This window comes from Paramormyrops kingsleyae, chromosome 4 (assembly GCF_048594095.1).
Source record: "Paramormyrops kingsleyae isolate MSU_618 chromosome 4, PKINGS_0.4, whole genome shotgun sequence".
In the NCBI taxonomy this organism is placed as follows: domain Eukaryota; kingdom Metazoa; phylum Chordata; class Actinopteri; order Osteoglossiformes; family Mormyridae; genus Paramormyrops; species Paramormyrops kingsleyae.
Genome location: NC_132800.1, coordinates 3,212,041 through 3,356,219, shown reverse-complemented (window position 1 = coordinate 3,356,219; position 144,179 = coordinate 3,212,041). Strand labels below are relative to the sequence as shown.

Here is a 144,179-nt window from a genome sequence, read left to right as displayed (position 1 = left end):
ATAAGCTCCAGCTTTCAGGGGCAATACACCAGGATGTCTGTGAATTCAAAGCAGCGACTCTCTTTAAGAATCTGTGGCTTATTTCCTAATGGCCATGTTACTAAGACCGTCAAGTGGAAGGAACAGAATGACTTGCAACTGCAGGAACTGGGGAACGATGACAAACCCAGCGGGTGGATTTTTTGGTCTGAGGCAAACAAGGGCAGCCTTGCCTGTCCACTAGCGCCAATCACCATGCATGTGGGTGTGGGTTCCGGGGCTTTTTTGTAGTGCTACAGAAAATCCTGAACAGACACAGGCCTTGAACCCAGGACATTGCAGGCACATGAGAACTAAGACAAATCCATCAGAGAGGCCGAATGCCGGGCACCTTATTACTGTGGGGTCCTGGGAGGCTGCTTTCCAGGGACATGGACTCAGAACCAGAAGGTCATAGGTTCTAGTCCCAGGAGAGAGAAACACCTGACTGTGCGAACTCCTCTGAAAGTCAGCTGCGCAGCTAAATATAATTATAAATTTGGGTTAAGGCATCAAGCTGGCGGTAGTCCCAGAGCCGAACCGGTAGGCTTCTGCCCCCGAAGTCCGAGGTCTTAGCTGCACAGGGTGAGGATGGTGGAAGGAGCGAAATAAATAGGAGGGTGGGATCGAGATCAACCTAGGACTTTGTTGGAACAGAGGTTGATCTTTCAGACACTTCTAACCATTATGATGAACCTTTTTGTTTATCAAGGGCTTCTGGGATAGCCCTTAAAAGTGCACCACATACCCCCCGGCCCACCGAAACCCAACACCCTAGTTTCTACACTCTTTCGAGAGTAAACCGGGATTAAGGTCAACAAAACGAGAAAGAGTCTAATATGTATGGCTAGACGTATCCCAATATCTGATTCACCTTCGTCTGACGATCCGACAGTCAGGCATCTAGTCAAAGAGCGTCTCGTCTGCTAAACCTGTGGTTAGCCTGGTTAAACACAGAGTCTACATGCATCTTATTCATCTGCATTTTCTTTGGTTTGTGAATCTTCTGGGAATTATTAGTCTTCCCCAGACAGTCATGTGCAGACCACAGCTTTCACGCCATGTAATAAAACTGACTACCTTCAGATTCTGCTAAGGCACACTAAGGGTATGTTTTAAATTAATTGTTTAATTTTATTTCGACGGGATTCTTCATTCTTTTTGATATTCGGATGACGTCTTTACAAGGTCAGCATCACACCGGTCAATTAGAATTTCAAATAGGATTTCGCCAAAGGCTGTCTGAACATTCCCCTTCAGCTATGCTGTGCTTCCGTGACAGTAACATCACTTCAGAAAGTCCTGCTGTTAGAATCATTTCCATTGGCTACACTATCAGGTCTCCATAGCCTATCGCGTCTCAGTACCATTCATGTCATCTTGCCCTACCTTCTCTGAGTCCGTTTTGCAATAAAATGTATTTCCACTACCTTAATTCCCAGATATGAGCTGTCAGTTTTATTCACACGGTTAGTTTTGAGCCAGTATCTGCTAAGACTCAGTAGATCCAGGTTCTGAAGAGTGAAGCGAGAGATGATTGGCGTCCTCAGTTTATCAATACCCTGCTGGAATTTTTATTTTGAGGATAATTTAAGTCCAGAGAAAATCCAATTAATAAATTAAAAAAAACAGCAGTATCACTGTAGATTTTGAGGACGAGTTTATCGATCTTGAAGTTTCATCAGGCTGCTACGTGTGGATAAGGACTTCAGAAAAGCCACACGGTGACAGATCGATGAAGCATGCTAAATATTGAGGGGCGTCTCGGCCACGCAGGGGTGGGTGTGCTTGGGACAGCGGCAGGAGGGTGACAAATCGGCACAGAATTCGATATCATGGTGGAATGACACAACTAAGGTCGCCTGGAAAATTCTGCCAGATAAGAATTCTCATTACAGATTGAACTCCCCATCACTAGTTATGCATTACGTATGATTTACAAGATGAGCCTGTATTGCTGCTTAATGGAAGATTCCCGTAGAGGTGGAGCTTGATCCGATTACGCCGATCGCAAGACTTTTGCAGAATTAGTTATTAGGTATCTGAATTTCTGAGGTAGTGCCCCCAAAAACCCAAAGGAAACAGCAGCCAATTCGCTGTCACGAGTAACAGGTCAGCAGTAGCATTTAGTCACAGTCAGCAAGCAAAAGCACACAAGTAGGCCTGATTATCCCCACAATGCATTTCTAATGAAAAATATTAAAAGAAAGTTAATAATAGCAGACAATAATAACTGAAGACAGAGCTGTCCTTTTGCTGAATATATTTTCAAACTCGGCCATAACGTAACACCTTGTCTAACTGCTGTTTTTTCTTTGTTTGTTTGGACCTGAAGGGCAGTTTTAGTTATATTAATCCTTCTCTTATCTCCATGCAGGCAATCCTCAGGTTATGAACAAAATCTGTTTCTTAAGTCTGTCCATCGAATTTGTATGTAAAATCGGGACAATAATACAGGCTACTTAATAATAGCAATAATAATACAATAATAATAAAAGTAACTGTCTATACAGTACTGTTCTGCGCCTTGAGTCGAGGAACCGCTGAAGCAGCACAAAGTCTTCAGGAGCATCGCAACGCAGTGCGTGCGTTCATTATTACGAACCATTATTTTTAACCTGAATTTTAAGTATAATAGGCTATTTGGCAGTCTGTTGGTAAGTATTAGATGCCCGTTGGACATTCTTGACCCAGAGACAAGCAGAAGTAGTATTAGGTAATGGATATTATCACAATACCATCATTAGAACAAACTTGACTGAACACCAACAAATATCCACCAAACACGTACGCTAAAGATTAGTCCCAGTGCGCAGCGGTAAATCCAGTCCTCCGTTCATTGTAGACAACAATACACATCGATGTCTGGGCTGATTCCCAAATCAGATTATTGTGCTTGTTGTAACATGACTCTGTGTTTAGGCTTGAAATCCTGGGGGGTGGATAATTATTATACTTCACTTACTGTGCAAATGAGTTTCCATCAATTATTTCAATGTTTGAGGCAAAGGTGAGTTTTAAAGCAAAGCACTCATTCATTACAAAAAAAAGAATTGAAATCTGTATCTGAAGAAAGCTGTAGAGGCATGCCCATCTTGGGAAGGGGAATCAGGTGACCGAGAGTCAGGGGGCCGAAAGTCAGGTGGCCGGGAGTCATGGGGCTGAAAGTCAGGTGACCGGGAGTCATGGGGCCGAAAGTCAGGTGACCGAGAGTCAGGGGGCCGAAAGTCAGGTGACCTGGAGTCAGGCGGCCGAAAGTCAGGTGACTGGGAGTCATGGGGCCGAAAGTCAGGTGACCGGGAGTCAGGTGACCGAAAGTCAGGTGACCGGGAGTCAGGCGGCCGAAAGTCAGGTGACCGGGAGTCAGGGGGCCGAAAATCAGGTGACCGAGAGTCAGGTGACCAAGACTCAGGGGGCCGAAAGTCAGGTGACCGAGAGTCATGGGGCCGAAAGTCAGGTGACCGGGAGTCAGGTGATCAAGAGTCAGGGGGCCGAAAGTCAGGTGACCGGGAGTTTGGTGCTGAATACATTCACCTGCCTCTTGTTCCAAAAACCTCATTTCTGGATGTGTTGTGGCTTGTTTCACTTGGGGAGCTTGACAGTGCTTAGAGGTTATAGCGGTATTTATAGCATGCTTTGTCTTCTTGCTAGCTGAGGGTTTTTTTTCAGTTTTATGTTTTTGTCTCTTTATAAACACCACCTCCTGGCCTGGTCCAGTGTCACGTGGTTCTGTTTGCAATCCTGACCAGAGAGATCTCTGTTGGTCATGTTGGTCTTGATCTTTAGGACAGAAATGGGCGGCATGACCTCCAAGAGCCTCAGGATTTACCGGAAGGGGCTTAGTCACATCAGCGGCTTTCATTAACATGTGTGCCATGCAGTTATTCAATTAAAAGTAAAAAAAAAAAAGTTAATCAAATGGATATAGAAGCTCCAAAGATGGCTGCCTGTGACTGCCTCCAGGATCATGAAATCACTCCCCCCTGCTTTGGGAGGTGTTCAGGATGGTGGTAAAATATTCAGGCTTGGTGCATTAACACTACCCGCCACTCGTGCATGAAGTACGCATCATGCATGTTTGCAGTTAATTAAAAAAAAAAAGCGGATTAGGAAAAAATAGCAAGGGAGTTCAAAACGAGTGCAGAGCCTCTCTGCTAACGAGAGATCCCTTCAAATTAAAAGTTGTGCTGATGTGTGATTTTAGCCGGTTGTTGAGCAAACACAAAGATCTGAACAAAGGAACCTCCCCCCCCCCCCCTCACCGCAGGGGGCTCTGTAAGAGGTGCTAATCAATCTGGTTAGCAGGGCTACACTGATGCGGTGTGTGTGTGTTAGCGCGATTTGTTAGCACGATGTCTTAGCGCAATGCTCCCAGATCAAATGACAGGTGTTCATTCTTTCATGTTACTCACAGTTGGCATAATGAGGCGTGAAGCAATGGCACGCTTGAAAATGTGCCCTGAGTATGTATTCCGCATTCAGGCCCTCTGCAAGCAGACTGTGTTTCCGGAATATCTACCGCACCATGGTGGGCTATGGGGAAGTGCCAGACTTCTGCAGCACGTTCTCGGGACCTGGGCCGGCTCCGGGAGCGAGCGCTCTACCTCTGCATCCCTTCAGCCTGACTGCCGCAGCCCCGGCCGTGTTTCACCATCCACGCAACCTGGCGTACAGCCCCGTCGACCGCTCTGACGTGAAAAGATGGTCGCGCCGCTTATAGATAGATAAACCATCTATGCCCGCAGGCCACTTCATCGTGCTGACACAGTTATAATAAGTGGGAGTGAATTATCGGCCAAAATCTCCCGTGCTTGTTAACCATGGTAAACTCTCTCTTCTGTCGTAAATCCAGAAAGAACTTTATGGACAGAAAAAAACACACAGACCACTTTTAAGTACTTTATTTATCTCCTATATTAAACCCAGAAAATTTCTTGGGCATGAAGCTTTATGTATAAAGGCTGAAGCCCTTGTGGCATGCAGGGCAAGCTTCACCTCTAGCGCCCCCTATTGGAGACAAAGTGAAATTAGCTCGCAAAGTTGGGGTCCCCTCAAAACATGGCGCACTAGGTGGCCTCCTATGTCACTTAATGAGTTTTCTGCCACTGTACCAAGGACCTGGCAGGAAAGCACTTCCTGGTGCGTAATGGTTTCCTGGGCCATTTCGACTGGGAACTTTTGTGGTTCCTGGCCTATTTTGTGTGTTGCTTTTCTGCAACAGGAACTGTGACCGTTATACTAAATAAATATGGAAGATACAAAAAGTTTGTAGGGTAGCTTCACACCAGTTTCATACAAAACTACATCGCCACTCCAAAAACAGAGGGCGAGCAAGTAATTTTGTTAATTGTTTGTTAGTTATTGGGAAGATCAATTGTGCAGTCTGAAAATATGAACAAATTCTGTCCTATATTGGTTCAAACGGGACACAGCATTTTATTTTTGCTGCCCGTGACAAGTTTAGAATTTATTATTTATTAATCTGACACAAACACCTGAACTAAGGGTGTTTTGTGCATATCCAACCAGGAGGAGGCCTCGGGGCAGACCCAGGACACGCTGGAGAGACTATATCTCTTGACTGGTCTGGGACCGCCTTGGTATCCCCCCGGTGGAACTGGAAGAGGTGGCTGGCGAGAGGGAGGTCTGGCCATCCCTGCTTAGACTGCGCCCCCCGTGACCCGGCCCCTGATAAGTGGCAGAAAACAGAGGGATGTGGCTCACAGATGGATCCTTCATTTTCCACAGAATAAAAATGATGGAAACGCTGGAAAGTTTCACCTGACTTTCACCTGTGATATTAGACAGACGTACAGTTATGTATATCGATCATCCATCGAATTTTCTGATGCATTCATTAATTCACTGAATGTATTTTACATGCAAAATTAATTCCACCTTGCTTACTTTGCTCTACTACAGTACTTCTCTCTCTTTTCTCTGCATTTCTGTGTAACTAAGTTAGCGCCGGTGCTTGTGGTCGACCAATCAGCAAAGTTTATTGGTGCAAGTATAAGCCCCACCCAGAAGTTCCTGATTTAGCGAAAAGTCCATATTCTGAAGTAAGGACTAAAAAATTAAAGGTTCAGGAACTCCCTCCAATGAACTACAATCATGCTGGTAGTTTCTGACTAAGGAAAAAAGTTCCTGCAATGTGAAAGTACCCATAGGTTTAACAGATCTTTGAATGTAGCACTGGGCTACTCTGCTGACCATCTCCCAGACTGGTAACTGGGTGTTAATCTTCTCTGCTTTGAACTTACAGGTAGTTTCTTACCTTTCTGATGCCTAAATTTGAGTTGAACATCATTGTGTATGTCCTCTAGGTCAACATGTCACCACTGTAACTCAAAAACAGACATCTGACAGATGAAAAAGACCTTCCTGATCAACGGGTGGTAAAGGACTCCTGTACCATTTCACACAGCCCTTCAAGCTCGTCTTTTCCTGCCAGAGGTGGACTCGAGGTGACCTGGATAACTTGCTTATTTAGTCAGGACGAGTTTGTTAGGAGGCAGAAGCGAGTGTTCAAACTGAAGGTCACTGTGGAGTTGGCGAGCATCAGAAAGGTTTAGGGCACTGGTCTCTCTCCGGTCCCCTGTGATCACCAGATCCCGTGACCTTTGACTTGATCTCCATCAAGGGAATTAGGAAAGTAAGAACTTAGAGTGATGTGAGCTCAAGAATCAAGGTTCTTGATTTGACTTTTACACATCAGGACATCCATCATGAATTCCTAATTCTGCCATCCAGGCAGTAAACTGGAACATCTAACAGAATTAGGCAGCACACAACAAGACAGAGACAATCACAAAACATCAAAGTAGACATATGCCTAAGTACTGCAGTACTGAAGAATTCCGGTCCAGAAAGTACAAATCCAGACCAACCTAGCAGTTGTGTACTGAATGTGCCTCTTTATACTCATCTGGTTGATTGAAACAAAATCGTGGTCTGGATTTGTACTTCCCCGAACTTTCTACCACCGCTGCAGAGATATTTATAGTATATATATGTAATAAATAGAAGAAATTACTTAAACAGAAAAAATGACTAAATAACTTATTAATATATGAAATAACTACAATATAAATGGTGGAAGTAGGAAACATGGCAATTTAAAGTACAGTGTGCAGAGTGTCGCTCTGTAAAGTGAGTTGTGCATTTATAGGTTGGAGTATTTTTGCTCTGTATTGAGTTGCTGGGTTGCAATGGGGTAGAAACTGTTCCTAAACCGGTTGGTTGCCATCCTCATGCTGATATGTCATGATATGGCTTTTTCTGTCTCTAATGAGAGTGGCATTTAAATCCAGGCACCATATGTGTAAGAATGCAGGAGCAACTAAGAACCAATCAGGGAAATCAATGAACAGAACAAGCGAACAGACGAATAATCAAATCCCTCCCAAACAGACAATGATGGCTTCATGTCCTTAGTACAACGATGCTGATGTTTTGAGAGTGGCCCCCTTCAAATCCACAGCACACTAACCATTCATCTGTGTGAGGCCCCTGAGGTTTAGGGGCCCCCTGTTGCCCACAAACAGTCACTACACTAAATATTAAATAAACACATGCCTTATTTAGATGTTGGTAGAGCAGCATGTTCTGCTAGCCAGCTAGCTGTGATCTTCTGACTCTACTTACTAGCTATTTATTTAAGTTTTTGAAACATCTGAAGGTGGGATGGGGGGCCCCAAAGTGACTGTTTGAGTGGAGCCCCAGAAACAACAAACCACCCCCGCATATGTATGCAGATCTGGCCTCCTCTTGACCCTCAATGCCAAGCTAAACGCCAACTTGTCCATTTTCCGTGCATCTCTCCGACTGATCGTCATGCGCTGCATTTAACAGTGATCCCGGTGGGGATGGAGGAGAGTAAACCTCAGCGGGTCTTGAGGTCCCAAAGATGGGGGATTACAGACTCGTCTGGAAGCTTCTTCAGTGCCCAGCCTGCCTCGGTGGATCCCATAGGGGGCGCCGTGTAATTTGACTGGGTGACTCTGCTCCCTGAGAACTTGACGTCCTTTGAAGTCTGACACACGTGGCAGGCAGACCGTTTAAATTAGAACTTTAAAGGCGATTCCTAATCCTCAATTAGTACGACCAAATATACTTATTCGCTCAGCCTTTAAATGAGCGGAAAGTTCATTTTATACGTTGTTATAATGATTTAGGAATATCCTCAAAGGGGTGGGGAACACTAACTATTTTTAAATCATGCTGTTAGCATAACTTTGAATTTTAAATATTTTATTTTTATTTATTTATTTTACTGGCTCAAAGGTTGCAATGGGTAAGTCGCTTAATTGCATTTGTTTTACGCCGAAAAAGAACATCCTTAGCAATCCTTGGAACTATATGCAAATAGGATTTTAATTACTATCTATCTCTGACGGTCTTCAAAGAGCTCGTTCCAGACGGTATGGACAGCTCTCTCCAGTCTTTGAGCTTAAAATGCGACTCTTTGTCGAATCACTTTTTTTTTTTTTTTTCACAATGAAGAAAGGACAAGGCCATCTTTTCCCATTTTTTCCTGTTGTTTTTATTACCAAACATCCCTGCCATTTCATAGACCAGTGTTGATTTCTGAACAATAACACTGGTCAACAAACATTGAAGCAGAACAGTAAGGGGTGTCTTTTATGTACTTTTAGGTGCTGATTTCAAGAAATTCAATCAGGACATTGCTATCAAACATAGTTTTTGAACAACATTTTTAGGCTGTGTTGATATAATTCCTCATTAAGAATGTATTGGTAAATTTAATTTAGTAAAAAATTTATTTCTATTTCTGAACATTGTCAAGACATTAAAGAAGGGCACAAAGTGCGGTCTGTTTTGCAAGAGTTTTCGGGCTGTAACGCCTTTGGGCATGTCGAGATGGATCCTGCTCTCTCTCTCTGATACAGAACAACGACATCGAGGCCAGTGGAGACTCTGTATGCCTGCTGACTTCTGCTGGTGCCTTAAGAGGGACGTTCCTGAGGCCCAAAACTCATACACTTCCACCTCTTAGAAGATCCACTTCCGTCGTGCACATATACTCTCCATACAGGTACAGTGTAAAGTCTGTGTTATTCAAAACCGTTGCATGTCAGGGAAATTCTGAGTAGATTTTTGAATTTGCAAGGCTGTGTTTGGTCGGAAGCTGAGCCCTTTAAACGGCTTAGGCTGATGAGATGAGAGGGTTACCTCTGCGGGTGATGATTGCTGTTCGTAAAACTGCACGCTCATTGATACAGACTAATCAAGACTGAGAGCCAGGGATTAGATGTATCCATCTGATGGACCCGCAGCAACAGACTTGGCTCAGTCACAGTTTAGACTTTTCGGATTCCCAGCATCGATTCAATTATTTGTCTTTTATCATCACAGATAAAGAAATGAACACATAACTTGACCGAGAATCCCCCCCTTTTCTTTCTGATCAGCCCAGCCAGGGGTGGACAATTCGGTCTCCTGCGCACCCGGGAAGACCGGTTTTCAACTGTGGTTTTCAACTGCTCATGGTTACGTAGAGTAACCGCCGGACGACCAAAAAAATATCGATGTGCGGGTGACCAAATGCATTTTATTCAAAGGTTTTCGTCGCCCAGTGTGTACTGAATAAATCTACGGAAAATAATTTCAAACAATTTCGACAGATTATGTACGATGATGGCCGATTGTGATTGATGATTTGAGAAAGTATTATCGTTAGTCTACATCAGCGGTCACTAACAGGCGGACCGCGGTCTGGGTCTGGACCCAGAAGCTGTCCCATACGGACCCAGACCAACAGGCAAAACATTTAGTTATTATTTAAAACCTGACGGGGCGCTTTTATTTTAACCGGCGCAGCGTTTGTAGTCTTTTCGGTAGTGGTTTAGCAGTAGAACCGCCGTTTCCCACGCAAATGAGTTTATTTATATAACAGATAACATTACTTTATACATATGTTAAAGCCAGCTGGCTGAAGTTCTATGTCACGTGACAATAAATTATGTCAAAACGTTTTTGAATTGTACTGAATTAATTTGATTTTACAGTCAGGTACTGATTACATACAATGTTGATGCTACTAATAGGCAACTTAAATATATATCACACTATTAAATAGTTAGACATTATGACCTTCCGGACCTTTGTTTCAAGATTTTTTCTCTAACTGGACCTCTTTAAATTTTAGTTGAATACCCCTAGTCTACATGATGCCCGCCGAAGATGAACGGAGAGATAAAAGATAAAAGTGTCGAGCAGATAAATAAATCATACATAAAGTTGTTGAAAACTGGAGGAGGTTTTAGCCCATCCCCATGAGCACAGGTTGACGGAGTCGTAGCCTCCCCTGCTAGCTGGAGATTCAGCAGGGGCATATCCATGTCAAGGCGTCTACTGTAAGTATTTTTCCTTTGAAGCGTCGTCAGGCTTCCCGACAGAGCTTTGACGCACGCCAGTCAGCAGCGATTCCTGTTAAGTCTGTCTGACTTGACTTCCCAGCATGCTCTTTGTTCCACGACTCCTGCCCCTCACACCCGGGCCCCTCACCCAACACCAACACACACACCCAGGCCCCTCACCCCACACCATCACACACACCCGGGCCCCTCACCCCACACCATCACACACACCCGGGCCCCTCACCCCACACCAACACACACACTCGGGCCCCTCAGCCCACACCAACACATACACCCGGGCCCCTCAGCCCACACCAACACACACACCCGGGCCCCTCAGCCCACACCAACACACACACCCGGGCCCCTCACCCCACACCACCACACACACCCGGGCCCCTCACCCCACACCATCACACACACCCGGGCCCCTCAGCCCACACCAACACACACACCCGGGCCCCTCAGCCCACACCAACACACACACCCGGGCCCCTCAGCCCACACCAACACACACACCCGGGCCCCTCACCCAACACCAACACACACACCCGGGCCCCTCACCCCACACCATCACACACACCCGGGCCCCTCAGCCCACACCAACACACACACCCGGGCCCCTCACCCAACACCAACACACACACCCGGGCCCCTCACCCAACACCATCACACACACCCGGGCCCCTCAGCCCACACCAACACACACATCCGGGCCCCTCACCCAACACCATCACACACACCCGGGCCCCTCACCCAACACCAACACACACACCCGGGCCCCTCAGCCCACACCAACACACACACCCGGGCCCCTCTCCCCACACCAACACACACACCCGGGCCCCTCACCCCACACCACCACACACACCCGGGCCCCTCACCCCACACCAACACACACACCCGGGCCCCTCAGCCCACACCAACACACACACCCGGGCCCCTCACCCAACACCATCACACACACCCGGGCCCCTCACCCAACACCAACACACACACCCGGGCCCCTCACCCCACCCCACCACACACACCCGGGCCCCTCACCCAACACCATCACACACACCCGGGCCCCTCACCCCACCCCACCACACACACCCGGGCCCCTCACCCCACACCAACACACACACCCGGGCCCCTCACCCAACACCAACACACACACTCGGGCCCCTCACCCCACACCACCACACACATCCGGGCCCCTCACCCCACACCAACACACACATCCGGGCCCCTCACCCAACACACACACACGGGCCCCTCACCCAACACCAACACACACACACGGGCCCCTCACCCCACACCCCCACAAAAACACAGGCCTTTGAGGTTCAGAACCGCATTCCCAGACTTTCACACTAGTGTCCAGCTTCACGCATAGATGGGCTTGGCCAGAGTCCAAATGATGCGGTTCTGTAGTAGTTTGCCAATCTCCAGCTTCAGGCCCAGGAATTCTGCCCAGATACCGGGACTGATTCTGGCGGAAAAGACTGCAGCATTCCTGTAAAGCATAGGTCTGAGTACCAGCAACGTGTCAGCCTGCCTGACGGTTTCATACAGCCCTTGATATTTTTAATTCATTGTTAAATGTGACCTGTGGGTCATCTCTCATATTCTATAGAGAATAAAAAAAACATAATGTCATCAGCACCACAAACTTCCCCCCCAGCTGAAGACCACTTAGCCAGGTAATTTAAGTTTGTGCCCCCCAAGCTTCCCATTTAAAGATTCAGTTCGCTCCAAGTAACTTACTTATTCAGAGGTATCTGCACCGCAGTGTCATTGCACCACTGCGAGATTAAACACATAGAGTCAGCTATTTTTACAATGGCTACATTATTATAAATGAAACAGAGAGGATTTAGCGACCAACGAGATATCCAGGCTGCCCAATCAGGCATGTCGTCAAGATGCCCCATAATGACAGAATGATACCAGACGGCCCATGTGTTATTATTAACCGTTTTAATATGCCTAATCAGCATTCCGCTTCCCCTGTATGTGCGTGTGTGTGCTCCTGCCAGGATGGGCAAAGCTTTTAAAACTGTACCATAAGGGATGTAAGTGATCTCCCAATGTTCTGAAGCATAGGTTCAAATGTTGGGGCTCGCTTGCCTGGATGGAAGTCAAGTATTGATTGGTTAACTGAAGGAAGGGGGCAGGATCTCAGTGAGAGGCAAACCTGTATGGCAGGATTCATTTTCTTTACTAGGCCGAGAGACGAGGGCTTCCATTATTTAATTATCACTTCTGTGAGTGGAGTCACCTCTGTGCTGAAGTCTTGACAGACTCTGCTGAATAAAAGCTGCCAAAAGTGGCTGAGACTATTTGCTGCACTCCCTCTTTCTCTCTCTCTCTCTCGCACGGTCTGTTCCGTGTTACCAGTCCAAACCCCAGTTAATTCACTCAACAGCGGGGAGGAAGCACTTTCATCATAAAACAACAGTGGCAATCGTGAGGTTCGGTGTGTACGTGCAGATTCACAAACGACCCGGTCCCTTCTGATGTGTTGACATGCATGTCGTGTGCGTAAGTCCAGAACATGGGTGCGTCACATGGAGGGGGCTGGTGTGGCTGTGCTTCTCTGGGTTTTCCCAGAATTCCCTGGGGATGATGTTTACTGTAGCGTGTTTATATTCCTGCTGTGAGGCACTGTAAGTCAGTGTCACAGTGTGCTTTGAATCCCATTCAAAGAGAATGATTCTGTTGACCATTTTTATGGTAAGAAATTAAATGGATCTTCAGCGGGAATGTTTACATAATGTGGGGGTAGGCGACATTTCGTGGTGGATATATAAGTACACACCTATTCATTGCGGAAACACCTACCAAGCAAATGGTGGCCTCTCAGGGATTCGTCTGTATAATCTAATCTTGCGGTCACTCAGAGAATGAGATCAGGAAGGAATCTACTTCATCTTTAAGGTCCATTTTTAGATTCATTGGCTTTGGGATGTTGGACGAAGAAAGCCGGTAATATTGGAAACCTTTCACACTGGATCCAATGGAAACTTACATCTCTCTGACCGGATCAGAACACACTCTGATCTACATTAATCACGCAACACAGAGGAACGGTGAAGCAGTGCTTTATGTGAAATGTCAGCATGTGTTTGACATAGGAGTTTGAAAGCTGCCCTTTCACACTCGATACAATGAAACTTACATCTCTCTGACCGGATCAGAACACGCTCTGATCTACGTTAATCACGCAACACAGAGGAACAGTGAAGCAGTGCCTTATGTGAAATGTCAGCATGTTTTCAACCTAGGAGTTTGTAAACTGCAATTATTATGGCCCATAATGTTCGCAAGTTGTAAAAATTCTGGCCCTCTGCAACATTCCTGCTTCTGTGTTTTTTTGTACCAAGAGAACATTGTGCGTGTTTATAATCCCAAGACGTCTCAGTCTGCTGGGTTTTTTTTCCTTCTTTCTTTTGATCTGAATTTTCGCTTTAAAAAACATTTCCTCGTCATTCTGCCAGCATTATTGCATGTTAATTACTCTATTTTAAAAAAAAAAGCTCATTCATATAAAAAACAAGGTGACCTCCCCCAAAAAAATATATATTGTACCCCAAACTCTAAATAGTAGAATAAACAATGACATAATTACAAAGATTATAATTATACACATACTGATTCACACACTTTCTTCGGCAAACAGCATGAGGATGAGACTCATGATGAGATTTAAAAATTTTCTCCCAGTCTGGCTCCCGGATGATATTTGAAAATTGTGCCGAGTGTGCTGTTTAAAAATAAATGAATGTCCGTCGCTTCCAGGATTCTCATTTTTCTTGGATGGTAAGAAGAAGGCAGAGAAAAGGAGCTGCTCCCAGAGATGGAGAGAAAAATGGCAGGTTTTGTTTCCGAAGTGGCAGATAAGAATCGCGCTGAGCTCTCCCTTCCTCTCCTCTGAAGGGAGGACATCTTCAGACAACTCTGTACCTCTCCCGAGTGCTACACCCCGTCCTCGCCGCCGCAGAGGGGGCTGGGGTCATCTCCCTCCGTCAGCAACCCATCACGTGACTGCCAAACGTTTCACGCTGAACAGCAACACATCGTAACACATAAGATCTATGCAGAAAGAGGCACGGCCCCCTTTTGCAGAAACGGTTCTTTATTTACCAGCTACGGTATGTGAGTGTTGATGATTAGCATTTTAAAAAAGCATCGCCAAAGGATTCAGAGTCAGCCATCAGTGATCCCTTCCTGTTCCTCCAAATGACTCCAATGTCCTGTTTTTTGCATGTGCGCTAAACATGTGACCAAGGAGTCCCTATCGCCTCCCACTCTCCCGGCTCCACAGAGGTCGATCTTCTCTATAGGGCTTCTTTGGCTCACCAAACCGCCCCCCACCCCCATACATCCCCGGGCAATCCAATTAGCGAGGTCCAACACTCAGATTGCCCTTCCGGAAAACACCCCGGCCTCTGATTCACCCCTTCCTGGTCACCACAGGACCGTGACAGCCATGACGGGTTCAGTGCCATTGGGGCTTTAGAAGATACATCCAGCAGGCTGAATGAGAGAGGTCACACGCTATTCAGTCCTCAGAGCAGAGTGTTATCCATGAATCAAGGCCACTATGTGATAGATGTTCATTCCTTAGACTGCTGAACGCTCTTCTATGCATAAAAAGTTTGTGTCAGAGATGGATGGGTAAATAAATGCACAAATGCAAGTGCTTCTAAATCCAGATAAATTGCAGTGAAATTCGGGATAACTATGATGTCACCTCACATCCACATTCCTGCAGAGCAAGTTCTCACTATCGATTAATGACTGATTCCTCCGACAGCCCCTGCTGATCATCTTGCTATCATCGGTCCACAAGTGGATTTTCACTCGTAAGGTTATTATTTTGTTTGCACTGACTATATTTGTGACTCGACTGGTGCAGCGTCTGACTTTTAACCAGAGCTGCTAGTTTGAACCCAAGCGCTTTCTGTCCTCTGTCCAAAATTCAGAAAGGCATATAGCATAGGGCAAAATGTTAGTCGCTTTGGATAAAAGCGTCAGGTAAATGCATAAATGTAATTAATATTCACACTTCGACTATGTGAAAAGGCAAAGTGTTTGAATGTGAACTGGAGATGAACTTCGGTAAGGGAGCCTGACGAACGCCTACCGCGCTCACCAAGTACAAACTTGTGCTGTCCTGACTGATCAATGCTTTGTTCCCTCTTCAAAAGAGGCAGATGATGTAATGCGCCATGGTCTGGAATTTCAGAAGCGCACCATGATGACTGGAGATCCGTTCGAGTGGGACCCATCCGGCATTGGCGACCTAGGAACCGGCCGCTTTAAGTTTGCCAATAACTGGTGCGTGGGTGAAAATTAGAGGGCTCCTTTTTTATGCAGGTTACGGTTTTTTGATGCCCATCTCGTGCTGCTGCTATCGGCTGTGTCCTTGGCATGAATTAACAAGTGATATTTTGTCAGTTACACTAAGTTAAATAGTGCGAAAGGCAGCAACAAAGCCACACATTGAGGAGGGATGAAACGAGACCCATTTTCGTGTCCTTCTGAGGAGACTTGTGAGATATTGTTCCTCTCCTCACACTTTTGTGAGTTTGCCTGGCCTGGTCTGTTTGCAGATTGGAATGAAAATAAGCTGTTTTCATAGCCAAAAAAGTGATCACATAGGCGCACATACTGAGGTGGGGCCACAGACGCTCTGGACCCAGCTGAAAGCTGATTGGCCCAGGGAGTACCTCACCCCCTGTCACTCACTCATTCGAGACATGTCATTGGTTGGCCTCTCTGCATGAATTATTCGCCCCGTGTGCCTCCCACCTTCAAAAATCATAGAATTGCCCTGGCAGTGACACATACTACCCAGTCAAAATCCCACCCTTAACTTTGTGTGCAACAGGGAATGCTGGGAAATTCACACAATGGCCATGCAGAGATCACAGGCTTGCTTGAATGGCTTAGTGAGACGTCTTAGTGCCTGAATGGCTCTGGGACACTCCTGTTTTGGTGTCAAGATGATGAGTGATGATGGAGGAACATGAGAAATCTGGAGTAGAGGATGATATGATCAGGATGTAGGCATTGGCAAATTAGAAAGCTGTCTAAGGCCTGATTGGTGCAAGGGAGCCCAGATATAGTCCCTCTCTTTGAGATCTACAGAGGAGACCCCCCCCCCCCCCCCCTCGGAAATTTGGTTCTGGCTACAGACCTGCATAAGGTAGTTAGGTCCAGCTCCCTGCTTGTGATAATGAGGGGACAAAAAACACAGGTGTGTCTATAGAGAAGCTTATAGACTGTGGGGTTTTCAGACACCTGCATTTCACAGAAACAGATTCTGATAAATTAAAAGCAGATTAGATAGACACTGACACCCTTGGTGAATTCACTGTAATTACGAGGTGTCGGCTGCTTCACGCCTGGGTGTCCAGCCCTAGGGTCTAGGCACACTACAGACCCAGGAAAAAACATGGAGGATGGGTGGCTGGATGGACACACAGACGGATGGACGGGCCGAGCGACCATCCACTGCTCTGGTCAGAAGATAGAATGTTCCAACTCCTGCAACAATCACCACTGCTTGATTAAAGCCTTATTCGGCCAGCTGTGAAATGCATTTTTCAGGCAGCTGGATGATGTTAAGTAAGAGAATACATATGAGAGCGTTTTGTAATAGTGCCTCCCTTATGGTCCTCAGACGCTGGGAACTAACCATTTAAGCTTCCCACTAAAACATTTACAGAGCACATTTATACGAATTGCCTGGCATTACTGTGAAAAATCACACCCAGTTCAGGCTACGTTCCCTTAAAATGCAATTTGTACCAAGAAAAGCCAACTTGGTAGCTAAAGAAAGGCGCTAATCAAAAATTCATTTACCACCCGGAATACCACCAATGCAGACAGTATGGTTTTCATTCCCATAACTTCAACCACAAATAAATAAATAAAACATCAATTGTATTCACCCTGCAGAGAATACAAAGGCAATCGCTGTTATTAAAACTGTATTTTGCTGATTCTGACAGTGACCACAGCAACACAACTGAATATTTATCACCGGTGGAGACGTTTTATTGACTGCACGTCACTTACGAGAATTACACGTGAATATGGGCGGGGTGATTTATCGACTTTTTAATTTACTGCCAAAACCTTATCTCCTTGTCAGTTCCCCTAAGACTAGCTTGCTGGCATTCTCCTTACAGATCGCCTGCACTGACATATTTCACCTTATCAGTCAGGTGGGGTTACTGACAGCGTTTGGGCCATGAGACGAATTGTTAGTTGGTTACTTACTTAAAGTAATTAAAAATATAATAGTGGAAGGCCCTACAATTATCTTGGATTGATTCTTCTGAAAGATTCTCTTGTGGGTTTTTCTTTTAATATTATAGCCTGAGATTAAAATCTAGGGTAGTGTGACATACATTGTCTTCTGTTACTGAACCCGCAAGAGTCTTGCTCAGGGACGCAACGGTAAAATCATTCTGCCAACCCAGGGATTTGAACCGATGACCTTGTGGTTGCAGGCACCCACTGAGCCACACAGCGCCCCTAGACTGATTGCGTTCTCCATGAGAAGCACATGCTTATAAGCACCAGACCGGATGACCTCACGTCAAAGGGCCATTGGCTTTTATCTGGTAACTTCTATCCTTCATCCTTGCTTCACTACAACCTCCACACATACAAGGCCAGAAAACACCTTCAACATCTTTGGACCTCTGAGCTGACATGGCCCCTCTTCCTCTAGCCTCTATGTCACCTCCTTCCAAACCCACTCTCATCACTCCACTTCTCACTGAAATGTCTTTCTCCAGCTAACTCATCCACCTCCTCCCCACTGTCCCTCCCATTTGCTGTCCTTGAACTTCAAAGCAAAGATTACCATCTTCAGCTCTTCCTGATAAACCAGGCAGTTCAACGCCAATGGCAAGGCTCCAGGTACTGTTGACTTGTCTCTCCTACTATCTTCATTCCACTCCCCAGCCTGGTTTCCATAAAGTAAATTTATTTCAAAATGAATGTTGCTCTTTCGGTCCAAGACCCCCTGAAGCTGTCCTATGCTGTTTCTTCACTCTGAATCCCCCACACCTCCCACTTTAAGGTAGACATATTCAGGAGTTAGATCTCCTGACCATCCCATCTCCAGCGGCACCTACACCTCAACCTTTGCGTCTCTGACAGAAGCATCTCCTAGCACTCATTCCTACAGCATCCTGCTACCTGTCCTCTTCATTCTATCAGTTTTCTTCTCCCTAAGGAAATCCCCAAATCCATCCCTCCCTTCTATTTTTAAGACCCATCCTCGTTTTTTTTCCCCTCAAACCCTTCAAACCAGCATGAGTCACAACTCTCCTGGACTCCCACACTGAACACTATATACCCAGCTACATCTTCTGTTTGCCAGAATAAGCTCTAAACTTGCTGCCATCCACGTAACTTCCTGTCTGAGAGTAAATTTACCGGTTTTAATGATGACTGTTCCAGTGGTACGTCCACGCCTTGCCGTTGGTGAAGCTGTCTCCCTCTCTCCTTGTCAGCCCGCCGCACTCCTGACTAAATGCAGCAGTAGGACCCTGAGATGTTCTGGGAGAATTCCTACCTCACACCAGGAACCGGCCAAGTCTCACTCTCCACCTGCTCTTTGCCAAAGTCCCGTAGATGTTTTGCAGGAATGTGCCGGCCTTTGTGTTCCCAAACCTCTCTCCGCTCATATCTCATCTCGCAATCTACCTTTCAGCTACCTTCTCCACCCCCTCAGACACCCAGGCTGCCTGCTGTCATCAGCCTTGCCAAGAGCTCCCCGCAGAAACATCGCCTGAACTTCAGCTCATCCAAGACAGCGCTTCTCTTCATTTCTGCCTGTACCTCATCACCTGAAAAGAACTCTGCATCACTCCGACCTACTCAACTGAACTACTCGTTACAGTGTCGTCACCACCAAGACTCTCTCTCCATGTCTAGAAGTTTCTGTCAACGCAGCACAATGAATACGATCTGCTTACACTCAGTGGTGCTCTCAACAAGCTGTCGTCGTTTGTTCACCTGTTTTGGGGTCTTTCCATCTTAACAGTCAGTGACCCTTTCTTGCATTTTTGAGTCACATGGTTCCTTTTAAATTAGCATGAATATCACCAAGCAAAGCCCTTTCAATCTGAATGTTTAGTAGAAAATGAATAATTGTACTGTGTTAATAGCCCTATAGTTTCCGTGACTGAAATGTCCATGTCTAACACATACAGTACAGTCATACAGATGTATCAATCATGATATGACAATATTATGCTGACACTTCTAACTTTTCAGCCAATGTAAATGTCTGACACAGAACAGGCAGGAAAGCATGCTGTTCAAAACCTATTTTCATTGGCCGAAACATTTTGGAAGGGGCTCTAACCACAACAGGAGAGACTAAATTGGACTGGATAAATGAGCAGGAGATCTGTTGGTTGGCACTCTTCTCTGACTCAAAGTTACTAACTGGGTTTGAAGGTGAAGACCACACTTGGCTGTGGACCAGCGCTGAGCTTGAACTTGAGATGGTGATTCTTCCCTGGGTCCTGGTGTTCCTGTAGTGTCTGAGGATAAGGAGATCTATTCTATTGTATTTCAAAGGAGACTATATCTATCCCTGTCTGAACCTACTGCTGTCCTCCAACCAGGAATAGATTCTGAGAGTCATTATGTCATCGTATAAGTAGATAGTCAGTTTGCGATGAGCATTATTCACACATAGTCTACCCTATTAATAAGACAACATGCTACAGTTCCTTCGAAAGAGTCTTTCCCTTTGGCTTTCTGAGAAAGCTGACTCATTCTCCTTCAAGTAATGTAATTTTCAGACATCATAATAACGCAGCCAACTTCTCTTTTTTTCCAAAAGTGGAGTTGTTCAAAGGAAATTAATCAAGCACCACCAGAGTGTGTCTGTCTGGCTTTTTTTTTTCTTTATCATTTGATTTGGTGAAGGACTAACCAGCCTGTAAGATCAAAAGGGACGAATCAGCAACCACCTACAAAAGCGAGCTAATTACTGTAAAAGACACAGCTCTTCCCATGCAAGTTTCTTGCGATATTAAAATGAATGATGCTGAGCCTGTGCCCTGCTTTCATATCCGCTGAATCATCAGCCTGCCATTTTGCTTAATGGTGTATTTTATATCTATGCCTTTATGACTTGAGACGTCAGTAACACCATTTATCTCACCTCCAATTGTCCCAAAAAGTGTATTTCCTTTTACGAGCCTGGTAAACACATCACGGTATCATCCGTTACTGATATATACATCTTCAGCCTAGTAGCGCTGAAGCATAATTACGACAGAGAGTGATGATGTCGACGTGGTAAGGAGAAGGAATTCCAGGGCGAGGCACAGTTGCATCAGCAGGCTTTGCTCCCCCCAAAACCACAGAATCCGTTCCACATATTGATATTCTACGAAAATGCCCCCCTGCAGCACTTCAGTCCCCATAAGGCCACGGGAATGAGTCACTTGACTAATTACAGCTTGAGTAATCAGGTCTGAAAGTGGGGATTTCTAAGGGATGGTATCGACTCCCTGCTAAGTGATTATGTCCATCAACCGGTAGCCGTTCCATCTTTGTGTGTATTCCCAAGCCGATGGCCGTATGACCTTATGTGGCATCAGAGTGACGTGTAATCGGGACACAACTGCTCCGATGAACATGGGAGCCGAAAGAAACATTCGCACAAAAATCCCCTGACGAGGTCAAGTAAAACGTACAGGCAGGGTAATCTATATGTGCTCAGTTCCATCCAAACAGTTGATGTATCTGTGGTGTTTTTGCGTATAACTCCATAAATCTTTCCCTGTGCGTGAAATAAAGGAAATAGAGCCAAAAGGAAGCAGGAATCCGCCACGGGCAACACATAAAAAAAATATAAAAGCCATACAGAGGGCAATGACACCACAGAAAGGAAAGGATCGCGCTGGAGGCTTAGACGTGTTTCCGAGCGGGAGGGTGGAAGGTGTCGGGCAGTCGAGGGCTCGGCGAGGCGGGGAGATTTTTCTTAATTTAACGGACAGGGGAGCGAGAAAGCGATTAAGGCCCTGGCTGTGTGATTATAAGGACCCGCTCGGAATTCTGGAAAGAGCGTCCCCGCGACAATTAAATCCACAGAGGGGGTGAAAGTCCAGTTTAGGAGAGGGAATTCCTTCCCAGGCATACTCAGTTTCTTACAGCCTGACACGTTCTCGTAAATGTGGAAATGCCGTCTTGGCTGGAAGTCTTGCAGGATTCTTCCTATGAACGATGTGTCCTGATGTTCTCTGCGTGATTGGATATTACAACCGCACAGCTCAGACTCTCGGCAGGAAGGCTCCTTCCCAGTGAGCCTCAGAGTGTATTAAACTGCTGATTTAGATCTAAGGCCGACGGTTGATGGACGCTGTCGGTGACATTAGCCAATATGGTGGGTAGGGTTGCTCACAGAAAAAGAGCAGGTCGAATTTTGTTCTCCTGCTGAATAAGGATCTCTTATTACATCATCATTATTATTATTATGATTAGTATCTCTGAAGCAAACTGTTTATCGATTCAGCCTCAGCCTCTGCCGTCTGTCCCACATGTCTGGTTTTCAATGCGTCGCTTAATTAGCATCTCATGTACCCTGGGGTTAACTGTCATTGGGGGTGGGGTTGGCCCCGGAATAGCTTCTATGTGTCCGGAATGTCCCCCGGCCATCCGGCAGCACCCGCTTTCGTTGGCGGACACCCTTTGATCAGAGCGGGGCCTGAGATCGTTCTGGCTGAAGGTTTATCTATCTCTGTGGCTGTATATCGATCGTGTTTGTTGTGGGGGGACTCCATTGTGGATTTGGAGACCTATTCCGCCAATGGCTACATTTGCATGCCATCCCATGCTACTAGAACGTACAATGGGGGGGGGGGGGATGTTTTCAGGTTGCCTTGTAACACCTTGTGGTCTGCTCTGTCAAATAAATGTACCCAGCAAAAGCATTATGGGTAGACAAAGAAAAACCTAAGAAACTCGAGGATAACAGCTGGGCTGGTTTTTTTTTCCCCAAAATTTAGGCTGCACCTGAGCAGCACTGAGTGCTTCATCTCCTGCCCCCACCCCCCATCTTCAGCTCTTTCAAGCCCCCACACCAGGTCACATGCCCCTTTCAGAGGCAGAGCTGCTGGACTTCACTTATAGCTCATTTGCTCTTCATTTTCCCTCCATGAATTAAGCGGAAGGTGATGGTGTTTTGATGTAAACAAGCGCGTCCCCCTCCCAGTTCCTCCCTGGTAATGAGGCAGCCCCGCTGTTCAGTCTAGTGGAAGCAGAGCCCCACCCCCCAACCCCTGCCAGTCCCCCAACCCCCGATTAGCAGTCTGACTAATGAAAGGGGCACCTGAGTTCTCAGTCCCCCTGATTTCTCCAGGGTGGGACCAGAGTAGAAACAGGAAAGGAAATAAATCAGTTGGACCTCAGGAAAAGCGGGGCCATACTGCCAGAATCAGCTCCATACGTCTGGCCGGTGCAATATAATGTTAGGCTAAGAATTAAGGGCTTAATTCAGCGTTAAGCAAACGGTGCGGAGAATGTACGGCCGTGTACTTCAAGATTCAGCATTCTTTGTTTGCGTTCTGTACATCAGTAAATAGGAATTCTTACTCGTACCATCCAGTCGGTAACATGCAACACCTAATCGAATCAGACAGCACAAAACAATCAGGAAAAAAAGCATCAAGGTAGACATATGGCTAGGCGCTGCAGAGGTAGGTATTTATAACATCATTAAAAAATAAATAAAAGGAATGGCTGAAACAGAAGGTATTGCTTAATAAATTATAAATATATGAAATCAATATGACATAAATGAAAAGTGTAGGTGAAATAGGAAATATGCCAGAGCACAGTGCATATTCTGCAAAGTGTTTCCCTGTCCAGGAAAATGTACTGTGCAATTACAAGGTAGTTATGGTAAGGATGTATTGCGTAGGATGTCTAACAGAGCAGAGGGTGAAGGGATATGCAAATGATATGTAAATTAAGTGGGCGTGGTCAAACGCAGATTGGGTGGGTGATCAGAACAATAAGCTCAGAATCACCCTTGACCACACCTCAGGGCTGTAAATTCGTGCAGCTGACTGGCGTGGTGTGACTCTGTGTGCCACCATCCACAATTCTGTAACGCCACTAAAACGCTGAACCTGGATTTCCCACGCAGTCAATGTGCCGCCCCAAACCCATGCATTTGCCTCTCCCGTTACCCTACTCTCCCTGCTGGCTATGCAGGATTTGCAGCAGGAAGCAAAAAGGGATCCAAAACTGACCCCAAACCCAGTGCCAGCACCTCGTATAAACGAGGCCCCGTCACAAACCTTTTCCTGCTCTAATCCGTGGAGCAATTCTCCCTCATTTCACTCATTTACTTTTGCATCCATGTACATTAACAGACACAACCTGCCTCTCAGCTCATGAGTGACATCAGCCCACTTATTCCAGGCCCCCAGGCATGGGGGGGTGGGAAGTATGTACTGGGACCCTCCCCCCAAAACACAGACACGCACTCTGTGCGGCATGCATGCCTCAGGGATTAACTTAGTGCCCCTGAGGCTAAATCCAGCCATCTGGACAGCGGTTGATCAGGATGACAGGCCTGCTGCCCCTGTACATGCAGAGAGCTTTCCGGGAAAAAGGGCCGCATCTGGGATGGTGCGCGTTAGCGTTTCTAGCACTTTCCGTCTCTCTGATCCACACATTAGCCTCCTGCCTCGGTAGAATTTGTCGAATGCGACTCGTAGCAGTATTAGCATAGCGACCTGCCACTCGTCCCCGATTCGTCTAAGTAAAAAGACAAACTCATCATTTATTTCATTCACTACCGATTCGGGTGTAAGAACGGGATGCATAATTCATTATGTTTTTTTTTTTTATATAAAATACTTTTTGCATTTTATGCTTGGAGCGAACAGCTGTCACTGTTTATAGTACACATGGTATGAAAGATGGATGTTGCGGAGGAAAAAAATGGTTTTAGACATTTAAATATTGCCAGCAAGAAACTGGAAAAGATTATGGGAAAAAATAAATATTTTAGTAACGGTTGTGTAAGTCTGGTAAGTCAAATCTGTTGTGAATGCAGAATATATGAGTAAGTAAACGCCCAATGGCTACATCCCACATAAAGGGTCAGCTCGGTGTGGGAGTGTCATAGACCCTTTAGAGCCAAGCATCCTGATTGGATGAAAAGGTGCCCCTTTGAATCGCATAAACAAGTCCACCCCCGGTGACTGTGGTGCGGACTTGATCATCATCAAGTAGGACTGTTTTGTCTAGCAGGAACAACGGCGCAGCCAACGTGAAAGTGACAGTTCACTCTCTCCACCTCCGTAACCATAGCAGAGCAATAATGATCGTCGTAAACCCTATTTTCAGAGCACACAGCCGCAATTTTGCAATATCTACTGAAATATGCAATGTACTCTTGTTCTTGAGTGCGTCTAATGTGGGATACACTTCATGGCGTGAGCCACAAAGTTTGCCGGTGCTCATCCTCCGTCTTTGAAACCCTGCTAGTTAAAGACTCAAGGAATCACTATAAGGACCAATGGAACTTACATCAGCACCTCTTTGGTGACATCGTGAGATAGGAGCAGCAGGAAATCCAGATAAGTGGCCGTCAGCCAATGAGATATCTGTTGTTTTTGACAATCAGCTCAGTTCCCATCAGCCGAGGCTTTAAAAGCCCAATAAGTGGTCCATACTCTTCCATCAGCTTATCCTCTACGCCATCCCACCATCTCTCTTCTCCAGGACTTTCTTGGAGGCCTCAGACCTCCCCTAAGCAGAACACAGATTTCTTAGAAACTTCCAGTTCTTCCGTACTATACATCTGCCATTCTTGGCTCTTGTACCATGAATCTGAGATGTGACTCCTGGAACTGGCTGTCATGATGATTCCTGCTATAATTGATGAGATAGAGTTTTATTTGCCATTTATATGAGAACAGGTACATTTGGACGCCTCTTTTCGCTTTCCCATCATGCTCTTCTTTGAGACACATACACGTATGTACAACTGACATAGAAGCCTGAGTCAAGGAGTTATGGGCCTCAATCAAGTGCCCAATGGACATATGACTATTGTGTCAAGCTTGGGATTTGAACCAACGACCAACCGATCACAGGCACACTGCAGGGGGAAACCTTTTCTGGGGATTTTCCGAGGCACCCCCCTGCGGGTATCCCTTCCTTTAAACAAACAAATGGACAGAGTGTTGGGTGGAAAAAGAGGATAGACGTGCATGGCATCGCATATCGGAGTAATAAATCACAGAACACCCGCTGCGGAGTGAGACGGAGAGTCTGGCGCTCCATACCAGCGGGGGAGCTATTGGTCAAGCAGTCATTTCTCTGCAATATATCTGAAAAAGCTGGGATTTCATATTACTCTGTACATATCTGTATATAGTGTGGGTCACAGAACAGGGTGAAGCTCTTTTCAGTGCAGACGCAGGGGTGCTGATGCACAATTACACACGACTTTATTGAACAACAGTAAGCTTAGGATATTTCTTTTTAATGACACGCCTGTCATTTGCATTCCCCGTGTCTGGAAAAGTCCACCACATTTTAGCAGGGAAGTGGGACCTTTTTCCTGGCCTCTATTGTTTATTCAGCCGGGTCGTTAAGCACTGGCCCAGCTGCCGCTAACCCCGCTCCAGAATCAAAGCTGGACCTGTCGCTCAAAAAAACTGTACGTTACGTAGTGAAGAATAACTCGATGAATCTCTAGATGAGATAACGCACTCTAGGCGGCATTTCTGCCAAAGCTACCACACCTGCGTGTTTGCTTCCATGTGTACGTGTTTATCAGACGTAGTTCCATGAGGATGAACCGCAGTGAAGTTTTCCAGACTTAATTAATTAATTAGATGATCAGTGGTGACAGACCACAGCACACAGTGTACAATGACAAAATGTGTTCTCTACATTTAACCCATGTGATATTGTGACATCGCAGGCGGCAGCCAATTCAGCACCAGGGGAACAGTGCTGGTCACGGATTCGAACCAGCAGTCTTTCAGTTTCAAGTGCACTTTCCTAACCATTAGTGCTTTGAATGCTCGTTGATGGTCCGTACACTATGACCTACATTGTCGTGACATGTAGATGGTCCAAAGATAACTCAGACATGAACAGAGATGCTCTTTTTGTAATTAATCATTGTATGTTGATCGTTGTGGGTAAAGCAGAACCATCCCCCCCCCCACCACCACCACCACCAAAGTGGCTCTACCCACTGTCATTGTGACAGACCTCCAGGAAGGTAGACCACCTCTCTGTTGTCTGACCGGGTACCCTGCGATCTGTGGTCGTCATACTACACTGGCCTTCACAACACCCCCTTGTTTCTAAGGTTACGCTGGGGGGGGGGGGGGGTGTCTTTGCGTTGTCGTCGACAGCAAATGTTGTTGGGGGGGGGGGGGGGGGCTGAAATATAGTTAAATATCCAGTAAGGACGGGGAGAGATCCGAAATGTGTGTCTTGCGGAAAATATAGGTCACAAAAAAATGAGGGCTGGAGACATCAAAGGCAGTGCGCAGGTTTAAATATTTACCTCGGCGAGCCGCCTCCTCAAATGAAGGATTGAAGCCCCGTCTGCTACAAAACAATAGATGAAAAAGATACATATATATATGTGTGTGTGTGTGTGTTTTTTTCCAAACGCTGGAGAGAGTTTGTGCATTAGCCAAAGCCAGATGGGGTCCAGCTTTTGATTATGCTTTAAGTCCCAAGACTTATTAAGCCACCCCCCCCCCCCACATACATACATATATATATATATGTATACATGCATATATATTTTATTTTTTATATATATATTTTTTTTAAATGTATTTTTTCACGGCCCCCTCAGCGCTGCCGAGGTACCACAACCCCCTAGTCTCTGTCCCTTTCCTAATTAATAATCCCCCCCTACCCCGCCTGATGAGCACAAAGAACATCAGCTGGTTCACCAAGAGGGGGTGCCTTCTTCATTGGTGGGGGGGCCCTATCTGCTAATTTGACAGATGAAGATCATAGCCACTCCCTTGGACTGGTGGGGGGGCACAAGGCCATCTTGCCTAACCGCCCCCACAACCCTCAACCCCCCCAATGGGGGTGCAGACGAGCCAGCGAGTGAGAGACCCAGTAGACCAGCACCTTACCGTCCCTTTCTTCTTCCCTGCTGCCCTCTGTCCCCCCTCCACTTGCCATCCGCTTATCTGGGTCTCTGAGGAGGGGGGAGGTGGGGGTCGACACCCCCTCAAACCCCTGGGGTTGGCCACTCTCATCTGCGCTTCCCCCGGAGCAGACCGCAGTGCTTGGCGGTGCAAGAGGAGAAGAATGAGCCCTTCCTGAGAGAGAGAGAGAGCGAGGGAGAGAGAGAGAGAGGGAGAGAGAGAGGGGAGGAGGAGGAGAAGAAAGCGGAGCGAGCGGCTGCTCACACTCGCGCTCATAGCCTCGCTCGCAGGATAGTCGCATGGCTCGCGCTCTGTAACGCGCTGGGATTAAAGCGGCATTGACTCCATCTGCCCACCCGCCTGCCCGCCGGAGAGGGACCTTCTGTTAAGGTAAGCTCTCCTCCGCCACCCCTCCTCAGCCACCTCTCCTCCGCCACCGCGCTGGACTTTCTCCTGCTTCTTTTCTTTTTTTTCTTTTTTTTTTGCTGATGCTTTTGGTTTGTCAGAATGCGGGGGGGGGCATTGTAGGAAACTGAGTGAGAGAGTTGGGATGCGGTCGCCCCCCCCGGCCGCTGCGGTGGGCTAAGGGCTGCCTCCGTACACGGTCTGAGGAAATCCATCTCAGTCTGCTCTGGAAGTGGAATAACACCGGTCCTTTTTTTTTTTTTGGGGGGGGGGGGTGTCTCTGTGATAATAAGGATGACTTTATGTTTCCTAAGAGCCAGCAGACGTTACTCCGGCTGCATGAAAGAACCTACTTCTTTGAAGGAGTTTATGAGTTCATTCAAAAATGCATGCAATATATATTTCCTCTGTACTTCACTGCTGTGAATATCATATGTGAATATTTCCATTCATTAAAGCAATGTTATTTATGCGTATATAATATAGTACTCAGAAAAACAGCTACATTAGTAACTGTGACTGACAGCACTTTCTCTGTCAGCACTTAGAGGTGTCTTGTAAGGCGACGGACAGCAGGGGTCAGCGGACTGCGAGTCAAGCGATTCAGCAGTCAGCTCGGTCGGGGTCCGGCATTTGTGCCTGTGTCGGCTTGCCCATGGGGAGACTCGGAGCAACTCGGAGAGAGGGAAACGGCTCCCTCTGGGGGGCGTGTCGGTGCGGCAGTGACGATGTCACACCATCAGTGAGCGACGCACCCCCCCGCCCCCCCCAGCCGCGAGAAGTTAGTTCTGTTTATTTACGAATGTGCCACGCATCCTCGACGGCGTTTGGCCGAGTGGCAGCATCCGAGTTACTTCATCACAGCGAACGAATCGATAAGTGTGCACATTATAGCACGCCAGGGGCCCCACACAGACGCCAGAGGCCGTAAAAGCCCAGACTAATGGAACACCGCTATTTGGTGGTTCAATATTAGCTCTGCATGTGCGTTGAGACGTCCTGTTTGCAGGTAGATTATGCTAGGCTTGTGATTTCCCGACGATGGGTCACCAGTGCCTCAGCTCAGAGGATTCCACCCCCGGGGCTCTCCTAAACGCCCGCCGGGTCCTGCCAATTAAAAGTCCTGCCATTTTTGCATTTGTCATGAAGGCACGGACATCCCCAAAACATTTCTCAAGAAGTTTTCAGTTTCGCAAAACATATAGTATATTTTTAATCACAATTTTAATGATTTCAAATTATTTTCTGGCAGAATTGAAGAAATAAATGACACTAGATTGAGTAAATATTTTTTTGAAAAGGCTCGTGGCACACAGAGGTGAAGCGTGTCCCTATGCTTTCGCGTGTACCTGTGTGTGTGTGCCTGTGTGTGTGTGTGCCTGTGTGTGTGTGTGTACCTGTGTGTGTGTACCTGTGTGTGCGTGCCTCCTCTGGGTTCATGTCAGGCAGTGGTGGCAGCTCCCGTGATAATCTGACACGCCGCGCTGAGCAAGTGAGACACGTGCAGACGCTCGATAAAAGATAAGGCAGAGGGAAAAAAAATAAACACTCCACTTCCGTCGGGCTGCTTTCATTCTGCTCCGAGCCGAGCATCCCATCGACTCGTCTGCGCTCATTAAAATTCAGCCGGGGCGTCTGGCTTCGGATAATTTCAAATTGACTCTACAGGAAGAGGTATGGGAAGTGGACAAGTGAAGCAACCTTCCGTAGGGGTATCGAACAAGCAGGAAACAGGTGATGCTTCCCCGTGGGTCTGTTTGGGACAATACTTTATCCCAATAATGGTGTTCTTTATTCAGTTATATTTGATTTATTTTATATAGTGCCTTACAGTTGCCCCAAGGCACTTGACAAGAGTACTACACGGTTTGTACTAAATGGTGCATGAAACAGGGAGCAAGAAAAAAAGAAAGAAAGAAAGAGAGAAAGAAAAGATTTTGCACAGAGAGCAGTGTAGGTTGGCACTGTCTCTTCACACTTCCTGGTTTGCGGGTACATTTCCCATCCCTGAAGATTTTCTACGATGGCTCTGCATTCATTCAGGTTTCCCCCCACATTCCTGAGACCTTTGGGTGGACCAGCGTCTCTAAATTGCTCCTATTCTAGGGTCTTCCCTGCCTCCTGTGATGCACTTTCTGGGAAAGACTCCAGGCTTGCTGTCAGGGTGATTATGGGCTTGGGGGGGGGGTGCCCCAAAAGAGACATATTCATCACATATTTGATTCAGAGGGTAGGTGCAGCCCAGGACATATTCTAAAGTCCATTTCCATTTAGTCTCAGAATTTAATTTCATTTATTAAACGAGCAGCAGATTCAGAGCAGTTTAGGAGAGAAGAAAATTGGCCGTATTGCTGTTTTAGCAAATGATTAAAAGAGCCCCGTTGTTCCGAGTCGCTCCCTTTTTAAATGCCAGCGAGAGCTGCATCTTCCTTCTGGGTTATTTCTGCAAGATCACTGTGTTGGGTTCGGTCACACTGAGCAGGTTTCTACAGATGCGGGCGTTTCTGAGTAAAGCTGAGCTCTGCCCAGCATCGTCCTCAGCCCATAAAAGCTGTTACGATTTTCCTTCTCCTTAAGTCCAGCCGAGAGCGAGCAGAAGCCTCTCTGTGCGTAACATGTAGCTCGGCCGGTACTGTGAGCGGGAACGCTGGGCTGCCAAGACCTGAGCCCCAAGACCCGAGGGAGGTGCAGCTCAAACTTTCAGCTACACCAAGACACTGGAGAATACAAGTCAACGAGGACATAATTAACCTACTTATAATACATTATTCCATTTATTTTAGATTAATTATCTGGTACCAATTAATGGCTAACATATACATGCATTCCATGGAATATAGTAAGTCGTATCATATGTGGGGTGGAGGCAGTGGTGGTGTTTACCGCCACTAAAACCATCCATTTGCATGGGGCCCCAAAGGTTTGGAGGCCCCCTTTAGGCCATAAACTGTAACTACAATGGGGGGATCCAAAGACATTTTTTGAGTTGGGCACCTGAAACAACAACCCCCACAAGCCCAGACTTGTGACATAAGCAAGAGGTTGACACAGTGGGCCACATGTAGACCATATAGGGGCCCTGGGTGGGTAGGTTGTTCCTGGGGCCCCACTCAAAAAGTCACCTTGGGGACCCCCCAGGCCTCCTCAGATGTTTCAAGAAGTAAATAAATAGCTGCTGAGTACAGTCAGATGATCGTAGCTAACGAGCTGGTTAGCAGAACATGCTGCTTCAGCATCTCCTAGATGAGGAATCTGATTACTTAAAGTACAATGGCGAACTGCTTTTCCATTCAGCAAGACAAGTGTTTAATGCCGTTACCTGGACTGCCTTTAAATATAGAAACCACACTGTGTGCTGGAAAAAAAGCACATCTTTCTGAGATCCTTTCTCTTGGGTCAGAAACATCTGTTAATATTTAGTATAGTGTCTGCAGCCAGAAGGGGAACCTTTCCGGGTGCCGTGTCCCAATGACAGCTACGGTCTCCAGTCAAGGCAGGAGAAGATGGACATGTGAGCTGATCCCTTTAACATAAAGTCAACTGCCCTTTTAAGTGTTTGGGTTTCGTATTTATGTTTTTTTACAGTCCAAATAATTTTTACACAGTGTGGCAGCCCCTCTGTCTCAGTACGAAGGGCTGAGGGGGGGTGGGGGGGAGGGATCTAACCTGCGAATGAAATCAATACGGTGATTATTTTGGAGAGGCTCGACTCGTCACCTTGAGCACTTCAATCTCAGTCCCAGCGAGATGGACTATGGACGCTTTTTCCACACTCAGTGGGACCGCCTCACCAGCATCTGTGTGTGCGCGTGTGTGCGACTGACGTATTTCATCAGCCACACATTTAACTGCACACAGGAAATCCACTTTGTGAGTCATGCATGGGTAGGGAATACACATTTACCAGGGTACTCATATTTCCAACCTCATTAATTTACGTTTGCGCTGCAGTGCCTTTTGTTGTTTTTCGATAAATCCATTCATGGTGCTTTGCTTTAGTGTCCCTGAAGCGATATCTTCGGTTTACGAGTGTCGGCATGCATGGATCGTGTGAGGTATTAAGAGCCATAGAAAAATTATATGTTAACTCTGGTACAAACAGTACAGTCCGCTAGTAGGCTGATGCCTGTTTATGTTCCTGAATGTTGGTTTTGGGGTATTAGTTATCGGTCCTTGAATAATCGTATTATGTATCATATATGTTTGCAGTCTGCTATTTGTCTCGCGTGTATGTTACTTTGAACAAACATGTCTGTTAAATATGTAAATGTGAAGCTAAATTTACTTATACTTCTAATGTCAACTGTGCAGTCTAATTTAGGTTTGTTTCACAATACCTTTGTGCTTTTTTGATAAATCCATTCATAGTACTTTCCATAAATGTCCCTGAAGCGATATCTTCTGTTTCTGAGTGTCGCGAAGAGACACACAAGGACCTAGCACGCACAAACACGATGACTCTCTCGTACTCCGTGGTTCGAGTACGTCGAGAGTACCGCCGATGCGCTCGGATTCGAACGACACACATCCATAAAATGCAACCCCGTACCCTGCCAGCATCCAGCGAGACCACAACAGCCGTTACCAGGGCAACGGGAGTGGAAACAGATCACCAACAAGATGCGCTTCTGGAGACGTGGTGCTCATCAAGACGATCGGAGATAAACATCGAATTACAGTCGATTTGTTTTACGCTTGTTCCTTACTGCGGGATATTACCTCTTCCTCCCGCTTCCGGAAGCCCCCTTTAGTGTCTGTACCCTTCAAGCCTCACCCCCCAAGCAAAATCCCGCCATTATAAACACCAGCAAACTCCCACAACTCTTCGTTTTCTCACATTTCAAAAACGCCAAGCCTCTTGAACTTGGCACTGTGGCGGGTTTTGTGAATCACAAAGCGTTCAACAGGTGCTGTCTGCTGTTTCTTTTCAGAATTCCCCCAGAGGGGGGCGCTAGTGACAGCACGATGAAGCCTCAAACAGGCCCGATGCTGTCAGCGGGACGCCCCTCTGCACCCGCGACCTTCATTTCGGCGTGCTTTGATCAGACGGTGTTCCCGCAATTGAATGTTCGCATCTGCCAAAAGCGCTCCTTGGTTCTGTCGCACGTGCTGTGTTTCGAACGCCACTGATTTCATTCCGCATGTGTTTCGGAACTTTCCTCGGCGTAGGAATGGCCCCGAGGTATTCCTCATTTTCGAATGACGTTGTGTTTTTAAGAAAAAGAACCCACTGAACGTAGGTGTAGACGGGCTGTGATAGTGAGTGCATGTGCCCCCCCCCACCCCCCCATTACACGCAAACCTGAGCGAATCTTTGCCTTCTCTGGGGAAGAGCTTCCTGCTCAAAGATCAGCAGAAGACCACAGCAGATCATTGGTGTTTTGCAGAATCCCATAAACTCCAGCCAGATCCCTCCTGGTATCCTCACCGCCCCTCTGGCAACACCAGAAAGATTTTCTGTCACCCCGCTGAATAACTATTAGCTGACTGACCCTGGTACTTCTGGAGATCCTAATGGAGTCCAGAGACAAATCCTTGAGGTTTATTTATTTATTAACTGGCTTATTTCCCGTTACACGCGGCACTAGTGCGTTATGCGATCCCGGGCACTCTGCCGAAAGAACATTAACACCTTCCCAAGGTCCCTCGTCACCCCCTCACACACCCCAGCGTGGTCAATGTTTTAAGAATAGTCCAACGAGCTTCTGGAGATCACCAGAGCTCTCCGGAAGCACGTGACCTCAATCGATTCAACACCCCCCCCCCTCCCCAACCTGAACTTCTGAGAGTGTTTTAACCATGCTGTCTTCTTAAGCAGTTCTAATCACCCCTGCCATGTGGATTTTACGGCCCGCCCCCTTGTGGAGGGGACAGGACACACGGAGCCAGAGAATTGCCACTCCATATCTGAGTGCCCCGACTCCGTGTGAATGATCTGCTCCCGCTTAAGTTAAGGCAAGAAAGTGAATAGCATTAAATCAGAATTATGAATTCGGATTTCACAGTACCAGTGAAAAGTTTGAACACAGACACACATAGAAATTCTTATTTGTATTATTCTCTACATTTTAGAATAGTTCTGTGGGTTGGGACAAGGTTGCTGGTTCAAATCCGTGGGTTGGCAGTATGATCCCACCATTGGGCCCTTGAGTTAGGCCCTTAGCCCAAATTTCCCCAGGTACTGACTGACCCTACTGTCTCCTCTACACCAGTCTCATGAGTTGCCTCCTGGGATGCTTTTCCAGCCGTTCTGAAGGAGGTCCCACATATATGCTGAGCTCTCATTGGCCACTTTTCCATCACTCTCTGGTCATACTCTTGCAATTCCATTTCTACTAAATTTAGGTTAGATGGTAGTCAGGTCATGTGATGCAACACTGTATCACTCTCCTTTGTAGGTGAGTCCAGACTTTTGACTAGTGCTGTTTCTCATGATAAATAGATTTCAAATACATTCATTTATGAAATGTCTCTGTGGACCCCTAGGGGGCGCTGTGGGCAGGTTAACGACCCCAGGAGTAGGGCTTCAAACTGCAGGCATCAGCTTGCCATAATTGCATGTCTGGAGCCTGTGTGAATAAATCCACTTGAAGGCAAGGAGGCTGTATGGAGACTTGACTGCATTTTGAACAAATAGCCCTGGAGGTTTGGAAAACCAGCACTCACCCTTAAACGACGCCCTCTCTGCCCTTCTCTGTATTGCGATGGCTGGGGGCCTGCACTCAGGATAAAAAGTGCCATTCCCAGGAGGAAAAGCGCTATGCTATCAGATATACCATCTTTGAAAAGTTACACCATCTGTTCACAGCTTGTACAGACCTCAGTATCTATAGGAAATCTTCCTCTGATGTTTTCTGTATTACGGCCATTTTGGCGCAGGTAAATTGTCTTTTTTTTCCCCACTGGTCTTCACAAATGAAGGAAAACGAGGAAGAGAGAGAAAATAAATGAGTAAATAAATGAACCCAAGAGACCGGAAAGCTCAGGCTGACAATCAGCCAGCCGCACTGCTGTGTAAGTGCTGAAACAATTATTTTTCTCTGCTCATATAATGTGAATCTCTGCACCACTGGCTGAAATGCATTTAGGTTAAATGTGTCCTTGGAAAAACTTCAGAGGAAGTTAGAAAGTAAGGAATTAAGTATCCTTTGAAACACTGGCTAACATTTGACCCTTCCTGAATATTCCTGGACTAGGTCAGCTTGAAAATTTGGCAGGAAGCTACCGTAACCAAGAACCTAGTCTACACCCTGACAGATGTTAGTAGGATTGGAATTAAATATCCATTGAAACACTAACATGAAGATGCCAACAACCAGTGCTTAATTCACACCGAAGCTCAGCTCCGGGACATCCGGCTCAGGGCTGCAGCTCCTCTCAGGTGCGCTCCCCCTCCTTAAATGCTACACCCAATGCAATGAAACTTGAAATTAATTTGAGCTAAACTTTGGAATAAATGCAAATTTAACTAAAGAGATGTATATTTATAAAATTGGCCGTGTTGTATGATTTTTTCATCCACTTCAATTAGTATGTTTCGCTTGTCTGACTTTCGATTTAAAAGGAAAATAACGCACCAGGCAGACTTTTTTTTTTTTTTGGCAATAAAATAGATGAGTTTACACAACAAGGGTAGCTACAGCAAAACAATTAAAAAAAATTACATACAGTAATATTTTAGCAACAAAGCAGCAAAGCCATTGGAACTTAAGCAGAGCAGAAATGATGCAGAAACCTGACAGAAGGACAAGCAAAAACATTGAGTAGAGGAGCAGAGTTTGTGGATGCTAATGCTAATGAGAAGGATGGCAAAAAAAGCAGGAAAAGTGCAACGCATATGAAAAGTTTGGTACGACTAACAGGTGTCAGACAGAAAACATTGCGCTGTTACGTGTTTAAGCAATTAATAGCATATTATCATATCACGGATTTGTGTGTATGACATCATCGTGAGTTTACAAATTAAGCACTGCTAACATCTGAACGTTCCGTTACCTTCAAGAATGTTCTCAGACCAGGTCACCACTCAAGTACAAACTGGGCAGCCTCAAGCCATCAAAAAGCTGAAAGAAAATCTTGAAAGACGTGCAGATGTCAATGTCTGAGATATTTAGTTGCTTGACACATCTCACCCTGATGAAAGAGGTTGTGTGATCCAGGCCTTTTTTGACCTGAAATCAATTTTTGCACAAATTCATGAGCGCTCATTGCCTGGGGAACACCACCCATGACTGGCAGCGTAGCCTTATGGGGAAGTCCATCATCCGCAGAGTGAGTGGGATGCTTGTCAAGATGAAGGGAGAGAAATGGCAAAATCTTTGAGGAAAAACCTACTTTAGCTTGCAAAATTATGATCCAGAGAATGAGGGATGGGATGACGATGGAATTAAGTTGATGTCCAATGAACAGACTGCAATGGTGAATCATGGCTGATCTGAATCTTGAACACCATGGGTCCTGTTTCTCAGCATGTTCCTCCAGATGTTCCTTGACTCGCCTGTGTGTGCTCCATGGCTTTAGCTGCTATTGAAAAGCTCACACCCAGTCATTGGTGTCGTTACGTCACAATCAAAGTCGGTCTCAGTTTTGACCCATCATTCACTGCAAGCAAAACAATGAACAGAACCACTCTTCTCCATCAATTGCTAGGAGGTGAACTGGAGGGTCAGTTCAGACGGGGAGCAAATAAAAAAAACCAAAAAAAAACGACCCCCCTCCATAATGGCGCTACGGTCATCTTCATGGTGGAACTATCCCCAGACTTCTATCACAAGATGAATTTTCAAGCGCAGAGATGTATGTTTAATGGATGAAGGCGGCTCGGTGAGTGACCTCAACTGTACGGAGAAGATACTCGATCATTCTCCTTATGACCTCCGGACCCCGGGAGTCCCGCCCTGCAAGCAGCCAGTGTGCAGTTTTCAAGAAGAATGATGAGCAGAATCCATCAGCTCAACACTGAATGCCTCAGCATTCAAAGACGCGTTGGACTAATTAACATTTCTCCTGTGTGTGTTTTGTTTGCTGCTGAGTCTTTGTGTAGTGTAAGACCTTGCTTTTTAAACTAATAAATATCATTATTATACCCAATACAACAATGACTTCATTTTTAATTGAGTCTCAGAACACCATATTTTTCATCATTTCTGAGAGATGAAATCGACAGCATGAAACATGGAGTATGGTGAACGTCAATCAAAGATGAAGGACAGCAGGGAAGAAGGATCCGGGGAAAAAAAGAGACTGAAGGAAGTGTATCCAGTGAGTGGGATAATTTGCAGGAAGTGGCCTGCTGGCCTGAGTATGCCCGCGCTCGCTGTGAACACACAGGCTGACTGGATGCAGAGACCATCTCAGATGGGTCGGGGAGCAGGGCAGGCAGGGTTCGAGGAAGGCGACGCTCCACTGAGCGAGCGGCACCTCCTGCCCTGCCGCCGACTAATGGAGCACCGACTGAAAGCCCTGTCATGTTTTCCCCAACAACACAGCCTACCTCAGTAGGACAAAGTGTCTGCGTTTGTGTCAAGCAAGCTGGCCTGGTGGCCCCCAGCTAAAGGCGAGGACATCCAATTCTTACCACATACTCATTTTCTCTGGCCTATCGACTCAGAAAACTACTGGGCGGAACTTTGTACCACTAAGGAGTCAGGCCTGCTTAAATTCAAGATTCAAGATCTTAAAATGAGAATACATTGGAATGCTTAGTCTGTCAGTTACAAAAGATAGTAAAGATACATTGTAAAACACAATGGAGAGCGCAAAACAATACAGACAATGCCAAAAATACAGTGTAAAACCAGACAGTGCAAAACAATACAGATAATGCAAAACAATACAGTGTAAAACAAAACCAGCAGTGCAAAACTGGACAATATGTGGTCAGTGGCTCTTAAAATGCAGTTAGAGATAAGTATAATTTAGCATGATCCTTGTTTTTTTTGTCCCTAATAAGCAGAAACAACTTTTCAACTCCAAACAGTGTTGTAAGTGGCCCTGTGCTTTTGGTTAGTATTCTTATTCTACACAGTCTGCCTCTTTACCACCTCACCTTGTTTTCAGAACTTTCAGCCGGGTAATTAAACGGCGTACAGGAAAAGGTCACAGTCCCGGCAGCCGTCGTTTCCTTGTGAGAACGCAGGAACGTGCAATTATAAAACGAAGGGGTAGCGATAACAGCTTTTGGGAAGGTTCTAGATGTTTGTACAGATGCTGTCATATATAGATCTATTACACACAGCATTAACAAACCCAGAAAAAGGGCTTAGGGATTAAAAATTGACGTTAGCAAAAGGCATCAGTTGAGGAAAAGCATCAAAATATGCTGTTTAGCTGCATGAAAATTCCCATGACAGGAATGACTCCTACTTTTACAGCACAAGGACAAGCCACTCAGGAAAACACGCGGCAAGTACACAAAATGCCAGGAGGGGATTCAGCCTCGGCCAGCGCAGGCTGGCTGTGATTCCCGACGATGTACGGAAAAAACTAACTGCTGACTGCTTTAATTCAAAACAAAGAAAAGCTCTACTCGCGCAAAGGGCAGCAGTGGTTGAAATGGACTTCAATGCTGTCCTTCATTTAACTCTGCATCTTGAGCAAATGCTATATAACACACAGGATGCGTTAATGTGCAACGCACACGAATCGCTCAAACAAGACGGCCTGAATTGCCTCCGTTTTCATTCTTATAGTGGTTTGATTAAATTGAGGGCTTTCTCTCCTAGCCCCTGAATGGCTTTCGCGATTAGATTTTTATATCATGTATTATCCATTACGTTACACTCCGTTTAATAACATTCATATATTCCATTCATGGAGACAGAGAGCCATCTCACGGAGATGCTGGTGTCCCTGAAGCGCTGAGTTTTGTTTGTGTTGCGAGGCGGACGCTCTTTAAATATTAGATGTCTTTTTTGCTTAATATTTATTTGCGTGACTCTGTTGTGCTTCTGAGGCTGAGAACCGCCCTCCTATCGAGGGAAATGACCGGGGATGAGTGAGTGGTAATGAATATCAATGCCGCTCACTTGGAGTGTGTGGTTGTGTGTGTGTGCAAAAGAGAGAGAGAGAGAGAGAGAGAGAGAGAGGGAGGACAAGTGTCTAAATGGATGAAGTGCACGAACGGCCATTGAAAGCGGAAGTTCTCTCCAGAGGGCTTTTCCCAAAAGGAAAAGGGGGGCTTGGATAGGAATTTCTGTCCCGTCCTTTTGTGCATGGCCATCACTGTCAGTTTTTGAAATATCAGATTTGCAAGTAAAATTTTTAAAAGGGCCTTTTTTTAACTGGTAGTGAGATAGCAAGGATGAATAGATTTTTGAAAATGTAAATTGTCCAATGGACCAAAAGGCATCGCTGATATCCAGATCCAAATATGGCATCGGTGTTTCATTTTGATATTTATTACGCTGAAAAAAGTTGATTCCGTGACTCCCAGAGACACAAGTTTAATTAATACCTGTGTTGCATGACTCCAAATACCAATGTTTGCCTTCACCCCTGAATGATGCCTATTCAGGTCACACGTGATTGGCTGAAGGCATCATGTGACCGAATACAATTCTAAATGCTATCAAGAAACAGACTTGGTAACATGTTTCATAGATTTCGTCCTAAGCCTAATTTATTAATTCATTCTCTATCAGAGATTGCAGTTTTTAATAGGCTGTGAATTGCAGTGATCCCCATCGGGGTGTTATAACTGTTCTTATTATGGCACGCGATTAGGATTTTTAATACTGATGTGATTTCCAGCAGGTTCCTGTTCCTGCTGATCTGAGGACACATTAGCCTACGTGTTCATTTCACTTCATTAAATTTATGCATGGCCAAGCAAGCAGCCCCACCTCATGTGTGTGGAGTTTGCATGTTCACTCCCTGTTGTGTGGGTCACCTTCAGGTACCCTGGACATGTGCTTAGGCTAATCTTCATGCCTAGATTGCCCATAGAGTATGATTGTGATGGACTGACATCCTGTCCAGGGTGGACCCCAGCTTTACATCCCATGCTAGCTGGGTTAGACCCCATTGTTTGGCCTAATGCCACATGGATGCGGAAGCGCTGGGTTCAAAACCAGCCTCAGATAAGTAAAAGAGGACTGGGGGCTGTCTCTGCTGCCTCTTCTTTCAAGGGCGGTGTGAGGCGTTGCGAGTTAGGATGCTGCGACTGTGGTTCATATCCCAGGGTCAGCAGAGTGATTTCATGATTAAGGCCCTTAACAACAATTGTGATTGTTTGCTTTCTCAAAAATGTATGTCACTTTGGATAAAAGCCTCTACTAGAAGGATAAATATTGATCTCCTACCCACAACCCTCACCAGGATAAGCAATTATTGGATGGATGGGTAAATACCCCCATATTACAGACCCACCTGTAGATGAATTGTAATACAGCCATAGTTGTGGCCTTTCTGTCATGCTACAGGCCACAGCCCCATCTGCTGGGTATAATTACAGATGAGGAATCGCAGAGGTTAAGGACAGGGTCTTCAGTGTGAGGGGAGTTTCCAAGGTGGTCAATGTACAACCCAGCTCACTCCTGCTTGGGTCCCAGGTGGGACCTCAAACCACTGCCCTCAAGCAAGAGAATGAGCCGGAACTGGTTCAGTAAGACATCCAGCTGGATAGTTGGGAAGGAATTTGAGGTCACTCTTGGACAAAAATGAAGTCTTCAGGGTGTGTGTCACTACCATTGGCCCACCGCCAGCACAAGCATCATCATTAGCTTGAAAACTCACATGGGGACTGTAGATGCTTAGAGCATTTATGTCAAGCTCCTTAAGGTGTCATGAGATAAGTATTTTTAGTTAGCTGTTAGCAGCACTCACCATTGAGGTGTATTGTTACATCGCCCCCTGGTGGTACCACCAGGAACAACAGGCACGGTTCCAATGACTGCAGGACTGGCACTGAACAAGGGACAGGAGACGTAGCGATGGTGCCCCAGTTTTGTTCCAGCCTTATCTGCATGAAAGGCATCCGGGTAAATGTCAGCCAAGTGAATGGCGACTGCTACTTGTTGTTCCAGAGCCCACAGATTGGAATAAAAATGAGTAACTATTAGTTCAGCCATCGTAAATCACACGCAGTAGGATGGAGGGAGCTTGAGGGGAGATTGTGCTGTATTTCACAAGCAAAAGTGAATATAAAATCACCCTGATAGGCTATACGTTTCTGGGGCGTGGCCACATGGGCGTGGCTTATGAGCAACCCATTCCGCCCCGTCGCGCAGCCCGCTGTACTTGTGTTCGGGGGGTTAATGTGTCATGTTCAGCAGGAAGTCAGAGGAGCTCAGAGACGTACGGAGCGGGTGTGAAGATCAGAGGAGGAGCAAGCCTACAGACATCTTTATTCAGCACCTCTCTGAGAGGAAATCATTTTTTATCCCATGTGAAGAAGCCCGAACAAGCAGGCCCTGTGTAAGAGACGTACGTGAGGGAAATGTCTTCCTGTGTAGGGTCGACTTCATTTAGCTTTTTTCATAAATCGAGGACTGAAGCTTTGGTGAACGGAAACAAAAGCATCTATTATTGAGTTATCGGTGAATCTAACTTCTTCCTGATGGCTAATCATTTATGGGACCTGGCTGGATCTGTTATTGACTGTCCATGCCTGAATGGCATGTCACTTCCTGTTTGGCATGCTGGACTGTGTGATGACTGTAAAAATGTGGTAAGGATCAAAGCGGTTATAAAGTCATCAGCTGGCTAATTTCTTCTAAGTAGTAGTTGTACTTAAATGCTCAAAAGTAAAATGTTAATTTTCATCATTAGCTTTGATGGGCAAAAAAAGAAAGGATTGTGTCCTTTATGGTGAACTTATATCTTTTGATTATTTGTTCACTGACTAACAATAAGTCAGCTTTTTAGTACTTACTAGGGGTGTAACGAGATCTTGTGTCGCGAGAACTCGAGATATTACAACATGAGAAGATTTCTCGTCGGAGTGAAAAACGGTCTCGCGAAGGCGCTGTAAATCAACTGCTGTAAGCATGTCGGTGTCTGAAGAAATTACCATAGTAGATGCCCCAGACACTTTTAAACCTTTTGTGTGGCAGTATTTTGGGTACCCGGCAGAAAATATAAACGGCGAAAGGGTGACAGACAAAACATCTGTAAGCATTGTAGGAAAATAATGCCGTACACAGCGGCTAACGCTATTACTATGCAAAGCCATTTCCAGCACCATCATAGCTCTTTACTCAAATCCACTGCCCCGGTGAAGAAAACATTAAAAAAAAGTTTTGTGTTTGTTATTTATATTGTTTTATTTATATTCTATTTTATGTTCAATTGAGAAGTCAAATAGGAGAGAAGCCTGTCATTTGAGTTTGTGGTGAAATATTTTATGGTGCTAGATATTTGTTCTGTTCAGATGATGGTGATTATTTAACACATTTCACCATACATTTGCATTATTTAGCATGTCTTTCAAATTAATCAAATAAAAGGCTGCTTTCCAGTAATATATTTTCCTTAAAATATTGCTAAAATATCATCTCGTCTCATTCTCATGAACCCAATATCGTGTCTCGTCTCGTCTCGTGGGCTGAGTATATCGTTACACCCCTAGTACTTACTATCAGTTGATTGTCTAGTTTTGCCATTTAACACATAGTGTTAACACTAGTAGTGTTCTGCTCAGTGGTAGAGCTCTTCACTACCTCCTTCAAACCATTGACCACTTTACCTCCAGGAGGATGCAGGAAACCGTCACAGAAGCAAAATCTGGGCCAGCTCACTCCTCCATGGAGAGATCAAAGTCTGTCTAGGCCTGGATGAACGAGCAGATGCAGCTTCAAACTGTCCATGTCCGTTGGGGTCAGTAGATTAAAGGGCGGATTTGTCCAGATTTGCTGAGACACCAAAAACATGTCAGTGCCTGGACATACAACATGTATACAAACGAGTACATCTGTCGCTCAGGAACTGGGCTGCTCTAAGTGACTGAAATTACAGTGTAACGAGGACAGCAACATCAGTGGAATATTACTGAATCTCTCACCAAAGCACTTACAGATCTTTACATGGCTTACTAGGTCAATTTAACTAGCTTCCCTCAGATCTCTAGGCTTAAGAATTAAACACTTAACACAGACTAATCAGACAAAGGTATAGTCAGCAGATGACTTTGTATTCTTGGGCAATTTTCAAAATTAATTTCAGTCGCACTCTAATGTATTTGCATTTATCCATCTCTTTTCCATAACCGCTTGTTCAGAGCGGAGATTGTGGAGTATTTATGCTTATGATATGTCATGTTTACGAATACGATTATGAAACAAAGCGCGTGGAAGATGTAAACATGGCATTTGTACGTATCTGTTGCGGCGACCCGGCGGTTTGGCGCTATAAATTTTGGGCACATCCATGTGCTGACTTGACAAATAGCTGCAGTGTACTGTGTTTACCACGTCACACTGCGGTGTGATACAGCACTTGCATAGGGGACAGCTCTGATTGTCCGGTGGTGTGTAGCTCACTGGGTTAGGATGTTATACTGTTTGATTTTCTACCCAGTACCGTACGCATCATCGGGGATGATCACACCGGACAGGTAACTGTGAAACCTGTACAAGCTGGGGGGCGTGACTGTTCCTGCTTCCCCTTAGGGCAGCACAGAGCCAGGAGATTACCCGTCGGCATCGTTTAAGGTGGATTTCCTAATTAAACACATCAGCTCCTGATTGAACTGTGGAACGGCGTTCAGCGTAAAGTGTGATGTATCGGAGGAAGCCACAACCCGTCATGACAGTTACTGTCCGGAACCAGTGGCTCTGTGCAAGATTCTGGCTGGTTAGTGCCTTCTAGAATGATCTATCGCACCATCGCTCCTCCTCTCACTTTTTTGGTGCGACTGTTTGAAATATCGCAATGCTGAGGAATGCTGTTGGCGACGCCTCAAAAAACAAGCCGTTAGAAGAGCCGTCATAAATCATCACCGATGCAAAGTTCAGCCTATATATCATTGGACTCCAGGTACTGCTAAGAAGCATAAAATAACGGGTGATGTGTACTGTGCCGGCAAAGCCGCACCAACAGAAGGCGGACGGAGTGAAAAATGACCGTCTTTGTTATTTCCTTTGCTAGTGGAAGACGGGAGACGTGGTGTTTCCAGCCGTTTTTGCTTAAAAATGAAGAGGAGAGAGTTATTAAGATGTAAGCCATCCCCGGTGCCGTCGGAGGACGATCAGATACGACGTTTATTCTTCCTAGCTGCAGTTAGCGGCGGCGGCGTCTGAATAACAAACAACTGAATGACAATGACATGATAAAAGGGACAAATGGGTACAGTCATGCGAGGACAAGGCCGCTGTCAGGAGTGGATGTGAGCTACACAATTTATTCATGCTCTGATCCCCACCCCCCCAGAATGGGGAGAAATTACATACAGCTGCACTTATACACCAATTAGCCATAACATTAAAACCAGTGACAGGTAAAGTGAATAACACTGATTGTCCCGTTACAATGGCACCTGTCAAGGGTGGCATTATATATTAGGCAAGTGAACAGTCAAAGGATCTGCCTACATATTGGTTCCAGGTACTACAGGACGCCTTCAGGGATCTTGTGGAGTCCCTGCTACGAGTCAGAGCTGTTTTGGGGACAGCCACAATATTAGGCAGGGGGTTTTAATGTTATGGCTGACTGGTGTATATTTTGGAGGACCTTCCTCAATGTTTTGGGAGCAGTGTGTCACTCAGCACATTAAGATTTAGTCAGCAGGTCACTGGTTCAGTGTCACCTGGGTTTGCAGAGTGACATCACTGTTGGGCCCCGGATCAAAGCCCTTAACCCCCGATAGTTCCAGGGACTGGCTGAGCCTGCTTTCTCAAACTTGTGCGTGACTTTGGATAAAAGCGTCTGGTAAATAAATAAATGTAATTGTCACTCAGGAATGACCAAAAATGAAAAAAAAAAAACTGGATGCCAAGTGAAAACAATACATAAACGTGGAAGTGTAGGTGTTGGTTCTCGAGGGCCGGTGTCTGTGATCTCATCCTGTGATGAATGTAACCTGCATCGTCGTCTTGTCTGGAGTGAGGAAAAAAAAGTCCTGCTCTGGAAAGCGATCTCCCTTAGGCTCCCAGTCAGCACAGCACCCCCAGTAGGCTAAAATGTGCCACTGCACTGCTTCTTGACAGTCAGGTTTGGTGTTGCAGAGATTCAACGGTCCTTATTCAACAGGCCTCTCACTAGTCACCCGAGTGCTGTCCTCAGCAGGCCTGTCCTCACTGTTATGAAATGTAAAAAAAAGCAACGCTGAAAGCTTGTGCGCTAGTGAACGTTTACGACCTGGAGGATCAATCTCAGGCGCGTCGACTGAGCCTTTTCGGCGTCCTTAAGCTGTCGAGGCATCGCTCTGTATCTGCGCTCGTCAGCATGCCTGCCTCCCTCTCCATTCTCCTTGCTGATTAGCTGTGTTTTTTAATAGACACCAGATTACACGCTGTTTGCAAACAGTCCACAATTGACACCAAAGCTTTCCCTTTTTTTCCTTTATTTTGTTTGCTTTCATTCCTGTATGAGAGATTCACATCTTTTTTTTTTTTTTTTTCCACAAACGCAGTCATAAGTAACAGTGTTTAATGTCTCAGTGTCCCCAATATGTTACCGTTATGTAATTTATGGAGCATTGATTATATCTCCATATGGGATTATATAATTATATAATTTAATTATAAGTAAATACAGTTACGTGCAGCCAGTGATTACAGGTTGAATATAATGAGGATGTTCCTCTTGTCATTTTAATGCCCTTCTAATCATTTTTTGTTGGGGGGGGGGGGGGGCGGGTATGAGGAGGATCACCCTTGACCCCCAATTCCAGTTACACTCAACTGGATCTGTTTGGTACAGTACAGATATAATTGCCCGAAGTGGCTTACATTGCTTGCAGCTGGATTTTATTGAATCCCTTTTCTTACCCGAATACAGTATGTGGAACTATAGCCAGGGAATCTGGTGTACCCACCCACACAAAAGGAGGGGGAAGATCCAAACCCTCCACACACACGGAGCTAAGACGGGACTCACTCCAACAACCTTCTGGATACCCTCACAGCACTGTGATTCTATAAGGCAGTGTTTCCCAAGCCGGGGGTCCCCGAGGACTGGGATGGTAAACACTGCTATAAGGCGAGACTTAGTATGCTGGGAATATACCGTGGATGTGCCCATTCAATTGAAAGCTTTGGGCTGTTTCCTGGGCATAATTACAGAGATGGTATTTTCAAAGGGTGTCCTTTCTCATGTGACACTGATCGATGCATCACATGGCTGAAATGAGAATGTGGGCGTCAGGCCGGATGGAGCCGGATGGAGCCGGGATCTATTCTTTTTAATTTACTTTGGCTTCTGCCTGCCGTGGCTCAGGTCAGAGCGCCCCCCATATCCGTCGCCAGAGGAAGACCTGGCTTTTGAAGGGGAGCATGATTAGCATGATGGCATGTGACGGGAGCGAACGGTGGGGTGACACCAGACTCCATGGCGCCTCTCGATGACGGCGTTAACAGAAACGCTTCGGTAGCAGAGCGCGGACTGCTGCCGGCGGACTTACGCGACTCTGCAATGAAGCCGAGAGCGACTGATAATCCACGAAACGCAAGAAAGGCATTTGTCTTGCAAATCCGGCGAAGAAGGAACATCAGGGGGATGCATTTGGGGCCCGGGGGTCTGTGTGGAACATAGGTGGTTCTAAGCCCTATTTTGGGGGGGCGTCTACATTCAGCCCCCATGAAAATTCTAAAACCAATGGGTGATGTGTCCCATATTTCCATATGCATGTCGTAGTCCCCAAGTCCCCATTTAGGTACATTTTACCATGGATAATACCCCACCCCCCACAGCAGATTTCATCATACAAAACCCAACCCCCCCCCCCCTTACAGACCGCTCTCATTGGGCTTGGGTCTGCGGTTACCCCTGGCGGACATAAAGAATGATCAAGTGGCTTATTTACGAGGTGGCCTGGCGCATAATTACCGTTATTTATGCGGAGAGGAGATGTTTAAGAATCTAACTGCCGAGGCATTCTCTCGCTCATTGCCCGGATTAGCTTCCTGTTTTTCATGAATAAATTTAACAGGAATAAGCTACCTGCCCCGATAATTATCGCTTACTGACATAACAGTAATCTATGGTGAGGTTACATAATAAGGTAATACATCAGAACAAGGAGCAGGGAAGAATTTCATTATTTACATGCATTCTTTATTATAAAAAGTGGAAATAAGCTTCACATAGAAAAGCCGCAAGTGTAACTAATGAGTGTTTGTTCACCTGCTCAACACTGCTGTGTTGTACTACCTACATAGTTACAATAATATCACAAGAGTATGGTTTCCTTGGGCAGCTGCACGATCTCCTCGAACCTTCAACCTTTGACGTTCGGCCCCTAGCATCTATCATCTGTTAAATATAATGCCTTGATGTCAGTCACAATCAGTGGTAATGGCTAATTTGTGAACTGGCAGAATGATGATAAAAGAAAATGGACCTAATTTAATTAAAAATGGAGATATTATAAGACAATAAAATGGGTTTGCCATCTATGCTGGCTTTAAAAATCTAATCTTCTAGCGATTTAAGCAGGTTGCTCCAGTGACCTCTGTATCTCCGTTCTGCATTCTGTTTGTAAAGTAACCCTGAATGTTTATGACAGCGTCTTAGTGGGAATGAGTTATTGGACAGACAGGCCATTGATTACATGATGAGATTAACTGCGATGCCCATCTCAAGACCTCCTTGCATTATCGCTAACGCACCTTGACCCAGAGGTGAAAATGAGACAGTTTGGAGAGCCTCTTAATAATCTCCACGCGTAGCTCGGCGAACATTTTTATGGATGGTCGATTTAGTTCAGCATGTAAAGCGGAGTGTGTGTGTTTTGTTTTTGGGGTTATTTTTTGGCTTATTTTCAGAAAGTTGGACCGCTAATAAAAATGGTAAGTGGTAAATTGACATTTTGGGGAAAGTGGTTTTGGAAAAATGACAGTGGGCTTAATCTCCTCACAGTAATTGTAAGAGCGTGGCCGGTAGTGTCGTGGTACGCTGTAACACTGTAACTGGAAAATACTGGAAATGTAAAGGGCTGGGAACAGTGCGTGCTATGAGATGTATACCACTGCAGCCACCCTTCTCATGCCCCTTCGCTCTCAGAATCCTTCCAGTTCACGCGTGCACTTTTAGGACCCCAAATGCGCCAAAGAGAATGAAATTAAAGAATAAAATTATCATCATGTAACAATATTTCTTCAGTGCTATTTTCATCCTGATGTAAATTCATGTATTTCATGGATACAGAATGAATAATGCGGTAGATGTTTCCAAATCATTATACCATCGGTATTGCTAATTAATATCTAGAATGCGTCAGATTTTAAAAGTGATCAATAAATATCTAGGCAGGACTTTGACAAGTTATCATAGACAACTGCAATATCAATAAAAATGCTATTTGTGTTTTGTTGGGTGAATTTTTATGCATAAAAATTAACACATTAAACGTTTAGATTTATAACAGATTGACGATCATGAAACATAGATCGTACGCAGATATATGCGTGAGACATTTTTTGCCAAACGTGTGAAATGGATAAATTTCACTACGAAAACTCGTGAAACAGATAAAGAAAGTGTTTCTTAGTTCCCCGCGCATGTGTCAACCTAACGAGAAGGGGACTGAGAAGGACGGCTGCCGCCGCGTGTTACTGCTGCTACAGCGAATAAGCCGACAGAATTACAGTAAGTAAAATCTCGTGAAGCTGTGTGTTCTGTTACAGTCCGATAGACTCCTGAGAATGTTAGCAGTGCCGAATGAATTAGCTATGTTTTTCACTCCGTGTGAATGCCTTTTCTTTCAAAAAACAAAAACAAAATTAATTAGGAGTGTGCTAAGGGGTCTGCTCTTGGAACTGCAGTTGGTGCACTCAGCCTGATAGCCTTGTCAACCACACATGGGGCCTCATCCAATTTGTCAGTCGTAGCTTCTTAACAGATACCTCATATAGTCAAAATGCACCGCGCACTCCACGCCGTTAAAAATTAAATATGAAAACATAAACTCCCCTCGTCCTAGTTATTCCCCACATATAGTTATGTCGAAACTTGTTTAAGTAACTGGCCAGCTCTCTTCATTATTGCTTTAAATATGTATTTTTTACATCCTACTTACTGAATACTTTATAGTGCTTTTAGTGAATTTACTCCAAGCCCTGTACTATTGACCTTAGATTAAATGTTTACTCCAATTTTAGCTGCACATTTACAGCAGGCAGTGCCAAGCATATCAAAGACATGGAGTAAGATATACTTTCATGTTGTGTATGAATGCTATGTACCTATAGTTTCATGAACAAAAAAGCTTAATTTATGCAGCAAACAGTTTTACCTCTTTAACACTGTTGGATGGAATACAGATGCAGTCAATAAATGGTGGCATTATGGGTAACGGTGGTGCACTGGCTCATTGGCCACACACCCCTGTCTATAAAGGTGGCATTATGGGTAACGGTGGTGCACTGGCTCATTGGCCACACACCCCTGTCTATAAAGGTGGCATTATGGGTAACGGTGGTGCACTGGCTCATTGGCCACACACCCCTGTCTATAAAGGGTGGCATTATGGGTAACGGTGGTGCACTGGCTCATTGGCCACACACCCCTGTCTATAAAGGGTGGCATTATGGGTAACGGTGGTGCACTGGCTCATTGGCCACACACCCCTGTCTATAAAGGGTGGCATTATGGGTAACGGTGGTGCACTGGCTCATTGGCCACACACCCCTGTCTATAAAGGGTGGCATTATGGGTAACGGTGGTGCACTGGCTCATTGGCCACACACCCCTGTCTATAAAGGGTGGCATTATGGGTAACGGTGATGCACTGGCTCATTGGCCACACACCCCTGTCTATAAAGGGTGGCATTATGGGTAACGGTGGTGCACTGGCTCATTGGCCACACACCCCTGTCTATAAAGGGTGGCATTATGGGTAACGGTGATGCACTGGCTCATTGGCCACACACCCCTGTCTATAAAGGGTGGCATTATGGGTAACGGTGATGCACTGGCTCATTGGCCACACACCCCTGTCTATAAAGGGTGGCATTGTGGGTAACGGTGATGCACTGGCTCATTGGCCACACACCCCTGTCTATAAAGGGTGGCATTATGGGTAACGGTGATGCACTGGCTCATTGGCCACACATCCCCACAGTTGCTGGTTCAGGAACTTTCTGACTTCCCTACAGCCCAGTGATGATCACAGCCCAGTGGCTGAGTGGTGCGCCCCCTTATGGATGTCGCTCTCATCGTCAAGGGTAGCTTGACAGTTACAGCAGATTTCCTAATCATGTGACCCGGTCTCTGCTTTCCCATTGGTCATCACCTGCTTTCACCTAAATGTTGACTGACTCAGCCTCGGCATCAGAAAGCAGTGGGCCCTGATCGGGCTGGAGACGTCAGCAGGGCTCAGCGGCGTCAGCTGTGCGGGGCTGGTGAGTCTGAGGCATGATCGCAAAGAGAAGAGTGCCTTCTGGGGGACTGGCGGGTGGGAATGCCCGTTTTACTACTTTAAAGTTTAAATTTAGATTTCGGGTCCCTTAAAGGGACTCTGGCCTTGTTCTTAAGGGGATGGGGGAGGAGGCCGTCTGCTTTAATTTTGTTGTATTATAATTAGTACGAAACACGTCTGGGGTATTTTCGTTTCTTCTGCATCCCCTGAGAGTTACCCTTGCTGCCACACAGCGGTCTCTCTGTCTTGCTCCGATTCGGTGCCAGACTGCGTCTGTCGATCCCCAGCTCAGGAACGCCATTAGATGCGGGCAGCTCCAGGGAAATCTGAAAATGGGACTGTGTTGGGTTTTAACAGCGTCTGGTGGCGTGTGCTTCCGGGAAGTGTGTCACGGTCGCTTTCGAGGGTGTACGCTACTGGGCCCTGAACCCCCCTCCCTGTCACATTCATTCTGGGGATCCTTTCTTGCATACATTCCCCCCCCCCGGTGACCCCCCGGTGACGTTACTGCCTTAATTTCGGCCCTTTAGCTGCTCAGCAGATGCTTCCATCCCAGAGATTGTACCCCTGGTCGTTTATTTTAGCCGTGTCCGCAAAGCAATTTGGGTCAAGTGCTTTTGCGTAAAGTGGGTGCCAGCAGCCGCCTCTGAGATTTTTTGGGGGGGGGGGGGGGGTTAGCCATCCGGTCACGAGGCTGGTTTCCTGAACCATCAGACCACCTGGTGGCCCAGATACATAGATGACGTTGACCCCCCCGGCCCACACACACACAGCTGTAGCCACGACGATATGCGATGTCCTTTCCAGCCGATTTATTGGCCGGACAGCTGTGGTTCTCCAGGCTAACAAGCCGAGCTCGTATTGGGGCGTGGACAGTAAGCCATAATGAACCTTTATTTGCCCAGAGCTAATACCCTCTGCGCTAATCCAAACTGCTCAGGCTCGCGAGTCCGAAATGTAATTAATTTACCAACGGCTATTAAGGAAAACAGAGTGAATGCCTGGTGGAATGAATACACCATTAAAATTAGCATTTCACCTGAACTGTTTGACTGGTTTTCCTTTTACGTGCGATGCTGAAATATTTGGTGTTTGAGCAGCATTTTATTAATGATTTAACGGTGACGTTGTTGATGGAATATCAAAGCAGTGCGTTTGCAGGATCCAGGTGACTTTCACAGCATGAGTAATTCTAAACCCAAAATTATAAAAAGCAGTAATGCAGGTTTTGCACTAGTCACAGGTGTGGGCCAAAGGGGTACTGGCCTCAGCTGACACCTTATTGGTCAACAGATTGCCCCCTCCCATGTCAATTGGCAATTTAAAACATACCATTGGCTAAATGTACAAATTATAGCCCCTATTGTGCCCCGCATGATAAAAAAAATCTTAAATTCAGCCCTGGCACTCGCAAGGACTGGCGAGAAGCACTGCCGTTCTATTTTACGGGTCGATTTTGTCTAGCGTGGCTTCTTGAAAACAAGTGCCCACGAGAACGGAGAAGCCAGCTCGCAATCAGGACCCCACCGAATGGAACCGCGCTCTTAATCCGCTCTCATTCATTAAAAGAGCGATTAGGCCGAGTGCGGAGATGGGGGCGAGCAATTGATGGATGCGGAGCAGCCCGCCGCAGGACAAACTCTCTGCGACGTAGCATGATGGTAATTGCTCTCGTTCGGGCGCCTCTTTTCTGAAGATGGTGACAGAAATTATATTAAAGTTTAATATGGATCCAGATATTTCAAGCTTAATTTGCTCCCACAGTCAGGTCCCGCGGTAAATGAGTGGCACTAACTGGGCCGTGGGAGAGGAGTGTGTGCTTAATGGTGGGCGTGGTTAATGATTAAAACTTAAAAATAACCTAGAAAAACGTGATAAATTTAGCATCAGGTTCACGTGTCATGTACACAATAGCCTTAATAAGCCATTTTCATTATTTTTTCAATGATCAGGGTGAAGTGATCCTTCCAGAATGATATTCTGACAGGTGTCACAGCTCGTTTTTTTCCCCATGACATCACCTCCACCCGTTATTAAACAACTAAAGCCTGACAGTGGCTGCTTGTAAGGCTGCTTGATAAAGCTGGAGCCGATCGATGCGTTATTACATCGCTTTTATTCAATATTTTGATTTTGGCACAGTGTCTATGAATTGCACACTTAAAAATTTTTATTTACTTCCTATTGCACTATTCGTTTAATTGTACTATTTCATCACTGCTGTTTGGGAATTAGCATATATGTTTTCCACTCATCTTTATTCTGGCAAATATCAAATGATGTGGCAAATAAAGTGATTTGATTTGAACTGAATGTTACCCTAGATAACCAAAACTCTCGATCGTGCGCGTGGTGTTATCTCATACAGATTTCTTTCCCGAGTTTGTTTGACAGAAACGGATAAAATACCAAGCACCCCGAGTTAAATCGTGGCTTGATTTGGAAACCCGGCCACTGGTCAGCTTTTTACTTCGTTCCCCGGAGAGCAGACGCGGTGTCAGGCTTGAATCACCGGCGTGGCGAGATTGACGGTCGTCAACCAACGATGCCGGGCGATCGTGGCAGTAAATCCGGGCTTGGCAGGGCTCGGTCATGCAGGGACGAGCTCATTGCCGGGGTGACGGCTACGTGAGACTGTGTCTGTCACGCCTCAGATTGACAGCCTCGTCACCACATAAACTCTGTCGGGGAGCGCTGTCTCAGTGTCAAGGCGCTCACTATTTACAGTGTTAATGTCAAAGTGCCAGAGCGTTTCGAATACAAACATACAGCACACACACATCTGCACTCAAACAGACCTGCACACATAATATTTTGCGATATTCTGAAGTATCCAGAAGGTTATCCTTTGCTCAGTAGGTCTACGTCTTCTTTAAGTTCACATTTCAAGGTCTGTCACACACAAACATAGACTGCAAATCGAAATGCAAAGAAAGACAATTTAATCTAAAAATATCAGGATAAATAAGATTTAAAATAGAAATAAAACATCTGTAAAATAAGACAACGAATAGCCAGGATATCAGTAGTGCAAAGATGTGTACTGAAGGTGTGGGATGGTGTAAAGTATGAATTATGCCTATAGTTGCACCTTGCAGTATATATGCACTATACTAGTACACACACACACACACACACACACGTTGGTGTACCTATCTAAATGGGGACCATCCATTCATTTCTATGGGATAAACCCTAATCCAAATCACGACACCCTTAACCTCTACCCATCCCTAACCTCAACCATAAGTAACCAATCCAAATACAAGACTCTTTTACTTTTTTGATTGCATTCACAGATTTTTGTTTTTATAAAACTGGGGTTATTCAAATGGGGACCTCAAAAGATGTCCCCGAAAGTAGGGAAATTTCAGGTTTTACTACACTTTGGGGACAATTTGGTCCCCACAACCCCCACCCCCCGATCTATAGCCCTTCTATTTTAAGGTGCATGCACCAATATGTGTTTATATATTTATATACAGCGTCTTAGTCTATTTGTCTATAATTACTCTGTCTAATCGTGTATCTGTCGTTTCTGATGTGTTATTGGTCACAGTCTGAACGCGGGCTTTTTGGGGGGCGTCTCGTTACATCATATTAACTGCACACGCCCGCTTCCATCTTTATTGAATTCTAGTAGAAACTGAAGGGAAAAAATTTAAAACATCTTATTCGCAAGAATATGATCTTGGCCCCAAAACATCGGAAAAAGAAAGAGGGAGTTGAAATTTGCATTTAGATTACTATTTTAATAGAAAAGTGTGACCATGAATCTGGTTCAGCAAAAAAAGACCGACGTGGGCGTCATTTCTGAAGGAGAAATATACAAGTTAAACGCCTGGAGAGAATCAGCATTAAAACATTTTTGGGCTGATTGTTACAACAATGCTGACTCTGTGAAGGGGGGTAAACGCTCTCATTCTCAACATGAAAACGCCCCTCACCCCTAATTAAGGACATGATGTAGGCAGCGCACATAAGAGAAAACCGGTGTAATTAAGCGGACCGAGATGTGTACCGCAAATTAAGTATGAAGCTGGCTGCTGTAATTATAAATGGCTACACACACTTACTCCGGGCGTACTATGAAGACAGACACCCTCCTCACTGAATTTATTTGTATTCCTTAATAATAATAATAATAATAATAATAATAATAATAATAATAATAATAATAATAAACTTTAACTACACGTGGTAATGGCAGAATCCACACGGATGGACAGTGAATCGTCAGAAATGTATGTAGTCCTATGAGTTAATTGCAGGAACGATAATTGTTTTTTATTGTCAGGTCCATTAATAAATCATGATAATAAGGTCGCTCGTCAGTGCATAATTTTCACATAGGTTACAAAAAGTTAGTGTTGTTATCGAGCTGTTCCCAACAGTTTTTCCAAAAGCTTGACCATGAATTAACAAGAACAGCATCATGGTATATCAACGGTCAATCTAGAACTTCAGCGCTTGACTGAGTCGGGAGGACCATGTGGATTATAAGTATTGGAGTTTGTGTAACCAAGTTATTTGGGATTTCTGGATCAGGTTGACAAATGATGCATAAACTATGTTAAACGGCGTGATTAAAACCCCGGCAGGTGGTTAAAGACCTACCGGCACCTCACTGGGTCTGTCGTTCGCGATCTGGGAAACTCCCCCCGCCCATCTTCCGCGCACCCCGCTAGCAAGCACTAAAACACAGGCTGCTCCGCCGTATGGGAATCGGCACCGCTTCCATAGTGAACCTGGGTAAGGTGGGCGGGGACTGACGGCTCCGAATATCTCCACCTGCTAGGCGCTTGGAAAGCTGGTCTATCTCCCATCGCGACGGGCAAATGCATTTTATATTAATTACTAAAAAATCTAAAGGCTCCTGTCTCTGATCTCAGCATGGAGCCGACGCAAACGCCTGCCTGCTCATACGGGTCTTGTGCTTAACCCGGCGGCAGTAACGCATATACAAGACCGGCCGGCAGGTCGTTCCCAGCCGAAAGCTACAAGGATTCCCAAACCCCGGAATGACGTCATTAATCGCGTCTAAAATTACCCGTCTAACTGGTCGCTTGTGCAAGCGGCTTGTTGTTTTTGGAACTTCTAAAACAGGGTTGCTCCTTGGGAGATGAAGGGCCTGCAATTTTTTTTCCTAGGATGTTTGTTTGTTTGGTACCTACTGCTCCTGGCAGTGGCGGGGGTCTATTTTGGAAGAATAAAAACAAAAGAAAAATTGGTTTTCCATCAACATCAGGGGAAATGCTGAAGGAAACGAAACTGGTATCCCGGTAAGGGTGTTGATTGGGGTCTGGATGCATGTTCTGGGGATGAAAAAGTGAATGAGAGGACTACTCACAGGGGCAGGGCCTCAAGGGCACTGGGCCTAGCTGAAAGCTGATTGGTCATCGCAGTGCCCCTCGCCTGTCACTCACTGATTCAAAACCTTACACATTGCCTAATGAAGGTTGGCCCCTCTGTATAAATTATGCCTCCCTTACACCCCCCTGCCTTCCTGGAATCACCCCAGGCTATTCACCTGACATCATCGTGGAAGCCCAGCTCCAGCTCCATGCAACCAGGATGGTGTGTGACGACCTCTCTCTATCTGACACAGGAGCCAAACAGAATACAATAATGAAACACTCAGCAGTGCTATGCAGGCTTCAGAGGTTTGGAGAAACCCTTACGTGTCTCCCTTCCGCACAGAACGCAGGCCTGCTGCAGAACGCTTCCCGAAATGCTTCGACCAACTTGACATGTGACGTGGCCAGACATCAACAGGAGAAATCCACTGTCAGCTTTTCGAGATTCACCACCCGCTGAGTTTTGAGGCTGCGTGATCTAGAAGAGGGCCTTCCGAGCTGCCGGGTATGTACCGCGTCTCATTCCGTGTTCTTACGCCTTTGTGTTATGGGGTGACAATTTGGTATCTCCTTGTTGTAGAGAGCCTCAGACAATGATGTTTTTGCTGACTTCATTAACTTCAGATTAGATTCAAGTCCAAAAACTTGGACAGCTAAATGCAGTTTTGGCATCTAATTCAAAAGTACAAAACTGTGCAAAAGTGCCGGAAGAAGCTGTACAATATATACATGTATGATAAATAAATAGTTAGAAAATTGTACATCTACATATATAGACGCTCCTCTACTTACGAACTTTCAACTTATGAACTTTCAGACATACGAACGAAGAAGACTGTAAGTCCAAATTGTGTTCATTGGGTTCCTGTTTCCAGTTCGCAACATCAAATTTTTTTTCTGTGCGCCAATTCTGGGTAGTACGACTTCTGGTGGCTACTCCCGCCGCGCAGCAGCGCAGTGTGTATACTCCCAGCATCCTAGTTATTTGTACTTGCATATACCCTTCAAATGATGTTAAATAACGACTCACGAACATTTCAGGTTACGAACGGCCTAAGTAGAGGAGCGTCTATACATGGTATTTATGGTGTAGTATGAATAATAAAATAATTTGTGTGTGTGTGGTCCATGTATACATTACATGTATTTTGAAATTTTGGGGACCATTTTTTTCAGTCCCCACAAGGTGAAATTCAATTTTATAGAAATCTGTGACTGCAGTCAAAAAACTAAAAATGCCAAAAGTCTTTTGTTTGGTTACTAATGGTTAAGGTTAGGGCTCGGTAGCGGTTAAGGTTGTCACTGTTGGGATCAGGGTATTGGCCATAGAAAGGAATGGAGAGTCTCGACAAAGATATGAGTACAGATCTGTGTGTGTATGTGTGTGTGTGTGTGTGTGTGTGTCTGTTAATTGCACTGACCTGTGACTGGCTTTTGAGAGATGCTGTTGTCGTACCGACTCGTAAATGTGCTGCGGACGATAGTGAATGACCAGGACAGCACAGAGGCCGAGCCCCTCGCATACGCACGGACCAATCACGCGGAGACGTGTCATCAACCATGAGGCCACCATCTGTACATGTGAAACCTGGGTGCGGGGGTCACGCAAGCTTCAAGGCCTTCGTGTTTAGTGGCGTCTAATTAAGCGCAGGCGAAGTAAACAGACCCAGCGTCTGTCATGTGATGCTGGTTAACTTAATAGGTCAAGGTAATTACAGGAAGTTCACGCTGATACTGGGGAGAACCTTCAAAGGCATTTTGAGGCAGAGGGCTGTCATAACAAGGAGTAGTTGTCGGGTTTGCTGTTCCTGCCCCCCCCCCCCCCCCCTTTCAAAAATTAGATAAACACCTAAATAAGTACAGTCAGGAGTGTAGCTTTTTAACTGTTTAACAGAACACAGTGTTTCAGCATTTCCTAAGTAAGGAACCCTGAAACGAGTTTGGATACTTTGTCAGTAACCTTCATCATTGCATCATACTTTCAGCAAATGCACCCCCCCCCCCACCCTCCCAGTGGGCCCCCACACAAATGTGTGATTTGAATGGTGGCTGAACATCATATAAAAAGGGCAAACACAGAATGTCGGACTGTAAAATGAAATGATTGACCACCGGTCTGAAACGGGACATCGTTTTCCTCTGTAGCATTGTTTTTGGATAGCGCATGGCAGGACACACGCCCAGAAATTATGGGATGGCACGCGGCCCGCGCCCCCTAATGACACGATTTGTAGCGAGTCTTATCACATTCATTATCAGTCGCATCCAGACCCCCACGCATTACGGACCGAGGAAATATGGCAATCGATTTCCCCTATTATGCTACAGACACCATTAATCAGTTTGGCTGCAGTGGAGGGGAAGAGCTTCAGGGAACAGCTTGGAGACCAGATGCGCAAAGCTTAAAGAGCCGGGCAAATGTTTGGCTTTTGTACCTCTGAGCAAACGGCATCACAACTATATCAAAATAAGTTTAGGTCACTTTGGGAAGCGTGTACCGAAACCGTCACTCTGGCACTGGCGTGATTTTAGTATATAGACAGAAATGACCCAAAAAATTGTGATTTGGCCTTTCCTGCGTTGGCTGTTCCCATTGGCTCAACGATCTGCCAGCGGCCTTTGGAAAACGTCAAACCGCCGTGTGTGATCCATCAGGCGGATTCAGCGTGTAAATGTAAACTCACTTCGGTCGTATATGTTTACCGCGTGCCGTTTTAGCTGGTCCGGGAATAATTTTCCAGTACATTTTCTCGCTCAAATGATTTTTCGAGTGCATTTATTTTTTGAAATCCCTCTGCTGATTCATTTTTTTTTTTCGTGATAAACAGCTCATAGAACGTGTTATAGCTAGTGACATTAACTTTATATGGTGGGGGAATTATATAGCAGCTTATTGAGTCGGTATCTCACTGGGGGGTTCAGGGGGAACGTTGGCTGTAGGTCCGCGGTGTTGGCTGACGCCTACAAACCGTCACCTTCATTGTCTCTCTCCGCACTGCTGCGTTTTTAATCGCACTGTACCCCCTACGGCCAAACTGTGCTTCTTAGACATGCTTCATTGAATGGGTATGCCTCTTTCAATGAATAAATAACACAATAAAAGTAAAGGAAACACAGAAACGTTAGCTAGGGGGATGTTTTAAACTCTTAATCCTCTGAAACGTTTTCTGTTAGTTTTAGACTAGTCCCCCACCCCGAATTGCTCCACGCAAAAGCCCAGATTTGAATGTCCTACAGAGACACTCAACGCTACGGCACCAGAAACCAAGAAAAACAGGTCCCCCTCAATGGCATTGCAGAGCTGCGTTTGCAAAGGCTCATGGGAGATGGAGTTTTGGCTAATGATGCGTTTCGAGTGCTGCCTGTGACTGTCTGAGTCACGCTAGAGCAGCAGATCTTGATTTCATTTGCGCTAATAAGTGTTTTTGAGTTGGGGACGGTTGCAGAGAATGTGTAAATTTTAAATTGGGTCCTCGCTGAATAATCCAGGCTTGTTCTGGAACTGTTGTTCCTCCCTTTACAGGAAAACTGACACGGAGGCCCCAAGACAGACATAACCAATCGCTGTCACACTTATTAGGAGATAAGGGTATCCGGTGAGACGCAGCAGTGTGAGGGATGATGATAATGATGTCATAGCTGTGTATGGGTGTGGCTTCCAGATGCAAACAGCCAATCCCATGGGTGTCTGAATCCAGAATGGCTCACGGTTTGGCGAGGTGATGATGTGGTCTCATGTCGAGACCACAGCAGGCTGAGCAGTCGACATGACAACCACGATATGTTAGTTAATTTGTGATGAGTTCCGTCCCACCCCCCATTTTCTCAGCCCCCTCCCACACTGCCAGATATTCATTAATTTTCATCACTCATCCCAGGATGAAGAGTGGAGCTCCCTGAAAGGCAGGGATGGCTGTGGAATCCACTGGGTGGGCAGGGTGGGCCGGCAGGGTGGATAAAGTCCCCAGATGTCCAAACAGCAGGATCGTGAAGTGCTGAATATGCCCAGTTAGTTCTCCTGCTGTCCGTCACTGGAAGCGCCCGCTATCTGGATTTAACCGGCTGCAGTAGGCCGCCGCCTGAATCTTCCTGGGACACATAATAGCCTGGAAAAAATCACTCGGACCTTTGAAGTTTTCCAGGGCGGCGGGAAACAGTTCCCGTTAATCAAAATCTCCCGTCTGAACACAGACACCCCTTCCCCCGCCCAGTGCAAACCGACTTAGCACACTTTGCACATTTTGCCTTCGGCCATAGTTGGTGCGTCTAGGAGTGTGCGTCTGGTGTGCTCAGCGAGAGTTCATCCTCACATTAGTAGCCTACTGGAAACTGCTGCATAGGGGGCTTTGCGGGGGGGTTTCTCCGAAGGCATCGCAGTCCCGCTCGCGGGAGGGGCTGCTGGGTACACCTCCCCCTAAAACAGGCTTCCGTCTCCCTCCATCTTTGATGGCGGTTTTAGCGCTAAACGCAGCATGTGAGAGGTTAAAAGCATGAAGATAGACGAGCTCAGCCTGAGTGGCCCTCGCTGAGTCACAAGATCAACTGAGTCACACGATCAGGGGGAATCCATTTTCTTGTACTGGGAGTACCACATTGATTTGGCTTGTTCCTCTCGCTTCAAAATCAAAGTTTAATCAAACAGGGCTCTAAATTTTAATCAACCACCTGTCGACTATATTGATCAAGTCAGTGTAACAGTTCGGACACAGTCACGTGACCCTGGTACACGACTTTCTGCAGATTAGGTCACACTGCACCGTGCTACCAGAGTCACATGGGCTGGGTGAATCCTGCTCCCCTGCCCTGGTGTCTGTGCTCCAGAGGTGGACATTTCAGGTGCAGAAAGCAAGAATCCAAACCAGGATTTTGTTTCAACCATCCAGTTGAGCACTCTGTGATTGTGACTCTTTATATTCAACTGGTTGGTGTTTTCACCTGTGTTTTCACGTACTGTGTTTTTACCCCGTTCTCCTCCTGGTAGCAGAATGAATTGCTGAAATTCCCAGGGAGCATGAAATGGGAGTGGGGGGTCTCAATGAACAAGACGTGAGGACAAGTGATGCATAGTTTCTGAACTTAATTATTTAATTAATTGCCAAGGGGGGTTGGGGGCTTGGACCCTCAGAGGTTTTTTTTCCCCCTACTTTGGAGTTTTCGGTTGCTCTCCTCCGTTGTCTTCTGGCTTTCTTTGTTCAATTTCTTTCCTTCCTTTTTCCCGTTCTGTATCTCTCTCTAATTATGTTTTATGTATCACAACACATCCATGTAAAGCGCTTTGGGACAACTTTGTTGTGAAAGGTGCTATATAAAAAATAAATGTATTGTAATGTATTGTAATTTCTAATTAGTTAATTGTCCCATTTATTGACATCACCGTCAGTGAAGTAATCTGAAGTCCTGGGTAAATGAAGCTGTGCTCTGCATCGCTCTGACCCTGAATGCTGTTTCTACTCTAAATTTATTTACTCTCTGTCTCGGCAAACATCTTTGTGGTGAAATTAGGGCTGCGATGGCCCCCTTTTTTTTTTGTGGAAGGCGGTACCGTGGATTTGGCCCATTCCTCTCGGTTCAGAAGCTTAATTAGCATGGATCCAGCAGTCACTTACACATGTAGAGTTCGCAGGAGGGGGGCTGATTGAAATTCAGTGTTAACAACCTGCCTGTTGACTCTCTTAATCAGAGTCAACGTCATGGCTTGGACATGTGGTCATGTGACCCGTTTGGGTTTGGAAAACCCACTCGACAGATTGCCGAGATAAGATAAAGCTCCAGCTGACTACACTGGCAGAAATAAATGGCAGCTTTGTCTTTTTCTACTTAATGCTGTTCACGACTCACTTTCAAGACAGTGAAGAATCATTGTTCATGATATTAATAAAATAATTGAATGTATCAAACAATGCACAAGGTTCCTCTATTGCTCCCATTCATGTACTGTTTTGTGTAGATAGATAGATAGATAGATAGATAGATAGATAGATAGAAACATACATACATATGTACATATGTGGTTACTTTATCACTCCTGAAAGAAATTGCACAACACATACTTTTAGATAGCAGAAAATGACATGTAGACATTAATAAACAATAAGAATAAAATATAAATAACCATAAACAATACTACAAATACACGCTGTATCCCTGAAACACGGGTCTCAGTTTGTTTCCCATTGGCTATCCCCGTCGTGATGAGGGATGTGGCCCCGCCTACATTCTGCAGTGTTCACTGGTCACACACTGTACCTGCTAGCCCTCCTCAATGGGGGGCTCCATGACCAGCGTCAACCTTATCATTAGCCAATGATATGTTTTGAATCGGTGAGTGACAGAGGAAGGGGCACTCAGCCAGCCAATCAGCTTTCAGCTGGGACTAGTGCTCCTGTAGCCCCGCCCCTGGCAGATTGCCGTTGCTGTCCGCCAGCCACCAGGGCTGCCACGGTGACTCAGTTATGCTGGGGGAAACAATAAGGAATAAGCAGCTTAGTTAATTTGCATGTAATGGTGTCATCAATATTAATGCAATTAATCCATCAATTATTAATTAACAGCAATTGATTTCTTGTCATTTCATGCGGAAACAGCCCCACAGTCACTGGTCATTCGAGACGTGATCCGGTGACCTTCCGGTATGCTAATTGCCACCGTCGGCTGAAACTTTCCTTTGTTTGCTCATAGCCTGAGGGCCTGCTGCACCTACTACTCACTCATCCCCCCCCCCCCCCCCCCCCCGAATCGACCATCAATTAGTCCGGGTGGGGAGAGGAACAAAAGACAGGCAGACAGGCGGAGGGGGGATTAGGGAATTATACCTGGGGGATGCCAGATCTTTATTGACGGATGAGCCCCGCTACCCGAAATCTGAGAAAAATAAGAAGTGACTGGATAAACAAAAGGCAGGAGCAGAAGGTGGGGAACCTTCTGGAGCTCAAGGCTTTGAACTGCCCTGCCGTGGATGATGTTACCATGGACACCTGCCCCTGTTGGGTGAGATCAGAGAATCAAGCATCAGGTGACGACCCCCGTGACCCAGTGGTGACTCTCCTTGTCTCCTGTGGGCACCGTCCGCCACAGTTGCATACGCAGATTACCACCGAAACACGGCAGCATCTCTCATATGAACACCTCCTGATCTTGGCCCCCATCTTCCCAAGACTGATTGGATGGGGGGGGGGGGGGGACAGCTCTGTCTGTCTTCACGTTGAGCTGAACTCACTCAACATTGAGATTTTGTTTCCCATTTTCTGATTTTTATCTCTTGTTTGTCTGAGTGACATTTTTCTCTGCGGCCACTCAGCGAGTTAGGACGCCGTGCCTGTCATTGGAAGGTTGCTGGTTCAAAACCCATGGTCAGCGCTGTGATGTCACCGTTTGGCCCCTGAGCAAGGCCCTTAACCCCCAATTGCTCCAGGTATGCTATGAACCCCACCCCATCCCCAAGCTTGCTCTCCCCTCTTGATGTGTCTCTGTGTCTGAAGAAAAGCATGATGGGATAGGCAAAGAGACAGCTTCCACATGAGAATCAATAAAGTATCACTATTCCATATTCTGTTCCGCTCAGTATAACATTTTATTTTGCTGGTCTCACAGGTGTTTCTTTATAGTGCCGGCCAGGCGATCTTTAGTGTTATGCTGAACGTGACAAATCTCAAGCCCCCTGTTGCATTAGCGGTCCATTCGGCACAGCGCCGGACTCGGATCGATGACGCTGCCCCGTTTTAACAAGCCGTTAGCCACTGACAGGAAGCTGACCTGTTTTAACAGGCCGCGGATCAGCGCTCAGATTGTTAGCAGATATACAAAAGGATACATGAAGTACGGCTGAGTCATCTGATTAGCTTGGAAAGTCCAGCTGCTAGTAGTGAGACTACAAAGGTCCTGCTGCAAGCTTTTAATCACCTAGTGACTTTCATAAGGATTCATAAGACGGCCAGGACTGTAGCTATATAGGCAAGTCGAGAGCATTCCGATTTAAGTGGTTAGACGGTTGCTGTGGAAGCAGTTTTATGTCAGAGACGATGTGAGTGAACGTGATTCTGGGGCTTTTTGAGAATAATGCAAGTTTCTGGTCTTAGAGAGAGGATTTAGTCAAGGCCTGCAGAGAACCAATGAGCATGAAGTATATAATCAGCTGATTCATACCTATCTCTGTCTCGTCCATTTTCACATTATCCCCCTTTCTCTAGATTATGGATATCCGCTGGATGGTAAACAGAAGGTGCATGTCACGTGTCTGAGCCACCTGATGATCCCTGCCTAAGAGAGTCATTAAAACAAAAAAAAAGAGTGTCAAGAGGTGAAAACGGTGACGGAATGAAAATTCACGGTATTGATTCTGGATTAGACCAAGGACTCATAGCTGCTCTCCCCCTTTGTGGTTGTTTTGGGGTTTTAACCAAGGGGCTCTTATCTAGTTTTTTTTTTGCCTTTTTTTGTTCATGCAAATGTAGTCTCGGTGAAAATTTATCCAGCTCCTCAGACTGCTTAATCTCCCTTCCCGCCGGTCAAACCCAAACTTTAACCTCAAGAGTCCCCTCCCTGTTTGAGCAGTGAGACTCCCTTGATTTCAGCATCCGACTGGAAGGAGTCCCGCAATCCGTTCACAATCACAGAAAAAGGGACAATTAGATTGATTGGAAGTGGTTCTCCGTGTATCAGTGCAATTGCAGCGCTCGTGTTAATGTATAAATCATTGCACCCTTGATTGGGACTGTAAAAAAAATAACGAGCCATTTATTTTAGGTACTAGCTAATTTACTCGTTTTTCTAAGAGCTGCCAGTCTTTTTCCAACCTCTCTTCAAGGGTCTCTCTCTGAAATACTTTCCTGAAGAGCATGATTAGGAATTCGTGAGCAGGAGATATCCTCAAACTAATGAAAAACTTTTCTTTTATAATCCATTCTTTTTATTTTTTATTTAGTATTATTATTTTTAAGTTTAACAGCATGACTATCACCAAGCTAAATACCATTAGCTTTTATTGCAGCAGAAAGGAAATTCTCTGCTATTCCAAGACGATTTGGTGAAATGTTGCTCATCGACATACTTGCCTGCCTGAGTTAATGGCGTCGAACCATCCGTTTGTGTTTCATCCAGCACGCTGACTTCTAATAACTTTCTGTGGGAGTCTAAAGGCTTTAATCTCGGCTGGCGGAATGGAGCGCACCCTTTGATTATCACAAGCAATGAGAGCTGCGAGCCAGTTTGTCCTGCGAGTTCGCTTGACGCGGAGGTACGGATCTCGGGGTGCGACGCAGGACGCAGCCTTGAGGGGGCGCTGGCGGCGAGGATGCGTCGTGGTTTTGGGAATTACAGAAGCTGTCACTTCCTGCTGTTAGGAATGGCCAAGAGGCAGACAACTTCATGTCTCTGAGATGATTTCTGGAGTAACTTTGATGATCGCAGTTGGGCCTTGAGTAATGGAATTACATCGGTACTGGTGTTTGCAGCCGCATCAGTCTGTGATGTAAAAGCAACATTATGTGTATTTCTGGGTGTAATAACAAGAAAACAAGAGAAAATGCTTTCATCCAGGGACCATGGGGTGCATCTGAATGGGGGGGGATTAAGTCACGTCCTAATGTCTGTTTCTTTTTTTTCTTTTGAAAAATTCAGACATAACCTTTGTTATATCTTTGTTAAAAATTTAAATTAAACAATGAGTATAACTGCACCATGTCATTTCCATGACCACCTGTTCTCCAGAGCAATTCCACTGAAGTAAAATGAGTAAGATGGGGGATTCGGAAGGTTTTCCAGGGGCTGTGGGGTTAGGTGGTCATGGATGAGTCTATCGCTGACGCTAAAGTGGGTTTGGGCTCTCTGAAAATGCCTCCGGAACGCGGTGGGAAACGCACACCCCTGCGCTGAAGTGGTTTGTTCCGTTACACCTTGTCACACAGAGCAATGAATGTATACATTCATAGAAATTGTTCTTTTCTGCCTTTTTTTTTTTTTTTTTTTTTAGCCTTGCCCTGTTTTTCATCTAACCTCACAGAGAGGGGACTTTCTGTTTCCTTTCATATTTTCTTTCCAATTCCCTTGAGGCACAGTGTCCTTCGGTATCCAAACAAATCGTAAGAGCAGATCTATGGAGTTATCCACGCCTGACCTCGGTAATTACACAAGCAACCGCAAACACAAAATTACATTTAATTGCTTCCGAGATCTAAAGGGCAAAATTTAATTTTATTAAAATTCTCACTTTAAATAACTTGTTTTATTGGTGACAGCTGGCGGCTCGCAAGAGAGAACAATTCAGCCCATTAATGTCCGTAGAGTAGAGGAAAAACAGGCCAAGCGTGAGTGTCATTCATCCTTCATTTGCATTGCTGAGCTCTTTTTTGTTTTCACTCTTTTATTCTCCCTTGCGGGGTCTTGGGTTGCTTGTAGCGTGCAGTGCTTTCCTTGTGTGTTCAGTTATAGTGAGAGAGGCTTCCTTTTTCTGCTAAACTCTGGGTGATTAAGAGGAACATGATGTATGTACCCATTTCAGTAAGTTAACATCGTGCCTCGGGATCGCTGATGTGTGCAAGAACACTGTGGATTAAAGCAAAACGCTCGTCTTCCTAGCGGCCAGAGGGGGTTTCTCGGATGCTGATAAAGAGTTAACCCCTAACTAAAAAGGTATGAAATGGCAAATTCTGGAACAAACTCGCAAACTGTAGGAATTTGCTGAGCAACCGCACAGATTGTTCTGGATGAGAAGCTCGGCGGAGGAGTTGAAAGAACCGTATAAAGACAGATCAGCTGCCTGGCTTTACCCTGTCCTGCAGCCCGTAAGACCTCTTCACCCCTCCAGCAGAGAGCGCAGAGGAGGCAGTGTGGCAAGGGTGACCCCTGAATGCTCCTGTACCAGCGCTGGTCCAGGAACACGAAGCAGAGAAAGGAAATAGCTTAAGCCTAATCTTTAAAAATAGCAAAGACACTTCTTGCCACAGGTGAAGGAAATTACCCGTAATCCAAAGCGATTCAGTACCGGATAAGCAGTGTATGTATGTATGTATGTATGGATGGATGGATGGATAGTTTCAAAAGTGATCAAAAGAACAAAGCAGGCTAATGTTCTGCCCATTTCTGACCATTGTGCACTCCTGGAGCTGTATAGGTATGATGATCCTAGAACTGTTCCAAACCTTTCAAACCTCAAGGGTCTCTGGTCCCATAGGATAGGGTGGACATCCCATTCCTCTCCCCCTAGTGGTCTCTGGGTGAGTAGCAGGTCGCTGCCAAAACACAGCTCCTCCCTCAAATGGGAATTGCCGAGTACGTTGGGACAAGCAGACAGTCACGAAGGAGTAAGATGCGAATTTGTCTTGTGTGGAGTGAAAGCAGCCTCCGTGTCAGCGACGCTGCCCGGTGACGGATCCCCCGGCCCCTCTGCTTACGCGCCTTTTCCATGGCACACGCTTGGCAGATTCCCATGGCGGCACCTTCTCTTATCCAGTTTATCTTTCCTGCTGACTCATGCTCATCTTCAAGCTGTAGTGGGGGCGGATGGGGGGGGGGGGCATCTTAAACAGCAACATCGACCGTCTGCAGGGAAAATGGCAAAATGTTGTATTCCACCCCCCCCCCCCCCACCCCCCCGACTATCTGAGCCCAGAAGGACAAATCCCAACAGACCTGATAGCAAATGTAAAATCCTGTAAATCACTGTGAGCATACGGGGGCATTGAGTGTCCCAGTCCTCCCCCCTCTGAATCATCACTCCTGGGAAACACCCCTAAGGGGCCACAGGACTCGTTGAGCAAAGGACACCATGAAAGGGGAAAAGTTAGGCCCTATGGAATTAGGCACATCTTTACCTTGGTCCGGGTTAGGAGACCCTTCGGGCACAAAATCTATAGCATTCTCCTTGTTGGTGTGGTCCAACAAATCAATGACCATATAATCAGGTCGCCGGACCCTCCTGTGACGTATCACTGGCTTTTGTTAAGTTCTGTCCCATAATCACTTAACAGGATGTGTTTCTGGTTTAATTTGGTTCCTGCGTCAATGTGTACTTCATTTAGACACTAAAGTCGCCTCTGGGATCACTGGTTTGCAGCAACGAGCTATTCGATGGCGTGGACTTGAATGATATTTCACGCTGTTATCGCCTCTCATCCTTTGGGTCGGAGTGATGAGTCTTATGGGCGACAAGCCGGCAGAGGAAAGTCTTGAGAGGGTGAGGGAATGGGTGTTTGTGTACGGTTTTGACAGAGAATAACAACTGGGTTTTTATTTCGCTTTTTTTTTGTTTGTTTCTGCAGTGTCGTGCCGTATCCTCAATGTCTGCTTGTAGTCTGTGTGTCTGACGGGTCTCACGAGCGATTTGTATTATGCCTGCCGTTCCACACTGCCTCCGTGTGACTGTGGTGACAAGGCTACAACCCAGTCAGGGGTGATGCCACAGGGGCACTGGCTCCAGCTGAAAGCTGATTGGTCCCTGGAATTCCCCATCCCTGTCACATATCGATTCAAAAGTATCATTTGCTAATTTATGAGTCGTGGCCCCTCGTATGCGCCACACTTCCCAGAATTCCCCCTGCTGTGGAATCTGCATGAGTTTTCACGCATGTATGTTTGATTGGGTGGCCAAGGTGGCCATCCTCGCCAGAAGACCCACCTCATGCATGCCTCACCAATCGCTGCAGCTGTGGTTAATCCACACCCCACATATTCACTACACATGTTCATATGATAAGGAGATGATCAATAGTTCAAATGAACTTTCCATTCTTCCATGTAGTACAGGAGCATATCTCATGGGGCGCAAAGACCAGCCAAGACCGGATGTCAGACTATCACAGTCAGTTAGCCTATATATCTTATATAAGACACACAGAGTCTGGCCAAGGTTATGAGAAAGAAGGTCTCTAGGCAGACCCTGGTTCTACACCTAATGCTTGGCTGGTTCATGGACACAGGCCGGACTTTCTGAAGAGCAGGTCGGGGTTTTTATAATTTAAAAAAAATCTATACGTCTTCTGTCGCAAAGCTTCCTACCAGAAATAAATCAGCAGAGTGCCACTTATTTTCCGTCAGGTTATTTATTAGCCATGATGAAGCCATGATTCTTCATCAGAGTGAGAGTTCTACAGTAAAATGTTTTATTTAATTTATCTCTTTCAGTTTTTGTCATTTTCGCAAGCCTTTCAGCACGTGACGGACCAATAACTCACGCCGGGGAGACAGTTTTATTTACACACTGATAATCAACGGGAAATTCTGCTACAGCAGCACACAGATTCATGTCCAATCGCTGCATAAGCTGTGTTACAATATGGCTTGATATAGATTTTCAATTCCATTACATTTCACTGCCGCAGCTAACATAAGCCATTTTGTGGATAAGAGAAAATCAAGGATGACAAAGTCATCACCGTGTCCAGTAATTACATTTATTCAATGGAATGGCTTAGTTATTAAAGTGAATTTGCACAGCATTATGAGGAAATGGAAATACTCAGATTATCATCAGAAAGGTGGGTCAGCTGACTGCTGTCATGTGATCGCCAACATGTTTTATATCAACTGGATGCATCTTCTGTTCAGTAACTGTTTACTGGGTGAAATGGTGCATAATTCTTTGTCGGAGGCAGATGATGGGAGATGGTAGGAGCTTTATTTTTAGTGTATCATCCCTGTCATGGTTAGTAGACATAAAGCTGACCCTATGGCCTGCTTTTATGAGTTTATGGCGAGGAATCTACCTTTTTTTCTTCCTTCTCTAAAAGTGGTGAGAAGATCAAGCTAAATTTATTAATCTGTTGTTGACTGCAGCATTATTTGTGTACTAGGACCATGCTTTACCCATAATGCCGCTGGGTACAAAATGAAGACGTTCAGGTGAAGTATTTCCTTTAACTGGTTTGCATACTGGGTTTTGCACCTGCAGCCATCTCTTAAAAAGTCATTTTAGTTCATTAAACCTGAGTGTCTTTAAGGAATGCCTTGAAGATCAGGAGGTACCATTCCTAATTTTTTTCTTGGCCCTGAGTCACTGTCTAACAGCACTTTCCAATAGATGGTACTTTCTCACCTCCTCGGCTACATGCAGAGATATTAAGAGGGATTTCTTCTTTAGGAACGGTGCTCAGTTCCAGCTTAACTCTTCATTTAAGAGCAGTTTAGTGTCTGCAAAGTGAAACGATACCACTTCAGTGTCATTAATCGCACACCAAACGCAGTGCTGGCTGTAAGGACTTGGGTTATAGAAAACCCGCCGATTACAGAAAAACTCAGGTCTCAGCCTCTGTGTCCATGTGGAGAAACGCTGAAAAGCTGCAGAGCAGCAAGAGGTGAACTGGAGCCTGATTTGCTGCCTGGGGTCACATGTGGAGAAGCCGCCAAACTCTTGACCTGCTCCTCTTGCATTCTTGAACAGTCACCATAGCAAACCGGCTCATATTTCACATAGTTTCTCGCCCTACACTGCAGCTGTCATCCAGAAAAATAATCCTGAAGCAAACGAACAGATATAAAGTATATTATGCACCAACTCAACTCTGTTTCTCCAACACCACAGAGAAATATGCAACTCTTGTTTCACCTTTTATAGCACTATATAATTTTACCCTCTACCACGCCCTCTGTGCTCATAAGAGGTACGGTCTATCCTGCTCTTTATATGAAAAGGCTTAATCGCAACGAATGCTTTCCTGTTGTTTCACCAAATACATTCCCTTAATTTTATTTTACGTTCCACCTAATAGCTGAGTTACGAGCGATTTGGCTGAGATATCTCGTTTCTGAAATAACAAGTTATGAAATCTAATTTGGAGCAAATTGAGTTTAGGGTTATTAAATCTGCTTTCCAGCCCGGTATTAATCGTTTGGGGCAATCGGAGAGAGAGCCCAGTGGCAGAGCTGGAGAACACAGGCATGCTGCTGTGTGGTTTTAATGTTTTGCTGTCCATCCATGGAGCTGCTTATGTTGTACAGGGTCAGCATGAACCCGGAGCCTATCGCAGGAAGCCCAAGGTACGAGGCAGGGGGCGCTCTGCATGGGAGGCTGGACCACTGCTAGGCACAGACGCGCTAAGGGTGATTTAATCCAAAAAATCCACTTATACCATGAGCTTTTGGACTTGGGAGGGAAGCAGGGAGGCCATAGGAGAGCTGGATAAATGGGAGGAACAGGAGAAGTACACACAAGGAGCAGGGAGGTGTGAGGTTACAATGCTCCACAGTACCTCACATGGTAAAGGGGGAGTTGCTGATGAAATTTCAGTCATTACAGACTCAGCATGTCATTTACCTCCCCCCCCGCCCACCCATTATATTGCAATCACAGAAATCCATCTCTCTTCTGGTGTTCAGACCTTCTTTTCTGTTACATTGGAGGGTGAAAGGTCAAGAACCACCAGCACATTTCCGGCACTCATGTCATCATGGAAATGAAATATTCTGCCTGGACCCTGAATGGATAGAGAGCCACAACTGTGTGTGTGTGTGTTTGTATTTGTCTATACATATACATAAGAAGATCCATATACATAGACAGATATGGCTCTTTATATTTGTGTATATGTATAATATGTAGTTTTTTTCCAATTAATCAAAAAACACTGTGGGTGGTTTCAGCCAGTGTCATCAATCACCAGCTGCTTTATCCCACTTCTTGTTTGGTGTTTTGATGGCTCCCGCTGGGCCAAAATAAGTGATTGACAGCATACATAATCCCACCCGGCCTAGATTTCAAAGCCATCTCATTACTACAGCTCCAACCCGCTCGAGAATTTTTATTGGTTGACGGCGTGACACCTGACCTGGCTTGCACCAATGGGCAAATCCAAAGACTGCTGGCCCTATAAATACATTGTGCATTGTATTATGAAATATGAACCTGTATTTTTTTGCTCTGAACCTTTCCCCGTCAAGTAATCAGTTTTGAGTATCTACAGTCATTAAGATTGACAAATATTACGATTGTGTTCGTTAATCCTTAGTTTCTTGTTGAAAATGTAAAAATTATCAGCTGTATTACATTGTGTCATACTTTTCCTAACATTGTTAACTTATCTGATCATAACCTTTCAACAGCGTGATTCTCTATGAGAGCATAATGTCTACTCAAGGCAAACACTTTTTGTAATATGAGCGGTTTATAGCCCTGAAGTGGTACTTCCTTTATATGTCTAAGGGAAATTTACAGCTCATTTTCAATACAGCAATGAGAATACATTATTTTCCTGTTGATGTATTCTCTTGTTTTATTTTAGCTTCTTTTGTCCATTAATAAATACAAATAAATATTGTAAATTTGCAAATATTCTTTCATAAAAGAACTGGGGTGAGTTTCCCGAAGCGTTGTTAACGCTACGTCGTTCTTAAGTTCTGTGTTAAAAGATAGAACTAACGAACGACGTAGCGTTAAGAAGGCTTCGGGAAACTCACCCCTGCTTATCTACAAATACACACACAGAAACATAGCTGTGGAAAAAATTAAGAGACCATTTCTCAATTTATGAAATTTCTCGGTGTGTGTCTGTGAATAACGTATATATTTTTTTGCAAACTGCAGCCTGGTTCCTCCCTGTTTCTCATTAATGAAGGGCTTCTTCCTTGCTTTATGGGACTTCAGTCCTGCTTTTAGGATCTTGATGCAAGCTGTCCTAGCAGTGCACTTCACACCTGCACTTAATGTTTCCCATTCACTTTTGAAGGTCACTTGATGTCATCCTCCGATTCAAGAGAAACTGTCGAATAAATTGACTGTCATCTCTGGCATTAGAATGTCACTTCCGCCCTTTACCTGGCTGGTTTGTAGTCATTACCAGTGTCTCCTGCTTCACCTTGTTCTTGTGTACTGCTGTCTTAGAAATTTTGGACCTGGAAGCAATCTGCTGCTCAGCGTAGCCTTCTGCCAGCTGAACCATAGAAGAAACCGGTTTGCTTAAAAATATAGTGTGGTCTCAATTTTTTCCACAGTTTATACACACACACACACACAGACACGCACCTGTCGGGTATACCTATCTTTATGGGGTCCGCTCATTCACTTCTATGGGAAAAATGCTAACTCTAACTATGACAACCTTAACCCCCACCCTGCCCTAACCATAACCACAAGTAAGCAAGCAAAATACAACAGTTTTGCATTTCTAGTTTTTTCATAGTAGTCACCGATTTTTATAAAATGGAGTTTTCCCTTTCAGGGACCAGAAAACTGGTCCCCATAAGGGAAAAAAACTAATATTTATCATGTTATGGGGACATTGTGTCCCCATAAGGATAGGTATACCCACTCGCACACACACACACACACACACGCACACACACACTCATAACACAATGCTAATTGTATAATTGGTGCAGGAAAAAGAGAAGCATAACTGATCGATGGGCTGCAATGTGTTCAGGTACAGCGTTACGCCAAGTGCGAGGTGTCCTATCTGTCAGGGCCAGCCTCTGAAATGTGTCACTATTGATTAGTGAATCACTCCCCTTAATTTTCTGTGAAGGTGTTAAATGACAAGGAGGTCATCAATTATTAATGTCCTGGGGCCAAAAATAGCAGGGTATCTGCAGTGTGATGCGGTGAACCGGGCACGCATCCATGGTGGTCACATGTTAGCATTGCATTATGGGAGTTTTTCAGAAGAGTCAGTTCTTGTCTTAATTCTTTTGCATATAGTGGCATATGGTCCCAAACAAGACAAAGTGCAAAGACAGTTCACGTTGTGTATACGTGTAGTGTATATATGTAGAAAATAAGTAAAAAGTACACAAGTTGTTTTCATATAAGTAATTAACAACAGGCATTCTTAAAGCTTGCGTTGAAGGAGTGCCCCTTTTAATAGATGCTTTTTGCAGAATAAGACTGCACAACGGTTGTGTTTGAACCTTTGTTGAGTTTGATGTAAAATGATGGACTCAGATTTTGCATTTGAAAATATAACAAAATAACAGAAAGTCTTAATTCAGGTGGAACTGGTTTCTCTGTGCTTATGTTGAATTAGTATTAATTCTCTCAGGTATTACTTTGAACTGTCTTGGATCCTCCCTTTTCGGTATAACACATCAGCATCAATAAGGCTGAAACAAATTAGTAATGAAGAGATGGATATTTTGCATAATTTTTTAAATGTGTACTAGATGGTAAATAGTTTTGAATTTTAAAAGTGTTAACTGCTGGAAATGATCTGTTAACGCTATCTGGATTGTGGACACGCTTCTGGGTAAGACCACCAGGACAGTGTTAGGTCAAAACCCAGAATTATCTCACTTCAGCTTGTGCGTGTTGACTTAAGTTTATAAACTTCATTCAGTAGTTTATATACTCTGAGAGTTACACAGGGCGACCTGGAGAACCAAGTCATTGACAGAGTTTGGCTTTGACCCCGACCACAGTTTACACTTTGCTTTTAATAAGCAAGTCCACTCTTTGTTTTTCTATAATGATAGCATGCCTGGGGTGGGGGGGAGGAGGGGGCATCCATTTTTTTCTCCATACTTGGGAGTTTTTAGTTCCTATCCCCATTCTCTTCTTTCTTTCTTTCATTCTTTCTCCCTGTATTTGTATTAATCTGTTTATTTGATGTAGTAATATATCACAATACACTCATGTACAGCGCCTTGGGGTGACTATGTTGTGAAAGGCACTATATCACTATATTATATAATTGAATTGAATTATCCATTGTTGTTTTGTCATTATACTGAATTTTTTCATAAGCCGTGTAGCATACAATGGAGATTTCTATTTTGTCATTATTTATTAATTAGTTTTTAATGTGCTTTCAGTCTGGTGGCAATCTGCATGAGACACAGAGGAGACCAGACCGAACAACATCTATCTGTCCATCCAGCTCTGCCCTTTGGAAGCTGTTCATCACCAAGCAACCACCTCATCCCCCAGCTCCCGCCGGACCACTTTCGGAGCACCTGGAACTTTTTTGAGTTCACCCTGGACCTTCTCGTTCCGAGATCGCCAATGCTTACAAGGAACTGTCTGTTCCTGCTGCTCTGGTTTCTTGTCAACGAAGGTCTCCTGTCACCCCTCCGTCCGCCCTCCCAAGGCAGGCTGGGAAAGGAACGCCCCCGCGGCCCCGGAGGACTGAGGAGGAATGGCGGACCCGGATTCCAGCGGGTCAAACGGGGCTGGGTGTGGAACCAGTTCTTTGTCCTAGAGGAGTACATGGGTTCTGACCCACAGTACGTTGGCAAGGTAAGATGACTTTGTGATCTTTGTAAAGCACATCTAGGTCCTTGTGGAAGTACAAGAACAATCTGAAATTGCGCCAACTTTTGAGATTGGGGACGGGGGAGAGGTGAAATTGATGGATGAAGTAATAATAATGTGCAGATTCAGGTCCCGGTGTAGCCAGGGTGCAGCCAGTTGGAGCGACGCGGGATGCTTCATTAAACCTCGACTTCTGTAAATGAGGAACGGGCGATGTGGGCAGCATCCCCCAGTGGAGACAAAGCAGCGTCATTTGGGTGGAAAATAGACGAAGTCAAATGTGACGTTGAAGGTTGGGTCTTCTGCTTTGGAGCAGAATGGTTGAGTAAAGTCTCTGTCGGATGCTTCAAGATTTAACAAGATGATGAAGAGAGGAAGCGTTTGACCAAGGGCTTAGGGGTAGGCTTTGGGTTTAGGCCGCGGGCTTTGGGATAGCATCAGCTTCCCTAAATTGAGATCAGTCACACCTGCATTAGGGGGAGCGTTGGCATTTGTGGTGATATTAGAGTTAGGGTTGGCGTTATGGTTCAGGCTATGTTTAGGGTTGCCAATATCTTAGCAATTTGACATAATTCTACAGTTAGGGTTGACAGTTTTGTAGATAAGAGTGGGCACTTGGTTTCAGTTGGCATTAGTGTTGTTAGTTAGGTTGAAGTTTTGTTCCTTTTGCCATGCCTTCTGTGGCCTCCTGGGCGGATGCTTATTTGGCAAGTTTTGGGAGTAACACACTAGATGCAGTGGAAGTCCTGAATGAGGAGGAGTCAGCTGGCTGAGGGGGGACAGCATACATGACCCATGTAGCCATCAGAGGACTACTAACTTGGACCAGTACCTCACCTGAGATGGTACAGGCACCATTGGGAGGCATCTAGTCCTATCTGTTGGTTTTTATTACTTTTTAAACAACAAGATTCATCTTACATTGGGGGAGCCCTTTCCAGTAATTCCAACATTTTGTTTGTATATGTGCTGTTTTACAGCACGTTATATATTTTTTTATCTTGGTGCTGTAGTATTTTTTCACAGGGGCGAAATCAATACCGTATCTGTCTGAAAATCTATTAGAGGCTCTATATTTAACAGGACACACGGGATCCATTGACCTGAGAGCACAGTTTGTAAATGGACTAGTGACTTTTACCAAACAAAACTGGAATTTCTAGGCGGCGTAAAACCAGCCTGTGATTCTTGCTCGAGACGAGACCTCTTGCTGATACTAACTTGTGGTCGAACAAGAATACCTTCAGCCCTGCGGCTCGTGAAACATCGATTCTCTATTTGCCCAAAACCAGAGACCCCAAGGAGTTTTTTTTCCAACACCGTCAAAGGCAATGAGCTTCTGACTCCACTGCCAGAAGTATTAAGAATGGAGTTTGAATCCAGAGCACTGACCTTACTGGGATGAGTGAATTCCAGTTCATCTGCCAAGGTCAAGACTGTTCATAGGGGGGTAACTAGTGCTGAGGGCCTTGTTGTATTTGTGTATTTTCTTTATGTATTCTTATGTCCCCTGTATCTATGTCTCCTATTCATTTTAATCCACACGGTAATACGATTAATGTGACTGTGACTCTTCAGATGACAAATTAGCATGATTTGTTTATAAATCAACAGACACTTTTATGCTAAGTGATGTACGATTGAGAAAGCAGAGTCAGACAGCCCTCGAAGCATCTGAGGTTAAGGGCCTTACTCACGGGCCCAGCTGTGATACCACCCTGCCGACTCTGGGATTGGAACCGGCGACCTACCGAGGACTGGACACTTCCCACTGATTTTTCTTCTTAGAAAATGAGTGAGAGAAGAGTTTGGACGAACACGCAATCACACATCCTGACAACCTCAGATGCAGCCATGGGGGAAAAAAAGGGATTTTTACATAGAATATGACAAGTTAGACAACATAATGAATGAATAAATATATAGAAATGTGAAATAGTGGTGTGGCTCGTGACTGGGGATGCGCAATGAGAGTGACAGCACATTCTCTCAGTTTAGAAATATACATGTTAACAGCTTACAGTAGCTGTTAAAATGAGAGGGAGAGAGGAGTGGTATTCCATGTATTCTTGTTGGAAAATTCTCTTTTTGCTTTGCCCCACCTTGCTGTCCACGCAGGTGAGAGCAGACTTGGGGGTTATGATGAAAAGGCATCCACCTTGCGGCACCCGGGGAGCTGGGGGCTAAGGGCTTTACTCAATGGCCCACAGACTTGTAACTATTCGGCCAAAGCTGGGGCTCAAACCAGCAACCTTCTGATCACAGGCACGCAGGTTTAGCCCTCTGCACCGCTCACCACCTAGGAAGAATGCATAAGTGGAGCTAGGAATTCTGCCCGCCCCCGACAGAATTTCACCTTCTCCCTTGCAATCTGAAATAAGGGAGACCTTAAGTGTTGTACACAAACCTGCCAAATCGCTGCAATTTGTGTTACTAATTTAGCTGAGATATTCTACTGATAATTCTTCCTGTTCAGGGGCCCCTGTAAAGTGCCGCCCCCCTGAATCTACAAGGTTTGCAATTCCCCTACTGCACCCGTGGGTGTATACAGTAAGCTGCAGCGTAAGGCAGTTCTTCCAGCGTTTTGTGCATCTTATGCGTTATGCTGTGCACCCTGACTTACCATGGCAACTGATGAGTTACATCACCCCCCCTTCATAAACACTGCACTGCTCACTTTCTGCATTAAAGGTAAGATAAATCATTTTCTTATTCACTTGATTTGTATGAATGAGGCCGTTTAGCAACGGTCTTTGCTTATTTGGACCGTGACTGGCGTGATGCACAAATGAGCTCTCTGCAGGGCAACGCTATTCAATAGCACGCCTCGCAGACGGGCGAAAGGCTGCATCGCTCGCATCTTCCCATTAAGCGAGGACGTGATTCCTGCACGTCAAGTCTTTCCGAAAAATGCCAAGAAAGACTGTGCTTCTGTTCCGTTAGGATTGCAAAATTTGAGACTTAGAGAAAATAGAAGAGAAAACACATACACAACATACACATGCAAATTTCTCATCGCAACGAGCCAGAATATATATTTTGTTGTTTCGTGATGTATGACTTGGATAGAAGAGCGTGGACGACCTGACAACAGGTGCGGAAATTCCCCTGCATCCAGCTAATTTTGAAAGCCTGTCATTTGGTCGCGTCAAATGTAGGGGGTGAACTGACAGGTTGTCTCTCTTACTTTATATTTCGATTACGATTCAAATTAGCCTGAGCATTTTTACAGAGCACTGAGTCCAGGCTGTACCGCTGCCGTGTACCCCATGCTACCTGCAATAAGCTCCAGGAACTCCCTTGATTCCCACTGGGATGAAAAATGGCTCATCGGAATGTTTCCTGCAGAAAGGTCAAAACTTTTGGAAGAATCTGAAACTTTTATATAGATATGGTGTATTCAGCAAGTACATTAGTAGAAAACAATCAGAACGATTATAACTATATGGATGGATGGATGGATGGATAGATAGAATTATACATCTACATGTTTGTCAATTAATAGCAGTTTTTTTGTTTCTTTTATCATTTTAATATGTTCATTCTGTTTATTATCTTGTGTTTTTTTTTTTTTTTGAGAGTATGCTTAAATTGTGTACACCTTGCCACCCCCTGCACCAAAGCATATTCCTCATACTTTTTGCATGTTATTTTAACCACAAAGAGGGAAGGGTCTTTAGTTTCTCTCTAACTTACACTCTGCTATGCTGTACAAGCGATGGGCCACAGAGTAGTATTTACACATTATTCCCAGAGTCCTATTTACACATTATTCCTAGAGTAGAATTTAGACAATACTCCCAGATGATTATTTACACATACCCCAGATGAGTATTTACACATTGCTCCAAGAGGAATACTTTCACATTACTCCCAGAGGAACATTTACACATTGTTCCTAGAAGAGTATTTACACATTACTCCATCAGGCTGTGATGTTTCATAGCCAGCAGGTCCCTGTACTGTTATCCCCACGTGCTTGAACCCAGAACCCAGTGTAGCCACATCTCAATCTGCCTGGGATGAATTTGCTGACCGCCGGGATGCCAAAGTTCGGCTTTTCTCAGAACCCGCAGCACTGGCTGGTTCCATCAATCCGTATCCTGGCGCTTTATGGCCTAGTCGGCTCTGATCGACAGCTGCTGTTCTCCTTAAATAAGCGATTACGCGACATCGACTCGCATTAGCTCCGTCCCTGGTGCACTGCTCGAGTCTCCCGCCGAGTGTGTCGAGGAGTGCAAGGGCTCTGCGTGTCCCATATCGAGCGCTTTCCACAGAAACGCGGCACGGCGTGACAGGATAGCAGGTGGCAGAAAGGTTTGCGAGGCCGGGGATCTGAGGTTTTCACCAGAACGCCTTGTGGACCAGGGTGGTAAGATGATGTCTGTGAGCACAGGATTCTGTCTGCAGTGATGCTGATGCCAGACATCTGACTTAGAGTAATGCAACGCTTCACTGGGCAAGAACTCGTGGGGATGTGACCTTTGGAAGGGCCCTGTTCCTTCAAGGGCAGTTAATGTTGCCCAAATCTCCAAATGCAAAAACAGACAAAAGCATATTATAAATGTGCAAACTGTCAAAATAAACAGATCATCTCAATTTGACCAGACAGCCAGGTGCTGAGGGATTTGCCCCAGCAAGCTCAACCTCATGTTTAATTAAGAAGTGTATGGACTCTATGACCATCCATACCATCCATCCATCCATGTGGTCGCGTTGAGCCTCTAGCTCTTCGCAGTAAGTACTGGCCACACGAGATATGAAATATCAAATATATAGTTATGGAATCAAAGACTATTTCAGAAACTCACGTCCTGCCGGGTTCCTGTTGATTTCCAAAACCCACTGGCATTGAGTTACAGTGGGAGCCACTGCGCATTTGCTCATTAGCGGCTCTGCTGATGACGTTCCCTTTTAGAACAGACGTGTTGAAGCCCGATTGAAAGGCGCTGGCACAGTGGGGCCCAGCACAATGCAGAGCAAGCAGAATAAACCGCCCCCAGCTGTTCTTTATGCAGTTTATTTGTTGTCTTATATCCACTGGCACTAAAGCTGGCACCAACTCAGTGCCTCTGGGATCTGTGCCTATGGTGGGGTGGGGGGGGGGGGGGGGGGTGTATAATTTGAGACTGCTTGTCTGTGCACGAACCCTCGAGAGGTCATGTGACCTCTCCGGACACGTATCATTCAAAGAGGGACTTCCTTACAGCTGCCTATGTTTACAAATGCATATCTAAAATTGGTTGGATGCAGTGTTGGGCATTCCAGGTCCAGAAGCTACAAATCCAGACCAAGCTGCCAACTGAGCATTAAGAATCACAGTCATGAAATACTCAACTAGACGGTAGAAAAAAAATCTTGGTCTGGATTTGTAGCTTCTGGACCTGGAATGCCCAATACTGGTTGGATGTGGGGGCAGTGTGGGGTTCAGCAGGTTAGGACCCTGGATCTGTGATTGGAAGGTCACTTGGTCAAGTGCCATAGTCAACAGGTTGATTTTACCATTGGGCTCCTGAGGAAGGATTTAACCCCAAAGTGCTCCAGAGACTGGCTGATCCTGCTTTTTTTTAAGTGTCATATCCATTTGTTATTTACCTACCACAGGCATGGTAATTTACCATGGTATAATCACACACCTGGACTCTGTATTTAGTTTGAGTCTGTCTCCTTACTCTGTCTTACTTTGTCTTACTCTGCCTTGGTAGTCTATTGGGTTTGGTATCCATGGCAACTCAGGGCATCCTCAGTCCCCCTTGGTTACGCGCACATCAGTCGGGGGTCCTATTCCTGTCTGCTGTGAGTATGCTGGGTGCGTATCAGGCATCGTACACCTCACCAGGGACCACTTATTAAATCTGGATTTTCTTTAATTGCGTCCTGTTGCCATTTGAGGTCATCATCAAGGTAACATGTTATGTTGCAATGTACAAAAAAGTTTGAAAGTCATTGGGAAAATCCCATTTGGGATTTCAGGATTAAGAGCTTGGCTCGTACCATATTGCCTAAGAGCTTATGCTGTCTGGCTCTGCTTTGTCTGCTCAGTGCTTCAGCAAATGGCTAAAGGAACGTTCAAGTAGGAAGGAAGCTGTGGAATGAATTGGCTGGATAGCAGGTCAGTAGGAACATGAAAAAAAAACAAGATCTAGTGGTCTTGTGCCTCATACGTCACTCATAATATTGCTTCAGTAACTAGTACTAATGTATTCAGGATTCTTACTTTAGTTGTTGAGAATGGGATCACCATGTGGTGGTCCAAGACTCTCACATTCCATCTTCTGTTTTTGATTTCTTTTAAACTACAAAAATAGCTGGAAAATGAAAGGTCACTCATTTGAATAAAAGTCAGAACCTTCCAGCTGAAAGGGCAGCTGTTTTCTCCTCGGCTTCATACTGGATTCCCCTTGACAGGCAGCCATCTTTTTTCTGTTTGAACGTGGCCGGTTCTTTCGTGCTAGCCTTCAGGATGCGTTCCGGCTGATAAAAAGAAAAGAATAAAAGCACCCTTACTTTTTTATTGCGTTGACTGACGGTACCCAGTCTTTACTCTGAAAAACTGTAACTTAGCAAACAGTCACCCCCTAACATTGTATGTTGACAGTGACTGAGTGACGCCTCTTGCTCATTGATGAAGTTCGAGCTCATTGACCTGCTGTGCACCCCCTGGCTACGGTAGCCTGTAAGGCTCATTTTCCACTTGAAGGGTCATTGGCAAATGCATTTTAAATTCAAAAATAGAGAAAAATAAGATGTAAACGTGCAAAAAAAAAAAATAATACCTGAGCATCTCAATTTGGCCTGATAGGCAGGTGCAGTGAGACTGTATCCATCCATCCATCCATCAGTCATCATTCTTCAGTCTAATTTGGTCCCAAGTACAGCCTTCCGTAATCCAGGAAGGGAAGATGCCAGGATACAGCTCTGACAGGTGTGGATATACTCTAACATCCCAGGGGGAAACTCAGTTTCATGCAGCAAAGGAACATAAAGAGTACATGGTACATAATGCAGGACAAAGTGCAATGACCATATGCATAGTGCAAATGAATGGATGCAAATGTAGAGTGAGAATGGGTGTAGGTGTGATGTATATAGGGGAGAGCAGGGTGGGCCATTCTTTTGTACCCTTGCCATTGAGACAGGCAGGAAACTGGCATTGCTCCATTGATAATATCCACTTTGATAATTAGAATAAATTAATCACGCACTGAGAGTTGTTTGGCATAAAATGACAGAAAGCAGACTGATGTGGTTTATTTAGTCCGCGACTGTCCACACTCACGGTGTCCGTGTAGGAAGGGAGGACCCGCAAAGCTGTCCCAGAGATCGCCCGTCCCGGAACCGCGGGTAAGGGCAGCGCCGGCTGGCAAGAGGCAGCACACGGCGGGTTTTATTTACCTTCCCGCCGCCACGACGACTGCAGCCTCCTCAGCATCACCTGCAGTCAGCAGACCATCACAGAGATGTCACCTTCAAACACCCCAGCAGGGGATATCTCCAATCCTGGGAAATTTCATTATTAACAATTTTCTGGGGGGGGGAGGGGGTTCTAGAACATTAATCTTTGATGAATGACCAAGGATACCATCTCTTATTTTACTTTAATGTCAATTGTGGGTTTTTTTGTTTTTTTTTACTGAGAGTGTTCATCCTAAACACATAAAAATGCCTTGAAAATTGAATGTTACGGCTTTGTTCTGCGTTACATTTTGAAATGCGCTACTGGCTAGAGGTGCCCCCCGCCCCAATAATATGGGATCATCCTGCATGATCAGTTTCCACCCCTGAAATCTTGAGCACAGGCGTTAGATTTGTTCCGGCTCTGACACTGCATAGACGGCTGCCTGTATCGACTAATGGGTTGGCTGACAGAGCCCCCCCCCCCCCCCCCCCACACACACACACACACACATACACACGCACAAAGTGGCCATGTGTCTTTTAACAATGAACCTCTTTCCATTTCAAACCAGCATGTCTGTGCTCATTATTGATATTTATGCGCACATGAATCTCTATTAGGAAACATTGCTGTGATATCCCATTCAGAACATTGTTTAAATTCCAGAAGTCAGGGGCACGTTTTGATTTGAGGAACGACGTCGCAATAAGATAATCAGCCACGCAATCAAGGCGCGGATAATTCCGTCCTCGCTCCGATTGCGCTGATGGGGTTAATTGGGAAGGATTACCGCCTGTGATGCCACGTGCCGGCTTTACCGACGACTCGCAATCCAAGGATAATTCACTCCGATGACAGTGAGCGCCAGCATCTCTGATGAAGGCTGGCACGTCGCGACGAAGAGAGCGGCTTGAGTTAACCGTTAACGACGCCATTCATCTGCGCTGCCGATATCGAACATTCCCATAGTTTTTCTCCATTTTATTTAATGGGATTTACACTCAGATTACTTTCGGTCGCATATCTTCTGTAATGTTAGCATTCTGATCCGGATTGCTTACCGGACTGGAGCGGGTCTTTTCCGTTGGCGTGTGTGGATGCTGATGGATTACGTTAAGAACCGGTCTGCCTTGGGCAGTGACGTATCGAGCTCTGTTTTTAGCCTCTTCTGATTCGTGACATATAACGGATGAGAAAGAAACAAAAATGTCTGCTTTCTAGCCGTGATGGGTAGTGGCCTTTAAACCGATGTGACATTCTAATAAACAGAGGATACTGAGCCTTGGATTTATAAACAAAGTTTAGTTTTTATTTTGTTGGTGTTTTGTTGACCATGTGATGGTTTTTAGGGGTGTGCACCCTCATGTCTGGCACCGATAAGGGGGAGCTAATGTGCGCTAATGGTGCTTATTTCTGATCCAATATTGTGCATCAGTCGCTTGTTGGTGGTTCCCAGGAGGAACACTGGCACCAATGTCTGCAAATTAGGAAGTAGGAGGGCACTGCCTTGTTTTTTTTAGGAAGAGAGCAGCGAAAAACTGACCCACCTTTGAATTAGCTAGGGCTTAGTCACCATGTCACGTGACAGGTGGCACATGAACAATGATTTTCACGATGACATTCTGTTTGAGGTGTGAACAAAGTGATATATATGGTATGTTATAGTATTCTATGATATGCTATGCTAATGTATAGCCTTACATAGTATGATATGCTATGCTAATGTATAGCCTTACATGGTATGATATGCTATGCTAATGTATAGCCTTACATAGTATGATATGCTATGCTAATGTATAGCCTTACATAGTATGATATGCTATGCTAATGTATAGCCTTACATAGTATGATATGCTATGGTATGGCAACGGTGGCCATCCTCTCTTCTGCATCAGTCCTCTCCATTCAGAAGTCCTCTAGCCCACAAAATGAATCTCAGTTCTGCCCCCATGTTCCTCATCTGAAGAGGGTTGGCAGTATAATTGGAGATTAGAGAGCCACTGGGCAGTGCAGCCAGACTCGGGGTGGGGTGGGGGGATGACAGACTCGCATGAACGTGAAGGCTGGACGCTGCTACCCTGAAACCTGGAGCATCGCACACGGATCACATCATTCTCCGTATCACAGACCGAACTCTTGAACTTTTGAAATATGTCCTGTTGAGTAATAATTTAATTTTGATGCTTCTGATGTCGAGTGTGGAGCATTTTAAATTAGCGATGAAAAAAGACTCCTTTTTAAAAACTTTTTTATTTATAATACATAAGTCATTTCGTCCTGTCGGATCCCAGCAGTGACTTAAGAGGCCACTGTGGTGTAATTAAGCTTGAAGTTTCTCGGGGATAGCTCTAGCTACAATGCTAACTCCAGCTACAATGCAAACCCCTGCCAGCACTTTTCCTGTGGACCGCTGGGAATCACGTTGGCGCGGTTCCCAATGTGACCTACCTGTAGCTCAAAAAATGGGATTTTTCTCCACAAAATTGATGTCTTAACCCTACTCTGTGCTGCGGGCTGAGCTAAATGGGTGGCGCCGTTTACCATAAGCCGCAGGGGTGGGAAAAAAAAACGAAAAAGAAACGAGATTTACAGCTTCCCCGCATCGCTAATGCTAACGGCTAAGGGTCACGCACGTGGCTTTGACGTGAGAGCAGGATGCGAAATGAGTCCGGCAGCTCAGTCACATGGTTCTTAGAGTAGCTTCTGAGAAAGGAGAGAGCTGAGTTCATCCACAGTGTGGACATCACCTTTGGCTTCTTTTGGCATTCACATGACTCGGTGTGCTGAGAATGGGGGTCATGGAGATGGGGAGAGAGCAGAAGATGGAGAAAGCAGGGCTGGGCGGGCTGCCCCCACTCCTCTCTGCTCACCCTGCCTGATGTTTTTATCTTTCATGTTCAGCCATTTTTATTTCTTATTTCTGATTGCATCATGTTTTGGTAGCTCTGGGTCTTCCTGCTGCCAGGCAGAGAGAAAAGTGGGGGAGAGAGGGAGAGACAGGCAGGGAGAGAGAAAAAGAGGGAGAAACACACAGAGAAAGAAAGGTGAGAGAGGGAGAGCGGCAGAGAGATAAGAGGGAGAGAGAGGGAGAGCGGCAGAGAGATAAGAGGGAGAGAGAGGGGGAGATGAAGAGAAAAAGAGGGAGAGAGAGGGGGAGAGAGACAGGCAGTGAGAGAGAAAGAGGGAGACAGAGAGACAGAAAACATAGGGAGAGAGGGAGACAGGCAGGGAGAGAGAAAGAGAGGGAGAGAGAATGAGACACAGAGAGAAAAAGGAGACAGAGAAAAATGGTGAGAGACGGAGACAGGCAGAGAGAAAAGAGGGATAGAGAAGGAGACACAGAGAGAAAAAGGAGAGAGAGACAGGCAAAATGAAAAAAGAGTGGGATAGAGACAGCCATAGAGAGAGGGAGAGAAAGAAAGAGATAGAGGGAGGCAGACAGAGAGAGAAAGAGGGAGACAGAGAGATAGAGAGAATGAGAGAGACAGAGAGAGGGAGGCAACTCATCAGTCACATGGGATGAAGGACGAGTGTCCTGCCTGGATTCAAAGGGAAAACCTTTGGCTTGCAGTAGTATAAAAAGGCCTTTTATAAGATAATGGAAACACACAGTGAGGTTCTGCCCTGAAGAGACCTCCCAGTGCCCCCCCTCCTCCTCCCCGAAACCCGGGGGGAGAGCAGCCCCCCAGGAGACAAAGGGAGCGGTCGATGGTGGCTCGCACTCCGTATTCTTGGACCGTTGTGTGAAAGAGCCAGAGAGATCTAGGCCTCTGCAGGTGGGCCTGCTGAATAGACACCCCCGGTGCCTCCTTTGCATTGTGGGAAATAGCGCTCCGAGCCACTCCGTCACCCTCAGTGGAACTGCAGACATCGCTTACATGAAAGTAGGCCGTTTATTATACTTCCCTGAAAGCCTGGCCTGTCGCTTATTTATTTATACATTTCGCAATGGAGCCGGCGTCGGACAGTTTTTCTGTAAGGGTTTCCCAACCATGACCGCAGAATTCCAAACGGAGTGGGGTTTGCTTGAGCTGATGACAGCCATGGCGGTTTTCATTAGCTGGCATAAATGATTAAATGCACTCGATTCTAGCATTTTTAAAGGTGGGGCGGGGACCTGAGAGGGGCCATAGTTCAAATGGAGAGGACAACATTATCGTTAGGCTGGCATTATGTTCTGAATCGGTGAGTGACAGGGGAGGGGGCCAATCAGCTTTCAGCTGAGGCAGCTGCACCTGTGGCCCCACCCCTGTAATCACCCCTGCCAGTACAGCATCCGTGTATCTGTAAGGTAAGATCCCCCAGTGACCTCTGCCCTTTTGCTCCCTGTCCCTGTGGAAGAAAATATAAATGGAATGAACTAGTCAAGCCGACTTACTGGCAAAGATCTTTTTATATGCAAATGAAGCAAAATCTTGTTGATTGATCTTCGCAGAAAAGGACACAAACACGGCATGACTGTCAGTCTAATGAACAGTAACAGTGCACCTGAACTGCTGAACTTTAGTTTCTTGAGAAAGTTCCAGGAGGGGGTGGGTGGGCATCCTTAGTCCCAGGAGGGTGAGTAAGGGGATCTCATAGTTTCTTGTCAATTTTCTCTCCCCCGGTTCTTATTTTCCCATCCTCCCTGAAATGGAGTCTTTCCATTTGTTTTAGGAAATTGTTTTGTTTTCCCCATTTCGACAGAGCCACTCACACCCCCTCCACCACTTTCTGCCCCTGCTTTAAAAGAGGTGAAACACTAAAAGTAAAGAACAGCCCCCCGGTCACCCCCCCAATTGTGTGTGTATAGGCTCAGCTGGCTGGCTTTCTGAGGGGTCACCCCCTCAACATAACCCCACTGACGGACAGAAACCGTACTGCGAGTCCAACCTCTGTGCAAATGTAGCATGAGCCCCCCCCCCCAGTCCCACTGATCCAATTATAGTTATGTGTTTCCCAGTGGTGCCTCGTTACACTTCCTACTTTAATTGCCGACAGGAATCGATATTCCAGTCTGAGGCATGGAGAAGCTGTTTGGGGGAGTCTCCCACCCCGTTAGTAGGGGGTTCACCACACACACACACACACGCACACACACACTGTCACCCACACACACACACACACTGTCACCCACACACACACACACACTGTCACCCACACACACACACACACACTGTCACCAACACACACACACACTGTCACACACACACACACACACACACACACTCTCATGTCGGGTAAACATATCTTTTTGGGGACCGCTCATTCATTTCTATGGGAAAAATGCTAACGCTAACTATGACAACCTTAACCCCCATCCAGCCCTAACCATAACCATAAGTAACCAAGCAAAATACAAGAGTTTTGCATTTTTAGTTTTTTTCAGTGCAGTCACAGATTTTTATTAAATTGAGTTTTCCCTCAAAAAAAAAAAATGGGTATTCATCACGTTGTGGGGACATTGTGTCCCCATAAGGTAAGGTATACCCACTCTCATACTCACTCACTCACACACACACACACACACACACACAAAAGGTTTTCCCACCTGCCTGCCTAAGTACGTAGGTGGTCAAGTGAATCGGCTAGTCACAGTACCAAATACCCGAGCAGGGGGACCGTAAAATCCTTTCACGACTGCCCATAGAAGACCTGGAAAAGCAAATCAAATTGCAGTTCCCTACTGTGGTGAAGAGGATAATGCTGGTGTTGGAATGACACTTTCCCCACATGGCCTCGCTCCCTTTCCCATTAAAGGCGGGGGGACTGCTGGAAAGTTCCAGATGCGATCGCGACACTGAGGGCACCTAATCATCTTTCTGGGTGTAAATTTACTGAGTGATTCTGCAACTTCTCAGGTTAAATGAAGGTGATATAGATAGTAATGCATTAAAGGGGTGGTCAGTGTCACCCGGTGAGGGGTTAAAAATGAAGAGAAAACAGGCAGAGAAAACAGAGGAAAACAAAACTTTCTGGGATTTATCCTTGCAGTTCATAGTAAAACTTTACAGGTTTGATTTAAAGCTCAATTTAAGATTTCAGTGAAAGTAGTCTGATCCAGATTCCAGAAACACACTGTTTTGACTGATGTTCTCGGTTTAATGGACAATTGTATGCCTCTCACTCTAAGTTCCCATCCCAAAAGCCAAGAGGAGCTCAGAGGGTTGGATGCCTCATTTTGGGTGCTGCAGATGACCCTGTGAAGTTATCCTCCCACCATCTTGGCTTTGGCTAAAGTCGATACGAACACACTCTCTACCCAAGCCTCTCCATCTGGGTATTGCGGCTGATGTGTCCCTCCCACCATCTTGGCTCTGTTCCCTGGTTCCCACTAGCCCTGGGATGCTCTCCCAGCATGACCTTCTCAATCTGGATGGTCGCACTTCCGCCATCTTGGCTCTACTATCATCGTTTGTTAATAGCTACAAACCTACCGCTTAGGCAAAAAGAAATTAAAGTCCCACCATTTTGCCACATGTTTTTCATTGGAAGTGTGGGAGAAGGTTAGTAATTGCAACCATTGTGAAGAAAGGGTGTTTGGAGGAGCGATTAAACACCTGTCTGATTTCCTGCGATAAGCAAACCAAACAGAGGTCCTCGGGAGAGAAAGAAAAAGAGAAGGAGAAGGAGTTGACTTTGTTTCAAATTCAGGGCTGATCCGAATACTAAAAAAATGCCATAAATTTGAATGTTTCTCTCAACTTGAGAGAGTCTGACTCAGTTCTGTGGGCGAATCGCCTGTCTCCATGATTCTCTGTGTGACACGAGGTATGACACGTCCCAAACAAAGCCACTCCGATACCTAAGTGAACTTCCACTCTGAGGCTTCATACTTACCATCATTTATTTACCTGGGTTTGGTTCTCAATGTCCGTTTACATATTGAAACAGTGAGGACCCCCCCCCCAGCCACATTCCCGCCTATGATGCCCGGCCTGCAAATCTGAGCCGATGGCAAAGCTAGCACGCCAAACCTTTTCATCACTCACTGTCACTTTTCTGGCTCTTGATCAAGAGCCCCTCCCCTGTTGCCTGCGGTAACCTCAAAACGACATAAAATCTCAGATCCTCACAGATTTCAGGCTGCCGTTTGCGAAATAGGCATTAATGTCGGCGGGGCGTGATGGGGCTGTGAGACCCAAGACTCATTCTGCACCGGGAGGTTATAAAAAGCGCCTGCATGGATCTATTTTAGTGCCGAATCGCCCTGTATGACTGATTGCTATTGCTAACAATTTCCTAATGGAATTTTTGATGAAGCTAATCTGCCCCTTTCCCTTTATCGTTTTATTGAACTTATTAACTGATTTGTTCCATTATTTATTTATTTAGTCCGGTTACGTGCAGAATAATTAGCCTGCTTTTAAAAGCAATGGTCTGCGGCGAAATTGCAAGACACTTCATGTGACGGCGTTAATCTCCTGCAGGGCGGCGCTGCTGCGCCTCTGGTGGAAGTACCTGGAACTGGCTCCACTATGAGTCTGCCATGTTTTACTTAAGCGGTGATTCCTGGGACTCTTTCTAAGCTCGCCTCGAGCTTTTGTTTTTCACCCGCCCCTCACCCCCCTCCTTCCTGGATAAGGAGAAAGCGAATGATCTCGCAGCGAGGCACTTTTGTTACTGCACAAACGCCACGGGGGGCCGTGAATTCTTGCCTAATTATCGTTACTGACATTACTCTACACTTGCTTTTCTGACACTTAAACATGGGAGAATCGCATCCTGCCACTTTACTGTCATTTCTGCTGTTATCTTACGCCGCCTGCAATCCAGTTAAGGATTATTATTTCACTCTGTCAGCTGGGAGGGGGTTGCATTAGACTATCCAGGGGACATCCTGGCCCCCTCCCTGAATGATTCAGGAGATTTGGCATGCATTTTATTAGCGTGACATATAAACACCATCTTATTTATGGTGTACCATTGAAATGATCACTTCAGAATTACTCAGGATGTCTTAGATGTGATTCTAAGTGAACTAAATCAGTTAGGTAGTCAGCTAAAAATGTTCCTTTTCCTTCCTTTATTCCACCATTTTTTTCCCTCTCATCACTAAAAATACATTCCTTTCAGTGAAGTCTCCGAGGTACTGTGCATCAAACTAATTACGGAATGGAATAAAGAGGCGTAAGGACAGGCGTAAGCTGTGACCCAATTAAAACTCGTGACGATGCAATTGGTGCAAATGTTTAATTGATTATCAGCAGGGTCGGGGTGGGGGGGGGGGGGGGGGGGCACACAATGTTTGTAGGTATGATATAACAGGTAGAGGTTGAACCAAATAATCACAAAAGGGTGACACTTTATTTATAACACGATTGACAGAGAGGTTGAAGGCAACCTAAAATATTCCGCAGAGATTTGCGGAAAGGGCGCAGAGAACATCCACATGCGATACATGCGAGCCTGATGGACAGTATAATAGAGGAAATGCGGATTATGATCTGTGGCGTGCTGTCTCAGTCTCGCTGCAATGGGTGCCGCAGGACAAGCAATGCGGATCTGCTTTTGATGGGCCGTAAATGTGCCTGCAAATCAATAATAAATCAATTTTATAATCGGCATTGCAAGGCGCCAGTGGGTTTGTGGATATAAAGTCCAAAAAAGTAGCCAGTAAAAGGACAAGGTGTGAAATTGTATCTGTATTATGTCGTGAGGGTTATGCTGTGTGTGTGTGTGCGAGCGGGTTTACCTATCCTTATGGGGACACAATGTCCCCATAGCGTGATAAATATCCGTCTTTTTTCCCTTATGGGGACCGGTTTCCTGGTCCCTATAAGGGAAAACTCTATTTTATAAATATCGGTGACTGCTATGAAAAAACTAAAAATTTAACTCTTGTATTTGTTGTTTTGGTTACTTATGGTTATGCTTAGGACAGGGTGGGGGTTAAGGTTGTCATAGTTAGTGTTAGCATTCTAGCATCCCCATAAGGATATGTTTACCCTACGTGTGTGTGCGTGTGTGTGTGTGTGTGTACACGTCTTTGAGTGGCTCCTAGGAACTCAACCCTTCCTCCCCCCCAAACAGTTATCCCTCTCTCGTGTACTGTAAGCACTGACCTTGTACATAAATTACAGTACACGATGTGAAATTCTACCTCCGGCATCCTACAATTAGAGGTTCCTTCAACACACTAGAGCGAAAAAGCCAACTTCCAGTTTAGCCCGGCCCCCACGCGTGCCAGCACAGCACATCCACGCTCATCCCCAAGGGCGGGCATTTATTCGTGGGCTAGGGGAGGGTCACATTCGCTCTGAGGGACCATTTAAGAGCCGAGTCTTTCTAGATGTCGTTTCACGGGTGTGACGAAACTGCGAGTCGGGTCACAGTTGGGTAGGCGGATGAATAGGAAGGATGAAAGAACGCTTTACAAATATAAACAACAGGGGACAAAGAAGAAGAACTGTATGCAGGTAGAGAGAAACTCCCCAGGAGAGTCAGCATGGGAGCAGGTCAGTGCAGTGTGGGATTGGGGGGGGGGGCAGTCCATGTGTGATGGGTGCGTGGGTGGGGGGGGTGAGTGATGGTAAAAGTTGTTGCCTGGGTGGCCATGGCCACAGTAATAGTTCAAATAGGGGGTGGGAATGGTAATTGTAATTTTATTGACCTGGGGGAGGAGTGCTTCTGAATCGTGTAAGATGGGCATTTTTATGATGACCTCCCCCAAGATGCACATTTTTTTTTTCCTGAGCTTCTTTGGGAGTCCCCCTTAAAGCACAGTAAGGGCCTGCTATTGTATGCCTTGTGAATGAAGCTCGATGTTCATCATCACATGGGATTAAGATCTACTTCTCACCCTTCAGCATTGATTGCCCATTCCACGAGTCAGTAGCCCCAGAAGACCTTATCATGGCGTCCTGCGTATCTGCTAATTCCCAAATTCTGTCCTGTTTCCCTCCACAAAAGCCACCTCAAGTGAGCATAAAAAGTTGTTTGTTGACATTTGAGGGTCTTTTTCGATATCTTAAGGCGCTGATTGACAGAACGGCAAGGTTGCCAGGTGAGACAAAGAGCAACTCATCTGGATCTGGATGATCGTGGAAATTTGCCCGCTGCCAATCAAAGTTTTTCAAGTAGAGAAATGTTGCCCAATATCAACCCGCGCAGCATCGCTCAAAAAGGTTGCCCTCTGTATCGTCACACTTAGTGTTTCAGTTAACAGTTTTTCAGTTGTCAGACCACTGTGGTAGGTCAGTGATGAGATTGGGGTGCCGCCCCGGGTTCGAAGGACACGTGCCCTGACCGTCTGCTGTGTTTGCTTCCTCCTCCCAGCTCCACACGGACCTGGACAAAGGCGACAGTGGGGTGAAATACACGCTGTCCGGGGAGGGTGCCGGCTCTATCTTCACCATCGACCAGACCACCGGTGACATCCATGCCCTGCGCAGCCTCGACCGCGAGGAGAGGGCTTTCTACACGCTCCGCGCCCAGGCCGTCGACCTGCAGACGGGCCGGCCGCTCGAACCCGAGTCTGAGTTCATCATCAAGGTGCAGGACATCAACGACAACGAGCCCAAGTTTCAGGAGGGGCCCTATGTGGCCAGCGTCCCCGAGATGTCACCCGTGGGTAAGGGGACAGTGCCGCCGTCATCCTCTGTGATGGGGCTGTCAGGAGGGCACCATAGTCATCATCATCTTCACCATCATCAGTATCATTGAACTTTAGCCACTTTACTGTACACATTTTCCACCAGCCCACACAGTCATTGTACATTTTCATTTTACAACTATTAATATTCCTACTCTCTATTTTCATTGTCTTCTTTTGCATTGCTTTTATTTTTAGTGTTATTTGCATCTTATTTATACCACGGCACCGTTGAATTCCCAAATCTGATTGGTCTGAAGGGCTAATTTTCTATATCCCCACTCGCAGTGCCAGCCAGGCGAATCACAGTCGTAAATCAGTGCATGATTATAGTCTTTAACCTATAATCTTTAAACCTAACTAAGTAAGAGTTAATGCATGAGAAGTGCACGGCTACAAAGCCAAAGAACCACCCTCTGCTTATACTCTATATTTGGCTCGCTCATTTGTACCTAAGCACCTAAAGGCTTGCTGAGCTTACTTACTTACTTTTGTTTCATATTGTCTTGTTTTCCTTTGAATTACGTACTTCCTGTGAAACACAGTCCTGGAGGCATTTGGGGAAGTGCCTCACTACACAGATGTACAGTGTGTGTTTGTGTGTGTGGCGAGTAAAGTGCGGAACTTAAAATCGGATCATCTTGCTGACACGGACGCTGACTTAGAAAGACCTTAAAGGGGGACCTGTGACGGAGCAAAGATGAGAGTAAGTTACTGAAGTAAACCGACAAGGAGCTGCTGTCAGACCCACCTGTGCTCATGGGTAGGGGGCAGATGTGGGTAGATGTGTGTGTGCGTTCACTGCATGGCACGTGTGTGATAGCGCGTCCCCCGCGGTCCGTCACGCACACCTGCCAGTCCCCAGCGCCCACCCTCCAGCCCCCCTCCCCCTCACCCCAATTACTGTCAGAAGCTCCTTCTGTACCATCCCTGCAATGAATGTCCTACATCCTCTTCGCCTCATTCACCATCTCAAGCAAGCTCTCCAGAATATCATCACGTATATTTGGGGGGTGGTGGTACCCCCCCCCCCCCCCACCCCTGGGCAGATTGCCATCCTCTCCCGGAAAATTTAATCAAGGCAGACCGGACCCTTCTTTAAGAATTTTCTTAGCTAAGGGACAGGACAGAAATGATTTTACTGGAGCCTTTCTCGCCAAAGCCTAAAGGCCAGCCTGAAGAGGGCGCTGGGAATTATCGGACAAAACCGGGGGTCCTGCTGCCTGGGAGAATTAGCAGGATAATTGCACCCGGGGGCTGGATCTACATATGCATGAAAATGCTTTTACAGCTGGACACATCTGGACAAGGGCCCATGGCAGAACATGCACTGATTATGTAGACGATTTACAGCAAAAAAGGAAGGAGAAAAGCTGGCGGATGATTTAGCAATTCATGCAAAGTGGCCCCACTAATTGGATTTCACCATAATAAAATCACAGCGCCCCCTGCCTGCGTGTACGGGCAGCGCCTGATCGGCATGCCGCCCTCCCATTAACATTGACAGGGCTGTAAACCGGACGTCAACCAGACAGATGTTCCATAATTAAATTAGCTGCAATTAACGGGGCTTCGCCACGCCCGTCCCATAAACGGGGCGTTTAATCAGCGAGCAACCGCTCCTGCCGGCCGGGGAGGGGGGTGTCGGCTTGCCTCAGAGTTACCTCATTAACTCGAATGTCATGTGTAACCATTGTTCCCAGCGCTGTTTACATAAGCCTTTCTAATTTCAGCGTTTAGTGGCTCTGCGTCTGTGCGGGGAAGCCGGAACCACGGGGAACCGCACGGAACCACGGAGAACATCCCTGCAGTTTGTTATTGGGGTTTCCCGCTTTCTAGGGGAGAGAATGGGGGGATGTTTTCTGGGGGCCCAATCAAAAAAAAGATGCTTCAAAAAGTAAATAAATAATAGGTAGGCCGTAGCTTGGTTCTGGTAAGCAGAACACGCTGCTTCCGCATCTCTTAAATAAGGAAGGCAGCATTTAATCAACATAGTGACTGCCTGTCACCAACAGCACCCCCTCAGATGTATCAAAAACTAAACAGCCAGCATGTAGAGTCAGAAGATCGGAGCTAGTTAGCCGCCTCGCATATGGAAATGTGTTCATTAAATATTTAGTGCAGTGATTGTAGCCGAAAGGGGAAACTAGATAAATAGCTAGCCGGCACAAGCAGAAGGCTGTAGCTAGGCAGCTGGTTAGCAGAACACGCTGCTTCAGCATCTTCTGGGTAAGGAACATGTTTATTTCATTATTTAGTTTAGTGTAGTGTGGGGGCCTCTGCAGACATCAGGGGCCTCATGCAGATGTGCGGTTTGAGTGGTGGTAAATGCAGCTGGGGGTGACATAAGAAAATAAAATAGTTTTCAGAGATGAAGAATGGCATGAGCAGGCAGGCATAAGGGACACCCGGAGTTCCATGGGTGTCACGAGAACTGGACCCAGTACGTCTGCCAGAGGGACATTAACGGTGCTGGGTGTAGACAAGACAGGAGATGCACACGAACAACTTCCCGTATTGGAATGCGTCGCATGCGTTTGCGTATTTATGCCCCGTGTCCGTGTATGACACCGCCATGCTTTTAGCAAGGGTGAGAAATCGATTCAGAATTACACAAATTTAAGATCGCGGGAGCAACCACATCTCATCTCGGCAACGGAAGAATAAATTGGATTAAATTTGCAGCCGGTATATCGACGTTGCCTTCCGGTCGAGGTTGGGCAGCCCGATCGAAATTGAACCGGCGCGCCACTCCGAGATACGTTTGGCTGAGATCTAAATACACACATTAAAGGTAAATTGGGACTGCGATGCATTCGTTTTTTTCCTGTTTAATCATTTACTCATTCATCCGACAACTACTTGTTGTGTAGCTGTCGGCAGATGGCTATTTAGCATAGCAATTTACACTGATTTTGAATGTCCGATGGTATCATAAACCACCACGCCGCTTACTGGTCATTATGCGGCACTGCGGAAAAAAACCCTGTCCAATTGGAACAGAGCTGCACTTCCCAGCTACAGGCTGGTTGTGGTCCTCCCCTCTCAAGCCATAGGCTGCTTGACACACAGTCACAGCCAATAAGGTTGGTATTGAGTTTCTCCGTCCAATCAGTAATGTACGTGTGTCCAAATATGTGCCCTGCTTTGGACTGGCTTCCCATCTATTGTGTACCCCAGCCTGGTCTCTTATGGCTCCTATTGGCTCCAGGCCCCCACATGACCCTGACCAAGATAAGTGATAGGATGATAGGTAGATGTTAGGGTTTTGAAAAAGAATTCCCTTTCCCATAAATGTCTAACATGAAATATCTGTAAGAAATGTATTTGTTTTCAGCATAGTCTTCTGAGGTCTTATTTGATCGCCATTCTCAGCCCAGACGTGGCCGTTCGCTCACAAGGTCGTAATCTTACTTTAGTGCATGCCTCCCCACTCGCACGGAACGACCCGGGGGTGGAGAATTGAAACAAAGGGAATTGAAAAGTTACGGGTGGCTTGTAAAAAAAGATGGGCAGAGGCATCGCTCTCTCGCTTATCTCAGCGTTGCCTGTGTACACCGTCAGAGATGAAGCTATCATTTGCCTGCAGGGAAAACACGATTTGTGCAATTCGGGAAGTACGTCCCCCCCTTGTGTGAACCAATGGGTTTTTTATTGTTTTTTTCTTTCGCCACCCCCACACCCCCGACTGTGAGCGACAGATCGTGGTGATAACCCCTGCGATGGTCTTTCCTCCCCGAATGTGCGAGCGCCCTTACTATTGAGTCCTGCACAGACGGCTGGCTAAGCTGTGATTTCAGCCATCAAAGTGGCCGAATGTACACACCCCCACACCCCCACCATGGTAAATTGCCATTGGGATGTCTGTCTTTTTTCTAGTTTAATCATTTACATACTCATCCAGCACCTACTCTGTATGCGACTGCGCCCTTAACGCAGGCAGATGGATACTTACAGTAGCAAAGCTTTTTGCATCATGGTTGAATGTCTGACGGCATCATAACCACCATGCCAGCTAGTGGTCGTTATGCGGCACTACAGAAACCCTGTTCATTAGATCAGCTCCGCGCTGCCCCTTCCTTCTCAGGTCACGGCCAATCAGATTAGCTGTGCATTTTTCCGTCCAATCAGGAGTGTATGTGTGTCTGGGAGGGGGGGGGGCTACTCACGCATCCCATCCCATCTGCTGGAGGCTGCCTGCAGTCCCACACACGTTCTTAAAAACACTTCTCCTTCACTCCTCCTTCATCTTCACTCTACTTCTCCTGCCCTTAGTCATGGAGTACCTTTAACTAATCTACATAACCTGAAAAGCCCATTAACGACTCAAGTTTGTCACACACAGAGGTAGAGTTACGACCGAAGCATGAAACATGGACATAAGGCACAGACTGGAATATATAGTTAAATATAAAAAATAAAGCTGTACAAATGGGCAATTAAACTAAACAGACAGGGATGTGCTGTAATACATTCTGGTTACAGTGTTATGATTAATCAGATATAACATGTCACCACCCATAGCATTAGCTTGAGTCGGGATGCTGTGGTCTCAGTCCTTCCTGACCAATTCAGGTACCCCCATGCCCTGCTCCCCGTGCCCTTGGCCCCAAAGCAGCGTCCTGGAGTCAAAGCCACCTCCTGAAATAGCCCAATCCCTAGCAGCATCTTCCCAGCTGGCTGGCGCTTTGCTTTTTCTGCGGAGTATCGACCTGCTGAATTGTGCATCAGTCAGGCCGGGCTGCGGTCACCGGAAGCCCGGGCCTCCGTCTCTGGTTAGCCAGGCGTCCGTTTCAGCTGGACAGACGATTACACGTGCGGAAGGTCAGGGAGCGGGCGGGGAGGTGAAGTATCGCTCTTAGCCAACGATGAGATGCCGGCTTTCATATCGCCGTCCGGGCTGGCCGGCCTGAGCCATCCGTCGCTGTTTTCTTGACCGGAAAAGTGGTGAAAAGTGGACGTGACCGAAGTGATAAGAGGTAACAATAAGATAAAAAACAGCAACAATAACTGCAACAGTAATAACGCATAAGGCACTTTCAAGATATGCATACATTTAAATATAGTTATGTAATAAGCAACTGAAATGACATGAAATGAGACAGTAAACATTTAACATTATATAATGGTAATTAAACTAATTATAAGCAATAAATAAGCAGAGAATGCACTCCAGGTCAGATGGTAGGGCTGATTACAGTAACACCAGGGAAGGAAAGGTGTGCTTTGAGAGTTGTGTCTGGCAGACACAGACGAGTCAAAGACGAGTCACGGATGAGTCATACGAGCTTTGGGGCTGTGGATTTAAAAGGCCCCCCAGGACAAATTCTTGTGGAGGGGTGTCCATGTTTGTGTCTCCCTTTTTTGGATGCTTGTAAAACAGAATATATAAGAACAACTCAGTTAATGTGGACTGCTATTTTTTATGACAATGCAGTACAGTGTCCACAGGGAGTTTATTCAGGAAATAGGAGGCTTTTCCCTACTCTCCCTCCGAAAAGCTACCTCTGCCTGTTCATCTCCACAATTTCCGAACCCCTCAAAACCCAATACCCCAAGCACCGGTGCTGGGAACTCCTGATCTGGGACAGACTAGCGCTCAGCGTGTGAGGGGGAGATGCACTCATCCCCGTAAACACTGACCTCGGAGACACTTCCAGGAGATGGAGGAAATAATGAATGCCCAGAGGAAAAGCAAGTTCCTGCAAGCCACGTGCTCTGTGTGACAGATAACGTGCATACAGACCCCGACAGACCCTGCCGTAACCTAAACGGCAAGCATGTAGGTGGGAATGATCCTTATTCTGGAGAAATCTCCAGAACTCCTGCCTTAGTGTCTTTAAATGAATTATTTAACTCACAACTCAGTAAGTGCTTCAGGGCAGCAAACTTAAACACATAATAGTTGCAGCTATAGTCAGTACACTGTATTGTTCAGCTGTACAAAGGTATATAGTTACTTGTAGGTATTTTTAGGTTTATCTTTTTTTAGTTATTATTCCGATACTTTATTGGTAATTCGGCTTTTCTGCAAAAGTCCCCCAGCCCTCCCGCTCAACCACTTTTCATCCTGAATTACAATCTTGCTGCTGGTCAGAGAAACAGGCATACATTTATGCTGATGAAAAACCGGGTGAGGCTATACTACGGTTAATACGGGGCCAGGTGAATTTGTCTGATAGTTTCAGGAAAAGGATTTGACTCCAGTGAAGGTGTTTTAACAAATCACTTTGGCTGCAGCTGTTACTTCCAAAAGCACAAATCCACCCGTGTCCCTTGCATTTGTACCACTCGACGCTCATTTGGTGTTTCCCATGATGCACTGCTTTACACAAGTCAACCATATGGGTTTGGATCCCTGGATGCTGCTTGGTTCTGCATTTCTGGACTTTGCTTAGTATCAGATTAGTACCATAAGCAGAAACTCAATTCCTGATTTTGTGTTTGTGTGTTTAATTTTACTCAACTTCAACATACTTGGGAGGGATCTTCCATTCTTACATGAAGCCTGAAAGCCCTCTCCAATAGGCGGCCATGGCAGTGCCTGAGAAAGCCTTATAGCAGCTTTTCCCGCTGTTATTTTCCGAGGGACCTGTCGTCTTATGATGAACAGCCCCTGCTGATGCCAGGCAGCCTCATGCGGTCTAGAAAACAGCAAAGGGTGGTGCTGGAAGCGAGGGGTTTGTCATAATTGTTATCATGCGCGTGACCTGCGAGGTCTACCATTGTCCATGCCTCGGTCGCACATGTGTTTTTCTATACTTCTCTTTGTGAGGCTTCCCCCCCCCCCCTGTCACAATCTACTACAGGCAGCTGCCCCGGGTAAAGAGGCAATAGCAGGAGAAATGTCCTTAGATAAATTACACCACCTGTGGGGCAATTTGCTGAAAATGATTGTATATTGAGATCAATAATGTTGAAGGAAATGCACAAAAGGTTGGGGGAGTGTTATGCGCGTGTTTGCCGGCATGCATGTGGCGTTTGAATCACGCTCCATGCGCCTGACATAATTATCCCTCTCTGGTGCTCCCGGGTCTGCGGATATTCTGTAAATATTCACTCCGCCGTTGCTGCGGTCTCCCGTGATAAAATATCATTCCACAGTCCATACGCCTTCAGCTCATTCGATGGGGGGGTCGCTGCATTGCTGGTATTGCGAGGGTGGCTTTTATACCAAGGGAGATGGATGTGCCACATTGACCCATCAGCTTTTACCTGAGGTGGGGGGGGGGGTGACTCTTGTCAGTCATTGTTTCAGGACTGACATTTTCAGCCGAGGTCAGTCTTACCTCTGAGGCGTCTCTCAATTGACGGTAATTATCCCCAGATGTTACATAAGTTCCACGTGGGATAGGACTCTGTATCTGTGATCGGATGGACGCCTGTTCAAATCCCAGGGTCAGCGGGGTGATGTCACTACTATGCCCTTACTCGAGATCCTTAACCCCTAATTGCTCTGGAACAGTCTGACCATGATTTCTTAAAATTGTATGACATTTTGGGTAAAAGTCTCAGCTAAATAAAAAGTAATACAGAATTTGGAGCAGGGAGGTGTTGAAGCAGAGTGCAGTCATTGTAACATTGCACAGCTCCAGCAGGTGCCATCTGTCAGATGTGCCCAGTAAGCTTCAATGGCAGACCCATCTTGCACAAGGTTTTTCTATGACCACTAATCATACACTGTCGGTGCCAGCCCCCCCCCCCCCACCCCCCACACGTTTCAGCCAATCAGAAGGGTCCATCTGAGTAGGTAGATTGTCCTGGGATCGCTCCGCTGAACATGCTGCGTGTGACACTCCTCTCCTTCTCAGAACAGACACCTCCATGTCGATTGATCTGTGATATGAACCGTTAGCGGAAATCTCTCTGGTTCAAGTCTGGGGGTCCCATTGATCTGTCATGTAGCAGTGCCCACATACCCATTACTAAATCAAAAACAGCTCGATGTTAAACATGCCTTTCGGGATATAAACTGCTTCCACAACCACTGCACCACCTGCTGTTCAAAAATGTTATTACATTCCGAATGCATGGACTGAGTGATTAATGCATTGACTGATCATCCATTGCATCAAGGAAGATTTTAGTGTTCCACTTCCTCTGTCACTTGTTACCCCTTTTAGCGGTTAAATTCACACTTACTGTTGTGTGTGTGTGTGTGTGTGTGTGTCCAGGTACCTACGTGACACAGGTGACAGCTACGGACGCGGACGACCCTACCTACGGGAACAGCGCCCGGGTGGTCTACAGTATCCTGCATGGCCAGCCCTACTTCTCTGTGGATGCCAAAACGGGTAGGCCACCAAACGTGAGCTCGCATAACACAATCATCCCTGCAGGGTTCTCACCTTCTAAACAATGGGTGGGCAATCTTATCCATAAAGGGCCGGAGTGTATGCAGGTTTTTGGGATAACCTTTATGTCAGCTGTTCAAACCCAGGTGCTAGGACTCTTCAGCCAATCAGTAATCTAATTAGGGAGTTACAGCGAAAATCTGCATACACAACAGCCCTTTCTGGAAAAGATTGCCCACCCTTGTTCTGAACTGTGATCCCAACACTAACCCCAGAAGGTTAGGGCTAGGACATCAGTTAGCCCTAACCCCTTAAGCTTTCAGATGGTCACATGACATCAGTTAGCCCTAACCCCTTAAGCTTTCAGATGGTCACATGACATCAGTTAGCCCTAACCCTACAAGCTTACAGTCGTCAAATAATGTAAATATACAAATTTGAACACTGCCGGATACTCTAGTTGATTCAGCACCTTTGCTATCTTCTCTCCTGAATCTTCCGAGTTCCCTATCCTCGATGTGGTTCATGAAGAAGTTTGATGAATCTCTGTTATGATAAAACAGTTTATTAAAATGTATCGGGGAGCAGCTTCCATGGGAACAGGGCAGCGGGCTGGAGGTGGGGGAAGTGCCGGCATCGACACGGGCACCTGCCCGTAACTCAGGGTGAATTACCTCCCCGGGGCCTTGCCTGAAATTCACGCGCCATTAGCGCGGGTGCTTATTGCATTCCCGTATGTTTACCATAGATTTACAGATGCGGGCGCCACCCGGAAACAGATTGAGTTTAATCTGAGGCCAGATTCAGGGTGATAGAATAAAACATCGCATCGATTTATTTAAAGAGAGCGGGGCCAAGGCGTGAATCAGAACCACAAACGATCCCCATCAGACCTCTTGACTACGTACGGCAGCACCCAGGGGCTGAGAAAAATGTAAGCCTCGGCCGTCTGACATGTTCGAAATGAGCTCCTCTGGAGTTCAGTGGTTCAATAGTACCCCTGAGAATTTCTCAGAGGCGATGGGTGGGGGGGGGGGGTTGGGTATTATTTTTTTTTACTTCACAAACATCATTTAATGTCTGCGATTGATGTGGTTTGTTTTGAAGGTTCTGAGGAAAAAGGGACGAAATAAAAACAGTGGTCGGCTTTAAAAGAAACAGCAAACGCGATAAAAACGAAAGAAAGTGAAAATGGGCTCGTTTATGTCTCTTGTGTCTAACCAGGTCCAGCTGGATCTTTTGTGAGAGTGCAGATCAATTCTGCTTTATATCACATGAGTGCTCAGTGGCGCCCCCTACAAGCGTTTAGCTGAAGTAACATCTGTAAGCAGCCTCCATAGTGTGGTGAACAGGCATGCCGGCCTCGTACCATGTGCTGAAAGAGGCCCCAGGTTCACTGCAGCCCTGTGCTGGATTAACACTTAAGAAGTTATGTACTTTGATCCTGGTGCAGGCAGTCAGGGTTATTTTGGATATGAACATTCATGCGGATTCTTTTTCAGTGATAGGCTCACGTTGCGGGGTGTTTCCAGACCTGTTCTGTGTTGTGATGGGGCGGCGGGCACTGAAGACTCACCTGTGGATGAATGGATCCTCCCCCGGTCCACAATCCTGCATCAGTCATCCTACAACAAATAATTCATCCATCTATTCATTCATTCATCCTTCTGTTTGCCCAGCTGGGTGGTGGTGCAGTGATACAGCATCATATAGGGAAGGCCTTCTCAATTCCAGGGACTTGTGTACCATCCTAAAAGGGATTAAGATGTCCGGATGAATGGCTGGGAGACCCCTCCCCCCACACACCATGGCGAACGAGCTCCGTCCCTCGGTGGCCGATTTCCGGAAACTTCTGGACGGGCGAGCCTGTTTAATTTCCTGCCTAATTACACATTTATTGACCGCATTACACAAATTAGTGGGACAGTGCGGGTCTGGTGGCACAGCGACGAGATTTCCATGGGTGGCACTTAATGTGGCATCGCATTAACGGCCACCGCAGCACCAGTGGACAGTTCGTTAGTGAGATTTTGGGGCCCTGATCTGAGCCGGTCGATAGCAATAGGGCTGCATGAGACAGTTATGGACCAGTGTGAGAGACAGGGACCCAATATGAAATGTCCCGGGTTTCCATTACGGTTTGCAGTCGATTAGAGGAGAGAGGTTACAAGCAGGAAATGCTAAATGACGTTTGAGAGAGTCTAACCTTGGGAATTCTGGGTAATCTTCAGGGGAGTTATTTTGGGGGGGAAGTCCAAGAGAGGGCAGTATTCTGGTACAGTTACCACTGGGGGCAAAAGCAGCACTGTCACACATATAGCCTGTCACACGTGCGCATGTTCTCCGCATGTTCTGTTAAACAGGCAGTAGAATGGAGGGATGAAGCACCACCATCCGTTCAGAATTAGAATTTGAATGAACTTTATTGATCGAAGAGGGAAATTGTAGAATTTTGTATCACCACTAGAAAGAAAAAAGCCCAGCACTGAACAGCTGTCAATTTTCATTACTGACAGCAGCAAAAACAACATGAGAGAAAATCTATCCGACTTCATCAAGCACTTCAAGTCCTGCTGAGCTGGCGTATCTCTTGCTACAGATGCTTTCGGTGAAAAGATCTTGGTTTGAAGGACAATGGGAGGTATGGGGTGGTCAGGGAGACCTGAGTCAACACAAAATCTGTGATCCATCATCACAAGTAGCTAGCGAGTAGAGTCAGACGATAGGCAGCAAGAGACAGCTAGCTAGCTGATTAGCAGAACATGCTGCTTCAGCATCTGCTAAATATGGAATCTGTTTTTTAAATATTTAGTGCAGTGACTGTCTGTGGCCAACAGGGGGCCCTTGCCCCCCCCCCCCCCCCCCTCCCAAAGATGCATAGCTACAGCAGTGGTAAACAGGGAGAGCAGGTGCTACAGGAAGCTCATAAGGTCTCCTGACCACCAAACTGACCTGACACTGGCCGTGTTGGCCCTGATCAGAAAAGTTTCTCTCCATCGATAAGAGCGATATTAAGACTGATCTTCCCATTAAGGACTGTCACCCCCCTCCATTTTTTTGTGGACATTTGTCTCCGTTGCTCCTTCAGATCAATGACCTTCTCCAAAGCAACATCCATCCGGGAGGCAATTTATACGTCCAGCTTCAATTTGAGCTGCATGGCTTTTTTTTAATGGAGTGGATCTTCAGTTTTTCTTGTGCATTATCCCCCCCCCCCCCCCCCACCATAGGTGTGATAAGGACTGCCTTGCCAAACATGGACAGGGAGGTGAAGGAGCTCTACCAAGTCCTGATCCAAGCCAAGGACATGGGGGGCCAGTTGGGGGGGCTGGCCGGTACCACCACCGTCAACATCACGCTCAGTGACGTCAACGACAACCCCCCACGGTTCTCCAAAAGTAAGAACCTCTCTTTCTCCTTTAGTCACCAGGGAGCGCTTCACTGTTTGTGCTGATTAAACCAGAAATGGGTGAAATATTAACATGGAAACAGAGACACTAAATCATTCATCAAATCAATATGAAATGCCACTGAAAGAATAAAAAAATATTTTTTCTTGCAGCATAATTATTCCTATTATACTGTATAACACAGTTTACTGCACAATATTTGTCACACACTGTCAATATGGGGTGCATGAATAGTGTAGTTAATATTCCTCATCTGCACTTTATCAGTATTTCATACATTTGTGGTTATTTGAAAATCCCAAATACATCACCAATTTTTAGCTTATTTATTGTTCTTATATTTCACTTGTCTTGATCCGTCACACTGCCGTCTGTCCTGCATCCCGCCGCCCTCTGTCCTGCATCACGCCGCCGTCTGTCCTGCATCCCGCCGCCGTCTGTCCTGCATCCCGCCGCCGTCTGTCCTGCATCCCGCCGCCCTCTGTCCTGTATCACGCCGCCGCCTGTCCTGTATCACGCCGCCCTCTGTCCTGTATCACGCCGCCGTCTGTCCTGTATCACGCCGCCGTCTGTCCTGCATCACGCCGCCGTCTGTCCTGCATCACGCCTCCCTCTGTCCTGCATCACGCCGCCGTCTGTCCTGCATCCCGCCGCCGTCTGTCCTGCATCACGCCGCCGTCTGTCCTGCATCACGCCGCCCTCTGTCCTGCATCACGCCGCCGTCTGTCCTGCATCACGCCGCCGTCTGTCCTGCATCACGCCTCCCTCTGTCCTGCATCCCGCCGCCGTCTGTCCTGCATCACGCCGCCGTCTGTCCTGCATCCCGCCACCCTCTGTCCTGCATCACGCAGCCCTCTGTCCTGCATCACGCCGCCCTCTGTCCTGTATCACGCCTCCCTCTGTCCTGCATCACGCCGCCGTCTGTCCTGCATCACGCCGTCGTCTGTCCTGCATCACGCCTCCGTCTGTCCTGCATCACGCCGCCGTCTGTCCTGCATCACGCCGCCCTCTGTCCTGTATCACGCCGCCGTCTGTCCTGTATCACGCCTCCCTCTGTCCTGTATCACGCCTCCCTCTGTCCTGTATCACGCCTCCCTCTGTCCTGCATCACGCCGCCGTCTGTCCTGCATCCCGCCGCCGTCTGTCCTGCATCCCGCCGCCCTCTGTCCTGTATCACGCCGCCGCCTGTCCTGTATCACGCCGCCCTCTGTCCTGTATCACGCCGCCGCCTGTCCTGCATCACGCCGCCGCCTGTCCTGCATCACGCCGCCGTCTGTCCTGCATCACGCCGCCGTCTGTCCTGCATCACGCCGCCGTCTGTCCTGCATCACGCCTCCCTCTGTCCTGCATCACGCCGCCGTCTGTCCTGCATCACGCCGCCGTCTGTCCTGCATCACGCCTCCCTCTGTCCTGCATCACGCCGCCGTCTGTCCTGCATCCCGCCGCCGTCTGTCCTGCATCACGCCGCCCTCTGTCCTGCATCACGCCGCCGTCTGTCCTGCATCCCGCCGCCGTCTGTCCTGCATCACGCCGTCGTCTGTCCTGCATCACGCCTCCCTCTGTCCTGCATCACGCCGCCGCCTGTCCTGCATCCCGCCGCCGTCTGTCCTGCATCACGCCGCCGTCTGTCCTGCATCACGCCTCCCTCTGTCCTGCATCACGCCGCCGTCTGTCCTGCATCACGCCGCCGTCTGTCCTGCATCACGCCGCCGTCTGTCCTGCATCACGCCTCCCTCTGTCCTGCATCACGCCGCCGTCTGTCCTGCATCACGCCGCCGTCTGTCCTGCATCCCGCCGCCCTCTGTCCTGCATCACGCAGCCCTCTGTCCTGCATCACGCCGCCGTCTGTCCTGCATCACGCCGCCCTCTGTCCTGCATCACGCCGCCGTCTGTCCTGCATCACGCCGCCGTCTGTCCTGTATCACGCCGCCGTCTGTCCTGTATCACGCCGCCCTCTGTCCTGTATCACGCCTCCCTCTGTCCTGTATCACGCCTCCCTCTGTCCTGCATCACGCCTCCGTCTGTCCTGCATCACGCCGCCGTCTGTCCTGCATCACGCCGCCCTCTGTCCTGTATCACGCCGCCGTCTGTCCTGTATCACGCCTCCCTCTGTCCTGTATCACGCCTCCCTCTGTCCTGTATCACGCCTCCCTCTGTCCTGTATCACGCCTCCCTCTGTCCTGCATCACGCCTCCCTCTGTCCTGCATCACGCCGCCGTCTGTCCTGCATCCCGCCGCCGTCTGTCCTGCATCCCGCCGCCCTCTGTCCTGTATCACGCCGCCGCCTGTCCTGTATCACGCCGCCCTCTGTCCTGTATCACGCCGCCGCCTGTCCTGCATCACGCCGCCGTCTGTCCTGCATCACGCCGCCGTCTGTCCTGCATCACGCCGCCGTCTGTCCTGCATCACGCCTCCCTCTGTCCTGCATCACGCCGCCGTCTGTCCTGCATCACGCCGCCGTCTGTCCTGCATCACGCCTCCCTCTGTCCTGCATCACGCCGCCGTCTGTCCTGCATCCCGCCGCCGTCTGTCCTGCATCACGCCGCCCTCTGTCCTGCATCACGCCGCCGTCTGTCCTGCATCCCGCCGCCGTCTGTCCTGCATCACGCCGTCGTCTGTCCTGCATCACGCCTCCCTCTGTCCTGCATCACGCCGCCGCCTGTCCTGCATCCCGCCGCCGTCTGTCCTGCATCACGCCGCCGTCTGTCCTGCATCACGCCTCCCTCTGTCCTGCATCACGCCGCCGTCTGTCCTGCATCACGCCGCCGTCTGTCCTGCATCACGCCGCCGTCTGTCCTGCATCACGCCGCCGTCTGTCCTGCATCACGCCTCCCTCTGTCCTGCATCACGCCGCCGTCTGTCCTGCATCACGCCGCCGTCTGTCCTGCATCCCGCCGCCCTCTGTCCTGCATCACGCAGCCCTCTGTCCTGCATCACGCCGCCGTCTGTCCTGCATCACGCCGCCCTCTGTCCTGCATCACGCCGCCGTCTGTCCTGCATCACGCCGCCGTCTGTCCTGTATCACGCCGCCGTCTGTCCTGTATCACGCCGCCCTCTGTCCTGTATCACGCCTCCCTCTGTCCTGTATCACGCCTCCCTCTGTCCTGCATCACGCCTCCGTCTGTCCTGCATCACTCCGCCGTCTGTCCTGCATCACGCCGCCCTCTGTCCTGTATCACGCCGCCGTCTGTCCTGTATCACGCCTCCCTCTGTCCTGTATCACGCCTCCCTCTGTCCTGTATCACGCCTCCCTCTGTCCTGCATCACGCCGCCGTCTGTCCTGCATCCCGCCGCCGTCTGTCCTGCATCCCGCCGCCGTCTGTCCTGTATCACGCCGCCCTCTGTCCTGTATCACGCCGCCGTCTGTCCTGTATCACGCCGCCGTCTGTCCTGTATCACGCCTCCCTCTGTCCTGTATCACGCCGCCGTCTGTCCTGTATCACGCCGCCCTCTGTCCTGTATCACGCCTCCCTCTGTCCTGTATCACGCCTCCCTCTGTCCTGCATCACGCCTCCGTCTGTCCTGCATCACGCCGCCGTCTGTCCTGCATCACGCCGCCCTCTGTCCTGTATCACGCCGCCGTCTGTCCTGTATCACGCCTCCCTCTGTCCTGTATCACGCCTCCCTCTGTCCTGTATCACGCCGCCCTCTGTCCTGTATCACGCCGCCCTCTGTCCTGTATCACGCCGCCGTCTGTCCTGCATCACGCCGCCGTCTGTCCTGCATCCCGCCGCCGTCTGTCCTGTATCACGCCGCCGTCTGTCCTGCATCACATTGCCATCTGTCCTGTATCACGCTACCGACTGTCCTGTATGACACTGCTCTCTGTTCTGTATCACGCTGCCGTCTATCCTGTTGAACCTTTAGACAGGCTATATAAACTTCCAAACACAACACGAATCGTAATAGGAAAACTCTTTATCAAACGGGGCTAAAAGCACCAGCTAGGACTGAATTTGGGCGTTGCACGACTGTCCGTCCTGCTGTGCCTGCAAACAGCAGTAAGCAGTCTTTCTCATTTTCTCCTCAGTTAGGGTCTAATCTCATCCAGTAATTTAAATAAATCACGTGGCCTTTTTCAAGAACACTCGCAGATGATGCCTGTAATACATTACAGTTTGAGAGAAGACAACCTTCAACAATATTTAGACAACCGGAGATTTGTTGGAGGAGGTGGCAAGGAGCATGTGCTGATTTCAGCACCTTGCCGCACCCACCGCACGACAAACCACCTCAGGGATGAGAACCTCAGTGCGGTGGGTGATACCTCAGTACCACACCAGTCCAAATGGAATGGAACAGTGTGAGTTTTTTCTGGTGGCTGGAGTGTTAATCCCGCCTCCAACCCCCAAATTGTCCCTGTAAGTTGGAGGACCTGCTGGCAGGGCTGGATGTAGATTAACATCATACCCATGACAAAGCAGTGCAGGTTAAGGCCCTTCCTCAAGGGCCCAACAGAGCAGAATCACTCCTGGCATTGACAGGATTCAAACCAGCAACCTTCTGATTGCCAGTACAGATCCCTGGCCTCAGAGCCACCACTGTGCCCACAATTTCATGGCAATGTATCAATTTGTGTGATAATGTAATGAAGCACAATTGACTTTTAATTTATGCAGTTTTTGAGAATTCTATCCGACATATAACTTACGTCATGTAGGAGTCCATACTAAGATTATTTGTTTCTGTGCATATTACCTGTAAAAAGGTGATTTTTTTCAGTATAATTCACATACTGTATGTTTAACTCTTACAAGGCGCCCCCTTGTGTATATTAGCATATCATCTTGTCGTTGTTTAAATCTATCACATGACTCCCTGATAAGAATAGAAGTCGGCTGGGTAGTATTAAACAGATTGACATAAAACATGGACGACCCTCACACAAACAGAAAGCCATCATTCCTCTCTCTTCTTCACTCTCCATCCGCTCACCGAAGGCATCTTCCACCTACGGGTCCCCGAGTCCTCCCCCGTGGGGTCCGCCGTGGGCAGGATCAAGGCACACGACCTGGACATCGGGAAGAACGCGGAGGTGGACTATACCATCGTCCCTGGAGACGGGGGAGCCACGTTTGACATCACTACTAACGAGCACAACCAGGAGGGCATCATAGTCCTGAAGAAGGTACGCTCCGTCTCTGCTCCAGAGCTCATTCGCCTTCTGAGGTGTCATTCTGGTCTTTAAAGCCCTCTTTAAAGTCAGTTTTAATGTGCTGGGTTAGCATTGGCATTCTGAGTTTCAAGTGGGTATCAGAAATAGTCAAGTAAAGTACTGGTGGTGAGGGGCAGAGTGAGAAATGGGCCCAGTGTGCAACAATGGCACTTCGCTTGTGAAAGGTACCCCCCCCCCACCCGTCCCCCATAAGTAACCAAACAAAATACACACACACACTGTGCAGTAGTAGCAGACATCAGCCACTTTGATTTTTTTTGTCGGCCTAAACATCCTCTACTGGGAGGCACCGGTGACACCCTGATGACTCATGACCGGCAGGCGGCCTTTGTAACCCCCCCACTAAGCAAGCCCATCCCATCAAAGCAACGCGCTGCCTTTGCATGTGCCGGCAACCTCACTCCCAGCAGGGGAGCCCCCATAAGCGATCGTCAGGCCCGCGTGCGTTTCCCTCTCGCTTGACGTGAGATTAATCCGCACCAGGCTTCCGTCTGACTGCAGATTTGGAGGCAGCCCTCGGCTGAACCGCAGTCCGCGCTCCATACCTCTCTCAGCTAGGCAGCCATAAATAAAGATATTTCTTCCCCCAAAGGAACCAGCGCATTTCATTTCAGCTTTTTTTATCATTTAATGTACCTCCCACCTACAGAAGACAGTACGAGCTCGAACCGTGGGCCAAATGGGTCAGAAAACACTTAAGGCTGCTCCACTAACAGGCTGAGTCCCCTGATCAACATGGATACCTCTACAGAAAAATTGATAAGTGCCCCTGCTGGGGAATTTACAGTAATACATTACTGTGGACTGCATGCTAGCAATTGGCTGATTTAGGTCACATGGTAACAGGCAGGTATGTTATTCCCCCAGCTGCCAAAGCACACACACACACACACACACACACACACACACACACAGAGCTTTGTAATTATATCTTTCTATGGGAAAACACAACATGATGACCTTAACCCATATCCAGCCCTAACCTTCACCATAAGTAACCAAACAAAATACGAGAGTTTTGTCATGTATAGTTTTTTGATTGCAGTCATATCTTGGGGGAAGTTTCAAAATGGTCCCCACAACATCAAAATATCAGGTTTGAATCACATTTGATCCCCACAATGCAATATAGACCTAATACACACACGGTCAGCTCTGCATCTTACACTCACATTACAAGCCGGAACGAAACAAGGCAGTTTTAGTAAAAGACAGTCTTAGTCGAAAGCTGCATAATGGAAATTCAGTCCAAAGATACAGGGATCTGCAGCACAGCAGGACATCTGCCTGGAACCGCTGTAATGTACGTGCCAAGCTTTGGGAACGACTCGGATGGTGCATTTTCCGAAGGGAACAGGAAGACGCATAAATCAGAGCTTTTCGAACCGTTGCATGTGCTTCAGTGCGGACACGGGTGCTAAACCTCCTGCCTTTTCTTTTTTCAACCCTGCCCCGAGACGTGATTTACGCAGGTTCTGCAAAGGAGTTTCCGAACATAGTGGCGTGCGTCGGAATATTCCGGAATATGCCAAAATAGCAGCACGCTTTCCGGGTCGGCCTAGATTCCTGTTTGATATTTAACGTTTCTTTCTGTTTGTGTTGACACCCGTTGTGAAAAAAATCCAGGAGCTCTATAAGCCAATCGCAACACAAAGACACTAGGCTGTAAATAACATGAGTAGCGGAATTAGGGCATGAAGCTGGCTCTGGTTACAATGCAAACTCAGCCCCCCACACTCCAGAGGGGAGTATAGCCCATTGTCCGGAAGGTAGAGAGTGGGTGGCGGTGCCTTTGATACTTGGGGGGGGGTTGAAATGGCCGTAGCCAGGCCTCTGCTACGTTTGGTATGCGATAAGAGGATCAGCCGGAGTAATAGTTTCGATAATTATCCATTTTTTCCCTTACTTTCTTTTTTTCTGATTTGGGGGGGTGATTTTAATCAGTTGCTTAGCGGGGATAAAATATTCCAGGGAAGGATGAGGCCTTGCTGTGAAACAGCGCAGAGTAATGCATTCGGGACAGTGGCACGTCCCATGTCCCATGTGGCCCTGTCTTCCTGTCAGATTAGCCATGTTTGGTTGATTTTATTTGGTTTTTTCCACTTAAGCTGCCGGTAAACTGACTCTGGCAGCTTGATTGAAAAGCCTCAGCCTGCAGGGGGTGCTATTCACCCCTGAGTGAGTCCTTTGATGTGCACACCTCTCCTTTGTTTGTCCGAAATGGACCTCTGTACATTTCTGAGCCAACCTAAGCCTTGATCACTGAGCGTGCACAAGAAAAGCGCAGGCGAGCAGCTAGCGCTGAGCGGTGTCCTACCCTGAAGGGGGGGCGTTTCTATTGCTGTTTTTCCAGCCCACCCCACAGTGGCCACCCTGCGCCATGGTGTCTGAGAAGGTCCAGAAGACAGCTTTGGTCCACACGAGAAAAGATGACGCTTAGCTTCTGGGCCTCCTGAGGAACCCAGGGGTCTGACCAGACCTTCCCGCAGTAAATGGACCCGGCCATGTGTGGAGAGCGAGAGCGAGCCGGATTACTGCCTGTTAAATAAGTCACGAAATACATGACGAAGTGGGCCAACTTATGAGTCCCCAATGGTTCCGAGGCGAGGACCGTTAAACACTGCAGTCCCTGGGCAGACTCCGAATCGGCGCACAGCACCACCTGTTGGTCATACACTGGTAACACCGTGAACAACGCTAACGTGATATCACAGGCACAATTATAACATCCCAATGTAAAGCGCTACTCTATTTCAAACATGGGCTCTGCGCTCATTTTAGCCACTGCTGTATGTGTGTGTTGTGTGTGTGGATTCGATTTATATTACATTGTGGGTTATTTTGACGTTGTGGGGCGCTCACAAAGGTCGGCACGCTGGGGTTAGATTTCTCCTGAAAAAAATGCATGGAGAGTCCCCACAAAGATATAATTCCAAATGTGTGTGTGTGTGTGTGTGTGTGCATGTGTGCATTCAGAATACATTTGGTCCTGTGTGGGAGAGGCAGACAGTCCCCCATGGTGGCCTTTCCGGAACCTTCCGTGATCATGGCCCTCATTTCTATCCGATTCACCCCCTGTAATGGACCTTCCCCGTTTACCTGACAGTGTTCAGTGCAGGCTCAGCGTTTAGTTAACGCAGCCCCGATAACACGGGATGGGTAGGGTCTCCCAAGGCCAGGCAGACAGGACCCGGCTTGACTGAATGTGGCGCCGTTTACCTGGGACTATTCCCTCTGGCATGGCCTGCCCTTCTAACTTGCCTGGTTTGATGTTAACAAGGACCCTCCATGAGCTGAAATGAAGTTAAGCCCATGAAACCTGAAGCCAGTGAGCCTGCGAAACGAGCACAGAGCTCATTAACACTCCGAAGCCTCCTCCTGCTGCCTTAATCACCACCCCACCCGCAGGCAGACGGTCACGTGACACCTCGCGGGTCCCGAATCTCCAGGCCGGCCCGTGCAGAACCTCACGGAGGCGGCATGCCGATTAATTGGAGCAGACATTGATTTGAAGGCCGGGGGAGAGCCCTGCTTGACTGCCTGGCTTGATGTGAGAGCTTTAACCAGAGCTGCCAGCTATACGGACAGCGAAATCCACGAGCGGCATCTGTGGTGCCCGTGAAAGCAGCTTTAAGCGGGTGGTTTAAAGTTCACGGTGAGGAAGAACGGTGCGTGTCTGACGGACGAATAAAGTTTGACATTCAAATGCGGAAATGTCAGCACGTGTCCTGGAATTCAGAGGAACCGCCTCTTGATTTTGCAATCATGGTTTCTGGCTCATGCTGATAATGATAAAATAATGATCATTGCGGTTTATAGGTGCGAAGAGCGGTTCGTGGGGCATTTGTCCATATGAGTGATATGGGAATTAAGAGAAATAATGTGAATTATTAATTATATCTGAGCAAATATTGCTGTAGCATTAGCAATGTATATTATTTGTATATTGGGTTAATAGGGTATGAATATCCTTGCATTGCAGTAGCATTAGCAGTTTGTATTATTTGTATAATGGATTAATAGGGTATGAATCTCCTTGCATTGCTGTAGCATTAGCAGTGTGTATTATTTGTGTAATGGGTTAATAGGGTATGAATCTCCTTGCATTGCAGTAGCATTAGCTGTGTGTATTATGTGTATGATGGGTTAATAGGGTATGAATCTCCTTGCATTGCTGTAGCATTAGCAGTGTGTATTATTTGTGTAATGGGTTAATAGGGTATGAATCTCCTTGCATTGCAGTAGCATTAGCAGTGTGTATTATTTGTGTAATGGGTTAATAGGGTATGAATCTCCTTGCATTGCAGTAGCATTAGCAGTTTGTATTATTTGTGTAAAGGGTTAATAGGGTATGAATCTCCTTGCATTGCAGTAGCATTAGCAGTGTGTATTATTTGTGTAATGGGTTAATAGGGTATGAATCTCCTTGCATTGCAGTATCATTAGCAATGTGTATTATTTGTGTAATGGGTTAAAAGGGTATGAATCTCCTTGCAATGCTGTAGCATTAGCTGTGTGTATTATTTGTATAATGGGTTAATAGGGTATGAATCTCCTTGCATTGCTGTAGCATTAGCAGTGTGTATTATTTGTGTAATGGGTTAATAGGGTATGAATCTCCTTGCATTGCAGTAGCATTAGCAGTTTGTATTATTTGTGTAATGGGTTAATAGGGTATGAATCTCCTTGCATTGCAGTAGCATTAGCTGTGTGTATTATTTGTGTAATGGGTTAATAGGGTATGAATCTCCTTGCATTGCAGTAGCATTAGCTGTGTGTATTATTTGTATAATGGGTTAATAGGGTATGAATGTCCTTGCATTGCTGTAGCATTAGCTGTGTGTATTATTTGCGTAATGGGTTAATAGGGTATGAATCTCCTTGCATTGCTGTAGCATTAGCTGTGTGTATTATTTGTATAATGGGTTAATAGGGTATGAATCTCCTTGCATTGCAGTAGCATTAGCAGTTTGTATTATTTGTATATTGGGTTAATAGGGTATGAATCTCCTTGCATTGCTGTAGCATTAGCTGTGCGTATTATTTGTATAATGGGTTAATAGGGTATGAATCTCCTTGCATTGCTGTGGCATTAGCAGTGTGTATTATTTGTATAATGGGTTAATAGGGTATGAATCTCCTTGCATTGCTGTAGCATTAGCTGTGTGTATTATTTGCGTAATGGGTTAATAGGGTATGAATCTCCTTGCATTGCTGTAGCATTAGCTGTGTGTATTATTTGTGTAATGGGTTAATAGGGTATGAATCTCCTTGCATTGCTGTAGCATTAGCTGTGTGTATTATTTGCGTAATGGGTTAATAGGGTATGAATCTCCTTGCATTGCTGTAGCATTAGCTGTGTGTATTATTTGTGTAATGGGTTAATAGGGTATGAATCTCCTTGCATTGCAGTAGCATTAGCTGTGTGTATTATTTGTATAATGGGTTAATAGAGTATGAATCTCCTTGCATTGCAGTAGCATTAGCAGTGTGTATTATTTGTGTAATGGGTTAATAGGGTATGAATCTCCTTGCATTGCAGTAGCATTAGCAGTTTGTATTATTTGTGTAATGGGTTAATAGGGTATGAATCTCCTTGCATTGCAGTAGCATTAGCTGTGTGTATTATTTGTATAATGGGTTAATAGGGTATGAATCTCCTTGCATTGCAGTAGCATTAGCAGTTTGTATTATTTGTATATTGGGTTAATAGGGTATGAATCTCCTTGCATTGCTGTAGCATTAGCAGTTTGTATTATTTGTGTAATGGGTTAATAGGGTATGAATCTCCTTGCATTGCAGTAGCATTAGCTGTGTGTATTATTTGTGTAATGGGTTAATAGGGTATGAATCTCCTTGCATTGCAGTAGCATTAGCAGTGTGTATTATTTGTATATTGGGTTAATAGGGTATGAATCTCCTTGCATTGCTGTGGCATTAGCAGTGTGTATTATTTGTGTAATGGGTTAATAGGGTATGAATCTCCTTGCATTGCTGTGGCATTAGCAGTGTGTATTATTTGTATAATGGGTTAATAGGGTATGAATCTCCTTGCATTGCTGTGGCATTAGCAGTGTGTATTATTTGTATAATGGGTTAATAGGGTATGAATCTCCTTGCATTGCTGTGGCATTAGCAGTGTGTATTATTTGTATAATGGGTTAATAGGGTATGAATCTCCTTGCATTGCAGTAGCATTAGCAGTTTGTATTATTTGTATAATGGGTTAATAGGGTATGAATCTCCTTGCATTGCAGTAGCATTAGCTGTGTGTATTATTTGTATAATGGGTTAATAGGGTATGAATCTCCTTGCATTGCAGTAGCATTAGCAGTTTGTATTATTTGTGTAATGGGTTAATAGGGTATGAATCTCCTTGCATTGCAGTAGCATTAGCAGTGTGTATTATTTGTATATTGGGTTAATAGGGTATGAATCTCCTTGCATTGCTGTGGCATTAGCAGTGTGTATTATTTGTGTAATGGGTTAATAGGGTATGAATCTCCTTGCATTGCAGTAGCATTAGCAGTGTGTATTATTTGTATAATGGGTTAATAGGGTATGAATCTCCTTGCATTGCAGTAGCATTAGCAGTGTGTATTATTTGTATAATGGGTTAATAGGGTATGAATCTCCTTGCATTGCTGTGGCATTAGCAGTGTGTATTATTTGTGTAATGGGTTAATAGGGAATCTCGCTATGCAGGCTATGATTTATGGACTGGGGTGTCTGCTGATCTTTCCAGAACTACCCCTCCCCCCCGCCCCCGCGCTCTGCCTTGTCCCCATGTCACGGCCACCTTTGCCGGAACATTCCCCCTGCTGTTCAGCGACGTGAGGTGGCCCCAGGTAGTCCTTGGGCCTGAAGCCTGCCTTGGCTGCATTAAATTTAATTCATTTACCATGGGGGGGGCGGGGGGGGCTACCTGGGGAGACCTTTGCTTGCTCAGCAGTCGGCGTCATCTGCTGACATGGGCTGCCTGCACCCTTCTCCCGATTCTAAGGTCCACAGTGACAGAAGGGCTATTGGGATCGCGTCACATGACTGACACCTGACCGCCCGATCAGCTGACCCCTATCGCTCGCGGTTACAGACTCCCCTATTCCACATGACCTTATCTAAATCCAGTTCAATTATCTGCATAACATATCAGCTCAGATGGTTTTTCGCGTGTCAGATTGATATCTGTCCTGTAAACTGTCCTACAGGACTCCGCTGTTTCACAAGGAACATTCCCAAAACCTGACAGTGAGTTCCGTCTGTGAATTCAGTCTGGCTCACCTCCTCATTGGTTAAAGTCGCTATTTACAGTAGATAGAAAAGACACTCATTGGGTCTTAATCACCCGATTGAACAGTAACTGCAGCACTGTAGTGTCAAGAGGGGTGCTGCCTAAAGACTCTCCTCTAACGTGGAGTTAACAAGCCTCTTCCTATAGATTTGCAGGCTTTGTTTATCGTCATTCCAGTTCTCCTCTTAATCACTCGATCCCTAATTACGGCCAATTAAAACATAAGTGCTAGTTAAATACCAAATGAAGTGTTCAGCATGTATTTGTGAAGTACATTTGTAAATGGCTTTGTATTTACCACTTTAATGGAGAATAACATGGTCATAATTTCATTTTATTTATTTTTCTTCTTTGAGCAATTGTCGTCCGTTCGCTTTTACGATGTCACTGCCAAAGGACAAGTGGCTCATCGCAGTGGTTCTGTTCTGTAATTTCAGTCGTCTGATTTTCCCGGGGGGCAGGGGGGGTGGGCTATGGGGCCCCGCTCCGGTGAGGCCGCTAATATGATTACTTGCCGAGGCGGCTCGTGGCGTCGATGCCCCGGCTCCAACCGCGAGCCCCGGACCCTCATGGGATGGGCTGTGGATTTACACATCAAAGCGTCCGCTCTCAGCTCGCGGATTTTTCCACCCGGTCGGATCCGGGGCTGCTGCCAGGGGGAAGCGGTCGTGGAAACGTACACCGATCTGCCATCCTGCCGATCCTGTGAAGTGTCTGGCGTATTTTATAAAGCAAATTCTGCAATTTTAAAGAAATCAATTTATTATGTTAACCTTCCAAATGACTAATGCCAGCAGATGGCGTAGTAGTCGAGGAGTACAAACTGCCATCGCATCATCTCACAAACAAGAACCATATTTATAAATGTTCCCTTTCTTAGGTTTTTGCATAGGGGGCTTTTTGGAAGTTTTCTTACTGAGTTAGCTGCGGAAAAGGACCATCGCATACTTTTTTGTTTCACTCATTTCTCAAGTTATGGGTGTGTGTCTGAGAATAATATTTTTTTTTTTGGAAACTGCAGCCTGGCTCTTCTCTGTTTCTCATTAATGAAGGGCTTCTTCCTTGCTATATGGGTCTTCTGTCCTGCTTCTAGGAGCCTGATACAAACTGTCCTAGCAGTGCACTTCACACCTGCACTTAATGTTACCCGTTGACGGTGACTTGATGTCATGGGAAAGGATTCATGAGAAACTGTCGGATAAGTTAACAGTCATCACTGGCATTAGAATGTCACTTCCGCCCTTTACCTGGCTGGTTTGTAGTCATTACCAGTATCTCCTGCTTCACCTTGTTCTTGCATACTGCTGTCTTAGAAATTTTGAACCTGGAAGCATCCTGTTGCTTAGTGTAGCCTTATGCCAGCAGAACCAGGATTAAACCAGGATTTAAAAATGCAGATTTCTTTAAAAATATTGAGTGGTCTCTTAATTTTTTCCGCGGCTTTATATTCAACAAAATGTATTTATCTTCTGCTTTCAGATTTATACCCAAATCATCCTGAATGGGATATTCTGATAGTGCTCAAGTCCATGATTGGCTGCTTCCAACCAATCACCTTCCCCCTAATCTCTATTTGATTTACCCCAACTCATGCTAATACATTAGCCACATTGGTTGCCATATATTCAGGTATTAGGCCCTGGACCCCCGCGACCCTGAATAGGACAAACGTTTTCAGAGGATGGATGGATGGGCGGATGGATGGACATGTTAGCCACATTTATCTCTTGCCCATAAGGTATTACAGTTGCCTCTCCAGATTTACAAATTTGACATTTATGGTTACAGATATTCACAACTGGGCTATGGATAATTAGTTTGGAATATTTTTGGAGCTTGCCAGAAGATCACAGAAAAATGTAGACAGCGCGAAAGCCAAAAATATATAAACAATACTGAAAGTAATTTGGATCTCATAAAATCATGTAGTATATTAATATTGGTGTTGTTTTATATTTATTTGCATAAGTGCATACTCTTTATTTAATATTAAAAGTTAATTTTGTTATGTATAAATAAATAAATAAATAATCTGGGTACACTGCAAATCTCGCATTTCTCACAGAAGTTTTTTTTTTTTTTTGCAGTGCTGATAATTTTGCATTTTAAATAAGGGGCCCAAATATTATTCACAAATTTTCACATTTGCGGGGATGGTCCACCCCTAACCCTCGTGAAAGTGAAGGGGTGACTATGGTCATGCTAATATATAACCCACCTTGATCGCTATCTCTTCAGGTAATTCTCATGCTAATGCATTAGCCACCAGGGTTTGTATCTCCTCAGGTATTACTTATGCTAATGCATTAGCTACCTTTGTGTCTATCTCCTCATGTATTACTCATGCTAATGCATTAGCTACCTAGGTTCCTATCTATTCAGTTATTACTCATGCTAAAACATTAGTCACCTTGCTCACTATCTCTTCAGGTATTACTCTTGCTAAAACATTAGTCACCTTGCTCGCTATCTCTTCAGGTATTACTCTTGCTAATTTGTTAGCCACCTTGCTCGCTATCACTTCAGGTATTACTCTTGCTAATTTGTTAGCCACCTTGCTTGCTATCTATTCAGGTATTACTCATGCTAATACGTTAGCCACATTGCTTGCTATCTATTCAGGTATTACTCATGCTAATACGTTAGCCACCTTGCTCGCCATCTCTTCAGGTATTACTCATGCTAATACATTAGCCACCTTGCTTGCTATCTATTCAGGTTTTATTCATGCTAAGACAGTAGTCACCTTGCTCACTCTTTCTTCTGGCATTATCGCCTTCGGGTTTTGCTTTGCAGATCTTGGTGTCTGCATGCGGCCCATATCTCAGTCCGCAGCCGCCTCGCCTGGCCGCTCGTACGGCACCGCCGATTAACTAACGCTTGTCTCCCCCAATGATGCATTGGTCTGTTTTGGCATTAGTGACCAATCAATGGCAGCGCACGGCAGAGAAGCTGTTGGGGTTGCTGTTTATCTCCTCGAACTCACCTCTACCCAACCGCAGGCGATTTATATTCAGCACCAGTGAAGAGCTGCAAGTCCATGATAGTTGCCTCCTTCCCAATTTTTTTTTGGCCGAGCTCGCAAACACTATAATTCACTCCACCGGCAGTCTCCTACAACCCGCCGCCTACGAACTCAAGTACACGACCTTTGAGGAGCGCCTTCGCCAACTCTTTGAGAAGTCTGCGAGTTATAGGAAGTCGTGAGGTGTTCCGTGGCAAGGCCTTGTACCTTGCTGTGGGGCTACCACCTCTGACAAATAGTGCTGGAAAAGGTGACATCCTGCGTCGTTCTCTTTGTTAAAATTTGTGGGCTATAGTGTTCTTCCACTGTTCTTGCTATATAATTGTCTAAAATAGCCCCCCAAGTAGACATCTGCAGCTCTGACAGGCTGCTGTTTTTGAGGTGATCCCCTCTCAACTGCATTAGAACAGTTTATCAGAATCACGATGGACGGATGTCCCAGTAAGTGGACAAAACAAGATGTCAAGCATCCCCCGTTCCTCTTGGTGGCGGAGGAGGGGGTGTGTTTTGGTGTCAGACAGAGCGAGCGATCCGTTCAGTCATCTTTCAGCTCTGTCATCTCTGCCGCCACTGCCGCCGTTGGCAAAGTGACAAGGTAGCCATCCCCCCCACCCCCCACCCCCCGAACCCGAGATAGCTTGTTCTCCCCGAGACACAGTCTGACAACATGCGCCGAAAATAAAAAGCAAGACAAAGCAAACGTGTGGTGATTACTTTATAACTGAGTTTGTATAGCCTGATTGTCAATGAGACATTTCCCACAGAGCCATGACTCTCCAGCAGGGGGCAGCCTTTGTCTCCTGTACATAGGCACAGGGGCAAATTTGGTGTTTCTGGTGCCCCACTCACAAATATCCCCCTGATGTTTCAAAAATAAATAAATTGGAAGCAAGTAGCTAAATTATAGAAAGAAATGTAATGTTTGTTTTAGTATTTAGTGTAGTGACTGTTTGTTGCCAACAGGGGGCCCCACACATATGGTACTGAACACCACTGCTTCCTCTGCTGTGATGTTTTGTGGACTTTCAGCACCTGAATCACCACACCGCCTGCTTCCTATGCTGCTCTCCTGGGTTTCTTCACAGCTTTCATAAGACCAACAGCAGCATAACAAGAAATTCCTCCAGAGTTTCACATTTTCCTCACACGGCACATTGAGTTATTCTTTCTTTAAATGTTCTTCTTTATTTATTTGACCGCTGTTCACAGGGAAGTCCCGGCAGAGGGCTCACATGATCCTAGCTGTGTCAAACCCGGTTTTAAGCGTGAAGTTAGTAGAGCCCTTTCTTTCACACAACCTTTGTTCCGCACCTGCCAGCTTTGTGTCTATGCCTGGCGTTTAGCGTGTTCTGTGTTTCTCTTGGGTAAGGCGGAGTCGGATTTCCTCCCAGGTGATTTTACAGTCTCTGAGAGTCACTGTCTCACCTCTCTTTGACTCGGTCTGTCCTACCAGCTCCAGGTGCCCCCCCTGTACCTGCACCACGATGTGTCCTGCTCGGGGTAATGAAGCGTACGAGTTTGGACCTCAGGATACAGATGTTCTGGAGTTGTTAATGGACTCCCCCCGGGGCTGCCAAGCGGGTACAGGATGGAGAGGACTCGAGGGCTGTACGGGACACTGCCTGCACGTGTGTTTGTGTGTGTGTGTGTATATATCTGGGTATGTGTGAGTGCATGTGTTTTGTGTGATTTTTCTCCCTGTCTCAATCTGTGTCCTCATACTTAAATGTGACCATTGTGTGTGCGTTTCCGTGAGCTAACTGCTGAAACAGGGAAGCGTGTGTGTGTGCATGCGTGCGTACGTGCGTGTGTGTTGTCATGTATATTTTACATTGTCGGCACCAAATGTCCCCACAATTTAATAAAAACCTGTTATTTTGACCTTGTGGGGACGTTTTTTTCGGTCCACTAGGGGAAACTCAGTTTTATAAAAATCTGTGACTGCAGTCAAATAACTGAAAATTCCAAAAGGCTCGCAATTTATTTGGTTACTTATGGTTAATGGTAGGGCTAGGTAGGGATTATGGTGAAGATACAGATACCAAGTCAGTGTATGTGTGTGTGTCTGCAGGTGTGGCCGATTCTAGATTAAGGCTCAGCAAATCAGATGGATAATTAACTGACCAGCACTTATTTATTGTGCAGAAATCAGTGCGGCTGAACATTACCCACATCAGGGAGCTGCGAAAAAGACAGCTGGTGAGATCAATTCTGACAAAGTGACCTTTAAAATTAAAAGTCTTTATTCTGCCGAGTAACCGTAAAATAGCTTCTGGAGGCTTCCCCATGGGACAAGTGTTCAATTTAAATAAAATGGGCTTCTGCGCTTTCGCAGGGAAGTGCCTTAGGTTGGCTTTAAATAAAGTGCACAGTCTGGCAACCCATGAGGAAACACATTATTCTTACCCTGCAATTACAGTCCCTTGGGGGTGGGGGGGGGGGGGGGGGATTAAAGATTTAATTGTAGGAATGTCTCCTTTCTATTTGTCTTGCAGTGATTGTAATAAAAAAAAAGGATTTTTTTCCCCTCCATGATTGTAATGAAATTGGATCATTTCCGGGAATTTAATAACAGTTAACAATTAAAAATAATCTGCTGATTTTATATTGTTCCTGAGGGTCCGAACATCGCAGATTCACGCCCTCAGTAGAGGGGCGTCTGTACTGCGGCACATATTTATAGATTTCGTCAGTTTTTTTTTCCCTCACTTGAGATGTAACTGATGAACGTCTTAAGCTAGTGGCCTCCATCGACAAAACCGTAGAGGCTGTTCACGTTTAATGGTGCCCTGCGTGCATTCACCATAAGCGTTTACCGCTAACAGGGAGAGGAACCCGCCAGTTTCGTACGAGACACATTACTCGATCGGGGTTTCATTGTGAATTGTTTACTGGGCTGTACCACCTGTATTTGATTTAGATCAGCTCTGCTTTGGTTTGGCCCCTGTAACCAAACTGCACCAAATGTCTGTCTGCCCCCATCCGTGAGTCACATGGTTTGGTCCGCTATCCCATCTCCCCAGATCAAACGTGTACCTCCCATCTCTTTCAGCCCCTGGACTACGAAACAAAGAAGGCGTATACCTTCAAAGTCGAGGCCTCGAACCCACATCTGGATCCGCGCTTCCACAGCGCAGGGCCCTTCAAGGACACGGCGACGGTGAAGATCATCGTGCTGGACGTGGACGAGCCGCCAGTGTTCAGCATGCCGGCCTACGGCATGAACGTGTATGAGGACACGCCCGTGGGCATCATCATTGGGGCTGTCACCGCCCAGGACCTGGACGTAGGGGGCAGCACCGTGAGGTAACGACTGGGGGGTCTACAGACCCCTTCCTTCTCTGACAGTGTGCACTGTCTCAGAAACATCTCATAGGATGAAGAAACATGATGTTACATCCTGACATATACACTCATGCTCACAAGGTTTGTCATTGTTCCATCCATCCATCCATCCATCCATCTATCTATCCATCCATCATTGAAGCTTATCCCAGGTAGTATATGGTACAAGACTGGAGTACATCCTGGGTGGGATGTCAGTCCATCACAGGGCACATTGTGTATCATCATCATCATCATCATCATCATTATTATTAATCTGGCATGTGATGGGCACACTGTCCTACCCCCTCCTCTTCCCCCAAACACGTGATTATTATCATCTAAAAAAACCTCAGAGGCAGGCTTGTATGGCTCACCGTGTGACGTCCAGCATGACGTACTGCCCCGCTCTTCTGCAGGACTGTCTGTAGCTCCACAGAGGGCTGTCAGGACAGCAGGGTTTCACAGGCACTTCCCTGGATGCCGCATCAGGTCCGTAATCAGTACATCAGCCTCCGGCGGCCGCACCGGACTCTCTCTGGCCTGTAGGTGCCGCTCGAGCTTCGGATCATTCTGATAATCCGTTCGGGAGTACTGCTTGTGATCAGAATTTTGCGGGCCCAAATCCCAGGGTAGGCAAAGTGATTTCGCTGTTCGGCTCCTGGGCAGGACCCCTAACCCCGCAGTTGCTCCAGGGACTGCCGGATCCTGCTTTCTCTTAAGCACTGCTGGGGCTTGCAGGTAGAAAGATCTCAGGGTGAGGGCCAGAGACCGTGCCAGCTCTCGGTATCAGATATCCACACGTTCGACTCAAATAACCCTCAGAATTATGCCTGAAGTTTTTAATTACAATATCCAATGCTTGACTGACATGTTGTCTGCTATTCTGACAGCTGCCTGAATTTGCATAGGAATCTGTATTTAATTCAGTGCTCTGCCATTCATAATTTCCAAGAGGATGGATGGGCTTCAGCCCTGGAAGCCGCTAGACTGCAGATGTGGCCCTGCGTGACGCCTGCCATCGAGGCATGGCCCTTCCCGGTGTCCCGCTGCTTCTGGGGCCGCCGAAACACCTGCAAACGCACCATCTCCCGCCTTGGCGATGGAGCAGGAGGACAAAGAATAATCTATAAATATGTCAACAACACCCGCCCCCCCACGCTCCAGAATACCCCCCCCAAGGAGAGCAGCAGGAACCCCATATACTGATTTTTAAAAAAAGCAGCACGAATCCAGCTCTATAAAAAAGTTAAATATTGGAGCAGACAAAACAAAGTAATCAACGAAAGAGAAAAGTTTGATGCTTCTTGCAGTATATTTGTTTTACTGTAAATTTTTTATGGCTTAAAGCAGCCCTCGGATTGATGGCTCTTAAAGACGCTTTGTTCTTTTTCCTTTTTATCTGCTATAGCCCCACCCCCCCACCCTTTTCCGTGGTTGTTACATTTTTCAGGACACTCTAATGGGCATTGTTTTTTCCCCAGGTTCGGTTTGGATGCTCACTGCTCCTTAAAGTACTCTGACCACCAATGTCACCCAACAGCTTCTATTTTTATTCTTTTATTACTGTTCTTTTCAGAGGCACGCTCCCCAGACGACGGACATTTCCTCTCCCCTGTGTTTATTTATTCATTTTATAGAGAAGAATGGGATTTTTCTTAAAGTAGGCTACTTCAAGCCAGAAGTTTCTGCGGGAACGTGCGATACAAATGGAAATAATGGCATTAGACTTTTCAACCTGATGATTTTTGATGAACCCTTTTCGCTCACTCTGACAATCTGACAATCTGAGATGCGACAGGACCTGGATTCTGAGACCTAGACAGCTTTCATCGTCCACGGAAGGTGTCACCGCCCCCCTTTGGATGCTGACATTTCCCGTGCTGTTCATGTGCGCCTATGTAAATGTCGTGTCACGAGCCGGTCCCATGTATTGCCTGACGGGCTACTCCGTGTGCCACAGAAGCTCGAGCTGAAGGCACCCGTATTAATATGTCAAGATATTTCAGCCTGAGAACTTTTTCTACAGGCTCTCGGATATTTGAAGATATTTCGAAAAGCAGATTTATTCTAGCCACAAGCAATATTTGCTACAATTCCGTCTCTGACATCGGCATACGCGATGAGGGCCTTATTCAGGGGCAAAATCGAATGTTAGCCTGTCTGAATCTGACTTTATCATATCTTGTCACAGATCTTATTTCCCTAATGACGCCATGCTATTTGCATAGCCTGCTTCCCCGCTCTGCGGAATCTGTTATTTGTAAAGAGCAGATGCTTTATTGGGGTCCTCGGTTTAGGCTCCAAGGGCGTTCTCATTAATGCCCGTTTGAATTCCTGCACACCGGTTTGCCTGTGGCCTTGTGGGGGTAGCTCGGGGAGTGCCGGTAAGATGTCTGGCTTCCTCCCAGGAGTGGATCACATCTTCCCAAAACCTCGAAAGGAAAATCCCCCGTTCCAGCTTTGTGCTGAGGATTATGGAGCCTTGTTCCGCTTGGTATTTGGGTTTCCTACAGAACAGTGTCTCTAGACATTTAAGGCGGGAGGTGTGGAAATCGGATCACACCATGTGGTGTGTGAACTTGGGGGTAATTATTCCTGAAGCCACGCTTTGTCGGACCCTGGAAAAGTGTGAACCGTAACCCTGCAGGCATAGGTCACATGACCTGTTGTAATCCTTTAGGAAGGACTAGTTTAGGTTGGGTCACCGATCCAGAATTTACACATGAAAGTTTGCAGGTTCACATCCTCAGATGTGAGTACCTTGGAGGGAGGAATTTAGCTCTGGGATTAATCGCTGTAATAATCATCTAGGTACACAAATCTGTTTCACTTAATTTTGTGGGTAAGTGTTTAGGTTGAATATGGTAATTTCTCTTTAAATCAGATCCGTTTATATGTTGCTCTTGTAGAGCTTTGTAGAAAAATTTGGAGCTTACATGGATCCAAATAGGGTAAAGGAAGAGAGGGAATTAAGGATGACTGCAACTGAAGTTTTCTTATTAAACTGCCTTGGGCAAAACGTTATGGCTGTGCCAATAATCAGAAGGTCGGTGGTTCAAATCCCAGGGCCAGAAGAGTGATGTCACCATTGGACCCTGCTTCCTCAGAAATGCACGCTGCTTTGGATAAAAGTGTTGGCTAAATGAATCAGAATGTCAAGTGTAAAATGGGGAGCAGATCGCAGCCACAGACTGCGCAGTCTGGAATTGCGTGGGGGCCCTGGCACTCAGCAGGTGTCTCTGGAGGTCACGGCCCCGTGAATCGGAGTCGCTTTGAGATGATGTAACCCTCTGCACACTAACACAGTGGGGGCGGGAGGGTGGGGTGTGCACATCTCCCGCCAAAATGCATTCGGGGGCTCCTGGGAATTTTAGCTGCTTACTCAGTACATAATTAAATTCTGTTAGAAGTTACTGCATTGTGAAAACTGTTTGTATTTTAAGTCTGATTTTATGTAAATAGCATGCAGATCGGGAGCTTGGCTTGTTTGTGCGGCAAAGACTTTTCTAAATTAACCGAAGATCACATAAAAGAAGAGACGTATCCTAAATGGTGTGGGGTCCATTAAATAATTAGTCAAGAAACTGTAACAAGTCGGGATGCGTTTGATATTCTCTAATGAAAAATAAGTATCCAGGGAACAGGAATGCTTGAAATAGCTAAAGGCTTTGCCTCTAGGGGGCGCCTGTGAAGCAGGTGCTTTGAAAGGCTCGGATGATTTAGCTAAATGCAATTCAGCGAGAAGCTCGGCAGCCATAGCGGTGGCAACTAAAGGGCTCCAGGGCACCGGGAGCTTCAGAGTGAAAACAAAGGCACGCGTTTGCTGGAGGGGTTAATGTGGGATTAAAGAGGTTTGAGTGAGATTCCTTCTGCTGACGAGAACTTCTCCGGTTAAAAGCTGCCCTTAAAGTCCCACGTGGGAACAGAAAGTGTTTACAGCCTGAATGGCGATTCATTTAGCCTTTCACAGAGTTTATTGTAGTGTAGAGAATTTCGCTATGCTGGCTGGCTGGCACTAGTGGCTGACCTGGAACTCGAACCCAGGACTTTGTGGTTACCGGATTTATGTGCTTTTTCTAATTCGGTGCATATGGGTTAAGCTTCCGTCTGACACAGAGAAAGCTAATGAGATCGTCTGGCACACACCTGCTACATTTTTAATCTAAATCACCACCTTGACTAAATATCAGTACAAGGTTCGTAACGAATCTTTAACAGCCTGCGGGTGGCGCCAGAGCCTGCGTACGACCTCAGGATTCCTAGTTCAGGGCACACTTGTGCTGTTGTATCTTTGGGTGGTGTTGGACCTTTGGGTGGTGTTGGACCTTTGGGCGGTCAAACACCATATGGATGACTGGTAGACACTTCTATCTGGGTGGCTGAATGAATGGAGGGATTGATAGATTGATTGATTTATCGAACGAAATTGACCAACACTTTGCATTTATCCCCTGAAAAAACCTGTTGCTTGTCATAAGCAGAGTATAAGCCTTTCCTCTCTTTGTTAATCAGGTACTCCATCGACTGGAAGAATGAGCTGGACAGCTACTTCGCCATCGACCCGGTGGAGGGCACGATCTCCACCAACCACCTGCTGGACAGGGAGACTACGGCCCAGCACACTATCTCCGTGGTGGCAACGAAAGTTAGTAAGTATGAGGGGGTACAGACAGCGTCTAGAAGCCAATGGTGGGTCAAATAAATGGCAGGAACATGTGTAGAGCAGTGAGGGGATGGAAAGAGAGAGTGATGGGTGAAAGAGAGTCATGATGGAGGATGAGGGAGGACGAAGGAGGAGAGGTGATGGTACACGAGAAGGTCAGTCTTGTTATTTAGTATGGAGCCGGTGTAGACAACCTTTCCCAATCCAAGGTGCTTAGACTTGTCCTGTGACAGATCTGCTTTAGTTTGTTCCTCCTACCAGCAAAGAGTTGTGAAGAGCAGGCAGGGACTGGTTACGCGGCTGCTGTGTCTGTGAATTTCTGCCGCCAGATTCATGGATATGTGTGTGTTTGCGGAGGGATTTGGCCGCGTGTGTAAGATTAGCGCATAAACCCCGTACGCGCTCTTCCAAGCGGTGCGATGAAGAGACGGAGCTTTCATGAAGGATTCCCAGACGCGCTGACTCCTATGCTGAAGTAACAGCGCTAGTTTGTGACTGATAATCACGCCCTCGCTGGGTCTGCGTAAGTCGCAATTCCGCCACAGCACCATGCTCGGCCAAAATCACGCAGACGGAAGATAAATTAACGTAGCAGATAACGCAGTGACTGTGAATGCATTTGAAACACACAGGGACCTGCTCTCATCAAGGTGGGGGAATGTTCCCCCCCCTATGAAGGAGAGACCAGGCCTCTACATGTGGGGTTTGCCCGGTTATCCGAGACAGGCATAGGTATTTTGGCACTGCGTGGTTTTTCTGCACTCGGTGACTAACTCCTGTGCTGTGTGACTCTCTGGTATCTAGATTGAAGATGTGTGCAGGATGGGATTGTTGTTTCAGGGGCACCACTCAGAACGTTACTTTTGGACCTCCCAGATGTTTCAACAACTAAATAAATAGTTAGTGAGTACAGTCAGAAGATCATAGCTAGCTAAATGGCATCATCCGATTAAAAAAATAAATGAAATCTGTTTGTTATTTAGTGTAGCGACTATTTGTGGTCAACAGGGGACCCACCAGGGACCTTATGCAAATGTGCAGTTTGAGTGGGACTAATCACTGCCCCTGGGAGTATGCGGGGGTCTGATTGCGGGTGACTTCCCACCCCTAGGAAAACCAAACACTTCTTACCCAGAGAGGAAATGCTTTCAGTGCAGCTCCTGCGCCCCCTACAGGCAAGAGGCAGCCGGGCACGTCGACGTGATTAATCCCCTCTGCTGCTGACCTTCTGCCGACAGACTCATAAAGGGTGAACTTCACTCCGCGCGCTTAATACAGACGGATGTCTCACGCTGTTAATGAAGCGCCTTTCTGAAGGATATACTGGGAGAATCCCCCAGGGGGCCTGGTGGCCGAGGAGATTCGGCACGGCTCTGCTCGACGCCGTACATGTGGAGTGACACTGAAAGACTAGGAAGGCTCAAATTTGGAGTAAATAAGTCTGCATTATTTGTTCAGCGCTTGTATCCAGTGCCGTTTAAAAGTGCTAAAGCTCTAGAGCAGAATGTAAAGTGACTTATTTTCTACTTTCTTGCTGCTGGTTATCATGCCATCTACAACAGGAGTTTAATGCTTGGATAGGTTGTTTTTTTTTGTGAGCATATTGCTGCCCTCTGCTGGAGGAGGTGTGGAAGTTCCCTTCAATGCTGACTGTGTATCTTCTCTCATCTGTTAGATTACGCTGAGATTACATAATGAATTTCTGTGATAATTAACTGTTCTCCGGATTTTCCGGGTCCTTTCCAGAGAGATTCCTGTGCATCTGTGTTTTTGGAATGGCTTTATATAAAAACCTGGTTTCAGGGTACAACAGAAGGCCCTCGCTGTCATGCAGGTTTTTTTTTTTCTTTTTTAAATCAGGCACTTTTTTAGCCCGCTGTCCTTCCCGGACGGCTGCGCTCTTTAAGCCCCTGACAGCTTTGGGAGTGAGCCGCAGTATATTAGTGTTACGCTATTGTGAAAACGCCACCCCCTCCCCCTATATCATTGCATGAGGAACCCCCATGCTGTCAAATAGCTGACTCCCCCACTGCGGACATCTGGAGGAATACTGAGTGCTCCTTTCACTGGCTGGGGCTGGAGGGGGGGGGACTGGTGGGGGAAGGGGGGCAGTTCTGATAAAAGATGGAGAAAGCAGGAATGGTGAAGCATCACAAGAATGACAGTATGATAAAGTGTAAAATTATCGGGGGGGGGGGGGAAGGGGGGGGTTTCATGGTACTGGATGCTGGGGCACTTCTACTCCCCGGGGCATCTGAGCCTATGACATGTACAGTGGGTGGGCTTACTTCTGTGCTGCCAATCACTGTCAGGTTTTAGCCAATCAGAAGTGAGTACAGTTACCGCAGTATTTAAGCCGCCGCTGTCTTCAACCTTTTCAGTGCAGTGCCCACTGGTGGTGACATGGCCAGAGCTGGACTTATGAACGAAAGCTTGGTGTTAAATTTGTGGTTTAACACTAAGCAGAAACGATGTCAATTATTTACAGCCAGTTATATAATGTTTGAAATTGGATATTGGCATGGCGCCCCCTATAGGGCACATACTGCCAGTCCTTAGATTGAATTAGATTGATAGCCAATTCAGACAGATGGCTGGGTAACCAGCCTGAGTGGGCTTAACAGGAATTCAAGCTTTCAGTCACTATAAATAGTGTACTTATTATTTTGGCTGTAAAGCATGTCGGCCTCCATCTCTGCTCATGCCCTTCTCGACGGTCCCATGATAACCTCCAGGCTTTCGGTTCCAAACCATTTAAGTGTTTCAGTTGACCTGGCTCAAACTCTTTTTTTCCTGGCATTTATCTCCCATAAGATACAGGAAGTACTCGAAGAGTTACAATAGCCATTCTTGCAGATCCGCCTTCTGGAAATGTGGTACAGTACCTCTGGGATTTCCATGGATAGGTGCGGTCATTCTTCCAGGCTGCAGTTCTGAGTATTATCAAAAGGGGGCAGTGTTGTACCATTTCTTGATAGTCTCTTTGTACCCCATTTTTGAAATCCTACGTTAAAATAATAGTTATTATATGTGTGCAGCTTTGTTATAAATTGAACATGTATTGATGCAGTGTTTTCTTTGTTTTTTTTTTTAATATATATTCATTCAGACAATCCAATCCTGAGCAGCAAGGTTGCTGTAACAGTCCATGTAATGGATGTCAACGAGTTTCCACCAGAGCTGGCCGTGCCATACGAGGCCTTCGTTTGTGAGAACGCCAAGGCGGGACAGGTAGATCGGCGCGTGCGCGCGTGTGTGTGTGTGCGTGTCTGTGTGTGTGGATACATTACACTGTGGGGCTGATGAAAACCTGTTATTTTAACATTGGGGGACCATTTTTTTGGTCCCTACAAGGGGAAACAGTTTCATAAAAATTTGTGACTGCAATCAAAAAAAAACAAAAAATTCTTGTATTTTGTTCGGTAACTTATGGTTAAGCTTAGGGCTGGGTTGGGGTTAAGGTCGTCTTTGTTGGGATTAGGGTTATGCCCATAGAAATGAATGGAGAGTCCCCACAAAGATAAAAGCAGAAATGTGTTTGTGTGTGTCTGTGTGTGTGTGTTTGTTTCATGGGACTTCTAAAGACAACATCCATCAATCCATCCATTCATCCATCCACCATCCAATTCCTTATCCAGTACAGGTTCGCAGGCAAGAAAACAAACACTTATCTATTCATCTCCCTTTGTTAGAAATAATTAGAGAAGAAAGGCAAAAAAGCATCTTTTTTTTAGTTTTTTTTGTGCTCGCAATCAGGGATCTAGCGATAATGGAAAGTTGCTATTGACAACGGGAATCATCGTAGAAAAGGGGAAATTACATTTATACACATGCAGTGCGGAAGATGCGCAGTTGTGCATGTGCCTTGATTTATCGCACAGCCTCGATGATTCATTACACAGCTCAGCACCTACAATAGATCAGTTACGCCACAGAAAAGATAATTACATTCCACCGAAGTGATGGTATCTATTGTGCAGCTTAGCACTGACCACAGATGGGAATACATCTTGATAATTACACCCCCCGAATGACTTCAGCCGTTAGATAAGCACCTGCCACGGTACTTAATTATCTGCGATGGTTATTTTGTGAACCCCTGTGTATATAGACATATTGCTAGCACGTGTTTGCTGAGATTGATATTAAACAAGTGCCACTGGAGAGGTCCTCGGCCAATCAATTTGTTCTCTGCTGTGCCTGGCTGTGGTGTCAGCCAATGGCTGTTAAGAGATATGTATCAAGATGGACGTCTGCTCTGATTGGTAGAGAAGGCAACCATTTTTTTGATGGGATTGAGGCTATTCTTATCTTGGTGGACAGAAAATGAACATACAAATATGCCCTTTTACTGCCCAGATGATAGTGTTTCAGTAGGTCCGTTTTAGTTCACCGTGTGTGAATATCAGTATAAAACTCCTTTATCTACCTTGTAAAATGTTGAAAGCTCAACTTTAGGCTAATTCACCGTGATCCACCGAGGCATCCTCAGAGGACACCTTCTTCAAGGTAAATGATTCAGTGAGTGCAGTAGAAGAGCTCCCCCTGGGGGTGGCTGTGAGATATTTCGCATTGGCTCTTTGCTTTCAGTCCTAAGGTATCGGTATCTGGGAAACACTCTATAGAAATATTAATTAATTAAATGCTAATTCATTCAAATGATTACATATAAAGGCAGATGTTTTGGCAGCATCTACTAAGTTCTGTCATGCATGAGGGGAAACCCATAAGCCCTCAGATATACTTGAATCTGCTCTTGGATATACTGGAATCTACGCTCAGATATACTAGAAGCTACACTCAGACATACTTGAATCTGCTCTTGGATATACTGGAATCTACGCTCAGATATACTAGAAGCTACACTCAGACATACTTGAATCTGCTCTTGGATATACTGGATTTTATGCTCAGATATACTAGAAGCTACACTCAGATATACTTTAATCTGCTCTTGGATAGACTGGATTTTATGCTCAGATATACTAGAAGCTACAATCAGAAATACTGATATCAAGAATATTTTGAGTTTAACTCTCCAATGTGAAGATGTTCCTCGGATGTAGATCACGAGTCCCATAGGACACTGCACAGTGCTTTGTTCTACCCGCTCCCAAAAAGCATGTCTCCGCTTCGTAACCGAATAAAGATGGGGAGCACTCCTTGTTCTTACCAACCAAGAACAACATGAAGTTCTGCCTTTCTTTAGTTCTGGCCAAAGGCTGCCAGTGGGAGGAGATTAAAGTTGATGAGATTCTAACTGCGGGTGACTGGGTCAATCATGGCGAATGAGTGCTGGGCTAAACCGGAAAGAGCCAGAAATCACAGCAGAAGAGACGTTTCTTTTCAAAAGCGGTGCAGTGTGTTTGGAATGAATCTGTAGTGTAATAAAGCTACTGTGTTTAGGTTCTAGGTAACCCTAGATGTGTGGAAAGTAATCACCTCTCTTAGGTGGAACAGACGGGCCTTTGACAGAACATTACATGTTAATTTGAAAGTGCCTGAGCAACATTTGTCTGTTTATCAGACACTTTTTCCCAAAGTGTCTTGTTGAGAAAGTAAGGTCACCCATTGCCTGGAGCAGCAGGGGATAAAGGGCCTTGCGCAGGGAGCCAATGGTGAAAATCACTCTGCTGACCCTGGGATTTAAACCAGCAACCTACTGGTGACATGTCAACTGCCCATTATGCATTATAGGAGACAAAGCACCATATCTCCCACCCCTCTTGGGCTTGCGTGTCTTACCCAGGATACACACATGTGCTGCTATCTCATAATCTCGGAATGGGGGAAGGCTTCAGTCTGCTAGCCAGATTCGATTCCAAGCCGTGAATCCCAAATCGCAAAGTGCTTTTTTTATTATTATTTATTTAACAGCGGAGACACACAGCGATGGAATGATGAGGCTGAAAGCAGGAATCTGGGGCCCATTAGGGGACAGACATACACAGGCAGCCCTAAGGGAAGCTATTTATGGAAAAGGAACTGAGCACTTGGTGCTTAATATTCCCTGTACCTGAAATGTGCCACTTTGTTAAATAAGAGGAGACAAGGGGCATCAGTGGGAGTCAGGGGCTGTTGGAGGGAAGGGGCAGCTTGTCTCTTTCGATTCGAGGCTGTCTCCTGTGATGTCATTTCCCCAGGTAGGGGGCATCAGGGAGGACTGGAGAGCTGAGCCATGATGGAATCTGTCCAGGTAACCGTTATTGGGGAAGTCAAGCAAAGGGATTCCCCTCAAAAGCAGCGTGATGAACCCCTGCCAGACACACATGCCAGCCTCTACGCCTGTGCCAGAAGCTTCTGGAAACACGGCGGTGTCAAAAAAAGCACCCGGGGCTGGTGTCCTTCCCTTGTCATTAAAATGCCCCAATATCTCGTTCTTTGAAGTTTTGGCTTTTGAGGGAGCGGTGAAGTATCTGCCAGGTGTAGCCGGTTAGCATGAACCCTGGGGCGAGAGCTTTGGAGTGCCATTTTGAAGTCGCTCAGCGTTGTTTGTTAGAGGCAGTCGGGCTGAGTGAGCTGCTCTAAGTGCACAAAGTCAAACTTTGAGTCAGATGAGTAAAGCGAGCAATAGATTCAGTGCCAAAGCAATGAACAACAATATATATTCCCTGAAAGTATGCATAGTGGCAGACAATAACGAAATGCGACTGCATTTACCCATAATCCTTACCATTAAAGGGAGAATGACCTTGTAAAACTATTATTTTGTGTCCATTAATATTCCTGTCCTGACGCTGTCTTGCAGCTCACTGATGTACACTGTCTGGACATAGGAGCCTTGTCTGATTTCCAGCTGTCCTCATTTACATCCCCGTGAATTTATGTATTGTTACTTTATATAAATATGTTTTTTTTAAAAAAAGGTTCAGAAGAGGCTATATTACATTATTTAATGAAAGTACAGCCCATTGACATTCATTAATGCGGTCAATTATCCTGATGCACAATATTCATTTTCTTTTTTTAATATAAAAGGAGGTTACTGTCCCCAGCTTCCATTTTACCCATTTATAGAACCGAGTTTATCACAGGAGTAATTTAGGTTAAGTGCATCCTTACGGAGCCGGCCAAGGGGCCTTGAACCCACAGCCAGGGGGCAGCCTGGTTTGTTTTCCCACGAGGAGCGCTGTCCTTTTATGAATCATGTGTTTGTTTGAACATTTTAATTATCTCCCAAGTTTTTATGCCAAAGTATGTCCAGAGTAAACATGGACATTCCCAGAATGCAGTGCATGAGGAGGGAGCCACTGTACAATGACCTTAACTGGAAGAAAGACCAGAATAATTACAGTCGAATGCCATTTTCCCCAGGTGATCCAGGTGATCAGTGCCAGGGACCAGGACCTGTCCCCTGTGGGCCAGACGTTTAGCTTCAGATCCCCCCCTGAGGACATCAAGAACAAGAACTTCACCATCCAGGACTTCGGAAGTGAGTCGGCTTTCTGAGATGCCCACAGTAGGCGGTGCAGGTCAGGTGGAGCGTGTGAGTGGGTAATATTGGGAATCTTGGCAGAGCTGAAATGGCCGAAAGCAACAGTCATCCTGCCCTTTGGGGCGGCAGCAGGCTACTGAGCATGACAGGCACTGCACACAGGTAAATCCTGACAGTCTGCTTCAGGTTAGCTTTCTCAGTGATGGTACAAACCTCTAGCTTTCACTGGTACTGATTTCGTGCTGGACTTTGTACCTACTCAGCTGTGAAGTGGTCATCCTGTGGCCTAGTCCAGCTGGATTTGGCTAGAGCTACATTCACTGGTCATGTGACAGGAAAGAGCTGGATTGGCTAGAGCTACATTCACTGGTCATGTGACAGGAAAGAGCTGGATTGGCTAGAGCTACATTCACTGGTCATGTGACAGGAAAGAGCTGGATTGGCTTGAGCTACGTCCACTGATCATGTGACAGGAAAGAGCTGGATTGGCTAGAGCTACATTCACTGGTCATGTGACAGGAAAGAGCTGGATTGGCTAGAGCTACATTCACTGGTCATGTGACAGGAAAGAGCTGGATTGGCTTGAGCTACGTCCACTGATCATGTGACAGGAAAGAGCTGGATTGGTTAGAGCTACGTCCACTGGTGATGTGATCAGAAAGAGCTGGATTGGATAGTGCTACGGTCGCTGGTCATGCGAAATAATTAGATTGGCTAGAACTACATTTGCTGGTGGGTCCAGTCAGAGCATGCTCACAACACCTGGCCACCCTAAGTCGTCTTCATTAAATGCCTGTAGCATCCACGTTAGCCTGGCGCTGAGGGCAGCCCAAAATGATTCATCAGCTGTTTTGGGTGTGATTAAGCTAAGACAGGGCAATTACACTTAGTGTAATATATAATTTAATCTGACTCAGATATTGATATGCCCACAGTATGTCATGAATTGTAAATGATTTCCTTGCACCCAACAGGAAATAAGCAGCCAGCAAATGATGTACATGACCGTAGTTTTGTGGTGAATTAATCGCTCTCTGTGATGGGAGGTAAATGCACCAGAAACACGTGTGTGACACGCATAACCTTGAAGCCACACTCCTTAGCAGGGAAGATAATTTTATTGCAGTTAACGACCCTCACCGCCAAACCACTTGAGAACAGTTTAATAATTAAAAACCACCCCCAGTGTAGTGCCTGTTTGTGGCCAACAGGGGGCTGGCAAATCTCAGGGCGCCCACAAAAATGCGTGGTTTCAAGTGGTAGTTAATATCGCTGCTGCCATTTTTACCATATGAGCAATGAATGTAAACTAATTAGCAGAATAAATATGTTAAATCAATGTCAGCACTAACAGATGACTTTACGGTATATGCACATCATATCTGACTGTGCCGTGTGCCCCCACCCCCGCGCTTTCCCTCTACCTGCAGACAACACGGCGGGCATCGTGACCCGCAGGGCAGGCTTCCGTCGTCGCGCCCAGGAGTCCTACCAGCTGCCCGTGGTGATGGAGGACAACGGCTACCCGGTGCAGAGCAGCACCGGCACTCTCAGCATCCGCGTGTGCGGCTGCGACGCCGACGGCTCGCTGCTCTCCTGCAACGTGGAGGCCGTCTTCCTGCCTGTGGGGCTCAGCACGGGGGCTCTGGTGGCCATCCTCCTCTGCATCGTCATTCTGCTCGGTGAGCTCTGGCCTCGGTTCGCCGTCCTGCTCCCGGCTCGACTCGCTGTCCTGTGCGATCTCTCAGATCTAAACCCCTAGAGGCTGCTTTGGGAATTCCAGTCCTTCATAGGTTAGCTATTCTGCTTTCTGATGTCTTTCTTAGAGCATTACGCCCGAGACCGCCAGCGGTCTCTTTTTAAGGACCCCAAGGTGTAGGTTTCACCTTTACCGACTAAAACCCTTCGAGGTCATTAGAGATCGTTAAGGAATATTTCCAGCCTTTTAAGATAATTTCGTTTTCGTTGCAGAGGTCTCATATACATGCCGTAAATATACATAAGACATAGAAGCTTATGCAGTCACGTCGCTGGCTAATCCCCCAGAGTGCTCGACGCTTTGATGTGTGCAGAAATGCAGTTTTTGGGTTTTTTTTTTCAAATCATGAGCAATGTGTAGTTGCCAGCCTAATCCAGAGTCCCCCCCCCCCCAACCCAGCACCATGACAACCAAAAAGGGGGGGAAAGAGAGTGAGGGGGAGGAGGGGGAGCAGGAATTTGTTAACATTCACTTTACTGATTCGACTAATATGCAGAATGAAAACAGCAAGATTAGACGACTGAATGGAAGCTTCCGGGAAGTGGGCTGCAGACAAGGACTCTTAAGTAGCAGGTTGTAATGGCTGGAAGGGGTAATTTACACACTCAGGCTCCCGACTCGTGGATTGTGCATACACTCAAGGCAAATGGAACAAGCGAGATAAGAGGGGGCCCAGTCAATTTCCTAAAAAAGCCCCCACCCCCAGCACGGTGTGCACTTAAAAGGAGTCGCTAGCCATTCCGTAATGGTCTCGGCTGATCTACCCCAGCTCACAAAGCCACGTTTGTCCCAGTCTCTGCTTCGTTTCCAAGCCAACAAGTACAGGGCTGTGAGACCCCCACCCCCCCATTCCCTCTTATCTGCATGGAATGGGCAGGGGGGCACCAGGAATTTCTCTTTATGACCTGATTTTCCGGCCAGTCAGTAGGGGGGGCATCACTGGTGGGAATGGGCCGGGTTCTCATAGGGTGTCATGGCCTAATGAGTTCCCACAATGAGGTCGTAAGTCACGTGACCGGCCTGGTATTGGACCCCCAATCGAGCCAGAGTCCCGTCCCCCCAGCGCTGAAAACCAGGACCCTGGAACTCTGGAAGGAGGGAGGGAGAGCAGATGGGAGGGAGGGTAGACTTCATTCTGCTCCAACTCTCAGGAACCATATTGCTGCAGTACATTTACGCACTGCTTTCAGGTCTTTATACCCGCAGGACACTTTTTGTCTGGGCTGAAAACATCTCAGTGTGACATCTTTGCCGTGTCCATACTCATTTTTTATGGTTGTGAAGAATAGAGCATCAGTGTATCAGGAAACTAGGGACTGACCATCATTCAAGTGGTGTGGGATGAGTGGAGTATACAGGGGCGGGGCAACGGAGATAGAGGTTCCAGCTGATTGTTGATTGGTCCCCTCCCCTGTCACTCATGAATGTTGGCCCCTCTGTATGAATTATATCCCCTCTTATGCCCCCCCCACCTTAAAAACTCCTAGATTCACATAAATATTACACAGTTTACAGCTAGCTGTGCGTACCTGCCTGGTTTCTTAAAGGGCTGCAATAAGCGTATTCTTATGACAGCCCCCCCCCCCCCAGGCAGATAGTCAGTGAGGTAACGTCTCCCTAATGAATATCCCGTTTGTAGTGGACTGCAGGATAGACGAGTTGAGTATAAGAATGAAGTAACGTGGAGACAGAAAGTCGTGTGATGCAACCGCTCGCCTTCATGTGAGACTGCCCACGCGATGGTGTCAAATTAAACCCGAATTAAATTTCCCAGGCCATTATTTTTCGTCCCCATGACAGAAACCAGCAAGCTGCCTCGTGCTACTTGCCCGTTTAATTAGCTGCTTGCAATTTTATCCCGTCAGCTGCTGGAGCGAGCCATCAAAACCACATCCGGAGATGAATGCGTGTTGGGGTTGAGTTAGGGGGTGCTGGGGGGGGCAGGGAGGAATCACACACTGGGAATTGTTCTCTTGCATTTCCCAGGTGACCCTTTCCCATAATTACAGGTATCTGTTGGGGCTAAGTGTCGGAACACAGCTAGAAAACAATTGCCTGATTTAGGTCAAGAGTCACATTTATTGACACGTATGGTCGCATTATTAATAACCCTTGAAATGTTATTTTTGTGTTCATTTGTGAGAGGCTCACATATCTGAGCTCAACCATACAGATAGCTGAACAAGTTATGATGATATTAATTTTTAAAAATGGTATGACAGTTGCCACTAGATGGTGTTCAAGGACAAAAACACACTCAGACATGGATGTCGCAGAACTGTGGAGGGTGATTTAGCCAGCAAGGTGTACGATTCTAAAATTTAGTTCAATAAAGTTCTTTATTTGAGTCATAACGAAGATATGTGGGTTTTAAATGGAGGTGTGTGGTCAGTGCAGGCCAGAGTAAAGATCAGTCATTTAAAAATGTCAGAACTTACTTAAAATGGAGGGAAAGCTGGATTGTCCCAAGACTCTGCAGGGATTTTATATCCACTTGGACCTTCTGTGCCCTTTCCATGAGTTAGAAAATTGTGAATTTGAATCTGAATCTTGTTTTCGTCTTTTATATTTAGACAAAAACAAACAAACAAAGAAACAAAACAGCAGGAGCATCACTAGAGCTGTTTTCTGGGGTTCAGTAGTAGCTTGCAGACAACACCATTCCTCCCCCCCCCTTGGTTTGACATCTCATATTTCCATCGAAGTTCCCCAAGTTCAGGCTTGGCCACTCATTTCATACATCTCTAGTCACTCACCTAGGTACTTTCATCAGGACAGCCACGTAGGGAGAGTTTGATCTGAAAAATCTGTGGTCGTAAGTCTCGCCTGAGTGTTGGTGGGTCGTGCCGCTAAAGAATGTGTATCTGAAACGTGCGTGTGAGCATGACCACCCGTCCTGTGCTCCTACGCAGTGATCGTCGTCCTCTACGTGGGTCTGAGGAGGCAGAAGAAGATGGAGACCCTCATGACCTCCAAGGAGGATATCCGAGACAACGTGATCCACTACGACGACGAGGGCGGCGGTGAAGAGGACACACAGGCCTTCGACATGGGTGCCCTGAGGAACCCCAAGACAATGAAAGAGGGCCCCTCCCGCCGGGACGTCAGGCCCGAATCCGCCCCCCTCCCAAGGCCAGCCCCTGGTTCTCAGGACGGCGCTGACATGTGCGACTTCATTCACCGGCGACTACGGGAGAGCGATGTCGACGGATTGGCACCTCCATACGACTCGTTGGCCACATACGCCTACGAGGGTAACGGCTCCACCGCCGGCTCTCTCAGCTCCATCGAGTCGCTGGCGGGGGAGGCTGAGGAGGACTATGATTACCTCCGAGAGTGGGGGCCGCGCTTCAAGACTCTGGCGGGGATTTTTGGAGAGCAGGACTCCCAGTCAGAGTTAACGGACAACAAGCATTAACACCAGTTATCGGCACCTTTGCGTCCATTTTTATCGTTTTGTTGTTGCTGTTTTTTTTTGGGGTTTTTTTGGCAGATTTGTTTTCTGTTTATTTAATACTGGCTTCTCTTTTAAGGGATATTATCACTCTCCTCGCTCTTGAGATGCTGCCTTGGAGAAATCTGAGGAGAAAGAGTCAGAGGATGACAAGCCAGCCTTCCGGTTGTCCGATTTTCTGTAAATGTAGGCCAATGCGCCAGTAAGGCTCGTGGCTGGTATTGAATGCAAGGATCCTTAAACTCATTTTAAAGTGCCTCAAGAGACTGATTTTCCTTATTTTCCCACAAAGACTCTTTTTTTTGTTCTCCTTTGGCTGGTAACTCCAAGTGCCCGTAAAAAAGGCTGGAATTTGGGTTTGACAGAAATGTGGCGTTAAGCTAGCAGTCAGTAGGCGGTTCGATCGCTAATTAACACGCTAAATAAAGGCACCTGGCAAAGACGCGGCGGCCCTAAATAGGCCAAAGATATTTTAAGGTTTATCAGTTAATTTATTTGACTATTTATTTATTTATGTATTTATTTATTTATTGTCTATTTAATGGTTTACTTGCTTACTGATTGATGCATTCAAAGATGAAGAGAAGATGAGGAATTCTTCTTTTTTGTTAACTTGACAGACACTTGAGGTTTTTTGTAATTATTCACGTCCCATCCAGCAGCGGACACGGCGGTTCTGACGAACAGCTGTACAAGGTTGTACTTGTTGTTAAAAAAAAAATAATAAAAAAAAAAATAATTAGGGCTACACATGGAGTATTGCGTTTCAGGTCATGTATTCATCACCGTTTTCTTAAATAAACACCACTTGGAAATATTTTGGCACTTGTCTTCTGAAATATACATTCCTCTGTGTCGTAGTGTAGATGTATTAATGCAGTTGCAATTTGTATAGGAATACAAATTAATGAGTACATTTATTCTGCTTGCTGAACTGTGGAAAGAACGCTGAACTTTCCGGAAATTCACAGTCGCTGCCGCCAAGAAAATGGGTGGTACCTTCCTCTTCATCTTAAATTAAGGCATGTGTTATGCAATTATTCTTATAACTTAATGGCATCATGCCATGGTTGGTCGGTTACTTTCAGGGACCGGAACTGGAGATGTTTACTTGTATGTTTGGGGCCGTGTGGGTGGCTCACTTGGGATTACTGTGGTTATCATTTTAACTATTTCAGAGTCACATATTTGGAATAATTATGTTACTATTGGTGACAGGTCTCTAAATATTTTTTTGAGAACCAATTCTGCCAGTTTGTTTATGAGTGATCAGATTACCTTCTGACTAAATTTTCACAGTTAACTTTAATTATGGATGGAAGTTATTTCAATAAATGTGTAGCTGACATCGACGTCATTGCCATCATGCTTGCAAAAGACTTTAAAAGACACCTTTAAAAGACATGAGAAAGTCAGTCACGGATCGATTCGATTCACAAGCTTGTTTAAGCTTCATTAAGTCTTGAGTGGATCTGAGGAGCTCCACGCCGCGGGGGGCCTGACGATGCCGATCGGATCTTGTTAGAGATTGATCTACATTCTGATTGGTGTAGTTTTCATTCTCCCCAGAGCTGACAATGGTTAAAAATAACATAAAGGCCGACAGGAGGGCCCACGTTTGATAACACCCCCTGAGGGCCTTGAAAAGCCCTCCGTATCATTTTGTCTGAATGCTCAGCTCTGCCTCCCTGCCCCGGCTGGCACAAGGTTTATGTCACAGAGCATCTCGTCGTCTCCTTCCATCTGCAGAGCTTTTGTCTGCGCATAATGGCTGCAGACGCACAACTGGGAAAATCTTGATTCCTGAGCTGAAGTGCTTTCTATTTGATAGCAGTAAGTAGCGTTAAGAAGCAGGCTGGGTAAACTTTGTAGGCTTCTCAGAACTAACCGTTACACTGTGAGTATATGTCAGCCGTAAAGCAGTGCTCAGTAACAGATTAAGCCTTTTAAAATTATTTTATTTTTTAACTTGACTGATGATTTTGGCCATCTTAGGAACCTTACAATCTCAGATTAGATCTAAGGGATATTTATTGCTGTGGACACTAAGGTGAGACAAATTCTAATACGTTCTTTAATTTGTACTAAGTTTCAAGCACAATATCTGGTCCTGCTTAGCTTCTTGGATGTCAGTGCTGATGTTTGAGGAACTCGGCCCACTTGATTTCTTGAAATGATCTGTGGTGATTGGCCATTGGCCTCTGCACATGGGAATTTGCAGATTTCTGATCCGAAACCTCCTGGAGGGGTCTTCAGGACCTTTACCTGTCTGAATCCTACTAGTGCCTGGAGCTATGGGAACTGAAAGTTGTTAAGATAACCTGGGACTGTAATTGACAGCAGTTTGGGGCTCAGACAAGGAGGAAGGGGTTCAAGGCCATTTCTAATGTCACATGGTACAGCTTGATTAGCTAATGTTCTCTGTTGGATTAATGTGTTTGCATCTTGAAGCTTTCATTGTGTTGCGGGCGTGTGGTTCAGTGGATTCAGGCACAGTGATCCGAAGGTCATTGGTTCAAATCCCAGGGTCAGCAGAGTGGTTTCAAGGTTGGGTCCATAAGCAAGGCCCGTAGCCCCTAATTGCTCTTTTTGGATTAAAGCATCTGCTAAATATATAAATTGTAATTGAAATTGCTTGATTCTCAAAATGCCAGTTGACTTAGACTCATGACCACATATATAATCATACTGTATGACCTACTCTCAATGCCTGTTGCTTGAGTCGTATCACTTTAAGACACGTAAATAAGAGGCCCCCACCTGCCCTTTTTGGGTGCTAACCTGCTGCTAATGAAGTTGCCGTAACACAAATGCTTGCTTCATTGTAAACCGAACGTGATTAAGAATTTAATTTCCACGGTACTCACACGTCTACAGATTAACGGTAAATACACGGCATCCTGATTCCAACTCCCCCCGCCTTTGGCTGCTCTTGTTTTCATCTCGTCAACCCCCCCCCCCCCCCCTGCTAAACATATGAAATTAAGCTGTCAGCGCAGATTTGCTCTCAAGGCCGATGCCGAACCATGCTGTCATACTCTGGGCCGAATTATCTGCATGCATTAAAACTCCGTCTCCCCCCCTTAAGGCAATTAAACATAATTTTTGAGTCACAGACGTTAGTGCCAATCCGCATTTGCATTCCAGTTTGAGGGCTAAACATTTACCGCATGGTTATATCAGCTTTTTTTTTTTTTATGTGCTTGCTTACAAATGGACTGGTTATCAAACTCAAAGAGGATTAAGGGAAGGTACGAAACCAGGAGCTGTGCTCTAATTATCAGACCAGGCTTGAAGTCGTCTGCCAACAAAAGCCAGATGATTTGGCAAAGGGCTGCCTG

The 144,179-nt window shown here is 46.2% G+C and overlaps 1 protein-coding gene and 1 long non-coding RNA gene across 3 annotated transcripts; one reads left to right on the top strand and one right to left on the bottom strand.

The window, feature by feature from the left end:
* The first annotated feature begins 27,827 nt into the window (after positions 1–27,827).
* LOC111838702 (cadherin-12-like) lies at positions 27,828–141,655 on the top strand. Of its 2 annotated transcripts, XM_023801936.2 has the most exons (13): positions 27,828–27,973; positions 56,205–56,366; positions 74,594–75,017; positions 92,689–92,983; positions 101,179–101,298; positions 104,529–104,696; positions 109,649–109,836; positions 123,253–123,506; positions 128,040–128,176; positions 131,300–131,421; positions 135,505–135,622; positions 137,056–137,307; positions 140,297–141,655. In XM_023801936.2, exons 3-13 carry the CDS (start codon positions 74,610–74,612, stop codon positions 140,800–140,802), a joined length of 2,568 nt encoding a protein of 855 aa, XP_023657704.1. In that variant the 5' UTR covers positions 27,828–27,973; positions 56,205–56,366; positions 74,594–74,609; the 3' UTR covers positions 140,803–141,655. The 2 variants fall into 2 exon arrangements, with proteins under 2 accessions (XP_023657704.1, XP_023657705.1); XM_023801937.2 differs by lacking the exons at positions 27,828–27,973; positions 56,205–56,366; positions 74,594–75,017; ... (3 more) ...; positions 109,649–109,836; positions 123,253–123,506 and having other exon boundaries at positions 128,146–128,172.
* Positions 81,162–83,567, bottom strand: LOC111838703 (uncharacterized). The gene is made up of 3 exons (XR_002836940.2): positions 83,493–83,567; positions 81,809–82,532; positions 81,162–81,506 (listed from the first exon to the last, which is right to left on the bottom strand). It is a non-coding gene; the product is annotated as an uncharacterized lncRNA (long non-coding RNA).
* Positions 141,656–144,179: the final 2,524 nt, after the last annotated feature.

Coding starts and splice junctions, on each gene's coding strand:
- LOC111838702 (XM_023801936.2), top strand. CDS start 74,610: ATGAGACACAGAGGAGACCAGACCGAACAACATCTATCTGTCCATCCA. Junction 75,018..92,688: donor ACCCACAGTACGTTGGCAAG/GTAAGATGACTT, acceptor TCCTCCTCCCAG/CTCCACACGGACCTGGACAA. Junction 92,984..101,178: donor CCCCGAGATGTCACCCGTGG/GTAAGGGGACAG, acceptor GTGTGTGTCCAG/GTACCTACGTGACACAGGTG.